At 42.4% G+C, this 144,179-nt stretch overlaps 2 protein-coding genes and 2 pseudogenes across 2 annotated transcripts; 1 reads left to right on the top strand and 3 right to left on the bottom strand.

Moving 5' to 3' along the window:
* Positions 1 to 21,161: 21,161 nt before the first annotated feature.
* Positions 21,162 to 34,741, top strand: Klrg1 (killer cell lectin like receptor G1). The gene is made up of 5 exons (XM_041645002.1): positions 21,162 to 21,293; positions 24,927 to 25,031; positions 26,129 to 26,301; positions 34,068 to 34,165; positions 34,489 to 34,741. The coding sequence occupies exons 1-5, from the start codon at positions 21,212 to 21,214 to the stop codon at positions 34,598 to 34,600; spliced, it is 570 nt and encodes a 189-aa protein (XP_041500936.1). The 5' UTR covers positions 21,162 to 21,211; the 3' UTR covers positions 34,601 to 34,741.
* Positions 34,742 to 58,757: 24,016 nt separating this feature from the next.
* Positions 58,758 to 65,434, bottom strand: LOC121436226 (annotated as a pseudogene).
* Positions 65,435 to 66,347: 913 nt separating this feature from the next.
* Positions 66,348 to 74,600, bottom strand: LOC121436219 (annotated as a pseudogene).
* Positions 74,601 to 77,784: 3,184 nt separating this feature from the next.
* LOC121434591 (alpha-1-inhibitor 3-like) lies at positions 77,785 to 127,079 on the bottom strand. The gene is made up of 37 exons (XM_041633517.1): positions 126,952 to 127,079; positions 123,849 to 124,032; positions 122,989 to 123,148; positions 122,821 to 122,873; positions 118,055 to 118,075; positions 117,619 to 117,787; positions 117,150 to 117,234; positions 116,044 to 116,152; positions 109,402 to 109,519; positions 109,141 to 109,250; positions 108,522 to 108,683; positions 107,278 to 107,508; positions 107,099 to 107,162; positions 106,228 to 106,269; positions 104,766 to 104,914; positions 103,527 to 103,676; positions 98,655 to 98,807; positions 97,240 to 97,327; positions 94,486 to 94,663; positions 93,633 to 93,861; positions 92,810 to 92,936; positions 92,469 to 92,590; positions 91,933 to 91,984; positions 89,473 to 89,556; positions 89,043 to 89,219; positions 88,751 to 88,832; positions 87,784 to 87,940; positions 87,489 to 87,563; positions 86,113 to 86,293; positions 85,140 to 85,363; positions 83,574 to 83,792; positions 83,285 to 83,412; positions 80,924 to 81,014; positions 80,237 to 80,305; positions 79,332 to 79,434; positions 78,242 to 78,283; positions 77,785 to 77,926 (listed from the first exon to the last, which is right to left on the bottom strand). Exons 1-37 carry the CDS (start codon positions 127,035 to 127,037, stop codon positions 77,910 to 77,912), a joined length of 4,491 nt encoding a protein of 1,496 aa, XP_041489451.1. The 5' UTR covers positions 127,038 to 127,079; the 3' UTR covers positions 77,785 to 77,909.
* Between the last annotated feature and the right edge of the window lie 17,100 nt (positions 127,080 to 144,179).

Raw genomic sequence — 144,179 nt, 5'->3', positions numbered from 1 at the left:
TCTTTCTGAGTCTGGGTTACCAAACTCAATATAATCTTTTCTAGGCCCATCCATTTACCTTCAAGCATTCTGCTTTCCCCTTTTCAAATATAATCTTTTCTAGGCCCATCCATTTACCTTCAAGCACTCTGCTTTCCCCTTTTCTTTACAGCTGAACATTATTGCATAGCATGCAGGTACCACATTTTCATCATCCACTTCTCACCTGAAGGACATGTAGCTTGTTTCCATTTCCTAGCTGTTATGAAGAGAGATGCTATGGAGACAGCTGAGCAAGTGTCTATGGAGTAGAATGCTGTGTCATTCTGCTATGTGCCGAGTCATGTTATAGCTGGGTCATATAGTTTGGTTGTTGGTTTGTTCATTTATTTATTGAGATGTATAGATCTGGAGTCACTGGGTAGTCATGGCTGGCATGGACCTCAATGTCTAGACCAGGCTGGCCTTGAAATCATAGAGATCCATCTGCTTCTGCCTACCGATCTCACTTTTTAAAAGTGTTTACAGTATTCTTCACTGAAATCCTCACACCACCATACTTATGAGGAAGTGCCTTACCCAGTTTAACAGGTGAATAAGCTAGACCAGATAGAGGTGAGTGTTGTTGTTGTTAAATTTTTTTTTGCTCATTTTTGTTTCCAGGCAGGATGTTGCTCTGTAGTCCAGGGACAGTGGGAGTTTGAGGTCTTCCTTTCTTCCTCTTCTGAGTGCTGGGATTACAGGCACACATCTTAGAGTTGATTTACATTATTTAACTGATAAATTTATATTAGGCTTGGTGAGTATGTGGGCTGGGTATTGGATATTTTCTGGGAGGAGGGAGAAGAAATGGAAAAAAACCCTGAATTATGTAATAATAGAAGTTGTTTGATACTGGAAAATAGAGCTAACAAGCAATCATACAAAGCTGCTGAGCAACATCCCCAGGTCTACGAATAAGCTATTGAATAGTTGCGTATTATTTAGCTTTATAGATTACAGTCTAACCGATGCTACAAAATGGTGAGTGTTTGACTTATTTCTACTGACTCGCTTTAATCACTTACCCAACAAATGCTTAATAATCAATTACTGTGTGCCACATTTTGATAATAGAGTGTAGAACAATCCTAGTTACAATGAACTTCCACTTGGGAACTGATATTCCCTTTTCTTAAGTCTTTGAAAATTCCATATATGTATACAATGGGTCTTAATATCCACCCCATTCCATCCTTCCAAGTTCCATTAGGAACCCCCTCAACACATCTACTTCCCAACCTCATGTCCCCTCCCCCCACAATAACCCACTGAGTATATTTAGGGATGCCCATGTGGACGTGGGTGTGGAATCATTCACAGAGTAACTGGAAACCTAGCTGCAGCCACCTACTCTGAGGGAGAAATGACTGTCCCTTTCCTACCAGCCATTGACTGCCATAGGTCCTCAGTCAGGAGTGAGTGGGCCCTTGGGTGCTTTCCTCTCATGCTGTAATTCTAACTGGTGTGATTGTGTACAGGCAACCACAGCTGCTGTGAGATTGTGTGCAACAGCTTTTCATGTCCAGAGGACAGCATTTCACATCACTCCTCCTCTTCTTTCCACCTGCCTCTTCCAGAATGTTCCCTGAGCTTTAGGAGACAGGGGTTGACATAGACATCCCATCCATAACTGAGCATCCGGTCACGTATCCTCAGCATTTTGAACAGTTCTGAGCCTCTGCATTAACCTCTACCTATTGCAAGAAGAAGCTTCTTGACTAAGGTTGAGAGTAGCTCAAATCTAGAATGTAAACATAACTATTTAGAAGGCAGTTTGATAGCACTACTATTTAGCAAAACAATGCCATTAGGTTTCCCCCAAGGCCAATGCTTCCCCTAGTCTTGGTTTTTGATGGTGTTTTCAGTATCAGGCCTTAATTTCCTCCTTTGGAGCAGGCCTGGAATCCAATTAAGAGAGCACTTGTTACCACCTTCAGCAGCTTTGCCACTAGTGCACTGTTTTGTGGCAAGCTCAGATTTGCAACATTTTCTCCAAAAGGAAATGTTTCTCCCAGGAGGGAAGGGAAGATCCAAGAACCTTAGTGGATAAGCAAAAGGTCACAAAAGGTTGGTGTACTGGAGAATACAAACTTGAAAGGTGCCTGGGTGCTCATACCAACAGTGTGAAAGGGAATAGATGGTTGCTGGGGATGGAGACTAGACCAGCCAAACGGAGGTAAGAAAGAGCTGCTGGGATTAACTAGGTGGAGAGCTCCAGCACTGTAGCTTTTCAGAGTCATCACCTTTGCTGGGTGGGCTTTCTGAGGATGCAGCCTTTGAATCATCCATGCTTCTTGTAAGTGACCCCTCACACATACTCCTGTTAGTAACCCCAATTTAAAAAAAAAAAAAAACAAACCCACTGGCTCACCATATTGGACTTTGGTACAACAGTTGTTTTGGTCTGTCACAAGCTCCTTTTCTGGGGTGAGCCACCATGTATGGTATGCATGTCTCCTCAGTAAGAGTGTATTCCACGCTGTGAACGAGTGGGCACATCTTGTAGTACAGCATGCAGGGTCCAGTGCTAGATAAAACCAACAGTGTGTCATGTCCCCATCCCCATCCCTGCCCAGAAGCCTGCACAGCACCTTCCAGCACTGTGAATGAATGCTAGCCAGCAGGGGGATCCTAGTCAGTCCAAGATCAATTTCTCTTTCTCTTCCTTTCTTCTTTTTTGATCATCACCCCTCCCCCCAACTCACCAAGACAGGGTTTCTCTATGTAGCCCTGGTCTCTGTAGACCAAGCTGGCCTCAAACTCAGAGATCCATTTGCCTCGGCCTCAAGAAAAATAAAGTGTTTTAAATTAGTTTACAAACTATTGGGGTAAATACGTAAGTAGGTAAATAAGATATTTTCCTTAAAAAAAAAAAAAATGCTTACTGGAGCACACCTTTAACCCCAACCCTCAGGAGTCAGAAGCAGGCAGATCTCTGAGTTTGAGGCCAATCTGGTCTACAGAATAAGGTCCAGGACAGCCAGAGCTACACAGAGAAACCCTGTCTCAAGAAACAAAAACAAAAGGGAAAGAGAGAGGAAGGAAGGAAAGGAAAGAAGCCTGGACGCAAGTACGCACACTTGCAGAGAAGCAAGCTTATTGTTCTTGAAAGAGAACTGGGGTTCAATTCCCAGAACCCATGTGGAGCTCACAACTGTCTGTCTCTAGCTCCAAGAGATCCAGTACCCTCATCTGACCTCTACAGGCATGCCTGTGGTGTATATACACACAGGCAAAACACTCATAGACATAAAAATAGGTACATCGTTTTTAAAACAACAACAACAACCCAACAATCAACAAGCCTGGCGATGTTGGCGCACGCCTTTAATCCCAGCACCAGGGAGGCAGAGACAGGCAGATCTCTGTGAGTTCGAGGTCAGTCTGGTCTAGTTCCAGGACAACTAGGTTTGTTACACAGAGAAACACTATCTCGAAGGAAAAAACAGCAACAACAACAACAAAAAACAAAACAAAACAAAGACCAATAACAAAGGAAACTAAAGCGTGCACACAGTAAAGTACACAGAGAGGTGAACTCTGCAAAGCAGGGTACTCAGGAAGCCACGTCTTTCCTGGAAGGGGCCGGGAGGGAGAGATTTTAAAGGTGGTGGGCTAGAAGGGGGTGGGGTTTTCTTCCCCTCATTCAGAATTGGTTAGTTTAGCCCAGGCAAGCTGAAGGCCCACAACAACCTTGGGTGAAGAATTCCAGGCCAGACCTTGAGCTTGTCCAGACAGGTCTTTGCTTACCAGCTGCGGGGACTCCCAGCAGCTGAGGGAGCGAAAGACCCTCAGAGTGGTTCTTCCCTCAGGAGGAGACCCCTAACCCAAGGAACAGTCGACACCACTGGCTGCAATTAGCAAGAGGTTTATTGGGTGGGCACAGGTACCTGTGGGCGGCAAAGTCCTTTCGGAGGACTTGCGCGCCTGCAGGCTGGGAGAAGGTCTTTTTATAGGAAAAGGGTAGCAAAAGCCGGCATACAGAAGCAATGCATGGTTACAGGGATCTCATTGGTCAGTTCGAATGAGGTGATGGGTTCATTTAGGGGACAAGTTCCCCAGAGACATGAAGGTCTGATAATAATAACAGACTTGGCCCTATCTAGGGTACATGTAGTTTTTCCCAAAACTGTTCGTTCCCCTCCTAGGCCTGGTATCTGACCACAGATATCCTGTTTGACCACCTAGGAGTACTGACTTTACCTTGAACTTACATTTATCTGTGTGAAGGCTTTGCAAAATGGCATTACAGCAGCTAAGCTGGGGTCTTTCAGGAGAAACTAGGTCGGAGGGGTTGGGGTGGGGGGAAAGTGTGTGGGGGAGCCCTGGGGCTGTTACCTCAGGTCAGAAGGCCAAAGAAGAAGCTGCAAGTTTGCCATCTTCATTATCTTTCTGTGGCCCCTTTCCCTGTCTGTGCCTGTCAAGGAGCCATTGAATTTTTCATCCTTCCCCCTCCTCCAGATGTTTTCCACCAGATGTTTCTCTGTTGATTTATTTTGTTTTTAAAATCCTGAAAACACCTTTTTCTTTTTGTCAACCTAACAATTGTATTTTAAATGAATACTCAGGAAATTGCATTGTAGAATTTAATTATTACCTCCAAATATAAATATATTTATAACATAATGAAACATGTCAGAACTTGCTTTAAATTCCAAGGTCCTTAAACAAAATGTCATCTTTTTAAAAATTGATCTTTATTGAGCAATACATTTTCTCTGCTCCCCTTCCTGCCTCTCCCCTCCCCCATTTCAGCTCTCCCCAAGGTCTCCATACTCCCAATCTACTCAGGAGATCTTGTCTTTTTTTTATGGTACGTGACAGCCAGCCCTAACCTAATGGCACTGTGTTTTTCCGACTGTCTGGAAATCAACTGCTCTCTCCCAGGCATTGGGGTGCTCAGACCCGAGTAATAACTTACACAGGACCCTGCGATGGCTAAAGAAGCTTATCATGAAGCCTGACATCCCTTAAGGACCATTGACTTTTGCTCTGGAATGCCTGGGAGATCCTAGTGGCCAGCAGGTGAGATAAGAATAGGTTGTGAGGTACTGACAGCCGTCCTGGCCACTGTAAAACCTGCTATGTCTATGGGGGAAGGAATGACATGGTCTTTTTATTACTATATACTGGGGAAGTCAGAAATAACTGAGGGAAGCAAATAAACCCTCCCGCCCAGCTGTGGATTCTATGGATAGCTGTAATGAAGGATTTGGTGGGCACCATGGCGGGTGAGAAATGTGGGCGGGAAACAATATGCCATGCAGAGAGAGCTTGGGTAGAGAGAGCTTATTTAGAGGGTATTGGGAGGGTGTGTGGGGGGGAAGAGAGAGAAAGAGAAAGGAAGGGAGAGAGACAGAGAGAGGGAAGAGGAGAGAGAGAAGAGAAAAGGAAGAGGGAGAAGGTGCAAGAGAGAGCTGCTTCTTCAGAGGGGTCAAGACTAGCTTGCCTCAGTGGGCAGAAAGAGACTGGGAGTGGGCAGAGCTTGTCTCTTAAAGAAACAGGGTACTGCCTGGTTTCACACTGCCAGGTGACAGGGCAGCCCAGCATAATCCTAACCGTAAGAGCACCTTAAAGCCTCACGTTAACCCCCTTTTGGCACAGCATGCTGTTTGACAATCACCCTTCTGCTAACAGTAAGAATACATTCACTTAATCTAACTTTGAATTGAGTCTTAGTGAAAGGACCCCAGAGTGTGACGAACATGGCTCTGGCCGCCTTGCCCTTCCCTGATTCTGCTTGCTAAATTACTATTTAACATTTCTAAAGCCAGCCATCAAGGTCTAGTCCCTTATTTGGCCACTCCCTCCTCCCTAGGCTGACTACCAAGGTCCAGCTATCAAAGTATTGAAGTCCAGTAATCAAAAGTCCCCTTTGGTTACCCTAATTATCCTGTCCAATCAAAATTAAACACCTTATCCTAACATGGAGTTTCCCCTTTTACCTTCATAAACTGCCCTTTGCCTGTGGGCTACACTTGTTTCCTCTCTATCCAGAGGCAGTTCTCTCTGGGACAAATACCTCTGCCCCCTTTCCCTTGTTCCTTTCCCCTCTGCCCTTGTCCTCTATCTTTCTGTCTCCTATGCCCTGCCGTTTGTGTTATGGTTTTGGTCCCTTTAAGAGACAAGCCACACCCATTCCCCTCCCCATCCGCTGAGGCAGGCTGATCTTCAGCTTCCGGCCTGAGCTCCTCTTTTCCATCTTGCTCTCGGAGAGGCAGCTTCGCTTCTGCCTCTCTCCCCACTTCTCTGCTTCCCCCCTTCTCTGTCTCTTTCTCCTATTCTCTCTCTCTCTCTCTCTCTCTCTCTCTCTCCCTCTCTGTCGCCCCCTTCACCCTTCCTCCTCCATAACTCCCTGAATAAACATTCAACCTCACCCTGCATGTCGTGTCTATCCATGTTTCTGTCTTCTGCCCGCCCGCCATGTGTCTCCATGCATGGAACCAGCCATTGCTCGGGGACCAGCAGCCATCTCTTCCCCGGGGCCCACTGCCTGCTGCCACATGGCCCGCCACCACCGCTTAGGCCACTGCTCTGGGACCAGCAGCCATTTCTGCCTGGGACTGGCTGCTCCCAGAGCCCGCTGCCTGCCACCACATGGCCCGCTACCACCATTTGGGACCTACAGCATTTCTGCTGCCTACTGCCGCGGGGATCTTGTAGTAACGGCACCCAAATGTTATTCTTTTTAAAAAATGCTACAAGATCCCCATCCAGGTCTAGTAAGGTGAGCATCCAAACTGCCTAGGCTCCCACAAAGCCAGTACGTGCAGTAGGATCAAAAACCCATTGCCATTGATCTTGAGTTCTCAGTAGTCCTCATTGTCGGCTATGTTCAGCGAGTCCGGTTTTATCCCAGGCTTTTTCAGACCCAGGCCAGCTGGCCTTGGTGAGTTCCCGATAGAACATCCCCATGTTTGCAGGCTAAATAAAGTAGCTTGGGACTTGGTAAATTGGACACATTTTAAACTGAACATTTTCCAAACGCAATCCAGGCTTGAGTGCAAGGAAGTGAGGGTCATAATCTGATTCTCGGCGGGGGCGGGGAGGGGGGGGCGAGGTGGTAGAGCAGGGTCCCACTTCAGAGCTGTGGCTGGTCAGATCAACGTGCATTGACCTGGAGAGGGGGATTTCATAGGCTGAGATTGGACTCAAACCAGCTGCGAGGGGGATGGGGAGGAACTCATAAGTCTAGAGAAGGCAAGAAGGTAGCTATTGACTTTTCTTCCTTCTGGACAGGAGGAAAACTTAAAGGGAAGGCGAGGTGAATTTTCCGGTTGAGAGAAGCAGTGCTGGAGTAAGATTTTGGAGGCAGGACCAGAGAGAGGAGGATGGCCGGCGAGCTAGGATGGTTTGGGGCGGGAGTCGGGAGAGCGGGGCTGACAAGGAAGAGGAGGGCGGGGCTTAGCCGTGCTGGGCAAGGAAAAAGGAGAAGGATACAGAAATGGGGATGCTTTTTATAGAGAACCTCCCAGAAAGAAAGGAAGTGGCAGCAATGAGCCAGCCTGTGCCTTACACTTTCCGTATCTGTTTCGAGCCTGGCTCCCGAGGAAGACTTGTCCTCAGCCGCAGCCCTGGGAACTCCCACAGAGAAAAACTGCAGTTGGGTGTCCTCCAGCTGCCCGGTTTCTCCTGCTGAGGGACAAGGACTGAGCACTGGCAAGAAAGAGGGGGCGAGAGGAGAGAGGGGTGGAGAATTAGGTCCCCCAGTGTGTCTGTGAAAGGAAGAGACTGTCGGTGGACCGAGCCAGCTGGAGGAGCAGATGAAGTGGCTGGGAAGGCGATCTACAGGACTCTTGGTTTGCTTTTGCTTTGGATGAAGCTGTCTGGGTCTGCTGTTGTTTTGAGATAGCATTATGAAGTCCGCTGATCAAGTGGGCAGACAGGTGCCGGGTCCAAAAAAGAAACGGGAAACAAACTACTACCCAAGTTGTCTATTAACACACCAAAGGGCATTCTGGCTTCCAGGATGCACCCCTGGCTCCTCTCAGCCCTCTTACCCCGCCCCCTACTGTGGAGGCTCCCTGCAGGCTGGGAAAGAATCCCTGAAGAGACAGGAACGAAACTGGTTCTGCCCAACTCTGGTACCGGGCTGAACCAATACTTTGACAGTCTGACCACCAGATCCTTTATTTTAGCCCAGTACAATTTTGGAAATACATTTTTTGATAACAATTAATTTAGTCCCACGAATGCAACAAAGCTTAAGACACGTTTACTTTGCCGCTCTTTAGAAAACGCATATGGCTTTGTTCCTAAGATAGATTCTTGTTGACTTAGAAACGCCGCTAAAGATTAGGGTCTAGGGAGAGTGACTGAGGCAAGCATAGTCCTTGTGGGAGTCAGGATTGGCCTGGCCCAAAGATAACAAACAGAGAAGTTACTTAGGCTGTTGAAAAGTACAAATGACATCACTCACAGGAATGAGTTTTATAGTTTAGAAACGACGCTCAAGATTTAGAGGGCGAGGGACTGGGACAAGTAAAATGTAAATTCTGGGAGACGTGGGCGGAGCCTGGCTCATCAGACAGCAAAAGATCACCAGCCTGTGACACCCGTGGCCCGCATTCCAGGAGGAGGACAGCTTAAACACCTTTTTCCCTTGAAGGATGCCTGCACGCTTAGCTTTCCTGGCTTCTCTGGTGCCCATCTGTGCACACGTGGCACTTTTTACCCTCTACACCCTACCCTAAACTCCAGCTCATAGGTTTCTCTCCCTGTAGCTAATCATTCCTATATAACCCTGCCATTTTGGCCCTTGACCTTCTTGGCCCTCTCTTGGTCCTCTTGCCTCCCTCTCTCTTGCCATTCTTTCTTGGCAATCTTTGGCCCCCTCTCTCTTGATTCTCTCTCCTCTTTGTTCTCTTTCTCTTTTTTTCTCTTCCTCTCTTGCTGCTGTCCCCCCCCCCCCCCCATCCTCTCATGGGCCAGCTTAGTCTCCTGGCCATGTTGAAAAGTCTACTACTTTCTCTCCTGCTCTCGACTCTTCTAGATGCCTCCGGTTGTACTCTTTATCTCTCTCTCTCACACACACGTATATATAAAATAAAAACCTTCCCCCTCAGTCATACCTTGGAGCAGTCATGTCCATCCTCACTTCATACAAAGGGGACAGTGGAGCAGGCTCAGGAGCGGTTGGGTCTGTTGGCGTGGGGGGCAGATAGCTGTCAGCATGTGAATGGAGAAGGGAGAGGTAGGGTGGTACGCAGGCAGTGGAGGTGTTTGGGCTGGGAAGTGCTGGTTGAGGAGAAAGGACCTTCCATAAAGGAGTTCAAAAGGGCTTAGGCCTGTAGGAGAATGTGGGGTGGCCCGGATGTGTGTACCGGCAATGGGGAGAAGGGAGGGCCGAGATAACCTGAGTTCAAAGAAGAGTTGGTGCTGTTGTTTGATGAGCCTGTTGGCCTTCTCATCCTTTCCCCAGGATGGTAGACAGTAGGAAATGTGGTACTTCCAGGAAATGTTGAGAGCTTCTGACACAAGCTCCATGACCCTAGCAGCGAAGGCTGGCCTGTTGTCTGTTTGGATGGTCTGCGGCACCTAAATCGAGGGATAATGTGTTCAAGGGGTACCTGAGCCATCACATCAGACCTTCAGCTGGCTGCGAAGTCTCAGCGAAGGCTGCCTCTGAGCAGACATGTCTGCCAGGAGGAGTGGGCCTGTAAAATACAGGCTTAAAGATGGGTGGGGCCAAAGAGGGGATCTAAGAAGTGGAACAAAGCTTTGAGGCCTATGTGTAAGGTCTGGCGGGTGTCTGAAATGATGGAGAGAACCCGGTCCTGGGGAAGGATGATGAGGTTCTTTAAGTAGATCCATCCATCCTTCACATGGCCCCCCCTTTTTTTAGGAGTTTGTCTCTCTCCTCTGGTTGATAGCAGCTGATAGGAAGGTGCCCAAAACAAAATATATTCTTTTAATTCAGTGGAGTTGGAGGCCAGTGTCCAGGATACTGAGTCAGCTCTGACATTGCCTAAGGCCACTGCGTCCTCGAGGACTGGTGTCCCCTGCAGTGGACTATGGCTGCTTCTGCAGGTTGCTGGAGGGCCTCCTATGGGAGTGCCCTTGGTAGTGAGGAAGACCCTTCCTTCCACAGGACAGAATGGGTATGGGCTATTAGAAAGAGTTAGAGTCGGCATAGATGTTACCCTGCTGATCCTTGGCTATTTGGAGTGCTCTAGTCAAGGTGATTAATTTGGCCTTTTGTGAAGAGGTTTCCATTGTCAGGCGGGCCACTTCAACTGTTTTAGTGGAAGTGACCACTGCATATGCTGCCTGGTGGTTTCCTGGCCTGTCTATAAGAACTTCTGTTAACAGAGATGGTGAGTTGGGGGTTTGTGAGGGGTTGGTCTAGGTGAGTGTAAGGCCTCCACAACATGAGGGGGTACCAGAGGAGGAAGGGATAGGAAGGAGGGTTTCAGGGTTCAGGGCAGGCCTGGAGACCACGGTAATTTGTGTGTTTTCTAGAAACAATAAATGAAAGACTTGGACTCATGAGGGCCCAAGGGGGGCGAGAGAGAAAGAGAGAGAGAGAGAGAGAGAGAGAGAGAGAAGCTCAGGAGGTCTGAGAGGTGGTGGGTGGAGTTTACCGTGATTGGCTGGAACAGGGTGATCTTGAGAGGATCCTGGGTTCTGGGTGAGTTCAGCCCCTGCTGCTAGAGCTCTCTCAAGCAAGGCTGCCATCCACAGATGGTGGAGCCTAGTTGTTTACACAGAAAAGCAACCGCCTAATTTGAAGACCCTGGACTAGAATTCCAATGGCCACTCCCAACCTTTCATCTGTATAGAGGTGCTAAGGTCTAGTGGGGCCTGGAAGAGTGGAGGGGGCAGTTAGGAGGACATCCCGCAGTAAAAGGAAGTGGCAGCCTATGGTTGCCAGGTGTGTGAGAGGCACCGTGAGGGTCTCCCTGTCCTCTGGGTACAGAGGTGTGGCTGTGATGGCAAAGTTAGGGACCCAGTGGTAGAAGAATCCTATCAGGCTCTCTATCAGAGAGAATCTGATTTGCTGTGCTCAGGGACTGTAGATCCCGCAGGGCTTGGACTCTGTCAGAGGTCTTAGACCCTGGGCTGAGTCAAATGCCCACATACACCACAGTGGGAGAGTATCGCTGAGCCTTGGATGGGAAAGCACATTATCCCAGGGAGCTGAGGAAGTTTAGAAGTGAAGAGGTGGCCTGTTTGGGACAGAGGCAGGAAGGGACTGCAGAGAAGGAGGTCATCTACATATTAGATGAGTGTGCTAGGACCGGGGTCAAAGGTGGAAAGATCCCGAGCCAGGCCAAAGAAATGAAGGCTGTCCTGGAAGCCCTGAGGAAGTAAGTCCACATAAGCTGCCTGGAGGGCCCGGTGTCAGGGTCCTTCCAGGTGAAGGCAAAGAGGAAGCATGAGTCAGAGTGTAAGGGGACAGTAAGGGCATCTTTCAGGTCCAGGAGGGTAAAGTGGGAGGCTGGAGGAGGATGATACAAAGCCAGTTTTACAGGCTGTTGACCAGTGGATGTGTTGAAGTAACCACCTCATTAACGAGGCATAGGTCTTGGACTAACGGTAAGCACCAGAGGGCTTACACACAGGAAGAATGGGGCTGTCGCAGGGCGAGTCCACAGGGATTAGAGGTCCCTGAGATAAAGTGCAGGTAATAATGGACTTGATTGAGGTCTCTGCGGTGGGTTTCAGAGATAGGAAACTGGGATCTGGAAGGGAAGGAGCAGGGGTCCTTAAGGTGATCTAGGACTGGCTGGTGGTGAGTATCAACCGCTGGGGTGGAGATATTCCACACTTGGGGAAAATCTCACTCACAATAAAGAATAAAATAGAAAACAAAGAAAGAAACAAAAACCCTAGATTTAACCAAGATGTTGAAGACTTTTATAATGGAAGCTACACAGCACCAAAGAAAGAAATTCTAGAAGACTCTCAGTGACGGAAGGCTTTCCTGTATCTATATTCTAGAAGACTGTCAGTGACAGGAGGCTCTCCTATATCTATATTCTAGAAGATTCTCAGTGACAGGAGGCTCTCCTATATCTATATTCTAGAAGACTGTCAGTGACGGAAGGCTCTCCTATATCTATATTCTAGAAGATTCTCAGTGACAGGAGGCTCTCCTATATCTATATTCTAGAAGACTCTCAGTGACAGGAGGCTCTCCTATATCTATATTCTAGAAGACTCTCAGTGACAGGAGGCTCTCCTATATCTATATTCTAGAAGACTCTCAGTGACAGGAGGCTCTCCTATATCTATATTCTAGAAGACTCTCAGTGACAGGAGGCTCTCCTATATCTATATTCTAGAAGACTCTCAGTGACAGGAGGCTCTCCTATATCTATATTCTAGAAGACTCTCAGTGACGGAAGGCTCTCCTATATCTATATTCTAGAAGACTGTCAGTGACAGGAGGCTCTCCTATATCTATATTCTAGAAGATTCTCAGTGACAGGAGGCTCTCCTATATCTATATTCTAGAAGACTGTCAGTGACGGAAGGCTCTCCTATATCTATATTCTAGAAGATTCTCAGTGACAGGAGGCTCTCCTATATCTATATTCTAGAAGATTCTCAGTGACAGGAGGCTCTCCTATATCTATATTCTAGAAGACTCTCAGTGACGGAAGGCTCTCCTATATCTATATTCTAGAAGACTCTCAGTGACAGGAGGCTCTCCTATATCTATATTCTAGAAGACTCTCAGTGACAGGAGGCTCTCCTATATCTATATTCTAGAAGACTCTCAGTGACAGGAGGCTCTCCTATATCTATATTCTAGAAGATTCTCAGTGACAGGAGGCTCTCCTATATCTATATTCTAGAAGATTCTCAGTGACAGGAGGCTCTCCTATATCTATATTCTAGAAGACTCTCAGTGACGGAAGGCTCTCCTATATCTATGGATTTGTTAATTTGTTAATTTATGCCAATGGCCACATTGTCAAAAGCTGATTTTAGTGGTTAAGCCTGTCTCTTGTTCTTAAAGCTGTCAAAAGCTGATTTTTTGGTCAAGCCTGTCTCTTGTGCTTAAACCAGCCCAAGGGTTGTTGATTTTACTTAGCCTTTCAAAACTGCTAATTTTCATTTTTTGAAAATTCTATATTTCTGCTCTGATCTTGATCATTTCCTATCTTCTAATATTGGACATAGTTTGTTCTTTTCCTTTTTCCTTAAGGTAGACTTAGTGCTTCCAATCTTCCCTCTTTGGGGAGGTGGTGGTAGAGGCCATCTTGCTTTGTGACCCAGACTGACCTTGAATTTACCACCGTCCCCCTCCTTCTGCCTCTTGAACGCTGAGATTACAGGTATTAAAGCAATGCTCTGTTCTTTCCTTTTAAAAAAAATCATTGTGGCATGGAGAGATGGCTCTGAGGGTAAGAGAACCGCCTGTTCATCCAGAGGACCTGGGTTGATCCCCAGGACCCACACAGCATCTCACAGCCATCTGTAACTCCAGTCCCAGGGGACCCAGGGCACTAGGTGCACACCTGCACATATGCTATTAGATTTCACCCTGACCTGTGACCAGTGTCCTCTTTCTCTCGCTAATGGGAGATTTATCAATCTCAATCTCATATAAGAACCAAATTTGAGTTTTTGCTAAATTCCTATTACTATATTTTGATTTGGGGTTCTTTTGATTCTAAGCACTTTTCTGTTTATTCTGGTTTTAATTTGCTATTATCAAGTTTCAATTTTTTATCTGTCTCCTATTCATTGGAAGTTGCAATAGTTCTAAGCATCATTTAGCTAATGTTCACATTTATGGTGATATTTTATTAATTAATCACGCTACATACATTCCACTGCACACAGTTTGAAGTATTTCTTTTTCTTTTCTTTGATTTATGACTTATTTAGAAGTGGGTTTCAATTTCCAAGTTTTTAATGTGGAGATTCTTTTCCTTGTTGCTGGTTCCTTTGCAGCTGTAGGACGTACGTCTAATACCCTAACATGTGAGGTGTCTCTGGTGGACGTACGTCTAAAATCCTAACATGTGAGGTGGCTCTGGTTGGATATATGTCTAATATCCCAACATGTGAGGTGGCTCTGGTGGACATATTTCTGATATCCTAACATGTGAGGTGGCTCTGGTGGACGTATGTTAATATCCTAACATGTGAGGTGGCTCTGCTGTATGTATGTCTATCCTAACATCAGGATGTGAGATGGCTCTGGTGGTGAAGGGCTTTCTGCACAAGCCTACTGACCTGATTTAATCCCAGAATATATACTGGAAAGTGGAAAAAGAGAGCCATCTTTGCAAAATTGTTCTCTGACCTATGCATGCACAGCGTGACATGTGTGTGATCCCAATTCCCCTCTCTCTCTCTGTGTCTCTGTCTCTCTCTTACACACACACACTAACGAATAAAGATGAAAATGTCCTTGTATCTCAAATTCATTGAAATGTATATTATAGCTCAATATATCATCTGTTTTTATTAACTTTTTTTTCAAACTTGAAAAAAAAGCATGTATTCTCTGCATATTCAATGTAATTTTGGGGCAAATTTTAATTAGATCAATGTGGTTGATGATGTGGTTGAAATGCTTTCTATTACCACTTGTAACATAAGGGGGCCTGCTTGTTGGGGTTTCTGTCCTACCCAGTTCCCCACAGCTGGCAAGCCCCAAAGAAAATCACACATAGGTTTACATAGGTTATAAACTGATTGGCCCATTAGCTCAGGCTTCTTATTAGCTCTTATCACTCATATTAACCCATTGTTCTTATCTACATTAGCCACGTGGCTCGGTACCTTTCTCAGCAGAGCAGATCACATGTTGCTTCTTGGTGGTCTGGGCTGGAATGTGAGGAATGGGCTTCCTCCTTCCCAGCATTCTCCTGTTCTACTTCCTGTCTGGTTTACCTGCCTGTACTTCCTGCCTGGCCACTCAGTGTTTTATTAAAATACATGATTGATAGAATACAGACAATTCTCCTGCACCACTTCCCTCTTTTTTTAAACAAAGGAAAATACCCATAGTCCATTTTTGGGGAATGTGGGTGTAGTTTTCCAGACTACTTCCTGCTGGTTGGGGGCACTGATAATCTTATGGGGACCTAAAGAAAATTTAGAGTTATAATCAAGTCCTGACTGGAGTATCCTGTGAGTCTTGATCATCTCAGGCAGCAGTCTTGAATCTGTTCTGGATGTAGAACTCAGACATCCAGGCCATCTGTTCCTACTGGAGATTTCTCAGGTTGTCTTCCTTGATCAAACTGGATTTTCCTTAACTTAGAATGAATTTACAACCTCTCATTTTCTGTAGAAACAAAAGCAAAATCTCTTCTCCAAAGTAACATACCTTTTGACTTCAATTTTGAAGTCAAGGTATTATTAAAATAACTATCTTGGATTAGTTCAGTAGCATTCATAAGAAATATCTTTTAGGAGCTGTTGCTCCTTCTTCAGCATTCAAACAATTCAAAGAGAGCATAATAACATACAGTATCAAGATTTTCTGTGTGTTTTTCATCTTTAAGTGGCTTTATTTTAACCTGTATTTCTTTTATTTTTTCTTTTACTATTTGAGACAGGTTCTCTGTGTATCTTTGGCTGTCCTAGAATTCCCTCTGTCCTTGAACTCACAAAGATCCTCCTGTCTCTGCCTCCCAAGTGCTGGGATTAAAGGTGTGTTACCACACCTTGAACTCACAGGGATCTGTCTGTTCCTGCCTCCCAGGCATTGGGATTAAAGGCATGTGCTACCACACCTTGAAGTCACAGAGGTCAACTTACCTCTGCCCCTTGAAGTCACAGAAGTCAATCTACCTCTGCCTCCCAAGTGTTGGGATTAAAGGTATGTACCACCACACCCAACCACTCTCTTTCTTTTTTATTTTTAAGGACTTTAACCTTTAGCCTGCATATATTTTTTAAATATTTATTTATTTATTATGTATACAATATTCTGTCTGTGTGTATGCCTGAAGGCCAGAAGAGGGCACCAGACCTCTTTACAGATGGTTGTGAGCCACCATGTGGTTGCTGGGAATTGAACTCAGGACCTTTGGAAGAGCAGGCAATGCTCTTAACCACTGAGCCATCTCTCCAGCCCCGCCTTCATATATTTTTAACACATAAACCATTTAGAGGTTTTTTTTTCACTTTTGAATATATCTTTACTGTATCTCTTTCTCTTTTTCTGACCACATTGAGTCTTTAATTTACCAAGCAATATGGGTAGGATTAAAGCCATGGCTTTGACGGCTGGATCCAGCCCATTTCTTAGCTTCCTGAGATTCCAGCCTCATGGGGAAGGTACCTGCCAGAGCCAGGTTTATTGCCATAACTCTATGGCATTTCAAGGTCCTTGCCAGCAAGCAAGCTGCAGCATTCTGCTCACAGACCACACTCAGTTGGACCGCCTGCCTGGAAGGGTCAGAGTTTGCCCTGGCAGGATGGCCCAGAAAACTGGCAGCTTTTTTCCTGCTACGGCTGAAAACTGAAAAGCACGCAGTCAGCTTTTCATCAACACCATTTAAGTGTTTATTCTCTGCGTGTTCAATGTAATTTTGGGGCAAATTATAATTAGGTCAATGTGACTGATGATGTGGTTGAAATGCTTTCTATTACTACTGATTGTTTTGAAGCTCAAGGACAATTTTATTAGTGTCTAAAGGAAAACTCTCCAGGGCAGGCAGACTGTAAATCTTGGCAGCTGCTGGTTGAAAGAGAATGGAAAAGAGAAAGGAAAAAAGCTACACTGTTTAAACTGGCCATGGAGTTTAGACAGTAAGTCACCACAGGTGAGGAGCAGAGTGCTGGAGAGTGAGGAAGCCCAGAAAGCTAAGTGTTAGGGAAAGCATGCACACAGAAAAGAGAAAAAAGTTATACTCATTCTAAGTAATTTAGAGAAGTGCTTGAGCCTGGAAAGAGACATGAGAGAAAGGAGAAAGCAGGAGTTTTTCATTACAAACCCTAGGCAGAGACTCAGCAAAACCCAAAACTGGTATTTTGAAAATGTCCAAACCAAAGTTCATTAGCCCAGTAGACTAATGAGAGCACCCATCGACTGGCTTTTCTTTTGACATCCAAGGCTGGACTCAAGAGTGGTGACCCTAGATACTTTCAGGGTCTTGGATAGTTTTTGGAGGGCCTAAAATCACAGTGTGAGGTCCCTCTTAGGTGACTTTGAGAGAGAGCGAGCGAGAGAGAAAAAAAATAAAGCCATCATTAATTTCTTAGGTTAAGCCATGGTGAGCATGTCTCTCCAGAGTGGTGCTGTAGAATTGAGCCAACATCTGATGTCTTTTATCTGGGTAGCATTTTCCTCATCATGAAGAAAATCATTAAATGAAGTTAATGTTGGCACGAAGAAGAAGAAGGAGGAGAAGGAGGAGGAGAAGGAGGAGGAGGAGGAGGAGGAGGAGGAGGAGGAGAAGAAGAAGAAGAAGAAGAAGAAGAAGAAGAAGAAGAAGAAGAAGAAGAAGAAAATCACTGGTCCAGGCGTGGTGGCGCATGCCTTTAGTCGACTCAGGGGTCTACAAAGCAGGGGTCTGGACAGCCAAGGCTGTTAGTTGGAGAAACCCTGTTTCAGAAAACCACAAAAAGAAAAGAAAAGAAAGATCATTAGTAAGAAATAGTTTTCTAAAATTACTACTGATTTTTTTTTGCCTAGTATTTTTACCAGTTACTGAAGAACATTAGCTAAATGATGCTTAGAACTATTGCAACTTCCAATAAATAGGACAGATAATCAGGGTTTGAAAGTTGATAACAGCAAATTAAAACCAGAGTAAACAGAAAAGTGCTTAGAATAAAAAGAATCCCAAATCAAAATGTAGTAATAGTAAGGAATTTAGCAAAAACTCATGGTTATGTATTTGTTGGTTTTGCTTTAATTCAGTAAGTTTCATTTTTAGTGTTCTGAAATTTTGAATTGGATACACGTATTCACTTGTAGTTGTTAGATAGGCTCAGAGTTGTGACTAATATCATGAAAGATATCTTTGATTGGGTCTATTTTATGTTAATCTGACCGTTTGTGACAGGCTTAGTAATGGCTCCCAGTACCTTATAAGGCAAAAGATGCTCTGTAGTTGTGATTGACTTATGTATATAGAAAACATACACACATATACATCACACACACACACACACACACACACACGTCATCACTATACCCTCAGGCTGATTGGGACTTTGTGATTCTCTGACCTCAGTTTCACAAGTGCTGGGTTTATAGCCATGATTTATGTGTGATTATGCTGCATCGCCCTTGTGCTCCCAATGTACTCACGGGGGAGCGAGTGAGTCAGAAAAAGGAGATGCTACAGAGGGAGTAGAAGTAGAAATGATACTTGGAAGGTGGTAGACTAACCGAAAGTCCAGGAAAGCAGGCAGCCTTGAGGCACTAGAGCAGTGAAGGAAGCTGCTTGTTCCCACAGGAGAACAGTCTGCAAGCTCAGTGACTGTAGACGTCTGACCCCTGGAACATCAAGAAAATACATTTATGTCACTGTGGCTCTTAAGTGTGTCATAGGTGGCTTGTTACAGCGACGATAGGAAACTAATACTTTGTTTCAGGCTTCTTTTGTTTACCATTCATTGACTTGTATATTTCCTTTTCTTTTTTTCCTTTTTCTTTTGCTTGTATGTGTGAGTCTGTGTAGTGTGTGTGTGTGTGTGTGTGTGTGTGTGTGTGCAAGGGAGCATGCACATGGAGGCCAGAGGAGGATGCTGAGTGTCCCACCGTGTCACTCTCTCCTTTATCCTTTGGAAAGGCTCTCTCTGAATCTGGAGCTTGGCTGGCAACCAGCAAGCTCCAGCAATTCTCTTGTCTTGACAACCCAGTACTGGGGCTGCAGGGGCATGCCACTTTTGCACAAAATTTTACACGAATGCTTAGGATTTGAACTCATGTCCTCATGCATGTGTAGTGACGAGTGCTCTTACCATTGAGCAACCTCCCCAGTCCTGTATAGTAAATTTGTTATAATCTATTTTTTCACCTGGTGACATTCATCATACATTACCTACCCCCATGCATATGTGTATGTGTGTGTGTGAGTGTGTGTGTGTGTGTGTGTGTGTGTGTGTGTGAATGTAGAGGCCAGAGATTGATGTTGGGTGTCTTCTGAAATTGGTCAACTAATAATAATACTGTAGCTCAACAATTTGGCTAGGCTGGTTGGCTAGCGAGCTCTGGGGATCTTCCTGTCTCTGTTGTCCCAGCGCAGGATTGCAGATGCATGCCACCATGACTGGTTTTTATGTGGGTGCCGGGGATCTGAACTCAGGTCCTTATGCTTGCATGCAAGCACTTTACGACCTAAGCTAACTCCCAAACTTTGGTATTATCCTACAAGTTCTTTATGTTCATTGATCTTCCTTCTGAATGTTCCAATTTGCTATTGACCATATTCAATTAAAGATTATGAATAATATTCCAGAACTTTTGTTTGATTCTTTTTTGTAGTTTCCAATTCTTTGATGAGATTCTAAGCTTTTTATTCACTTTGACCCCCCCTTCTAAAGTGTTTCAACATATTTTTGTAATTATTACAGCTCTTGTTCATGGATTCCCATCAATTTTATTATCTCTACTTAATGCGTTTTCCTCAGACTGTGGTTTAAAAGCGTTATGTCTGAGTGTCAACTTGACAAGGGGTGGACTTGTGATGGTTAATATTGGTTGACAACTTGATAGGATCTAGAACAGCGGTTCTTAACTTGTGGGTCGTGACACCACAGGGTTCACACATCAGCTATCCTGCAATCAGACATTGACATTACATCTCATAATAGTAGCAAAACTGCAGTTATGAAATAGCAATGGGGTCACCTCAGCACGAGGGACCAGATGAAAGGGTCACAGTGTTTGGAAGGTTGGGGACCACTGCTGTACAGTTACCTAGGAGACTAACCTCCTGGAATGTCTGTGAGGGAGTTACTAAGGTGGGAGGATCCACCCAAAATGTGGGCAGCACCAGCGACAAAACGTGGTCCTAGACTCAAAAAGAAAGACTTGAGCAGTGAATCAGCGTCCACCGCTCTGTGCCCCACCTTGCAGATTCAGTGAGCCCAGCCGTTTCCACCATGAGGGACTGCATTCCCTCATCTGTGAGCCAAAATGGGCTCTCCTCCATCAGCACCCTTCAGCTGTTAGGTATTTGGTCATAGCAATAAGAAAACCAGCTAATACACCCAAGTCACATCACAACTCACTGTGTGGCAGGACTGGCCTTGAACTCCTAACAGTCCCTCAATGAAAGAAGCTGGCGGGAACTCAAACAGGACAGAGCCCTGGAGGCAGCAGCTGATGCAGAGAAGTGCTGCTTCCTCTGCCTTGCTCAGCCTGTGTTCTTGCACACCCCAGGACCCCCATTCTGGGGAAGGCACCACTCACAATGGGCTGGACCCTCCCTTCTCATCACTAATTAAGAAAATGCCTATGGAGTCATCTACAGGCCAATCTTATGGAGGCATTTTCTCAGCTGAGAATCCCCTTTCCCATATGACTCTGACCTACGTCAAGTTGACAATAAACTAGCCAGAACAATGATCTTATCTGTTTTTCAATTTTCATGTTTTCTTGTGTGAGTTTTTATTAGTTTTTAATACTTTTATTTTCTCCTACTAGAAAGCCGTTGCTGATAGTTCATTGGCTTTTGTTTCTCTTTGTAATTGTCTTTGCACGGAAGGCTAAAGCAAGGTGTATTTGCCACTGTGAGGAATAAAGGTGCGCACACACCTGGAAGAATGTTCTGTGCTTAGATAGTGTGCCGCACTCCGAAAATACATGGAAGTCTGTTTCTTCCACCCAGCCAGCAGCCCATCATCACACAAACGTTCATCATGACTCAGCAGGCCCACGGGATGATGAAATCAGTTCTAGTTGGTGTCAGTCTCTTCAGAAGGGAAGGGGACTCTGATGAGGGCTGGGAACTCCTCACTTTCAGTGCCGAATCCGTACAGAAGCGCGAGCCCCGCTGTCCCAGCAGAGCAAGACGAGACTGGGAGTCGGGGTGTGTCCACTGGGCATCTAAGGAGTATGCCGCAGCCACCTTTAAAGGACTATTTGAATATTAAGCTCTGTAGCAGCCCTGGAACTTGAATCATTTCCTGAATAAATTGCTTCTGTTTCTGTCAAGTTTCCTGCCGCTGTTTTACAGGATGGGCCATTTCCTCACCGGCGCTTTCTCTCACCCTGCTCTCATTCAGCACCCTCAACTGAGTGTGAAAGGCAGTCGGTGAGATGACTGACAGCGATATTTACTGCACGTTAGAGCTGCCTGCTGCACCTCAAGTCCCAGATGGCTCCAGATCGAAGCTCAAGGGTGAGTGAGCCACTTTGGCCCCGAAGATTGGGCCGCGGGTGAGTGGAGAGGAGGACAACCGGGAGGACAGAGCGCAACAAATCGAGGATTTGAAGAAACACGTTCGGGTTCAGTTTATAGTGTTGGTGTGGAATATGGACCTTTGGCGTGGAGTGTAGCTGTGACCTTGGTCTCAGAAAATTCTTTTCTAAACTGGGCAGTGGAGGTGCAAGCCTTTAATCTCAGCACTCGGGAGGCAGAGGCAGGCGGATCTCTGTGAGTTTGAGGCCAGCCTGGCCTGTAAGAGCTAGTTCCAGGACAGGCACCAAAGTTATGGAGAAACCTTGTTTCGAGAAGAAAAAAAAAAAAGGAAAAAAGAAAAGAAAATTCTTTTCTAGATACTCCTGCCATTCCAGCTAATGCCAACCAATGGCAATGCCATCTTTTTTTTTTGTTGTTGTTAATTTTTTTTCTTTATTCCTAAGAATTTTATACATGTAGACAAGCATGCTATTTTTTATTGATCCTATTTGAAAGTAAGAAAGTCTGCAGTCAGGCGTGGAGCAGTTTACTGTAACTATTGAAATCCTGCCATCTCTTCTTCTCTATCCACGGCGTGATGAAAACAACAGCTTTATTGAGGGTACCAGTAAGGTTTCTTGAGACAAGAAATGGATCCACGAATATAGATTTGTTTCCTGTCGCCCACCCCCCCTTCTCATATTGCATCTGAATGGTGATAGCATAAAAGGTGCTGAAGCCTACTGACCACTGGCCCTGGGACCTGGAGGGCCAGGGAACACCAACAGCAACGCCCACAAAAGCCATTTTCTATGCATATTCACATCTGAGACAGGGAACAACGGAAATGCCAAAATGAATGCTTGATTTTACATCTCAAGCAGGTGACTCCAGAAGATATGTTCTCTTTTGTAGTTTTGCAGACTTTCTCTGTTTGTTATATAAGTTTCTCATCATGGTCTCCTTTTTTTTGTTACAGTTTTTAATGCTGCCATTTGAAAGCATTGCCATATTTTCTAAATCATGGGCATTTCTATTTCTATACACTGTATAGAACTACACATTTTCATATGTGTGATTTTTTTCCTTTATTATATCTGTTCTAATTTGTAAGGATTAGAAATATTAAGTCAAAAGAAATGTATATTTAAAGTGTAGATCTTAATATATTGAATGTTATTATGTTAACATATATTATATGTTAAGTAAAGAACCTAATAATAATTAAAACTAATACATACATAAATAAATTAAAATTTCTGTTTTACTTGTTTTCTTAAATTGGATGGTGACTACTCAAATAATTATAATTGGATACCTTTTTTCATTTAGCAAACAACTACAAATGAGAGGTTTTTATTTCATTAATAAGTTGTCTATGCAGATGGACTTGGTAGTGCACACCTTTAATCCCAGCATCAGAAGGCAGAGGCAAACAGATCTCTGGGAGTTCAAGGCCAGCCAGTTCCGAGTTCCGGTTCAGCCAGGACTAAACAGCTAATTCCTTTCTCAGGGGGTGAGGAAACCATAATTTTTTTAAAAAAGGCATCTATGCCACAAATCTGGTGTATTTGTTATTTACTTTATCTTTATTTATTATTTGAGACAGGGTCTCTCTAGGTAACCCTGGCTGTCCTAGAACCCACTATGTAAATCTACTTTACATAGATCAGGCTGGCCTTGAACTCACAGAGATCCACCTGCTCTTGCCTCCTGAGTGCTGGGATTAAAGGTGAAATCTGTTTGTTTGTTGTAGTTTGTTTCATATAATGATAGTTATTTGGGATTCATGAGTCAAAATATTTATCATGCTGATCTCTTTTTTTAATTGATTCTATTGAGCTATACATTTTCTCTGCTCCCCTTCCTTCCTCTCCCCTCCCCTTCAGCCCTCTTCCATGGTCCCCATGCTCACAATTTACTCAGGAGACCTTGTCTTTTTTTACTTCCCATGTAGATTAGATCTATGTATGTCTCTCTTAAGGTCCTCTTTATGGTCTAGGTTCTCTGCATTGTGATTTGTAGGCTGGCTTTCTTTGCTTTGTGTTTAAAAACCACTTAAGTGAGTGCATGTGATATTTGTCTTTCTGAGTCTGGGTTACCTCACTCAATATGATGTTTTCTAGATCCATTCATGTGCTTGCACATTTCAAGATGTCATTATTTTTTTCTGCTGTGTAGTACTTCATTGTGTAAATGTATAACATTTTCCTTATCTATTATTAGGTCAAGGAGCATTTAAGTTGTTTCGAGGTTCTGGCTATGACAAACAAAGCTGCTATGAACATAGTTGAGCACATGTCCTTGTGGTACGATTGAGCATCCTTTGGATATGTACCCAAAAGTGGTATTATTGGGTCTTGAGGAAGGTTTTTTCCTAATTTTCTGAGAAATTGCCACACTGATATCCAAAGGGGTTGTACCAGCTTGCACTCCCACTAGCAATGCAGGAGTGTTCCCTTTTCATTTTGAACTCTTATGATGCTTCTCTCATTATGAAATTTAAGAAATTGAGACTTTTCATGGATAGCAATGTATAAGAATAGTGTATCTAAAATTTGAATAGATATATGAGACTAAATTAGGAAATTAAATTATCTTTCTTTTTCTTTCATTCTAAGAAAGAGTCTCATGTAGCCCCAGCTGGCCCCAAATTTGCTGTGTAGCAAGGAAGACCTTGAACTACTGATTCTTCTGCCTCTAGATGCAGGATTCCCAGAGGATCTATGCCACATGGTTATTATGACACAGTGGTCCATCTTCAAACAGAAGGCCAACCTATACTTATTATACTTTCAATATTTACATGTAAAACAAGGTGGATTTTATCATCTACTTCTGAGATGAAGGCTATTTTGTTTCAGTTTAAATTTTATTTATTTAAAATTTGAAGGATACAAAAGAAAACAAGCGAAAGCATCTCGCTTCTGTTTCTTCTCTTAACTACCCTCTTTAAAAGGGAAACACTATGGAATGCCTTCAGGGATTTCCAGGTTTGACCTTAGCCAAAAGGCAGAGAAGTGATCTTGAATAGACTTCAGCTATAGCAATTGTCCCCTGTTCTGAGGAATATGTCTTTCTTTTAGCTATATATCGAAAAATCACTTTGTATTTGTTTTTTTTTTTTTTAAAGAAATTCCTCTTCAGAAGCTATGTGTTTCGTGGATATAATTATATTTGACTGGTCTTTTCTGATAAAAATCTATATTTTTAGTTGATAGATTTAGACATTTGGCCTTTTCTTCCTATAGATGTTACTGTCTTCTGAGTATGATATTTTACACATGTGTGCGTATTTGTAGAAAAATGTTTCTTGAGGAGAAATTGCTGGGCCAAAAGGCAAATACTTTGCAATTCTTGTAAATAATGGCAAATTGTCCTTCAGTTCCCCAAAGGCAGAGTCTGTTTACACACTAGCTCACAGGTGTCACACACTTGGGTGTGCGAGCATATAAGCCACAATGGCAAAGGCAAGAGTTTCCTTTAACCTGAGAGCGCTAGACCCAGTCAGGAAAGGAACCTGTGTGGCCTGGGTCTCTGTCTGTCCGGGCAGAACTGCTTTAATATACCAGAGGTTCTTGCCTGAGCCTCTGTGTCTGACTCAGGATCTTGCTTTGGATTGTGTCTCTGCAGCTGTCTTACAGAGGCCCCGTCTTTCCTGCCTCGTGATGGTGGCTTTGGGGCTTTTGACTGTGATCCTCCTGAGTTTAGTGATGTACCAACGGATCCTGTACTGTGGTAAGTACCAACGTCACCTCAGATTAGCCTTTCATTTTGTATGATAAATCAAGATGACAGTTGATGACAGGGTTTTACAGACTTTACTAGAGAATTCTAAAGCTTCAGCACTGCTCTCCACATTGTATTTGAGCCCTAACTTTCCATAGAGAAAATACCAGGAACTTGGGACTTTTTGATCCGGGCTGATTGTGCCACAGTTGTCTGGAAAAGGTGCAAGTCCCCAAAATGCAGACCCCAACCCTGGTGTCATGTGCAGCCTTCCTTCCCCATTTTCTGGTTCCTGACCTATAGTATGTAGTCTACATAGTTCTTTGTATTCATGTGCTCCTGTGGTCCTACGGTAGAATGGCTTATGGCAATTTTATGCACATGTGTCTCATGGAAGGAGAAAACCAGTAGACTGAAGTCTCCTGAGATATTTTCACAGCGCCCTCTCGTTCCAAGTGTTTTAAAGGAATGAGGAGTGCATCTTCTAGAAAAACTCAGCAAGGAGAATCCTAGCACTTTTCACTTTAGCATCTGATGTGCTTTTCTGCCAGAAAAAAAAGTATACTCAAGTAAGTCAGTTTTATTGAGTATAACAATTTTTTTCTAATTTCTGTTGGCTCCAGATGACCATATCGGTTGGTTTTTTTCTAGTTTGTTTCCTTTTCCAGTGCACATTATGGCATGCTGTCTTGGGGCTGGACATCTGGAAGGGTTCTTCTGTCCATGTAGCTATACACTGGGGATGTGAACGCAGTGCATAGACGTGTGCTGTGCAGATGCAGGCATCCTTTACGCAGTGTGCACACATCATAAGGATACGGACGGTTTCCAGTGTCGTGGGCCCTCCACAGACCTCAGGCAGATCAGACCTTCCATCAGAATCCAAGTTTGTTTCATGGTGTGCACATCCGAAGTGGTGAGCTGGGCATTGTGGACTGTTCAGTTTGAGGCCATGTGTGTTGCAGATTTCTCTAAACCGTAGTGTGAAAAGGGGTAGGGCAAGGTTTCCCTTGACACTGGAGTTGCCATGTTTTCTTATAGCTCCCTTTTATTTTCCAGGACCATTTGGTCCAACAATGATGTGAGCTGTGTCCTCTTCCTTCTAGGCCACAAGAACTGCCCCAGCTGCCCCAGCTGCCCCAGCTGCCCTGACCTCTGGGTGAGGAATGGTAGCCACTGTTACTATTTCTCAGTGGAGAAAAAGGATTGGAATTCTAGTCTGGAATTCTGTGTCAACAGAGGCTCACATCTCCTTACGTTTCTGGACGACCAGGAAGTGGTAAATAAAACCATGTAGAAAGTATAGAGCATTTCCCCTCCCTCTTCTTTCCTCTCCCCTCACCCATTCTTCCCCCTTTTTAGATGAGACTGTGCTGTGTAGTCCAGGCTGGCTTTGAACTTGTGGTCTTCCTGCTTCAGCCTCCTAACTCTTGTGTGCATGTTTAAACATTTATTTATGGGCATTTGTGTATGTGTGGTTTTTTATAAACAATTGTTTATTTTCTTGTGTGTATATTTGAACTATTTATTTATTTATTTATTTGTGTTTGTGTGCATGTATGATGTGCTTATATACGTGCATGTGTGTGCGTGTGTGTGTGTGTTAGAGGTAAGGGGGTGGCAAGCATTGCAGCAAAGAACTAGACCAAAAGCCCAGACTTAGTTAAAAGGCATTAGGTCCTGAAACACACAGCCCAACAAAGAAGCAATGATTTCTGTGGAGTCAGTGGAACTTAGGAGGGAAAGGGACTCAAAGACAAAAGGGCCACACATAGGGGCTAAATGTCCTTAGCTGAGTGTTTTCTTCTCACTCTTTGGAATTCAGTAAGTTCTAAATTGGAAACAATGTCCAGAAGGTTGAGTTAAGAGGCAGAGAAAACTGTGGGGGTCCTGTTTCCTAAGTTCTTTCTCCATGCCTCTGCTGGACCTAGGGGATGTTAGCAGTGTCAGGAGTTGGTATCTTGGCACAAATTTGGTCAAACTTGATTACAATTCACATAGAAGAAGAAAGTAAGAAATATTTGGTTTTTAGTGTTAATTTCTTGATTATTTTTTGTTTTGATTTGTTTTAATTTGGAGGGAATAAGATCAAACGTAGGGAATAGCTTATTAGTAATTGAGAGATAGGGGTTTTGTAGCCCAGGCTGGTTTCAAATTCATGATTTTCCAGACTCAGCTTTCTATTCAGATTAATCTGCTGGGATTAAAGAAGTCCACTACATACCTGGCTTGCTAATTGCTATTTTGAGAAAAGATGAGATATTTAGTTTATTTCCTCTCAAAAGAACACTTATATACTTGAAATTCTGGAAGGATCTAAATTCCAAACCATTCCTCAGAGATTTGCTTTTCCTTCATCTCTTCTCTAAGCCAGAATGGAAGAGATACCCCGGAATCTCTTCACTGCACAGGAGAAGAATAGTCTTGTTTGCGGGAACTTTTAGAGCAGCTAGTTTCATTTTGCTATCGCTGTTTTGAGGATCTTACTAAACAAGTGAGCAATTCGCTCGAAACGTTTGTCCCCCAGACTCCAGACACAGCATCAGTGAGTCACAACACATAGCGACAGAGAATTAGCTCCGGCAGCACCGTAAATTACACTGTGTGCTGAGGAGTTAGGGAAAGGGCTAACTTGCGGGTGTCTGGGAGTCCGCTCTAGCTGTCTTTCCATGCAGAGGAGGACCGGGTTCTTGAGGAATTTTGTCTTTCTTTCTTTATGTTCCCTGAATCCTGTACCCACAGTGGAGAACACTCAATAGTTACTCTGCTGCGTTTTCAAAATGAGACAGTTTTCTCTTAACCCCAGAGCCCTGGGTTCCAGTCAGCGGGGGAGGGTGGCAGGAGCCCCTGACGGATTTAATAACAGCTACTACTGATGGTACTTTCCACATTCTTGTGGACTCTTGCTTGATTCTCTTTCTTTCTTTCTTTCTTTCTTCCTTTCTTCCTTTCTTCACTTTTTTTTTGCCAAATTCTATAACAAAATGATCTGCATGGGTTGTCAGAGTGTAATAGGGAGAGTGCGGGCCCTTTTGTTCTGTCCTGCCCAGCTAGCTTATACCCGAAATAATAACACAGAAACTATATTTATTTTAACACTGCCTGGCCCATTAGCTCTAGCCTCTTATTGGCTAACACTCACATCTTGATTATCCCATTTTTATTAAATCTGTGTATCCCCACATGACTGTGGCTTACCAGCAAGATTCTAACCTACGACTGTCTCAGGCCAGAGATTCATGGTGTCTGCCTGTCTGTCCTTCTTCCCAGAATTCTGTTCTGTCTCCCTGCCTACCTAAGCTGCTGTCCTATTAAAAGGCCAAGGCAGTTTTCTTTAATAACCAATGAAAGCAACATAAATACAGAAGTACCTCCTACACCATTTCCCCCCTTTTTTTGTTTAAACAAAAAAGAAAGACTGTCACACTAACATAATAAAATTACATATAACAAAACAGTTATCAAGTAAGAATTACAGCCACACTATTTTATATCTATTTTATCTTTTATCATAACTAAAGAAAACTATAACTATTCATTTTTTAACTCCATCAAAGACTCCAGAAGGATATATTACCTAAGTAAACAAGAAGTAAGCAACTTCCAAATCCTAGAATTGACAGAGACATCTTGCTGCCTGGACAGTCATCCAAAATTCTTTTGTACCATTGGGGCATCCATCCTTAACCTACAGGCCCATAGTATCCAGAAGATATTTTTATGAAGCAGGAAAATTTAAAGACAGTTCAGTCACTTTCTTTTTGTATCCTTCAGAATGTTTCACAGACTCTTTTATAAAGCAGGAACCCCAAAGGGCCATCTCACCTTTAGCTAAGTTTAGCAGTCCTCTCTCTGTGTGTTCTTTATGTTTAGTTTATGTAACAGTTTAGGCAAGAGCAGTTTTTTTGCCCAAATAGCTAACCAACTCCATAAGGAGCCTCTTTGATGCCTATCTTCCTCTTGAAGTAGCTGGTGCTGCCAGGAACAGATCTGTCTCATTGTCATGAAAAGCCCTAAGTTATTAAAACAGTAAATGCCATATTCTGTAGTCTTTGAAAGATATGAAGAATTCTTATCTGAAATATATCTATGCACATCTAGAAAATCTAACTAACATGACTACAAACTTAACTATTATAGATGATTATCCATTAACAACCTATATTCCCTAATTATATATTACATTTTAAGTGCATTACACAATCACAATACCTTAATCGAGATCAGAAATATATATATATATTTAACAAAATTGACCTTAAATTTGTATCAATAAATCAAGATTTATACTATTGCAAATTATTCATATCTATATCATCAGAGTTCGTTGCTCCACTGTTGTTTTACTCCTTTGTTCTCAAGGCATGGCTTACTTACTATATTATAGCATAAGCAATATTCCCAGTTTCATACACGGGTCTGGAGAACACCAAAAGACCATATTTAAAAGCAAAAACCTGGGTCTGGTGGAACATGCCTGTAATTCCACCACTCACTAGGCTGAAGCAAGGAGAAGCATGTGCTTTGGGTCATCCTGGGCTATGGAGTGAGACTCTATATAGCTATACATATCTATGAAATCTATGAAAACCGAAAACTTTCAGGGCATCAAGATGATGCAGTGAGCTGGGCAGTGGTGGCACATGCGGGAGGCAGAGACAGGGGGATCTCTGTGAGTTCAAGGCTAGCCTGGTCTACGAAAGCTAGTTCCAGGACAGGATCCAAAGGTACAGAGAAACCCCGTCTCAAGAAACCAAAAAAAGAAAAAGCAATGTACAGCCAGCAAAAGCGTTTGCCACCAAACCTGGCGACCCGAGTCCGGAGTGCGATCCCTGGAACTCCTACGGTAGAGGGATGGAACTGACCCCCACCAATTGTCCTCTGACCTCCACACATGCGTGCTGTGGCTTGTCCACTTCCTCTAACATAAATAAGTAAGTGAATGCAATAAAAATTTAAACGTTTTAAACTGGCATTCCCATGGTGTAAAGTGCATCCTCAGGCTATATGGTTATTCTTTTTAAAAAATTTGGTTGACTTCTTTTCTTTTCTTTTCTTTTCTTTTCTTTTCTTTTCTTTTCGGCTATGTCCTGAGCCTGGTGACAATTATTTTCAAATCAGGTGACCAATGTGGTTCCTCGCCCCAATGTCCTTTCGGGTTTATTTATGGACCCCCTTAAAGTGGCAAATTCCATTGTTTTTAGACCTCAGGAAAGCTTACTGTTTTTCAAGTTAATACTTAGATGCATTGGTTTAAGTGCTTCTCATGTTTTTCATTTCAAATGAAGAAAAACTTCTTTCCTTAGGGTTTTGAAAACCAGAGGCCTTCTGTTTAAAGATGCACATCCTGTGTGTCTAGGGTGTGTTGACACCTTGCGCTTTACACTGCGCACACAACACGATTTCATTTCTTTTCTTCCATCTAGTGCTAACTTGCTGTAGGTAACTGTTAAACAGTTGTGAACACAATAAAATTGTGAAATTATTTTTAGAGATTATCTAAGATGATGATTTATTCTAATATTGATTAAGTCTTTTCAAATTCTTAAGATAAAATTCTACCTATGTTTAATTATTATGAGTCATGATATATTCACACAAATTATTTTTTGGGGAGGTATCTTGGTTACGTTTTAGTCATTAAAACTGCTGATTCATCAAAACATCGGACTATTTAATAGTTCTGTTGTGTGACTGGCTTTCCTCAATATGTATTAAAATAGCTCAGGTGCATTCCATGAACCATATTAATTTGGAAACTTAAGGGGTGTACTTTTGTGCCTTAATGGTAGTTTCATTTTAATTAAAAATATTATCTATAAATTGTATATATATATACATATATATATACATATATGTTTACCTATAGTATAGAATAGATTGTATATGCAATATATATGGGTGTTTTGGTTTTTTTTTTTTTTTGTTTGGTTTTGAGATAGAGTTTTTCTATGTAGCCCTGGCTGTCCTGGAGCTCGGGCTGTAGACCAGGCTGGCCTCAAACTCTCAGAGATCCACCTACCTCTGCCTCCTGAGTGCTGGGATTAAAGGTGTGTGCCACCATGCCTGGTTTAGAGTTTAAACAGTAACCTTAGAAAAAGATAAAAAGGAAAGAAAAGTATGTATTTGGTTTAATTTTTTAATTAAAATTTAAAAGTAGCAAATATCTTTGTTACTTTTAGTTTTTGCATTTTCCCCTTTCTGGAGTACAAGCAAACATTGATCTTTCCAGAAGTGACACAAGAGCCAAGTGTTCCGTTTCACACTCTCTTTGTGGGATAAGAGTCCTGAGTTACACCCTTGGGTATATTTTCATGCTGTTTCTTCAGTTAGACATGTGTACGTGTGCCCACATATCCCAATCAATCAATCAGAGGACAGAAAGATAATTTCATCTGTGTTTGAAGGCGTTTTCCACATGGGATGTCCTTCAACTATAAGTGATACAGTGAAAATTTGGAATATCTGGGTTCATGCTGAGTAGAAAGGGCTGGTCAAGTAGCTTAGCATTGTTTGCATCTTGAGCACAACAAGCCAGCGCAAGCAGGGAGTTCATGAAAGTGCTCCTTACCACTCTGACCTAGGTCTTCCCCCTTCTCTGCCTTATTAGCTCTGGTTCCTCCTTTGGAGATGCTGAGAAAATGCAATGAATATTTTTCTTCTCTCTTGTGGTGAGAGGGGCTGATCCAGAGCCTTGCATACACTAGATAATCGCTTTACCATGGAACCCCAGCCCCAGCTTTCTTAGTAAGCCAGGGGAGAAAGCAGACAACACACCTTTCTCTTTTTCATTTAAGCGGGCTTTTTAGCAAGTGGGCTTAGAAAGGCATGAAGTCCCAAGCCACCCTGAGCACTGGAATGCCAGTCTCTCTCTCTCTCTCTCTCTCTCTCTCTCTCTCTCTCTCTCTCTCTCTCCTTTGTTCTTCCTTGCTACTCCAGCATGCACACTTAGGACTCAGACAAAGCAGAAGGGGTGGAGATTTCTGTTTAGGAGACTTTTGCCTCTGTAGCATGAGGGCTGACTCCACAGTCTGCCTCCCCAAAAATACTGCACAGAGTTTCCTGTATTTCCTCGAGGTGTTGGGAAGATTGTAAGTAAGCACTTTTGCCATTCCAGTGATTATATTTTAGTCAGAAGAGATGAAGTCATGAACAAAAGTGCTAATTCAAGCCGGGCAGTGGTGGTGCACGCCTTTAATCCCAGCACTCGGGAGGCAGAGGCAGACGGATCTCTGTGAGTTTGAGACCAGCCTGGTCTAGAGAGCTAGTTCCAGGACAGGCATCAAAGCTACAGAGAAACCCTGTCTCGAAAAACAAAACAAAACAACAACAACAAAAAAGTGCTAATTCATGCTTTGGAGACAACGTGCACCTTGAGGTGCACTGTGGGTGGCTGTGGGTGCTGTTTTACGTGGACCCCTCAGAGCTGGACTGGGGCTGGCACAATGACAGCCGGATGACAATCTAGGGCAAGGGTGTTGTTACAGGGAGAAGGAAAAGCTGTGCAGACCTAATGCAAGATGTTCTTGGTCTGTTACAAAAAACAAAAAGCAAAAACAAAAGGAAGGTTGATGGGCTTGAAGCTGGTGACTGAGTGGTTGGCAGGGCCCAGATGGTGCCAGCTTTTGTATGTATAGTAAAGGTCTTAGGGTTTTATAGCCTGAACCTCAGTGAAGAGAAAACAGAGGTGATTCTGCCTTAAAAGTCCAGAAGGGTTCCAGCTGAGTGCCGACCCTGGGCATGCAGAGAGTTTGTTTTTCACTTTACTTTGAGTAGAACCCTTTCTTCTTGCTGGTGAGACTGCCGTCCGGCAACAGAACACCATCCACAGCAGAGCCCATACACTCCTTCTCTTCGGCCCCCGTCTTCCAGGAATGAAACACAATTGACGGCCAAGTGGGACATCAGTAGTATCACGGCAACAGTAGAGCTGGAATTTCACTGGGTTTTCTTGATTCCTAATAAAAGACTTTCCTCCAAAAGAAGCTGTTCAACAAACGCTAATCTAAAACGCCATAGAGGTCGTGCAAGTCATTCAGCCCAAATTCAATTAATTAAGCTGTCCCTGGAAAATACTGGAAATTCATTATGTGAATGCTCAACCTTACGACAAGATTAATCTTCTCGGATTCAGTCCTTGTTCTGTTGAATGTACTGGGCAGTTCCCTCAGGGCACAAACATCTTCTTTTGACTGTACCACTGTCTGGAGCGGAGCACCGTTTATCTTGGCCCGGGGGTAGCACACACGCGGGTGTACTTAGTTTAACTCTGCCATCAGGCCCATTGCCTTACCGCACTCCCACCCCCTTGTTAAAGACAAGATTAAGGATTTGTAAAACGAGAGTGTAACCAAAGGCGGTGCACTGGGTGAGTAAGATGAGCGCCTCTGTAGCTGGCTTGCGCTTTCTGTTGAATACCTATCAGACTCCATCTAATCAGAAAGGAAGTAGCCATGGAAGGTGGAGCAGCGACCATAGCTTATCGGTTATCTCTAAGAATGTGCTTATAAACCAAAAGTCAGTGTGTGTGTGGGGGGGGGAGGGAGTGGCTCCTTGCAATAGGCAGATTTCTATTAGCTCTCCGAACCCCATTCGAATGAGAAGCTAACAGAGGGATTAGTAATCTGGGTCATTGTGATAAGACCCCGTAGATAGGGTGGTTGGTAGAGAGGGTGGGTGAAACAACAGACACAGTGTTGCGACCAGGATGGCCCTCAAAGTTAAGGTCCCTGCAGAGAGCCACTTTCAGCTCATCCAAGGGTGTCTTTCCTTGGCTTTCAAGAGAGCTTCAGCTCCGATCTTTTCTTATTTTAAGGCTGTAGAAGCCTGTCATGGGAGCTGCATCCTATGAGCTCACATAAGCCTAATTGACTCAGATGCCATCACACTGGAAGCCAGGGTTTCAATGCATGAATTCTGGGGTACAGGCGTTCGGTCCTCACCCAGTTCTGAGAGAGTACAGGATGATTCTGTGACCGCTCCAGGGGTCCCTGGTGTCCCTGCACCTTTGCTGTCTTGATTCACCATCTTCAATCTCTTGCTCAGATCCCCATCCGCAAGCATTTGGACAAAACCTTTTACTGGATCGGCTTGAGGAACAAGGACGGCTGGAGGTGGGAAGATGGCCCAGTTCTAAGCTTAAGGTATAGTCTTACAGGACCGAGGGCAGTGAGGAAAGAGGAAGAAGGGAGGAAAACCCTCGGGCTTGGGAAACAAGGAAAACAGGGCAGGCAATAAAGAGTGAAAATAGAGAGGAGAAGAGCCAAAGACAGACAGGAACAGTGGTGGTCAGAGCAAGGTCAAAATTGTGGTGACACTTTCAAGGGGAGTATAAAGCCTTTTGTTCTGCCATTTGGGGACCTGAGGAGTCTGAGAAGGAGACAGAGTCAACTTTTTCTCTCTCACCCTTTCAAGTCTTCTACTGTGCATGTTACTCGAAGTGACTGACGCCTTTGATTTTTTACAGGATTTTTTCTAACAGTTTGATACAGAGGTGCGGTACCATCCACAGAACTGGCCTTCAAGCCTCTAGTTGTGAAGTTCCTTTGCAGTGGATCTGTAAGAAGGCCGTACACTGATAGATGCCATGTCCTGAGCCTTGGGTCTGCCATACGTCTTTAAAAAGAGGGAACTGGTCCAGAAAATCCTTGTTCACAAATGGATGTTTAACAAATGCCAAACCTGCTATGATATGCCTTCAGACAGTGGATTAGTTTAGCCTCCTGGGGACTGGCATTTTCCTGCTGGGCTTTCTTGGAGACTGTTTAAGTAAGTGTTATGTTAGCCATTTAAAGCCTGGATCTGGGCAAATGAAATAGGTAAAGTCTGTTTTAATGCCTCTCGCTGTAGAAGCTCACACTGGCGCCTTCCTCCCCACCTCTGCCATCTCTGTCAAGGACATGCGGAAAGCTATTCCTCTGCAAAGAAGAACGCAGCCCTGCCATGTTCAGCGATGGTTACGTGCCGATCAACTAGACAGAAACACACAGCTCATGTCCTCGCTCCCGCTTGGAGGCTAAACAAGCTTGCCCATACTGTAGGGAAAAGTGCAGTAGTCACAGCATCCAGGAGGGTAATGGAATGGGAGAGGCTGGCTCGGGATTTGGCTGGGGTGCTCTGTAGCTCAGTGGGGTGATAATAATGACCAATAATTATTGCAAGGCTACCAATTTATTGTGGATTTAAAAATAGCTCGATGAAAGGACTATGGGTGCTTCCTGAGAGGATGGATGTACTTGACCACTCTGATGGGATCATTTACATTTGATGAAGGTATCAAAACATCATGCTGTACCCCATACACGGGCACAATTGTTATGTATCATTTAATTGAAATCAAGTAAGTCACAATTAAAATTAAAAACCACCATTCTGCTACATTTCTATTTTATATTCTGACCTAGTCTATAGAGACATGTGCATGTAGTATTTTGGTGAGGTCCTTTTCTGTGTACTGGCGTGAAACATACGGAATATGTGAGCTGATGCAGGTTCTGTCATTGTGCGTGGGTCTTGGTGCATGAAGTTTCATTCTCCAACACTGCTGGCTGCGAGAAGCCATGCCTGCAAGGCGTGGAAAGTGGATGAGGACAGTGTGCCGCTTTCTGCCTCCCAGCTCTCCACACTTGCTCAAAGACCAGCACTTAACCTGCCTTTTCACAGAAGCTGGCATGGGTGTGGTCAAAGGTGCCAATGTGTGGCAGTTTCTGTTCTGTGTGGTGAATGTGTGCTTTGCATGTTAACTCAGCGATAGTCATTCATCTCCTGGGTTTTTATAGAGGAAACTTGACAGAAGTAATTTATACGGTTGAGTCCTGTCCTGATGCCTCGTAAGCGAGATGACTTCGTTATTTCTTCTTGGGAGAGTTTGGACACAGGTGAGGAGATGCCTTTTGAGTCCACAGCAAAATGGAAGCAAGTCTTCGTCTTTTGACAATGCCAGGTTGCCGTGTTTGTTTTTCATAGTCCACTCTACCGCCACTCCATTTTGGCATCTAAGATAGTACTGACATTTAGCAAATATTTAATAAACAAACTGGTAAACGAAATAAGAGAAATTAGAAATATTTATTCTAGTTGTTTCTGTTAGGTCATGTGTTGGAGGGAGTGTATTCTGGCCTTTCTAGCCCACCCAAGTAAGTGGTAAGTAGCTGACACCCTGAAGGCACCAGGAAATTTAATTTGGGTTTTATGTTCATAGAAGGGAGTGGTGGAGACTCATGTGCCCACCCCCCTACCATCTCAGCTCTGCTCCTGGGGGAGGACGCTCATCATTTATGGGCGTGGTGGTATTTTCTCCCACTTTGTCGGGGCCCTGATGATGCGTGCACTTGAGTCATGGCTTGAGTACTAGAGGCTGCGCAGTCTCAGTTTTCTGTTCAAAGATACATGAAGGGGACACCAGGCAGGATGTGCATAGCTTTCTTTACCAAGAGTTCAATTGATGCATAAGGGTTTCTCACACTTATCAGTACTGAGTGTCATCTCTCACTTTCTTGTCCCCCGGAAGTGTGAGTATAGAAATTGCTCATTCCCAGCAGGTCGTTTCTCCGGTATCAAATTTCAGTGAACTTAATTTGTGTGTGCACACATGGCACAGTGTGTGTGTGAGTCAGGACAATTTGTTGAGCTGTTTGCTCCTTCCACCATGTGGCATCTGGGGATGGGACCAGGCTGGGTGGCTGGCATCTCTACTTGCTGGGCATTCTCTCCAGCTCGGAGTAAGACATTTACTTAAGGCACGACCAGAATATTAAGAAGACTAAGATAAACAAGAGAGGGAGAGACCTCTGGAACAGGCATCTGAGACAGTAGTTAAAATGGAAATACAACCATATATTCTTTAGACAGTAGCAAGAATTGAGCTTCTGTCTCCTTGCATTTTTATTATTTTCTTCTACTTTAATAAACCACTTTTGGAGCCTGAGTACAGAGATTAGCAGAAGGAAACACCTTAGTGTGTGTGTCAGCATCTTTGTGGGCCATGCACGCTTCTCGTGTCTGCTTCTGCTTCTCACTGATGCCCACTACCATTCACCTTTCCTCCGGGATGTTCTTTCTGTCCACTTCCATCTTTAGGAAGTGGACAGGTTTGACCTTTGTTTCACATGTTTTCAAAACACACCTCATGGTCTCACTGCTTCCTGTAGTGTCACGCCAATGAGACCTCCCACTCAAGCTGTGTGTAATTCATTCATCCTTTTGGCTGCTTCACAGCCTCCGTGTGCTGTAATGACATCTCTCTATTCCTCTGATTCCCCAGGATGAATCGTTCTACATAGCCTTATTCTTGAGTTTTCTCTACTTAGGGAATGGCCACGCCCTCTGTGCTGATGTTTAGACTTCAGACTGAAGTGCTGGAACTGGCAAAGAGTTAGAGAACTGGGAGAATAGGCAGACTCTCAAGGGGACAGCATAACACTTCCAAACACAGGGCAGTGGTGGGATGGCGTTTGTCTAGCACGCACCAGGCCCTGGTTTTTGTCCTCAGTATCATAGACAGAGAAGAACAAACACTGGCATTTCAACAAGCGATCCTCAACCTGCTTGTTGTTAATGAACTAAACACGGACCCTGGAGAAAGCACAGCTGGCCTAGACACTGGCCACAATCAAAACAATAAGCGGAAGAGAGAAAATATGATTAGCTATTCTTTCCTGAGCCAAAGCTAAGAGATGCTGAAAGACGGACACCCAGTACTAAATGCAGCTAGTTCACTCCCGTCTCCAACACCAATCCCAAGTTTTGAGCCACCCAGGGCAGACTGCAGAGTGACAATAACAGAGAGAGACTAGTCTTTCTTCTCCGCTGGCTGAGAAAACAGAGTGTGTGCGTTTCATGTCCAAGGTACAAGTCATACTGGGGGGAACACAATTTGGGCGGAACACAGTTTTCATTCATAAAATGTCTCAGTGGGGAGGCTTGAGGAATCCAGTTTCTCTTCCTAGCTTTGATAACAGTCAAAGTCTCCTTTTGCAGCTCTGGTTTTATTAAATCACCCTGAACCTTTCTTCTGGTTTTTGGTTTGTGGTGTGGGAAGGTGCTGCAGGAGAGGCATCTCTGACCTCAGGCCACCTCATCTGTGGGCTGAAGTGCCTCCAACTCAGTGATTCTCAACCTCTGGGTTGTGACCTGATTGGGGTCGCATATCAAATATCCTGCATATCAGATATTTGCATCACAGTTCATAACAGTAACAAATTGCAGTGATGAAGTAGCAACAAACTCTTTTATAACGGTTAGTTGTCACCACAGCATGAGGGACCGTATTAAAGGGTTGCAGTGTTAGGAAGGTTGAGAACCATTGCTCTCGTTCTTTGATAACAGAATTTTATTAGCAGATTTACCAGTTTGTTCTATTCTGTTTTCTTGTTCACTCCATTGGCCGATTTTCTCGTCTGTGCTAACAAAGGAGGTCGTCGTTACTGCTCCTGCCTGCAGGTTTAACTGTGGTTCCTCAACTGTAGTTTCCTTGTATTAATTACTGTGATGCTTTCCACGCACCCCACCCTTGAAAACCGTCTGAACACCAGGCCTGGTGCTGCAGGCCTGTAATCCCAGCTACTTGAGAGGCTGAGGCAGGAGGATTGAATCAAAATGAGCTCCAGGCCAGCTCACCTTAGACTTTGTCTCAACATAAAAAGTAAAAAGAATGTCGGGATTGTAGTTCAGGGGTCCAGCACTGCCAGGCGTGTGAGAAGACCCAGGTTCAATTCCTTGGACCGCTAAAAACGACATAAGCGAAAAAAACTAAAACCAAACCAGAGAAGAAACTCAAACCTGAAAACCACCCTGAGCCAAGGATGCTAAAAAGTGTGTTTCCTATTTTTCCTTCTAAAATTATAGCCTTAACTTGTGCTTGCTCAGGAATTTATTCCTTAACCTTGCAACTGAGCATGCTCAGAAATGAGTGTGTGTGTGTGTGTGTGTGTGTGTGTGTGTGTGTGTGTGTGTGTGTTTCCCTGAGTAAAATCCCTATCTTACCTTTATTTGAGGAGTCATTGTTTCGGGAAAAACACCCATGCTCTCCTTGCCTGCCGCGTGGGACACGACTGCCACGTGACACAATTGTCTCACTCTGCAAGTTTCTGCCCTGCCTGTCTGTCTTCCCATTCACCGAGAGGGAACCCCATTGCGGTCAGTAACGTTCCTCATGGCTTTTTATAGTTCCTTCCCCATCGCTTCTGCCTTCCACGTGACACGCCCCTCCCCTACTACATCTGAACATGCTTTGTTTGTCACTAGACTTTAGACTGCATCTCTTTTGGGGCTAGGGTCTCATTATGTGGATCGGACTTGCCTTGAATTCATGATCTTCCTCTCTCAGACTCCCGAATTCTTGGGCTACAAGCAGCGTCACCAGGCCTGGCTGGATGGCTTCATTTAAAGCTAGAGTGTATAGAATTTTAAAGAATTATACAATGCGCATTTTCTTCCTGATGAAGGAAGGTCATTGGCTAATAAAGGAACTGCCCTGGCCCATTTTATTGGTTAGAAGATAGGTGGGAGGAGTAGGCAGAGCAGAACGCTGGGAGGAAGAGGAAGTGAGCTCAGTCTCGACAGCTCTCCTCTAGGGAGCAGAGGCCTCAGAGAGACGCCATGCTCCTGGCTCCTGGGCAGACGCACGCTATGAAGCTCCGACCCAGGATGGACATAGGCTAGAATCTTCCCGGTAAGCGCACCTAGGGGCGCAACACAGATGATTAGAAATGGGCTAAATTAATATGTGAGAATTAGCCTAGAAGAGGCTAGATAGAAATGGGCCAAGCAGTAATTAAAAGAATACAGTTTCCGTGTAATTATTTTGGGTAAAGCTAGCCGTGGGGGCGGCCGGGTGCTGGGGAACGCAGCCCCGCCGCCCTTATTACTACATCTTCCATCTTCCTTCATTTAAAATAATTGACACTCATCTACAGTGTACATGTTAATACTTCATTTTTGTGTGCTTGCATTTCCCTATATGGATTTACCATGATTGCTTTAGTCTTCCATGTGTTTACGGTCATTTATGGTTTTTTCCAGCTTGAAAACAAACCTGTTATGGAAACAAGTGTGGTAACATGAAGAGTTCAGGAATAGAATATAGAAATAAATGGTCCAGTCCAGGAATATAGAAATATAAAGGTAGAAGCCCAAGCACATGTTGGGAGACAAACGCTTTCTGCCTTTAGAGCGGTCATCCTGGCAGCCACTGTGCGCAAAGGCGAACTTTCAACAGTTGTCTCCTGCCCCAGCTCCCCAGCTAGGCAGGTCCTGCAGACAAAGGCTGGCTTCGAACTGTTGCTTCTCTGGGACCCTCTGCTTGTATTCCCTTCATTTTTAACTGTCCGTTAGGTGACTCTGCTCTGTGCCTTGCATTCTTTCAGGGACAGTGAAAGGCCACAAGCTTTCACAAACACTCAGTTAACATTCTCATGTCCTATAACCAAAAGTTGTAAAACTGGAAATGTACTGTGAATTTAAGCCTGACCTCAAGGCTGTAAAAGCTCTTTGACCCACACCTGGTGCTTGATTTTACTCTAACAGAGACCCAAATCAACCCCCATAACCACCATTCCAGACCCATCTCTGGCTGTGCTCACAGCTAGAGCTGAAAAACTTTTGTGTGCCCCACAGTAAATTTTTTTTTTCTGGGATAAAGTTTGCTTCTGGTTTAATAGACTTCGGTGGTCTGTCCCCCATCATTAATAGACTTCGGTGGTCTGTCCCCCATCATTGCACGATGCCCGGACCCAACAGTGCACACCTGGAATCCCAGAACTGGGTAAGGTTAGAGTGCAAAGGTCATCCTCAGGTTTGTTTGAGACCAGCCTGGGCTAAAAGAGACCACAAACCACCTTAAATAAATAGATAAGTCATGAACATTTGAGCCCAACTCTACATGTGGACATAAGCTTCCTTTTCTTTTGGGCAAATAGCCAGAAGATGGGATGATTGCATCAAATACAGGTTTATGTTTAAATTAAAAATACTAAGCTTTTTTCCAGGGTGTTTGTAACATTTCATCATCCGATCAGTGAAGTGTGAGGGTTGATTTCCTCTGTGTCCTGCTGGAAGTCCTTTAGGTTTTAGCTCTGCTAATAGGCGTGTGGTGTATCTCACCAGCTCAATCACTGTTCCTTTAAAGATTAAGGATGCTGAACATCTTATTTTTATTCCACAGCAGGTCATAACCGATTTATTTCTTTAAACGAATTAACTAGAATAAAATGTAATAGAAAAACAGTGCATCCCGTTCTAAGGATGGATATGGTTTAAGAAACCTTGTGGGCTGGTGGCTCAGTGGTTAAGAGCACTGGCTGCTCTTCCAGAGGTCCTGAGTTCAATTCCCAGCAACCACATGGCGTTTCACAACCATCTGTAATGAGATCTGGTGTGCTCTTCTGGCATACATACAGGAGACAGAACACTATACATAATAAATAAATCTTGCTGCAATTAAGTAATGTTGTATGTGTGTTTTGATTAAGATTTTTTCCTAGCTTGGGTCATAGTCAGTCATAGAAGTTTGAAAGACACTGATTTAGTAAGCATTACTTGTAGTTCTGTAGTACTTGAGGTTCATTTTTGGGCAATTATTTAAAGTGATCTCATATTGTCTAGCGATGAACTACACATTGCTACCGTACAAGAGATCTACAGCACAATGTCTTGGGGAAATGAAACGTTTCAGGGATATTAAATTATAATTCTATAAAACATGTGGAATTCAAAACTGTTGAACAAGTAAAAGAGCAGTTAATGCCAATAATAAGCAATGTGAACATTTTATACAAGGTCATCTGCTATATTGTTATCTGAGGACGCTGAATATCTTTTAACGTTCTTACTCGCCCCCTGCATATTTCCCTTGAGCAGATTTCTCTTCAATTATTTTGTCCATCTGAATTTAATTATTTTTTGTTCTTCATTGCTTTTGTTGAGTCTCCTGTGGTTAAGGCTGGCCTTAAACTCACGATACAGCAGAGTATGATCTTGAACTCCTAATGCACCTAGCTTTGCTGCCTAAATGCTTCAACCATGGCTGGCTAAAGTTTTTTTTTTCTTTCCAATTTTAAATTGTGTATTTCAAATAACTAAAGGCATATTTTAAATATTTTATTAGAAAAATGATTTTGTGAATACAGATTAGTTACATAGCTTGGTTTATCTTCTGTAATATGAGCACATATAGAAATAATTGTTTCCCTGCTCCCATATCCACCCTTCCTTTATCCCAACCATCCCATTCAAGCATGGGATAAAACTGGACTCTCTGAACATGGTGGACAATGGAGGCTGATGAGAAACCAAGGACAATGGCACTAGGTTTCGGTCCAACTGCATGAACTGGCTTTGTGGGAGCCTACCCTGTTTGGATGCTCACCTTCCTAGACCTGGATGGACGGGGGAGGACCTTGGACTTCCCACAGGGCAGGGAATCCGGACTGCTCTTCAGACTTGAGAGGGAGGGGGAATGGAGTAGGGTGAGGGGGAGAGGAGTGGGGGGAGGGGGAAAGAGGAGGGGGAGGGAAATGGGAGGCGGGGAGGAGGCAGAAATTTTTTTTCAACAAAAAAAAAATTTAAAAAACTGCTTTAAAAATAATTGTTTCCCATAATATATAATAAATTATTATGTTATTATATACCACATATATTTATTGTGGATTAAAATTTAAAACTTACAATTGAAAACATGTACTTGAAAATTCAGACAGAAAAATGTTAATTGCTGCATTATTCATGAGAAGCAAAGATTGAAATAAAAATATCAGTAACTGAATGATTAAACAAAATATGATATGGATATTTGAATATTATTTAGACACCAAAAGGAATGAGCTACTGATAGATGGAATATTGTAAGTTATCTCTTTTGAACATTATGCTAAGCAATGTTCTTCCATTTGTATTGAGTGTACAGAATAGGTAAATCCATGCTGGAAGAAAGAATAGCGGATTCCAGGATCCGAAGAGAAGGAAGGAATTCAGAGTGATGGCTTAACAGGTAAGGGGGTTCCTTCTGGTGTGCTAAAAGTAGATTTAAAAGTGATGGTTACACAACACTTTGGACATACTTAGTGCTATTTAATTATGCATTTGAAAATGGCTAATTTTGTTACTGAATTTCACATATATATATATATATATATATGTTAAAGAGGAATTTAAATTATGTGCATTTCCTTTGGTTACTTCAGAATTAATCTCTAGTTTTGTTATTTGTCTAGATTATTTAGCTACTAATTTTTTAATTTTATTAAGCTTATACATTTTTCTCTGCTCCCCTCCCTTCCTCTCCCCTCCCCTTCAACCCTCTCCCATGCTCCCCATTTACTCAGGAGATCTTGTCTTTTTCTACTTCCCATGTAGATTAGATCCATGTATGTCTCTCTCTTAGGGTCCTCATTGTTGTCTCGGTTCTCTGGGATTGTGATTTGTAGGCTGGTTTTCTTTGTTTTATGTCAAAAGGCTGCTTATGAATGAATACTTGTGATAATTGTCTTTCTGGGTCTGGGTTACCTCACTCAATATGATGTTTTCTAGCTCCATTCATTTGCCTGCAAATTTCAAGATGCTATTTTTTTCCTGCTGTGTAGTACTACATTGTGCAATTGTACTACATTTTCCTTATCCATTCTTCAGTCAAGAGGCATTTAGGTTGTTTCCAGGTTCTGGCTATGACAAACAATGCTGCTATGAACATAGTTGAGCACATGTCCTTGAATATATTGATTGAGCATCCTTTGAATATATACCCAAAAGTGATATTGCTGGGTTTTGAAGAAGCTTGTTTTCTAATTTTCTGAGAAATCACCATATTGGTATCCAATTTGCACTCCCACCAGCAATGCAGGAGTGTTCCTTTTACCCCACATCCTCTCCAACATAAGTTGTCATCAGTGTTTTTGATCTTGGCCATTCTTATAAGTGTAAGATGGAATCTCAGAGTTGTTTTGATTTGCATTTCTCTGATGACTAAGGATGTTGAGCATTTCCTTAAGTGTCTTGTTGACTGTGTCCTTTGCTTTACAGAAGCTTTTCAGTTTCAGGAGGTCCCATTTATTAATTATTTCTCTCAGTGTCTGTGCTACTTGGGTTATATTTAGGAAGTGGTCTCCTGTGCCAATACATTCAAGTATACTTCCCACTTTCTCTTCTATGAGGTTCAGTGTGGTTAACTTTATTTTGAGGACTTTGATCCATTTGGACTTGAGTTTTGTTCATGGAGATAGATATGGATCTATTTTCATTCTTCTACATGTTGATATCCAGTTCTGGCTGGCTGAAGTTCTTTATGCATTCTCTGTACAGTTCTTCTCAGACAGATTTTGCAAATGCACTCTCGGTCTGTGCCTTGCCTTTCCATTCTCTTAACTGTGTTATAAAAACAGAAATAGTGTTGCACACCTTTAATCCCAGCACTTGGGAGACAGAGGCAGGCAGATCTCTGTGAGTTCGAGGCCGAACTGATCTACACAGTGAGATTCAAGAAAGCCAGGACTGTTATGCAGGAAACCCTCTCTCAAAAAACCAAACCAAAGCCAAAACATAGAAACAAAACGTTTACTTTTATGTGTATAAATGTTTTTCCTCCATGTATGTCTGTCTTCCACATGTGTACAGGACCCATGGAGGCTGGAAGAGGACATTGGATCTCCTGGAACAGAAGCTACAAACTACTGAGAGCTGCCATGTGGTTGCTGGGACTCAAACCCGGGTCCTCCGGAAAAGCAGCAAGTGCTCTCAACTGCCGAGCCATCACTCCAGCTTATCTCTAGTTTATCACTATATATTAGAAAATGTGTTGGATCACATTTGTTTTGTTCTGACAAGTCCTGGGAGAATAGCTCCTACAATTTTATCATCTCCGGAGTGATGTCGTTTGTGTACCAGTTTGATTACTGGTGGCTGCTGGGCAGCTTTAGGCTCCCTAGTTTCAGGGTTTCTGCTTTAGGTTGTTTACCAAAACAGTCGGGTTGGGTCTTTGAACTCTACTGTTCCTCCTTTGGCGGGGCTGAAAGTTGATTTGATCATCATAAGCCTATTATTTAATAAATTGCAGCTACAAGAGGGAGCATAAAATCTTAGAAGGCCAGAGTTCTGCTGGGTATACACACAATGGGGGTGTGAGCATTCACCACTCCTTCTTACATGGACTTGTTTTGTGTATGTTTTCCACCTGTCTGTTCGTCTGTATCCTTTATAGCATCCTTTATAACCAATGGACATGTGTAAGAAGTGTTTTCCTGAGTTCTGTAGGCCATTAACAAATGGACTTAACTGAGGAGGAGATCCTGGAGTCTTGGATTTAAAGTCAGCTAATCAGAAGTGTGGGGCACAAACTGCTTGTAGCTGTCAACTGCTACATCATCGGACACTGGTACTGTCATGTGACTGGGACAGCAACTAATGATGCTATTTTTGGGTAGATAATATCAGAACTGAGTTAGCCAATATGTAGCAAGTCTCCACTGAAGAATCTTCTGCAAGATCAATTCCCTACATGGTTTATGGGCTTCTGAATTAAAGTCAGAGAAGCATTATACATAAGAGTTTGTTTCTGGGAGAGACACGTTTTGTTCTGTTTTTGCAGTTGGCCTTTTGTATTGTGGCCTGTGGTTTCTTATAGCACCTAAGTCTTTACCTAGTCCAGTGTCACAAAGATCACTTTTATGTTTTCTTCCAACTTCTAAAAATAGTTTCAGGTTTTTAATTTACATTTTGATCGCTTTTAGCTTCAGTATTTAATAGGACATAAAATAATTCCTTAAGTATGTCTTGAAATTAATTTTTTCTTATGAATGGGCAATTATTTCAGTACCATTTTATTTTGCACAAGTTGTGCTGTGTGTATGATGTATCTATATTTGTTTGTGGAGGTGTGCTGGTTTGAGTAAGAATAGTTTCCATATATCTGAACAGTTGGTAGAACTGTTTGGGAAGGATTAGGGGGTGTGGCCTTGTTGGAGGAGGTGTGTCACTGGGGGTGGGCTTTGAGATTTCAGAAGCTTCTGCGGTTCCCAGGTAGCTCTTTCAGCCCCATGGTGTGTCTTTGGATGTGATAGCTCATCTACTGCTCCAGTGCCACGTCTGCCTGTCTGCACCATGCTCCCCGTCGTTATGGTCATGGACTTTAACCCTTTGAAACTACAAATCCCAAATTAAATGCTTTCCTTTTTATGATTAATAAATAAATTTTTCCAGGCAGGGTCTCTCTATGTAATCCTGGATGTTCTGGACCTCACTATGTAGACTAGGCTAGTCTCAAACTCACAGAAATCTAATGTTTTTGTCTCCCAAGTGCTGATATTAAAGGCATGCTCCACCTCACCTGGCAAATGCTTTCTTGTATAAGCAATATAAAAGTAACTAAGACAGTAATCATGCATTTGTGGTTGCATATGCACACGTATGTGCATGTGGGGGGGGCCTAGATGTAGGATTAGGCTTTTGTTCTCAACTGTTCTCCATCTTTCTTTTGAAGATAGAGTCTCTCACTGAATGTGTGGTTCTTCAGTTCGCTAGGCTCCCTGGCCAATGAGATTCAGAGATCTTTCTGTCTCTGCTCATCTCCCTCTGTGGCTGGAGTTGCAGGCATGCATTACTGTGCTGTTTTCTTCCGTGGGTCCTAGGGATGAACTCAGTTCCTCATGCTCCTACAGCAGACATTTCACTAACTAAGGTGCCTCCTTAGCCATCAGTACCATTTGGTGATGTAATTACTCTTTTTTTGGTGACTTAGTGCTTTTGTTCAAAATCAGCGAACACACACACACACACACACACACACACATACGCACACATGCACGCATGTGCCCACACACGCCAATCCCCGTCTTCCTTTATTGTCTCAGTTATTTATAATGCTCCCTTTACAAAGTACTCACAATAGCTTTAGCCATCTTGAAATCAGGTCCTCTATCGTTTCTTAAAAAAAAAAAATGTTTTAGCCGTTCTAGGCCCTGTACTCTTCCCTGTAGATTTTAGGCAAACATGCTCTAAATTTTTATTATTTTTCATACGAATATATCAGAGAATATGTACTTGAAGTTTGGCTGGAGTCTTCCAAGTGTCCTACCAGCTTAAACTTCCCAGCACTGTGAACCACAGTGCCTGTTTATACTCTCACAAGGCAAAGGGAAGGTAAACCTTGGACTCCTCAAGTTTTCCTGACTTCCTGGCTCTGTACACGAAGGGCAGTGGTGAATTTGCACTAGGCAGAGATGCTCCAGGTCTTTTGCATCAGAATGTGCCCAACATCTTCTAAACTGGCAGTTGTCTCTCGGGAAGCAGAACTTTGATGATGACGAAGTCTGTTTCCATGTTAGTACTGAAATAGAGAAAGAAATGAAGAGGAGGGGAGAGCACTTGAGTTCTGGCACACAGGGCAGGATATTGAAGTCAAGTCCAGGAAGCCAAGGACCGGGTGAGTTTCAAAGCACAGAGAGGAACCATTAGGATGAAGTGTTAATGAGCTGTAAAGTGGACTAGCGAAAGGGAACTCTGCGAATTTGACAATAGGGAGGCCATTGTTGGTTTTTCTGTATTGGTGTGATGGTGACAGATGTGCAGAGAGCTGGCAGATGAAAGGGAGATAAGTGAGTGGAAGCAGCTCATAAAATGGCTGGTGACAGGAAGGAAGGAGATAATATCTAAGTAGTCACAAGTGAGGTCAAATGTGGATGAGAAAGAACAACACATTCACCACTGGAGGTCAAAAATTCAGCTAAAGGAGGACACACAAAGGGCAAGAGGAAGAAGGCTTCATGTCCAGGCCCTCGAGGCCCTGAGACAATGTGAGTCCCAGCAGACAATCGAGAAAATGAACTGTGCAGGAAAGGGGCCCATTTCGCCATTGAAGGACGAGACAGAATGACTGGAAAGACCATGCAGTCTCTTCTTGTCAAGCGAATCTATCTTCTCAGTGAAACGGATGATAAAATCATGTACCAAGAACGAGGGAGGAAATGATAGTCTTGGAATAATTAAACCAGGAAAAGATAGACATCTGCCCAGAGACAGCGTCGCCGAGTGGTGGTGACAGTCAGCAGAGGCAAGGGCCTTCTAGTGAGACCAGTCTGCATCATGGCGAACTTTGTACGGTGACTGCCATCATCTTGGTCGTAGTAACTGACAAGTCTGATGGTGGCAGCCGTGGTGGATCGTGGAGAGCTTCCAGGGTGGTTTAGAGGGAGGAGAAGCCATCTAAGAAATCTAAAGGGGAGGAGGTGGACAAGAAACCTAACAGTAGGCGGCTATGCTTGGTAGGAAGAGATTTGAGTATAGGACACGAAGTAAAACCACTTCCTACACTATTTTTTCGTAATATATTCCTTTTATTTTTTTATCCTTTTAAAATTATATTTTAAGGTTAGCAACAAAGTAATGAATTTCATCATGGTATTTTGTTTTGGTTTGGTTTTTTGAGACAGGATTTCTTTATGTAGCCGTGGCTAGCCTGGAACTCGCTCTGTAGACCAGGCTGGCCTCAAACATAGACATCTGCCTGCTTCTGCCTCCCAGGCACTGGGATTAAAAACCTGTATTACTTATATGTGTCATTAATCTTTATCCTCATTCATCCTCCTCCTCCAACTCCCTCCTCTGTGCCCCTCCCCCTTCCAGTTGTTTCTCTCTTTCCCAACTAGTCTTCTTTAGTCCCCTCCCTTGCTTTATCGTCACGTGGACTTCATCTGTAATACGTTTCTTTGAACTTTTTCATTCCATTTATTTATATATGCACACACATGTGTATGCACACCCCAAGTCAGAGGACAACTTGCACTGGGCATTTCTCTCCTTCCACCATGTAGATCCTGTAAGTCAAACTCAAGTCACCAGGCTTGGTATTGGCAATGGCCTTAAGCCACCAAATCATCTTGTTGACATGTAATATTTTTCTAAAAGTGGCACTAATGAATTAAAACATACACTGAATTAAAAAAATGCTAATAGTTACAGAGAAACTGTCTCAAAAAACCAAAAAAGAAAGAAAAAATAAATAAAGAAAGAAAGAAAGGAAGGAAGGAAGAAAGAAAAGAAGGAAGAAAGAGAATAGATGCTACTAGCCTTCTCTAGAAAAAGGCTGAAAAGCTTGTTCTTTCGCTAGGGTCCTCCCTAACTCTCCGCACCATAAAGTCTTCACATTGTAAACATTAGCTTATTTGTTTTCCTTTTTTTCTTGTAGGCCTGGAGATTGAACCAAGGGCCTTGTATAGCTTGGCAAGAGCTCTAACACTGAGATAGGTCACTCCCCGATTTTGGTTTCTTATTGCTCTAATTTCTGTATTGGGGGACTGATACATAGTGCATTTGTGTTAGGGCTTGTGTTTTTCTGACAGCTGTCTTGAGTTATTTCTATTTTCTCTGAGTTATGTTTTCATATGCTTTATTTGGTATTATTCTTCTTATTGCTCTGAGCAAACACCTTCAGGAGATAACTTATGGAAGAAAAGTTTTATTGTAGCTTATGGTTTTAGAAGGTAAGGTCCATTATGACGCATTCCTAACCCTCCCCAACAGAGCCTCCGACGGGGGACGTACGGGGGACGTACGGGGGACATTTCATTCAAATCACCATAGTCAGGAAAAAGATGCTCTCACAGTTTCACGTCTGCCACTGTGGTAAAATGCCCTGATGAACAGCAGCAGGGAGACGAGGTTTGCTTCATCACAGTTCCTGGCTACAGTCCATTGCTTGGGGAAGCCAGAGCAGCAGGAGGCTGATACGTCACATGGCACCTGCACTCAAGAGCAGAGAGAAACAAATGCTCACGTGCTTGGTGATCAGATGACTTTCTCTACTCTGTCCAGTCTAGGACCCCGAGCTGTGGAATGGTGTTGACCACATTCAGGCTAGGGCTTTCCATAGCACTTAATCAAGACAGTCCCTCCTATACATTCCCATAGCCCAACCTTACCTAGAGAGTTCCTCATGGAGACTCCCTTACCAGCCAATTCTAGGTTGTGCCAAGCTAACAATTAGAACTAATCATCAGAGATGCCAACAGGCATGAGAGGTATTTAGGAACCAAACCAGAAAGGAACCTCCACATGTTATATTATAATTAAAACATTAAACCTTCAGAAGAAAGAAAGTACATGGAAAGTGGCAAGAGAGAAATACTAAGTCATGTATAAAGGCAAACCCAGGAGAATAATAATAGATCAAAACTTTAAATCCATGAGGGCATAGAAAGATGCATTTCAAGTTCTGAAAGATTCTGACAACAGACTACTGTAATCAGCAAAACTGTCATATTGGAGGAAAAATAAACATTCTCCATCATAAAAATATTCTCAGAGTATTTATGACCATAAAACTAGTGCTATAGAAGGCATTTGAAGTAATCTTTTGGACTAGAGAGAGAGAGAGAGAGAGAGAGAGAGAGAGAGAGAATGAGACCACAGGAAAGAATAAAGCACTTTAGAATAATTGTTTAGCAGGAGAGGAAGAGAAAGATAAACAAACACTATCCAATCAGCAAAGTGACAGGAAGCAATGTGTGCCTTTCAGTAATTAATCAGGATATTAGTTGTCACTACTTGCCTATGAAAAGACACAGACTGAATTAAAACAAAACAAAACAGGAACCATCTATTTGTTGACTCCAAGAAATAGACACTACTATAGGATGAAAGGGTGGGAAAAAGGTATTAAAGGCCTAGGGACCAACTAGGTATCGCTGTTAAAATGTCTCACAGAATAGAATTCAAATGAAAACTAGTGAGAGAAGAAAGCCAGTACTGATTAGAAGAACAACCCACAAAGAAGGCATTATAGTTCTAAACATATGCCCCAAACACAGGTGCATACGACTTCATAAAACAAATGTAAAGTTATTGATAAGCAGTAGGTGACTTCAGTCCCCTATGTTCAGCAATTGGGATATTTCTGCAGCACAAAAGAAACAGGGCTGGAAAGACTGTCCACCAGATAAAAGTCCTTGTGGTGCAACCCGAGCAAGCTGAGCAACCTGACTTTGATCCCTGGAAGCCAGGGATGTTTCTAGCTGCAGGTGGAAGGAGAGAAGTGACTCCACAAAATTGTCCTCTAGCCTCCACTCTTGCTATGGCATGCATACATTCACACACATCATATATGTATATGCCCACACACACATACACACTACTAATCAGTAAAAATACAGTTAAACAAATAACTCTTCAAATAAACAGAGAAATGTGTAAATTAAATTATATCATAGAGCAAATGGACTCAACAGGTGTCTGTAAAACATTCCATGCAAACCCGGAAGGATGCACGACTTTTGCATTTCCTGTGACTTTCTCTAAAATGGATCATGTACTAGGATATAAAACAAGTCAACAAATTCTGGCAACTTGAAACAAGTCTTAAGTTCTATTGATCACAATGCAATTATTCTACAAATTAACAGCCAGAGATACACTAGAGCATATACAGATTCATGGAGATTAAAGAACACAGCACTGGATGAGGAGTAAGTCCTTTAAGAAATCAAGAAGGAATTAAAACATCTTTATCCAAGTGAAAACGAAAAACAACATGTCAAAACCCATGGAGTACAATGAAAGCTATCTTGAGAGAAAGGTCTGTGTATCCAAATGAATCAGGGAGGTATCAAATCAATGACTTAATGATAAACCTTAGAGTCCTTTAAAGAGACGAGCACACCAAACCTCAACTCAGCAGATGGAAAAAAATTCAGACCAGGGCAGAAACTGATGAAATAGAAACAAAACAAGAATAAAAAGCAATACAAAGATAATGAAAGAAAGAGTTGGCTCTTTGAAAAGATAAATGAGATTGACAAATCCCCAGCCATTGTAACCAAAAGAAAGAAAGAGAGAGAAAGAGAGAGGGAGGATCCAAATTACATAAATAATAAAGATGGAAAAAGAACAGCAACAGATGCCAACACAATTTAGAAAAAAAATTAGGAGATAGCTTTAAGATTCATATTCCCCAAATTGGAAAATCTAAAAGAAATGACAAAAATGGGATAAATACATATATCTATAACAAGAAGTACGATTAAAGCAATAATTTAAAATCTCCCAATTAAAACAAGCCAGGTTTACACTGGTGAATTCTATCAGCCCTTTAAGAAAGAACTGACGACACTTCTCACACTATTCCGTATAACAGAAAAGGAGGGACATTGCTAAACTCTTTGAATGAAGCTGTTGTTATTCTGATATCAAAGCCAATGATGTTAAAAGAAAAAAGAAAAAGAAAATTACAGACCAATCTCCTTGATGAACACAGATGCAAAAATTATCAAAAGACTTGCAAACCAAATTCAACAACACATCAAAAAGATCATTCACCATGATCAAAATGTCTTTAATTCAAAGATATGAGGATGGTTCAATGCATGTTAATCAATAAATTACTACGTAAAAGAACTCAAGGGAAGAAGAAAAGAATCAAACATCCTTCATGTTAAAAATCCTGAAAAACAGACCAGAAGGAACACATCTCAATAAAGGCTGCAAGAGGCAAACCCGTAGCTAACATTGTGTTAGATGGAGGAAATCTCAGAGCATTCCCACTAAGTCAGGAAGAGCACCAGGGTGTCAGCTTCCCCCGTTCTTATTCAGCATACTGCTGGCACTTTTACCTATACCAAGACAAGAGAAGTAAATGGACATGAACAGGAATAGGAGATCTTTTCATTTTCTGATGTCTTCATTTTCTTTCTTCAAAGATTTAAAGTTCTTATCATGCAGAATTTCCCACTTGTTTGGATAAAGTTACTCCAAAATATTTTATGGTATTTATAGCTATTGTAAAGGATGATGTTGCTCATTTATCATATATGTAGAAGAGGTGCATTTGGGTTGTTTTCAGATTCTGTCTATGACAAAATAATTCTGCAGTCAACATAGTTGAGCACATGTCCTTATAGTACAGTTGAGCATCTTTTTTTGTATAGGTCCCAAACTGGCATTGCTGAGTTTTTTTTTATTTTATTTTATTTATTTATTAAAGATTTCTGTCTCTTCCCCGCCACCGCCTCCCATTTCCCTCCCCCTCCCCCAATCAAGCCCCCCTCCCTCATCAGCCCAAAGAGCAATCAGGCTTTTCTGTCCTGTGGGAAGTCCAAGGACCACCCACCTCCATCCAGGTCTAGTAAGGTCAGCATCCAAACTGCCTAGGCTCCCACAAAGCCAGTATGTGCAGTAGGATCAAAAACCCATTGCCACTGTTCTTGAGTTCTCAGTAGTCCTCATTGTCCGCTATGTTCAGCGAGTCCGGTTTTATCCCAGGCTTTTTCAGACCCAGGCCAGCTGGCCTTGGTGAGTTCCCGATAGAACATCCCCATTGTCTCAGTGTGTGGGTGCACCCCTCGAGGTCCTGAGTTCCTTGCTCGTGTTCTCTCTCCTTCTGCTCTTGATTTGGACCTTGAGATTTCTGTCCGGTGCTCCAATGTGGGTCTCTGTCCCTGTTTCCTTTCATCGCCTGATGAAGGTTAATATTCAGGAGGATACCTATATGTTTTTCTTTGGGTTCTCCTTATTTAGCTTCTCTAGGATCACTAATTATAGGTTCAATGTCCTTTATTTATGGCTAGAAACCAAATATGAGTGAGTACATCCCATGTTCCTCTTTTTGGGTCTGGCTTACCTCACTCAGGATAGTGTTTTCTATTTCCATCCATTTGCATGCAAAATTCAAGAAGTCCTTGTTTTTTACTGCTGAGTAGTACTCTAATATGTATATATTCCTTACTTTCTTCATCCATTCTTCCAATGAAGGGCATCTAGGTTGTTTTCAGGTTCTGGCTATTACAAACAATGCTGCTATGAACATAGTAGAGCATATACTTTTGTTGTATGATAAGGCCTCTCTTGGGTATATTCCCAAGAGTGGTATTGCTGGGTCCTGGGGTAGGTTGATCCCGAATTTCCTGAGAAACAGCCACACTGCTTTCCATAGTAGTTGCACAAGTTTGCATTCCCACCAGCAATAGATGAGTGTACCCCTTTTTCCACAACCTCTCCAGCAAAGGCTATCATTGGTGTTTTTGATTTTAGCCATTCTGACAGGTGTAAGATGGTATCTTAAAGTTGTCTTGATTTGCATTTCCCTGATCACTAAGGAAGTTGAGCATGACCTTAAGTGTCTTCTGGCCATTTGAACTTCTGTTGAGAATTCTCTGTTCAGCTCAGTGCCCCATTTTATAATTGGGTTGATTAGCCTTTTACGGTCTAGTTTCTTGAGTTCTTTATATATTTTGAAGATCAGACCTTCGTCAGTTGCGGGGTTGGTGAAGATCTTCTCCCAGTCAGTGGGTTGCCTTTGTGTCTTAGTGACAGTGTCCTTTGCTCTACAGAAGCTTCTCAGTCTCAGGAGGTCCCATTTATTCAATGAGGCCTTTAATGTCTGTGCTGCTGTGGTTATATGTAGGAAGTGGTCTCCTGTGCCCATGTGTTGTAGAGTACTTCCCAATTTCTCTTCTATCAGGTTCAGTGTGTTCAGACTGATATTGAGGTCTTTAATCCATTTGGACTTGAGTTTTGTGCATGGTGATAGATATGGATCTATTTTCATTCTTCTACAGGTTGACATCCAGTTTTGCCAGCACAATTTGTTGAAGATGCTCTCTTTTTTCCATTGTATACTTTTAGCTCCTTTATCGAAAATCAGGTGTTCATAGGTTTGTGGGTTAATGTCAGGGTCTTCTATTCGATTCCATTGGTCGACTTCTCTGTCTTTATGCCAATACCAAGCTGTTTTCAATACTGTAGCTCTGTAGTAGAGTTTGAAGTCAGGGATGGTAATGCCTCCAGACGATCCTTTATTGTATAAGATTGTTTTGGCTATCCTGGATTTTTTGTTTTTCCATATAAAGTTGATTATTGTCTTCTCCAGATCTGTGAAGAATTTTGATGGGATTTTTATGGGGATTGCATTGAATCTATAGATTGCTTTTGGTAGAATTGCCATTTTTACTATGTTGATCCTCCCAATCCAAGAGCAGGGGAGATCCTTCCATTTTCTGGTATCCTCTTCAATTTCTTTCTTCAAAGACTTAAAGTTCTTGTCATATAGATCTTTCACTTCCTTTGTCAGAGTTACCCCAAGATATTTTATGCTATTTGTGGCTATCGTGAAAGGTGATGCTTCTCTGATTTCCCTCTCTGTTTCCTTATCCTTAGTGTATAGGAAGGCCACTGATTTTTTGGAGTTGATCTTGTATCCTGCCACATTACTAAAGGTGTTTATCAGCTGTAGGAGTTCTTTGGTAGAGTTTTTGGGGTCGCTTATGAATACTATCATATCATCTGCAAATAACAAAAGTTTAACTTCTTCCTTTCCAATACGAACCCCCCTGATCCCCTTATGTTGTCTTATTGCTATTGCTAGAACTTCAAGCACTATATTGAAAAGGTATGGAGAGAGTGGACATCCTTGTCGTGTTCCTGATTTTAGTGGGATGGCTTTGAGTTTTTCTCTGTTTAATTTAATGTTAGCTGTCGGCTTGCTGTAAATAGCTTTTATTATATTTAGGTATGACCCTTGTATCCCTAATGTCTCCAAGACCTTTATCATAAAGGGGTGTTGAATTTTGTCAAATGCTTTTTCAGCATCTAATGAAATGATATGTTTTTTTTTCTTTCAGTTTATTTATATGGTGGATTACATTGATAGATTTGCGTATGTTGAACCAGTCCTGCATCTCTGGGATGAAGCCTTCTTGATCATAATGGATAATTTTTCTAATGTGTTCTTGGATTCGGTTTGCCAGTATTTTATTGAGAATTTTTGCGTCGATATTCATGAGTGAGATAGGCCTGTAATTCTCTTTCTTGGTTGGGTCTTTGTGTGGTTTTGGTATCAGGGTAACTGTAGCTTCATAAAAGTTATTTGGCAATGACTCTTCTGTTTCTATATTGTGAAATACATTAAGGAGTATAGGTATTAGCTCTTCTTGGAAGTTCTGGTAGAATTCTGCATTGAAACCATCTGGTCCTGGGCTTTTTTTGGAAGGGAGATTTTTGATAACAGTTTCTAGTTCTTCGCGACTAACAGGTCTATTTAGATCGTTCACCTGGTCTTGGTTTTGCTTTGGTATATGGTATTTATCTAAAAAAAATGTCCATTTCTTTTGCATTTTCCAGTTTTGTGGCATACAGGCTTTTGTAGTAAGACCTAATGATTCTCTGAATTTCCTCTGGGTCTGTGGTTATGTCCCCCTTTTCATTTCTGATCTTATTCATTTGTGTGTTCTCTCTTTGTTGTTTAATTAGTTTGGATAGGGGTTTGTAGATCTTGTTGTTTTTCTCCAAGAACCAACTTTTTGTTTCATTGATTCTTTGGACTGTTTTCTGTGTTTCTATTTTGTTGATTTCTGCCCTCAGTTTGATTATTTCCAGTCTTCTACTCCTCCTGGGCGCGTCTGCTTCTTTTTTTTCTAAAGCTTTCAGTTGTGCTGTTAAGTCCCCGACATATGCTTTCTCCATTTTCTTTAAGTGGGCACTTAGTGCTATGAACTTTCCTCTTAGCACTGCTTTCATCGTGTCCCATAGGTTTGAGTATGTTGTCTCTTTATTTTCATTAAATTCAAGGAAGACTTTAATTTCTTTCTTAATTTCTTCCTTGACCCAGGTGTGGTTCAGTAGTTGACTGTTCAGTTTCCATGAGTTTGTAGGCTTTCTGGGGGTAGCATTGTTATTGCCTTCTAACTTTAATCCGTGGTGATCTGATAAGACACAGATGGACACTGATATTTTTTTGTATCTGTGGAGGTTTCCTTTGTTTCCGAGTATGTGGTCAATTTTCAAGAAGGTTCCATGAGCTGCAGAGAAGAAGGTATATTCTTTCCTATTTGGGTGGAGTGTTCTATAGATGTCTGTTAAGTCCATTTGCTTCATTACCTCCAATAATTCTCTTAATTTTCTATTAGGCTTCTGTCTGATTGACCTGTCCATTGGAGAGAGAGGTGTATTGAAGCCTTCTACTATTAGTGTGTGTGGTTTGATGTCTGCCTTGAGTTCTAGTAATATTTCTTTTACATAAGTGGGTGCTTTTATATTAGGAGCGTAGATATTTAGGAATGAGATGTCATCCTGATGAATTGTTCCTGTTATGAGTATAAAGTGTCCATCTCGATCTCTTCTGATTGAGTTTAGTTTGAAGTCAGTTTTGTTAGAAATTAGTATGGCCACACCTGCTTTTTTCTTAGGACCACTTGCTTGAAAGACCTTTTCCCAACCCTTTACTTTGAGTAGGTGCCTGTCTTTGTGGTTTGATGTGTTTCTTGCAAACAGCAGAATGTCGGATCCTGTTTTTGTATCCAATCTCTTAGCCTGTGCCTTTTTATAGGTGAATTGAGACCATTAATATTAAGTGATATTAATGACCAGTGGTTGTTTACTCCAGTTATTCTTATTGTTTCTGGTAGCAGAGTTTGTGTGTCTCCCTTCTTTGAGTTGTGCTGGTGAAGGGTTGCTAGATGCCTGAGTTATTGTAGGCAGTGTTGGCAATGTTGGATTCCTTGGGTTGCAATTTTCCTTCCATTACTTTCTGTAGGGCTGGATTTGTGGCTACATATTGTTTAAATTTGTTCTTATCCTGGAATGTCTTGTTTTCTCCATTGATAGTGAACAACAGCTTGGCTGGGTATAGTAGTTTGGGTTTGCATCCATGGTCTCTTAGCTTCTGCAGTACTTCTATCCAGGACCTTCTGGCTTTCATGGTTTACATAGAGAAGTCAGGTGTAAGTCTGATCGGTTTACTTTTATAAGTTACTTGGCCTCTTTCCTTTGCAGCTCTTAATATTCTTTCTTTAACCTGTATATTTTGTGTTTTGATTATTATATGGTGAGGGGATATTTTTCTTTGATCCAGTTTGTCTGGTGTTCTGTATGCTTCTTGAATATTCAAAGGAATATCTTTCTTTATGTTGGGAAAGTTTTCTTCCATAATTTTGTTAAAAATATTTTCTGGGCCTTTGAGCTGTGACTCTTCTCTTTCTTCTATTCCTATTATTCTTAGGTTTGGTCTTTTTATTGTGTACCATATTTCCTGAACATTTTGTGATGAGAATTTGTTGGCTTTGCTGTTTTCTTTGATCAGTGCATTTATTTTCTCTATGGTGTCCTCAGAATCTGAGATTCTTCTATTTCTTGTATTCTATTGATTATGCTTGTTTCTGTAGGCTCTGCTCGTTGACCTAGATTTTCCATGTCCAACTGGTCCTCAGTTTGTGTTTTCTTCCTTCCATTTCAGTTTTCAATTCTTGAACTGTTTCCATTACCTGTTTGATCGTTTTTTTTTCTTGGTTTCCCAGGGTATCATGTACGTATTTACTCATTTCTTCAAACTTTTGGTTATCCTTCTCATCCATTTCTATAAGGGCATTTTTCATATGTTGTTTAAGGGACTCTATTGCTTTCATAAGGTCAATTTTTTCTACTTCTTCTGTGTTAGGGTGTTTAAGTCCTTCTGTTGTAAGATCATTGGGTTCTGGTGTTTTCATGTTGTTTTTCAGATTATTGGGTGAATTCTTGCCTTGGCGCCTGCCCATCTCCTCCTATCGATGCTACCTAATGGGTCTTTTAAAACTGGATCAGGTTTCCCTGCTGGCCAGGGGCTCCTCTTACAAAATGCCCTCGCTCTGTTTCCTGGCTCCTGCCAGGGGCCAAGATCCCTCTCACCCCTCAGAAGGGTCTTCAGGAACAGGACCTCGCTCCTTCTTTGCCAGGGACCTCGCCAACCAAAGGCCTACCTCTTTGATTTAATTGTAGTGGGGCAATCTGCTCTCAGTGTTGCGCGCCGGTCCCTGCCGCCTGCGTCTGCCGCAACACCGGTCCCCGCCAGTTCCTGCAGCCTGCGGCATGCATCGTCTGCTGCTGCACCTGTCCCCCGCTGGTCCCCACCGGCTGTGGCCTGCTGTCTGCGCCGTCTGCCCGGCATTGCTGAGTTTTAAGGTAGAATATTGCCTAATTTTCCAAAAAGTTACCATACTAGGATCCAAAGTGGCTGTACCAGTTCGCACTTCCACCAGCAGTGGAGGAGTTTTTTCTTTACCCCACATTCTCTTAAAGCATAAATTGTCGGCAGTGTTTTTAATCTTGGTCATTTTTACAAGGATAAGATGGAATCTCAGAGTTGTTTTAGATTTACATTTCTCTAATGGCTAAGGATGATGAACATTTTTTAAATGTCTTTTAGTCATTTTAAGTTCATCTGTTGAGTCTTCAGTTTAGGTCTGCACCGTATACTTTTATTAGATTATGACTAATTTCCTGAGTTCTTGGTATGTTTTGGAGTGGATTAGTAAAGGTATTTTACCATTCTGTAGGCTGATATTATATCTTGTTGACTATGTCATTTGCTATACTGAAGCTTCTCAGTTCAGGAGATCTCATTTATTGTTTCTCTCAATGTCTGTGTCACTGGGGCTGTATTTGAGATGTACCAATGAATTCAAATGTACTTCTAACTTGTTCTTCTGCGAGGTTCAATGTGGTTGGTTTTATGTTGAGGTCATTGATTCATTGAAACTTGAGTTTTGTGCATAGAGATAAATATGGATCTGTTTTCATTCTTCTACATGTTGATGTCCAACTAGGCCAGCATCATTAGTTGAATATGCTTTCTTTTTCCATTTTTCTATCAGCTAGGCAGACTTGCAAAGTAAGAGAAGGCTAGCTTACAAGCTTTTAATTAGATATACAATGGTTAAAGCCTTAGTTATAATAACCTTATTGGGCGATCTTGGGCCACTAAGTAAAATTCTTAAAGTGCTTATCATCTGCCCACAGGATGGCATGGAGGCCATCTCCAAACCATTCGTGCAGCAGCAGAATGCTTAGCAGGTGGAGGGCACCCTGACCCTGGGGACCTCCCTTCCTGTGTGAACTTCCTTTTGGTGTTTTGGTTTCTGTTTTTTATTTTGTTTTGTTTTGCTGATAAAATTTCCCACTTGCTAAAAAAAAAAAAAAAAAAAAAAAAAAAAAAAAAAAACAAAACGAAGCAAACGAAAAAGATATTAAACTCTTAGTTTAAAACAGTAGCTTGTCTAATACAAAAGAGCAGATAAAACCTAGGCAATAGTTTAACAGAAAATTGACTGTGATCAATGTTTCTTATACTAAGCAATAGATTAATTGATAATTTTAAGATAGTGATTCCTAGACAATTGTGTTTGCTCAATTCAAAGACCAGAGTAATGGTCTTTGCCCAGATGATCAGTGCTGCAATTTGCACAACTATATTTTGTTAATGTTTTAGCTAAAGATCCCTTAAAGATGTTATGCAAAAATTTTACACATGGTTCTTCCAATGAAAGAACTGCGTATATAGTTACCGATGAAAAGGAATTGCGGAGCAAGTCATGGCTCCTTAAAAACAACTTAAAAGTGTAAAAGTTGCAGACAGATCTGCCATGGTGGCACCAAGGGGACCTTTGCTAAGGCAAGGTAAAAACACCCTTATTTATAAAAAGATTATAAAATTATAAAAAGATCTGACCCTATATTAAGTTGGGGTCGAGGATGTGTTTGTGTTTTTTTTTTTCAGAAAGAAAATAAAGCTGGATGAGATGACTGCATATACAGTAAGGGAGCAGCAGACCCGATGACATCCTAGCTGCAAACGCCCCCACAGAGGAGTTGGAGGGGAGTCCTTGGTCAAGTCCCCCCCCCCCATCCACCCACAGAGAGGAGTGCCTGATTGTACTGCAGGGTGCCACGCTGCTCTGAGGGACAGATGCTGAGCTGCTCAGAACACACAGACCCAGAGGCCCTGCTGGGTGCCACGCTGTTCTAGGGGGACAGATGCTGAGCTGCTTCCAGACACTCAGGACACACATACCCAGAGGCCCTGCTGGATGCCACACTGCTCTGGTGTGTGTGGGAGAACAGATGCTGAGCTGCTTTCTGACACTCAGGACACACACACCCAGAGGCCCTGCTGAATGACAACTACAATTTTCTGCAGTCAGAATCCTGTTTGCTTTGGTGCTGAGATGAAGATTGAACATTTGACTGTTTTAATCTTTGAGACACAGAACTCATTTTGATTAAAATATTGGACCTGAAACTAAGACCTAAGCTCTCCCCTTAGGGAAAGAAAGATTTAAAATAAGAAATGACTGAAACCCCTCTTCACTAAGAGGGGGGCAGCCTAGGGGTTTAACTGCTGCTCAGAGACTGGAACTGGTATTTGATAACAGCAATGTCACTGGACTCTCACCCATCAGAAAAGCTTTTCTTGTCATTTGATTAATGCAGATTTAAGAAAATCGTGACATGTTTGATTGTGGATTTATTGTTAATTCTCAACAGAAGAATTTCAAATGGCCAAAAGATACATAAGGACATGTTCAACTTTCTTAACTATCAGGGAAATGCAAATCAAAACAACTTTGAGATACCATTTTACACCTGTCAGAATGGCTAAAATCAAAAACACCAATGATAGCTTATGCTGGAGAGGATGTGGAGTAAGGGGAACACTCATCCATTGCTGGTGGGAATGCAAACTTGTACAACCACTTTGGAAATCAGTATGGTGATTTCTCAGAAAATTGGGAATCAACCTCCCTCAGGATCCAACAATACCACTCTTGGGCATATACCCAAAAGATGCTCAATCATACTACAAAAGTATTTGTTCAACCATGTTTATAGCAGAATTATTTGTAATAGCCAGAACCAGGAAGCAACCTAGATGTCCCCCAACCGAAGAATGGATAAAAAAAATGTGGCACATTTACACATTAGAGTACTACTCAGCAGTAAAAAACAATGACACCTTGAATTTTGCATGCAAATGGGTGGAATTAAAAAACATTATCCTGGGTGAGGTACCAGACCCAAAAAGATGAATGTGGTATGAACTCACTCATAAGTGGATAATAGCTACAAACAAAGCATATATACACACACATATACATATATAGATATAGTTTGTTTTCTTTTTGAAAAATAAAAAATGTGTTTAAATTAAAAAAAGAGCAAAAAATTTCCCTTAAATTTTATTTGAAAAGCTCTTGTGATGAAGCCCAGGCTAGTGTGGAGCTCATGATTGCACTGCCTCCCTCCTACATGATGGTTCTACAGGCATGCGCCATGACACCATTTCTACCCTATCTGATAGACTTCATCCGGCTGTGTCAGAGTTAGGACTGTGTGTGCCCCTGGATAGCTTTGTATATTTTTAGTGCTTGTAAGCATTGCTAAGTTGTTCTCTGTAAATCAAGCTCATACCAGCAACGAATGAGAATTCATTTTTTCGTCTACCTTCTTATACATCGTTCAAAAAATTGTATTCTTTTATTTTATTTTTTTAACACACACAGTTTATGTTGCAAAAAATTTCCCTCTGGAAGGGACTAAGGACTATTTCCCTCTCCCTTTGCTTTGAGAATGACAAAGTTTCCTTCCACCAAGTTTCCCCTGAAGCAATGAGGTTTTGGGGCTTACTTGTGGAGCCTGAGTGAAGGGTTACTGAGAGGAACACGTGAGCCTAGCAAGTGGCACAGGAAGGCTGCTCCCAGCATGACGATGGCTTCCACATGGCTGTGCAGATGAAGTTCCTTTGCTGGAGGAACCCACAGGTTTGAATTGGTTTCATCTTGACTAAAGGTCAGAGAGTTCAAACCTCTTCTTGCTCCTCAAGGACAACTAACAGAGTGTTTTACCAAAGGTGTGGCTGCTGGACATCTTGCTCCTCAAAGGCCAGACAAGGAGACGTTTGACCTAGGGCTTGGTTACCAGGTATAATCATGCTTGCTTGTTCCCTGTTTCCTTGGTAAGGAAGTCTTGTGCCCTCCCCTTTTGATCAGGGGATATAAGGACTGTGAGTAATGAACTCGGGGCTTTTTGCAGTGCTCACTGGAAGCCCCCCTGACTCAATCTTCTGTCTCCTGTCCATTTCTTTCCTTAGTCCTCACTCCCCTTTTCAGGAATGTGTGGACAATTTGGTCAGCTCTGACACATGGTTCCCATACATGGGGCCTGAAAATAGGGAGTGAACTCCTGAAGATGGTGGTTATTTGGCTGAGAGGATAGTTCTGTACAGTGTGTATGTGTGTGTGGTGTGTGATGTGTGTGTGTGGTTTGTGTGGGTGTGGTGTGTGATGTGTGTGTGTGTGTGGTTTGTGTGTGTGTGGTGTGTGATATGTGTGTGTTGTGTGCATGTGTGTACTGTGTATGTGTGTGTGGTATGTATTCTGTGGTGTGTAATGTGTGTGGTATGGTATTTGGTGTGTATGTGTGTGGTATATGTACAGGAATGCCGTGCCTGCAGAAGGCAGAAGATGGCAGCAGATCCTCTGAGCTGGGGTTACAGGGCATTGTGAGCTGCCTAAGGTGGATGCTTGGAACAGAACTTATGTTCTCTGCCAGAGCTGTCCCAGCTCTTAATGACTGAGTCATTTCTCCAGCCCTCCAGCAGTTTTTCTTAAAAAGAGATTTTTGTTAATTAAACTCGTTTGCAGGTTGTTCACACATGTTCACAGTGTGTACTGACCTGATCTTGCTTTTTCCTATGACCTCCTAATATATTTGTTTTGTTAGTTTTGCTCTGTGACCTGCAGAGGATAACCAGGGCTAGTGTGTGGCACTGGGAACTATCTGCTGGAGCCTGGTGGGCCCAGCAGTGGATACCCATGGAAATACAGTGACAACAGCCTTCCAGGTGCTACAGAGGCTTTAGCTCAGAGGTAAGGAGAAAGTCCTCATGTCCCCTCCCCTTCCTTGACTGATTTTTGATAGGGCTTGTCTTGTTTGGCAAATCAATACACTACCCATTAATAAAATAAAATACTATTTTTGCTGGAGTCATATATTACCTTAGTGCTAATTTTCACTCCAAAAATATCATTTAAATACCAAATCCAAACACTGGTTTCTAACAGGGTAAGTTATTTTATACAAATTAATGTCATTTGAAATTATACAATGTCTCTTTTTAAAGTGAGTTCCTCATGTAGGAGATTCTAGTTCACCGCGTTGGGCAACTGTGTACACCCGAGGGCAGCTGGCCTTTGTTCTGGTTGGTCCACAGTCACGTAGGGTCTCAATACCTGAAAGGCTAAGATTATATACTTAAGGAGACTCAAGACCAACATCAATTTCTTCTAAGCACATAAACAACAACAAACAAGCCTGTTAACTGCCCACGTGAACACAAGACTCCAGCCAGCCCCTCATCCCTTCCACCTCAGATGAATACTTGACTCAGACCCTCTCCATCTTTTGTTTGGATCAAAAGTCACAGCCTTCCCCCAGTTCATTAAAAAAAAAAATAATAAAATCTACCTAAAGTAGCTATATTCTTTTAAATAACAAATAAATATGATGTCAGCTTGAAGAATCCTAGGTCCCTGCAGCTGCACACCAATTTCCATTTTTCCACCAACGCTGCTGCGGCCGCCATTGGGGTCCTTATGCTTCCTCTGGTTGACGCTGTCAATTCTTCCATCTCGGCGTTCCGTCTATGGATCTCCCATTCCATGGCTTCTCGGTTTTTGTTAGCGTTGGAAGATATGGTGCTTGCCATGAGTCCTTCAAGGTAGCTGCTGAGGCTGACCCCTTTCATGGTGAGGATGGCTTCCTGGGTCAGGACAGTTTTCTCTGGGTGCTGGGGGTGCGACTTGTACATGAGCCTCTCGACGACTGAGACCGTATTTGTCAATGAGATGTCAGTGCTCCGTTGTCTTTTTTATTGGGTCAACTATAGAAGGCTCCTGCACGTAGGCTTCTGTTCTTGCTGCATCGATAGGAGACTTCACAAAGGAAGGCAGGCCCCACTCTGTGCTGAGGAACCTGTGTGCTGCACCAATAGGAGACTTCACAAAGGAAGGCAGGCCCCAATCTGTGCTGAGGAACCTGTGTGCTGCACCAATAGGAGACCTCACAAAGGAAGGCAGGCCCCACTCTGTGCTGAGGAACCTGTGTGCTGCACCGATAGGAGACTTCACAAAGGAAGGCAGGCCCCACTCTGTGCTGAGGAACCTGTGTGCTGCACAAATGAGAGACTTCACAAAGGAAGGCAGGCCCCACTCTGTGCTGAGGAACCTGTGTGCTGCACCAATAGGAGACCTCACAAAGGAAGGCAGGCCCCACTCTGTGCTGAGGAACCTGTGTGCTGCACCGATAGGAGACTTCACAAAGGAAGGCAGGCCCCACTCTGTGCTGAGGAACCTGTGTGCTGCACCGATAGGAGACCTCACAAAGGAAGGCAGGCCCCACTCTGTGCTGAGGAACCTGTGTGCTGCACCAATAGGAGACCTCACAAAGGAAGGCAGGCCCCACTCTGTGCTGAGGAACCTGTGGCTGTGCACTTTTCCAGAGGGTTCTACTTGTCTGTCCAACACGTCAATGCCAACTACACTTGGATTCGTGGGGTTTGGGTATTTCTGCATTGCAGCCATGCTAACCATTTCCTATGGGTGGTCAAAGACGTGCTTAAATGTCCAGATCTTCATGGTGCCAGCCGCCTGCTTGGTGTCTCGTGACGTTCAGGGACGAGGAGGCACAACAGCACAGTTTTAAATCAAATGTTCAATCTTTGCTAAAGAAGTTAAAAAAATGATTCACACATGGTTTTAATTTACATCACTGCTGTTAAGAATGGTAGCATCTTGCCGGGCGATGGTGGCGCACGTCTTTAATCCCAGCACTCGGGAGGCAGAGACAGGTGGATCTCTGTGAGTTCGAGGCCAGCCTGGTCTACAAGAGCTAGTTCCAGGACAGGAACCAAAAGCTATGAAGAAACCCTGTCTCGAAAATCCAAAAAAAAAAAAAAAAAAAGAATGGTAGCATCTTTTCACATAGTGAAGAACTATTTGTATTCCTTTTTCTGTGAACTAATAGTTCAGAGCCTGTATCTTTCTTTTAAAATACCTTGATTTATTTTGTATAAAAAGGATAAATTTACAACTAAGCTTTTATAAAAAGCTTAGCATAAGTATATCATTATATTTTTACGCATAAATAAGTATACCACTATACCAGAAAATTTAAAATTTAAATGGAGTCCACACAGCATCCATATCTCTATCTATCTATCTATCTATCTATCTATCTATCTATCTAATTCAGTAGACTCATATCAATTTATTTAAATAACCGAATACTGGCTTCTGGTATTCATACCTCACCTTTGAAAAAAGGCAAAGTTGGCTTAGGTTGGGCAATTCCTTGTGATTTTTGATGTTTTTCACGCCCCCATGGTAGGAATAGTATATAGAGAAAACCTTCCAACTCTAGAAAGGGCAATGAAGTCTCTCACATAAACAATGGTCGGTGCAGGAGTCTCCTGGGGAAGATGATTATTCTTAGTTTTTCTTCTGCTTGTTTTCTCTTATAAAAGGTCCCTTCAGCTTGTTCTCCATTTATTCAGCCACAGAATATTTTGCTCTCGTTTGACATCAGCTCAGAAGGGAGCAGATGTCTGCAGGACCGGATGCCAGTGACCCTGTTCGGGGTGATCAGGGGCATTCTAGATGCCTGGTTCTGCCCATGTCTCTGGTGTTCCAAGCTGATGTTCGTGGGGTGAAGAGTTCAGGGCGATTTGCAGGCCCAAGATGTAAACAATGATATGATGCAGGATTTCCACCTTGGTCACCTTGTTCTATGGGATGCTGGGCGCCAGTTCCTTGAGCTTTGAGTAGCAAACACTCATGTTTTAGAGCAAGCTCGCTGGATGGTCCACCAGGGTTTTGCCCCAGGAGATGCCCAAGATGTGGTCTGATAGGCTGTTTTCTTAATGGATCTCACCTGACTGAAGGCTTTCTACCTGCTCTTACAAGGAGAGTCCAGGAGGGAGTGGCTGCAGGTGGGCTCAGTGGGCTGCAGGGTACCAGGCTTTGTTCAGAATCCTGAGCCTTTATCTTAAAACAAACAAACAGACGAACGAGTGTATGAACGACACTTTCCTAATGGACTGAACCAGTTGGGGTGGTGTGAGCCTGTTCGCCCTGTTGAGGCTTCAGGGTTATTAAGCTCCTGCACCAATGATCACTCTGGGACACAGTAGGACCTGATTTCAAGAAATTGGCATGATCAAGGTGCACTTTTTAAATAGAATCTCATCACATAGCACAGGCTGGCCTTGACCTTATGGTGACCTTTCTGCCACTACACAGTGCTTCACACATGCACGGAAGTCGCTTGGGTGTGAAGTTAGCAGAAAACATCCTGTCTTGGTTTGTTCATCTCCTAAGTAACAATGAGATAGAATTTCCCTCCAGTGTAAGAAATTTCAATTTTTCACATACCAACCATCATCATGTATTTTATGAGTTTCTGGGTTTTTATAATCCAAACCATTTCTTTTTACATTTTAAGAGTTCATAAAACAAGTTTTCCACATTTTCACATGGTGTATTTTTATTTATTTCCTGCTTAAATATTTAAAGGCTTTGGAATTTATGTTGGTGCAAGGTATGACTTTTCCACCAAGCCTGTATACCTGCTGCTATAACACTGATGGACGGATCCACTGCTTCAGAACTAATTCAGAACCTTACCTACGTCGTATATCACCTTCCCTGCAAGCAGATAAGCTTATCACTTTCTATTTTTCACTGAGTAGTGTTTTTCCTCAGTTATCTGTTCAAATTATTGCATCATGATACAGTTTAGATGCAACAAACCTGTCCATTATGTTTCCTCATTAGAATTCCTCTTTGCTCATCTTTTTCTACTTGTGTATTGGAATCATATTGGTAGACTTGAGTTTTCATACTGACTTGCTATTCCCTTTGTTTAAATGATCAGCACCCATCGTGGTTTTCAGTAGTGTTTTGTCTAGATATTTCCTTAATGCACATAACTTTTGATCATATTTCCCTTCTGTTATCTTTTCTCATACCCACTTCCTTCTTTCTATGCCCCAAACAGTCCCCGTTTTCTTTCCTACCCCCTTTCCCCTAAATTCCATGTGTGCAAGAAAACATGTGATGATGTCCTTGCAAGGCTGGCTTGTTTTGCTTGTAGGAAGATAGAATTCAATGAACTTGCAGGCAAATTACATCATTTTGTTTTTATAATGGATGAATAAAGGTCCTTTGCGTGTATAACCACACTTGTAAAGATCCCTCCATCTGTTCGAGCCTTTGGGAGGGTGACTCGGTGCTTGGCTGCTAGGAATAGCACCGTGATAAACATGGCTGCAGTTATTCCTACACAGTAAGCTGACTTTGATTCTTTGGGTTAAAGAAGTGATGTGCTAACTAGCCTTATGCCACTGCGACACAAGCTAGAGTTATCCGAGAGGAGGAAACCTCAATTCGGAAGATGCCTTCATAAGATCTGCCTGTAAGCAGGCCTGTAGGACATTTTCTTAATTAGTGATTGATGGGGGGGGGGCAGACCATTGTGGGTGGTGCCACCCCTAGGCTGGTGGTGGTTCTGGGTTCTATAAGAAAGCAGGCTGAGCAAGTCAGGGGAAACAAACCAGTAAGCTGCTCTCCTCCATGGCCTTTGCTTCAGCTCCTACCTCCAGGATCCTGCCCTGCTTGAGTTCCTGCCCTGACTTCCTTCAGTGATGAACTATGCTGTGAAACTATAAGTCAAATAAACCCTTTCCTCCTCGACTTGCTTTTGCTCATGGTGTTTCATCACAGCAACAGAAACTCTCAGACAGGGGATGTGTCTGGATGGTACCACACTCTGTTTCCAGCACAGGTTTCCATACTGACCAGGTGAATAATCCTCACCCACGTTTCCCCCACATCCTCACCAACATCCATTGCTTAATTTTTTCACAGTAGCCATTCAGCCTGGGAGAGTTAACACCCTGGTTTACTTTTTGATTTCCATTTCTTTGATGGGTCAAGAGAGTGAATGTTTTTTTCATGTCTAAAAAGCGTTATGTGAATTTTCGTATTAATGGGACTAGTTGGTGAAGGTGGAGTTATCTTGTGTCCCGGCAGTCACTTCCCAAATTAACCACTCAGAAACTTATTAATTACAAATGCCCAGCCAATAGCTTAGGTTTCTTTAACTCTTACAACTCAAGTTAACCCATTTTTTTTTAAATTTTAAATTTGTTATTCATTTTACATACCAACCACAGTTCCCCTTCCCTCCCTCCTCCTTCTCTCCCCACCTCCCCCTCACCCAGTTAACCCGTTTTATTAATCACTGCTTTTAATTCCCCTTTATTTCCAGTTTGCTTTCTGTCTGGTTCGTGACTCCTCTGGCTCCACCCTTCTTCTTCTTCCCAGTGTCCTGAGTCTGGTTCTCCCACCCAACCTTTTCCTGTCCAGCTTCTTTGTTAAACCAATCACAGGGACATATATTCACACACTGTGAAGGAATATTCCACATTTCTCCTACCCGGTGTAAAATATGCTGTGATTGGTTTGTGGGTCAAAGTTAGATGCCCCAACATTATAAAAGAACCTAGGGTGACTGTCTAGGCCATCAAGATGTCCCTGTCAATAGGTAACAACTTTCTGGGGTCTCTGACGGTTAAAGACTAAAAAATTAAACTTAAAGTTTTTCTTTAGTTATGATAAAAAGGTAGATTAGATATGTAACTTTGGACTCACAAAGATAAAATAGAAAATAGAATATTTTTTCCGATTTTGCCAAATACAAATGACTGAATATTGTAACTGTAATTCTTTTTTTTTTTTTTTTTTTTGATTTTTTGAGACAGGGTTTCTCCGTAGCTTTTGGTTCCTGTCCTGGAACTAGCTCTTGTAGACCAGGCTGGCCTCGAACTCACAGAGATCCGCCTGCCTCTGCCTCCCGAGTGCTGGGATTAAAGGCGTGCGCCACCACCGCCCGGCGTAACTGTAATTCTTAATTGATAACTTGTTTGTTGTATATAATTTTACTGTGTTCACGTTAAAACCTTCCTTCATAATTTAGACACAAGCGGGAAATGCTCTGGAATATTTCTGTACACTGCTTAAATTAAGCTGTGATTGGTTTTAAAAAGCTGGCTGGCCAATAGCTGAGCAGGATAAGGAAAACCAGACTAAGGACACTGGGAAGAAAAAGGGTGGAGTCAGAGGAGTCGCCAGAGTGACATGGAGAGGAAACAGGAGGTGCAAGATGGAAGAGAGGTAGCGTCAAGTGGCAGATGGCACTGTGGTGTTTATTTTTGAGGCAATTGTGAACGCAATATTTGTACCTTGAGTTTTCATCCTACTACTTTTCTGACAATATTTATCAGATATGAGTCATCTGTTTGAACCTTAGTGTCTTTTAAGACCATTATCATCTGCAAAAAGGGTAATTTGACCCCTTTGCTCTCTATCTGCATTCCTTTTATTCTTCTGGGTAGAATTCAAGTACCTTTTCTTTCCTTTCCTTTCCTTTCCTTTTCTTTTCTTTTCTTTTCTTTTCTTTTCTTTTCAAGATAGGGTCTCACTATGTAGTCCAGGCTGGCTCAAAAATATAGAGGTCTACCTGCCTCTGTGCCCTGAGTGCTGGGATTAAAGACGTGCACCACCACACCCAGTGGAGTTCAAGTATTTTATTCAATAATAACGGCCAGAATGGACGTCTTTGTCTCATTCTTGATGTTAGAGAAAACGTTTTCAGTTTTTCTCAGTTTGTTGTGCACAATCTTTGCTCTGCTGAGGTGTGTTCTTTCCACTCTTCGTTTCTTCAGGTCTTTTTATGGTGTAGAAACAAATGATATTGTCAAACGCTTTCGACGTGTACTGACATGATCACGTGCTTCAGGACACTTACTAACCTGCTTTCAAGAGCAGGAGACAACCTACTCTTAGTGCACGATCTTTTAAAAGGGAAATCACATTTGTGACTATTTGAGGACTTCTGTATCCAGGCGCCTCAAATAAATCGGTTTTTAGTGCCACCTTTTGTGTGTGTCCTTATCTGGTTCTGATGCCAGGGTAAGACAGTTTGTAGAAGCATTTTATTTGAGCTTTCTCTCCCATTCTCAGGACTTAGGAAGCATTCCTCTTTTCTATTTTATGAAATAGTGTGAGAAATAATTGTTCGTCCTTTTTAGAATTCAGAAGTGGATCCAATTAGTCATTAGCTATTCTTGTTAGGAAATTATTGCTACTTCAGTTTCATAGCTCATTATATAGTGAAATGGCTAAGGCAATGCCATCTTGTCCGACTATTTCCTATTTTGTTTCTGCCTCCACACTCCTCAACCTTCTACACCCCGCCCCCATGGCCACACCCTCCTGGGCAATGCTTTCGAGACTGTCTGTGACCCTGACCACAGTCCAGACCTATTAACCAAAATAATTGATGTTTGAGCAGGCAGAAACATAAAACTAAAATAACCAAGAGGAAGTGTAAGTCAAAAATAATTGTCGTGTGGTGTCTGGAAAATACCACCAAGCGCTGCAAAAAGACAGAAGTTGCTCTGAGCCCCCTCAAACATTGATGTCATTGTGGTTTTTGTCTTTAAAAATGCTGTTCCCTAACTTTTGGCACCAAGAGACTTTGAGGCATAAGTCTGTTCTTGGTCACCCACTAATGAAATAATTCATATATTTTGATCAGTATAATTAGCATGGTTGCCAATAACTGTCTCCTGCGGACCATTTCATTAGAACTGTTTACATTGTTGGTGTCTTGATAAATCACACATATGACTGGAAATGTGCACACTTCATCAGTCATGCACACGCTCAGAAATTTATTATTTCCTCTAGCTTTTCTGATTTACTGGAGTTTAATCTTTTAACATAATCCCTAGCTATTATCCCCCACCCTCACAAACCTCTCCTCTGACTGGAGGGCTACAGTGATAGTTTATGTTTCCTGGAGTTAATGTCATGTTAAAGTCTCTGTCCAGTTGTTCTCTGGGGATCTAACTGTTGCTTTCTCTTCAGTGTGAATTTACCCTGATAAAGGCCCAAGAACCTTGTAGGGAAAAAACCATCGACTGTGTCCATGTTTGATGTTACCAGGGTGTTTCCTTAAGAAGGCCAACTTCCCTTCTCTGTAAGCTGGCTTTGATGGTTTCTATAATTCATCCAGAATTTTATACACTTGACCTGAAATTCTTCTGTTTATAGAAATCAAGTGAGGCGTCAGGAGGCTGGTTTATATTATTTGTAGACATGGCCATAATTAGCCCACTCAGTGGGCCTGTGGGAGTCACATCGTTCTGTCGCTTTGATTCTACTCTTGACTGTGATAACCACACTCTCATGACTCAGTGGTTCTGAGCCTTTAAGATTTGGAAGTCAACATGGTGCAATTGAGATATAGGGGCCTTTGGGAAATTATTAGACCGTGAACATGGACGTTTCACCCACACAGTGTCCTTTTAGGAAAAGCCCAGAGACATAGTTTGAAGACTGTGACTACATTTCAGCAGACCAGCTAGTCAATAAAAGTTGTGGAGTAGGGAGGAACATTTTCAGAAGCTCCAGGGCCTGACTCCTGTCCAGCAGTGCCATGGGCTGGACCACGTATGGAACTTAGCCCCTCTGTCCATGTGGGTCTGCCCTGAAAGGCGGGACTACAGCTTTAGCAGGTTAAAGAGAATCAAATATTAGGTTAGATACTGCATTGCTGTATTTTATCATTTTGTCTTTCCAAAGTTATTTCCCTTTCCTTGTCTCTCTTCCTTTTGGCCATTTTATTTTATCTATTCTTTAAGAATTTTATATATCTATACAATGTATAAAATAGTTACACAATATAAAGATATTTCTACAATGATATTTTGGTCATGTCACTCACATGTTCCTCTCCCAACTTCATCTTCCCCTTTCTCTCTTCTTCTTCCTCTCGATTTTCCGCTCTTATAATCCGCTGAGTCCAGTTAGAGCTGTCTGTCTGCCTGTGGGTCCTTGGATGTTCAAGGGTCATCCCTTGGAGTGTGTTGTCCAATTTCTTACTTTTTGCATGGTGTTAATAGAAGAGCAGTGCTTATATTTTTAACCATTGCTGCCACCATGTGGTCATCTTTCATTACTGTGCTGGGGGGTAAAAGGCTCCAACTTCTGACCTTAAAGCGAACAGGGAACACACACACACACACACACACACACACACACACACACACACGCGCGCAACTCCAAACAGTGATGCGAAGAATCTGAGACCTGCATCCAGCAGAGCTCATATGTGTTTCATAACAGCATTCGTTCTTTAAAAACCATTCATCTGCATGTAACCTAATTTGAATGGTTTCCTAGTCCTAATCTCATCTCAAAGTAAGATGCATAACGACTCTGGAAACGCATTGCTGGTCCCGTCTCTTTACCCAAGTGGATTCCAGAGAAAAAAAAATGCACAGGAAGCTGGGCCTAATCTCCAGAAAAGTCTCCATTGCTAAAATCTCTCAGGAGACTTCCATTTTGTTCTAGAACTTATTGTATTGGCCCAAATAATTTTGGCTGTCCCTGAAAATGAAATAACAAACGTTTAAGAAGTAGAAGTTCACGTGAGACAGATCTGTGCAACTGCCCCACCGCAGCTCTGTCCTCCATTTCTTGTCGTCCCATACCGTATCTGAGTGCACAACCACTGCTCTTTGCTGTTGGTTTTCATTTTGTTTTTTTCAGACAAGGTTTCTCTGTGTATCCCTGGCTGTCCTGGAACTCACTCTGCAGACCAGGCTGGCCTCAAACACAGAGATTTCCCCCTGCATCTGCCTCCCGAGAGCTAGAACTAAAAGCCTGGGCCACTAGGCCCACATCACAACCACTGTTTTTAAATGATCCCCCCAAAATCATTATTAATAATTATTAAATTAAATAATTACTAAATTAATCTCACCTCATATCTCCAGTCTCCTAGTGGCATAAAATAAGCACAGGCATCATGTTTTGTTAAGACAGCCTTTTGTTTACTGCAGCAAGTATTTGCCACAATCAACCTAGACAGGCTTGATTCATTTAGACTGATCAGTCGTCCCTGCTCTTTTAGGTTTCGTGGTGAGGTGGCACAGAGCTCACAGTGCAAAGCTCAGTAGAGAACTTATCTCATAGGCTTAGAAAAAAAGTAAGCCAGTGAGTACACTCCAGGTCCCACTAGCCCTGAGAGGACACCATCCAGCTCTTAACATTTCCCTCTCCTCCCTAAAGGAACTAAGGCCTTGACAGCTGGGCCCACATGTTAGAGGCTTGGCCCTCAGCCTGCGCTACAATTGGGGGTGGGGGTGGGACCTTAAAAGGGGCTGACCAATGGGAGCAAGACAGGTCACTGAGGGGATTATGGGACTCTGTCCATTTCTTTCTCTCTTTGGAAGGCTGATCCTGAAGTGAGTGACTTTCCCCTGTGACATGCTGCCTTGCCACAGGCTCAGAAAAACAGACTAACTAACCATTAGGGTTTGAATCTCAAATGTCCCCACAGGCTCATGTGTTTAAACACCTGATTATCAGTTGGTGGTTCCCAGGTTGAGAGGATACAGTTCATTGTGGTCACCTGTTCGTCAGTGGGTGGTTTCCAGGTCGAGGGGATACAGCCCATCGTGGTCACCTGGCCATCAGCTGGTGGTTCCCAGGTTGAGAGGATACAGTTCATTGTGATCACCTGGCCATCAACTGGTGGTTCCCAGGGTGAGGGGATACAGCCCATTGTGGTCACCTGGCTGTCAAATGGTGGTTCCCAGGGTGAGGGGATACAGCCCATCATGGTCACCTGGCCATCAACTGGTGGTTCCCAGGTCGAGGGGATACAGCCCATTGTGGTCACCTGAATGTCAACTGGTGGTTCCCAGGGTGAGGGGATACAGCCCTTTGTGGTGGGGAAAGAATAATGGCTAGGAATGTTTAGGTCCAAGGATATAAGAACTTATGAAACAAATTCCTCATACTCCATAGATCGAGAAGCAGACAGAACTTGGCTGGGCTAGAATTCTCAAACTTCACCCTACTGCCATCCAGGACCCATATCCAAAAGATCTCACAACCTCTCAAAACAGCACCAGCTTGGGACCAAACATTTCTCAGACACCCAAGCCTGTGGGGACATTCTGCATTGAAACCACAACACCTTCTATGACATAACAGGTATATCATTACCTTTTCAACAGGATTTTCAATCTGTCAGTCAGGTTAGCTATTTTAATGGCACTAAAGGACACTCTTTTTACCTTTGCAAAAAGCGTTTCTACCCAGATGTATTATGTATTTTTGCCCCTTTTGCTGGAAACTGAATAAACTGTTCTGGAATAATCCTTCTGTACACTGTGTGAATATAAGTTGCTGTGATTGGTTTAATAAACAAGCTGACTGGCCAATAGCTGAATAGGACGAAGTTAGGTGGGAAAGCCAAACAGAGAATGATGGGAGGAGGAAGGGCGGAGTGAGTGAGGGAGACAGAGAATGAACTAGACACACCAAATGGAACAGAGGCAAAAGCCATATGCCTCAGGGTAGCACACGGATGAATAGAAATGGGTTAAGTTGTAAGAGCTAGTTAGTGGCAACCCTGAGCTTTTGGTTAACTTTTATGATTAATATTGACTCTCTGAGTTGGTTATTTGGTAAACAGCTGCTGGTTATTTGGGAGCAGGCAGTCAGTACAGAAAAACTCTGCCTAGAGTTGACACACTTAAGAATGCAGGTCAAAATGCACATATGACCTCAGAGTCTGTGTCAACATGCACAGGGCCTGCGCGGGTCTGAACCAGACACAGTGGGGTTCCTAGAGATGAAAGAAGAAGTAGGACATGCCTCCATCCCTAACCCAGGAGCAATCTCTGATTGATAAGTACTTGATGTAGTGGTATATTATTTGCATTTTGATAGATAAATCTTGCCTGAAGAGCAGAGGCAAAACTAAAGCAATTAGAGCTCAGGCAATGGTGACACACACTTTTAATCCCAGGATTCGGGACACAGTCAGATGGACCTCCGTGAGTTCAAGGCCACCCTGGGCTATACAAGATCAATGCCGAAACAAATCCAGGTGGTGGTGGCTCATACTTGTAATCCCAGTCCTAGAGAGTCACACCCCTTTAATCCCAGCACAGGAGGGAATCTAAAATTGAAGGAGAGAGAGGCTGAGTCATCTTAGTTTTGTGGTCACCCAGCTTTGGTAGAGAGAGGTAAGACTTCTCTATTGGCTTTGCTTTTCGGGTTTAAGGTTGAGATTTATTTATCAAAATATAAATAATATACCACTACAACTTGGAAATGAAAATTTAGTTTCCTCCCAGAGATATTCATTGGGAGAGTTGGCTGCATGTCCAGCAGTAGACAGTCAAAAAAAAAGTAAACTGAACAGCATCTTTAAAAGTTCCTTATCTCACAGTGTCATGTCAGGGCTCTTCCCTTTTTCTTTTAAATTTTATCTTATTTTTAGTTTTTGGTTTTTCAAGACAGGATCTCTCTGTGTGTAGCTCTGGTTGTTTAGAACTCACTCTGTAGACCAGGCTGGCCTCGAACTCACAGAGATCCACCTTTTTCTGCCTCCCAAGTGCTGGAATTAAAGGTATGCACCACCACTGCCAACTCCTTATTTTATTGTATTTATATACTCTTTTTCTCTTTTTACCTTACATGTCCTTTGAGTATATATTATGGTTTCCTCTTTACTGTTTTAATGGGATTCCCATGTGTGTGAGCAAGGGGGTCTCTGTGTTTATATCTGTTTCTTGTGCTTCTCCTTGGCTCACTTCCTTCTGTATGTTTTGTCTTATTCTGATGTGTTGGTTTTTGTTCTATCATCATATAATATCATATTATATATTAAAATTATCCCTTAGAAACCTATTTCTTTTCCTTTCTTTCTCCCCCCCCCTTTTTTGGGGGGGCTTGAGACAGGGTTTCTCTGTGTAGTCCTGGTAGTGCTGGAATTAGCTCTGTAGACCAGGCTGGTCTCAAACTCAAGACATCTGCCTGTCTCTGCCTCCCCAGTGCTGGGATTAAAGGGGTATGCCATCACTGCCTGGCTGCTGTTTGTTTCCTAATCAGAGGCAAACATGAGATGGGTTGGGATGGGAGAGGAGGGGGTGACTGGGAGGAATAGAGAGAAGGCAAAGTCTAATCAATACATATTATATGAGTCAAAAAATTCTATTTTAATAAAAGGGAAAAAATTTAAAAACTGCTGATCAAGTATTCTGTCATTGAGTTGTAATCCCTGCCTTTTGATTTTTTGAGATAGAGCTGGGTTATGAAGGCCAGGCACACCGGAACTTTCTCAGTAGCCTAGAAGGCTCTTGGATTGGCTTTCCTCCTGCCTCATCCTCCAACAGTGCTCTGAATGCAGCTTGAACCACCACTTCTTGCTTGCTGCACAGCCCTATTTCACTAATACACCCAGCGGGACTTTTCTTACAGAGGAAAGGTTGTCATGAACCTCTCTTCATGCTCTGGGGGTCTGTATTATTGAGCAGTGTGGTAAAGCCTTCCCAATTTTCGCAATATGTAGGTGGAGTTTTTCTGTGTCACGGCAGTCAACCCCAAATAACCACAAGAGACTTAATATCAATTATAAATGCTCAGCCAATAGCTCAGGCTTATTGCTAGCTACTCTTACATTTTAAATTAATCCATATTTCTAATCTACCCTTTGCCACATGGTTTGTATTTTCTTTCAACGTGAAACAATTGTCTTGCTTTTCTCTGCATCTTTCATGGCTCCTGAGACTCCACTCTTCTTCTTGTCTGTGTCCTCCGTGTCTTGCTGTCCCACCTCCTGCCTAGCTGTTGGCCAGTCAGCTCTTTTATTAAACCAGTCAGAAGGTGCCTTGGCAAAGACACATCTTCACAGTGTCCAAAAAGATTATTCCATATCAACAATACATGTTCTTCTGTTTGAATGTTACTTTTGTACTTTGCAAATGTGGGGTCTGATGCAAGGTACTAAATGAGCATGGAGTAAATTTGGATTGAGTGAGGAAAGAATCAAAGATAGAGACTCTCTGTAAGTGTGCATTTATTTATCACGCTTGTTCAGTTTTTATATTACAAAGACAAACAAAAATCACCATCTTAAAGATTCCTGGGTTTGGGGACTTCAACGTCTTGCCCACAGATATGAATTTCAATAATTTTGTTTCTCTGTGTATGTGGAGAGAAGAAACAACACATTGATGAATATAATTCTAACTGGGTACTGACAGTAGGGTTTTCTGCAGGAAAACAAACTGGTCATGGTGGAGAACGGGGTCCATGGAATTTTCTTCCATAAGCTACGGTACACTTTAGCAAGGAAGCTAGAGTAGTCTTCCCAGGGCAGTGTGCCCATCCCAAGGTTCACGTTTCTGTGTTTTCATACCGTGGGAGAGGCCTGAGCTAATCTAACAAAAATTCTGGGTAGTTTTGGAGGGGAAGAGGTCAGAGGAAGGCTTGCCGCAAGGAGTGCTAGGTGCTTACCTGAGCTGCAGGGGGCGCTGTATTCAGCGAAAGCCATTTCATCTGAAAGACAGGGAGAAAAATTGAGAAGGGGAGTTTTGATGCGAGAGGGTTTTGTGGAGCGCAGTTGACGTTTTAGGACTGGCCAATTTTCTCATTCAGGGCCTGGATGACTACTGAAAAGTCTTCTCTCTGGGGACATCAGACAAACTAAGCAGAGGAATTTCTCCCCTTGAAGCCACTGGTTGACACCTTTTTCCTGGGTCTGGAAAAGGCACTTGTTGCCATGCCTGATGATCACAGTGAGTTCCGTCCTTAGGATCCACATGGCAGAAGGCGAGAGCCCCTTCCCCCAAATTGCCCTCTGACCTCCAGAGGCACCGTGACACGCCTCCCTCTCATGAAATAAATAAAGAAATGTGCAAACACCCCCAGAGTAAATTACCCTGCGGAGGAAATCGAAGTGTGCTTATCCTACAGTGTTTGACCAGAGGACTGGGAGTGACGTGTAGACCTGTAGCCTCTCACATGACTTCCTATATTTCTGATATTTTTTCCTTCATTGTTTCTTGATCTCTTCTAATCTGAAACATCTGTCATAGAAAACCCCCATTTAATTCCCCAGCTCTGGCTTTGCGCTCTCTCTCTTTGGTCATCAGTGACCACTCAGGCTATAATTCTCTCTCATCCTTTTATTCCTACTATAATTATTTGTATGATTCTTCATTGCTGCATTGCTATATTCAGAAGAAGATTTGTCTATCTTTTAACCTATAGACACTTCTTGGCAAAACGTTTGGTCCCTTGGGTTACATGGACCTGTTTGGTCCTGCATGATTGTTTGGTGGTCAAATAAGTTGAAATCTTATAAATATTTGTCATACTCATATTCTTTTATTAAGAGCTGACTTGGCCAGTCTGGCCTATATAATGTGTCACTGTCTCAAAAGTAATTATTTTAAAAACTGGGTGTGATGGTGTATGTCTGTAATCAGCATTTGGGAGGCGGAGTCAGGAGGTTTGAGAGTTTGAGGCCAGCGTGGGTTAGATAGTGAGAAGCTGTCATAAAGAACTCAAGTTGCCTTAGGGTCCTTCCTGATCTCTTGCTCACCTGTCTCATAGTAGTCGTAGACTTTGACAATGGCAGGCTGCAGGTTCATTACTGGGATGTCTTGTTGAATGACGAAGGAGAAGGTCAGTGTCTGATTGGTCACCTGGCCAAGAGAGAGAAATAAGTCCAGAATCTCTGAGGTGGCCGCTGTTCTCCTTCAGGTTTTGGATTCTGAGAAGCAGCTTATGCGTTGGGTAGCATTTAACTCACAGTCACTGCTCACATGTGTGGATGCTGATGTGGGTTTTAGAGTAGGGTCCTGAGGAACTGAAGCAGAGGCTCCTGGGAGTATGTCAGGCTTTCCTAGTCTATTAAACTATTTCAAAAATCCATATTCCTCCTTAATGTGCGATATAGGACACTCGGGACCCTATGATAAGTCCCAGGATGTCCAGCAATGAGAAAAGAGAATTTAAAAATTACTCTTAAATTATTATTAGTGGTCTTTTTATTGTTATTATTATCATTATTAGTGTGTCTCTGTGTGCATGTATATATCAGTGGTGGCCAAAACAGGGCATCAGATCCACTGGAACTGGGGTTACAGGCAGTTGTGAGTTGGTGTGGACTCTGGGAACTGAACTCTGGTCCTCTGCAAGAACAGTAAGTGCTCTTAACTGCTGAGCCACATCTCCAGGCCAGGGAAAGAGAATTTAAAATATCACCTAGTATGAACAGAGGGAAGGTGTCTCTCCAAAAGGCTTCCCCTAGAATTGTTTTTCTCCTGCCTTATGTCTCCCACAAAGACATGTCTGGGGAGGCAGGAAGGACCCTCACCTGATCCACATAGATCAAGGGCTGTGCACTTATACATGTCTGGGGAGGCAGGAGGAACCCTCACCTGATCCACATAGATCAAGGGCTGGGCACCTATACATGTCTGGGGAGGCAGGAGGGACCCTCACCTGATCCACATAGATCAAGGCATTGCTGGTGCTCACTTCTGTTCTGCTCACGTGCTCTGATCTTTCAAGCTGAAAATGAGATAAAATATCTGTGTCACGGAAAAAGCAAAAGCCTTAGGGGGAGAAAAGGCAAATGCACTGTGGGATTGAAGGTGATAGAAAGGTAATGTTACCAACTCATTTAAATGAATTAGAGGATGAAGATATATTCAGGAAATTGTGAAGGCTGCTCTACCAGAGACCTGACTTAGTGATGGGTATTTTTGACTTTTGTTTGAAGGTGAGGTAGTCCTGCATTTGATAGTACTAACTAATCTCATCTCTGTGCAAATATCTTTCTCTGTACTCTGCTGTTCATCTTAGTTTGTTGTTAATTTTTATAGTTCTTAAAGCACCACATCTATAATTTTGGTATTTAATAATATTTCCCCTGAATCATTATTGACCAGGTTGATTACACTTTAAAAAATTATTATTAGCTAGACTGTGGACTCAGTGAACTCAGGCACTTTCTTATATTTCTCCTGCTGGCCTCTACCACAGTCGTCACCTATACTTACAATCCTAAAAATCCAATTTTGTTAGGTTAGTACTAATGCTGCTTTGATGCAAATTGGCATTATTGCAATCATGTTGGCATGCTCCTGGTCTGAGGAGACAGAAAATCCAAACATCTGGTTTACCTACCTTTTTCACTGTTGCTTTCAATGGAATGAAACCAGATACCATCTTCACATCAACAATCACCATGTTGGAGGCTGGGCGGCTCCCTGTGTAACTGCAGACCAGGGAAGTGGATGAAGAAGTGACTTTATTTTTTTTTAAATATTTATTTATTATGTATACAATAGTCTATCTGTATGTATGTCTGCAGGCCAGAAGAGGGCACCAGACCTCATTACAGATGGTTGTGAGCCACCATGTGGTTGCTGGGAATTGAACTCAGAGCCTTTGGAAGAGCAGGCAATGCTCTTAACCACTGAGCCATCTCTCCAGCCCAAGAAGTGACTTTAATACTTTGAATCTTTTCTCCATTGAGGTCCAGCACTAATTCCTGATAGGCCCTGTGTGATTTTTTTTCTATACCTCAAAGTACGTGAGCTTCACTGTCAATATAAATAGTTCTGAAAATAGAATGTATAACAATGACATCTGGAGAGTTCATTAAAAATAGATGAATCCATGGGGCTTGCTGGCCAGTCAGCATAGTCTGCTTAACAAGTCTCAGGTCAGTAAAAGACCTTATCTCAAAAAGCTGGTATGTATGGAATCTGAGGACTGATGATTGATGTTGTCCTCTCTGTCTCTATCTCTCTCTTGTAGGATTCCCCTTCATATGCTGTAAATACTATTGGTTAATAAAGTAACTGACTAAACTGAATGCTGGGAGAAAGGAGGCAGAGTCAGAGAGAAGCCTTGTAGCCCCCTCTGGAGACAGACGCTGGATGGAACTTTACCCAGTAAGCCACAGCCATGTGGTGATACACAGATTAATATAAATGGGTTAAATTAATATGTAAGAGTTAGCCAATAAGAATCTGGAGCTAACAGGCCAAGCAGTGATTTAAATAATATAGTTTCTGTGTGATTATTTTGGGGCTGAGCAGCTGGAAATGACCAAGCGTCCAACATATTCATTTTCTCTCTCTCTCTCTCTCTCTCTCTCTCTCTCTCTCTCTCTCTCTCTCTCTCTGTTTCACACACACACACAGACACACACCACTGTTGTGGAATATTTGTTTAATGATTTTTTTTTTTTTGGTTTTTCGAGACAGGGTTTCTCTGTGGATTTGGAGCCTGTCCTGGAACTAGCTCTGTAGACCAGGCTGGTCTCGAACTCACAGAGATCCGCCTGCCTCTGCCTCCCGAGTGCTGGGATTAAAGGCGTGAGCCACCACCGCCCGGCTGTGTTGCATTCTTTTATGTTGCATTTGTTTAACAACTCTGTAAAGATGTGTTATTTTGCCTGCCTAAAACACTTGATTGATCTAATAAAGAGCTGAATGGCCAAGAGTTAGGCAGGAGAGAGGGATAGGCAGGGCTCCCAGGCAGAGAGAATAAATAGGAGAAGAAATCTAGGCTTCACAAGAAGAGCAAGGATGGAGAAAAGGTGAAGAGGAGGATGCCAGGGGCCAGCTATCTGCTACACACCCAGCCATGGAGTAAGAAGATATAAAGAATAAAGAAAAGTAAAAAGTAAAAAGAAAAGTAAAAAGTAAAAAGTCCAGGGGCAAAAGGTAGTTGAAGAGAAACAGGATAATGTAAGTTAGAAAAGCTGGCTAGAAACAAGGCTAAGGCTGGGCATTCATAAAATAAGTCTCAACGTATTTATTTGGGAGCTGAGTGGCAGGCTCCAAAGAGTGATAAGACCAACGACACTTGCCACACTGTGGAGAACAAGATGATGGGACACACGGTGGATGTCTTCTTTCCATTCAAGAGACCTTCAGTTTTTGCAGTTAGCCCCCACTGCTGGTTGTATTTTATATGAAGCTTTTGACAAGTGTCCAGAAGAATAGAATATCTTTTTCCCCTCTAGAAAAATGGAATCTTAAAAGACCAGGAAGGCTTGGCTTTGCTGGTGAAGAATAGTCCACTTTACCTATCTATTTTACTATGATAGCAGGTGAGAAAGGAACCCCTAAAGTAGACTGATTAGAGATTATGATTCTATAATCTTCCATTGTTCACTTTGCTGAAGTCAAGAATTTTTTTTATAGACAAAGCAAAATCTTTTTCTTTTCTTTTTGTTTTTAGATTTATTTCTTATGTATACAGTGTTCTGCCTGCGGGCCAGAAGAGGTCACCAGATTGAATTATAGTTGGTTGTGAGCTACCATGTGGTTGCTGGGAATTGAACTCAGAACCTCTGGAAGAGCAGTCAGTGTTCTTAACCTCTGAACGATTTCTCCAGCCCCAACAAAACAAAATCTTAATAAAGAAACTTGCTTTAGATATTTCTTGAACCCATTCTAGGAAGACAACACAGTAATAGGAGAGAGAGAGAGAGAGAGAGAGAGAGAGAGAGAGAGAGAGAGAGACTCATACCTGATTTCTAGTGAGATCTGGAAGCTGTTGTGGCCTTTGGGGTTATCACAGGTCAGAGGTACTGTCTGTACCCGCAGAGCGAATGCAGACTCCTGTTTCTCCAAGTGCACGTTGTATTTCAGCGTTGTCTGATAAGTAGTGGATAGAAATACTTTACCTCCATTGCACTGGGTCCTTGGACTGATTTCTCCCAGTTTGAGCATAATGTGTGCAGGTAAACAAAGGGAGACTTTCCGTTTGGGGGAAGCAGGCTCACAGCTACATACCCACAACTTCCCCAGAATTTTACCTGAGTGTGCACACATCCTTCCCCTGATACGTTGATGTCATAGTTCCCAGGGATGTCTGGTAGTGAGACTTGCTGCAGTAACAGGCGGTTACTGTTCTTTACTTGGAACTTTCTGGAAAATGTCCCTGAAGACTGGATGGTCACCAAAGGAGTTTTCTGACTTCTGGTAAAAGTCGCTGCTCCGTACATGGACAAAGCATGGAGAGCCACCACGGTGTCCTGTGAGGGATGAGTGAAAAAGTTCAGGGTAGCATCAGTGTGGAAGGGTTAGGGTTCTTCCTGAATCTGTGACAAAAGGTTTTGTCTCCAGTTATTCGATCTCTAGACTTTAGGAAATATTTGAGAATCAAAGACATTCACATAATTTCCCTCCTTAAACAGAGTGCCCTGGCAAATGCAGATTCCTGTCTAGCCAGTACAAAATATAAATACAAATTAGATTTTTCTCCCAGCATTTGCTGGTTTCCTCCTCTGTCCCCATGCCCATGATGATACCCAACATTGCATTCCTGCTCTCATTACTAAACTTTCTTCTGCACTTGATGAACAATCCCGAGACACCAACATCATGACCAAGGGCTAGCCGCGATTCAATCTTATCAAATAAAAGAAACAACTACAACTTAGTGTTGTCCTTTGTCGCCTTGCTCCTCGGTGGCATACCCAATGGGGATGCACTTCATGCTCTAGAGAGGATCTCTCCCACAGGCTCCCTCCTTATCCCAAGTCAGCTCCGGATGCGCTCCTGATTGTACAGCCCAACAGGAGAACAGAAACGCGTGGCGAGGGTTTTAATATTACAATGCAGACTGCCTATTGAATGAAAGCGGAATAATTGGATTGCCAAGCAGGGTTGCTAGTGTTGTGGAATTTTATTTCTACTTTAGAGGAGCCAGTCCTCTTACTGTACTTCTATGGAGATAAATTCTGCCACCTATGCCCCAGATACCCAGAGAATAATCTATAGATATTTTGGTAGATGTGTATTTTTTTGGAAAATACTACCTCATGAGAATCATACTAACTAGTTGATAAAGCACATGGCTTACAGTCTTGATTATTTCCAACTGTCAAGAAGTTAAAGTGGGCATCAGGAGCTCCTACTAGGTTGGGGAAAACCGAGGCCAATCTCTCCATACATAAGATTAGGAGAGTCTGTCAGGAAAAAGGAAACGGCCACTCCTCAGGGCAGCAAGATGATAAAGATGTCTGTTTGGTCCAAATAGCATCTCTTAGGTACTCCACGTGCTGTTCTAGGGTGAGGGATTATGTCTAGGAATCTGGACATTCCAGGGTTTTCCCCACTATTTGCTATCAAGGTTTGGGTCTGGGTTAGAGGTTGTCAGTGTAGGTCTGTTTCACTACATGTGGTATGAAGAGAAATCTTGTGTTGAAACACAGGAACTAGGAAAGTTTATTATGGGATATATCATCCCCAACTTCCCACAGACCCAAAATATGAAAGAGTAACGTCATTATTTTTTGTTCTCCTTTTCCTTTTGATTGTTCCTGCATTTCTTGTTCCAATCCCCTCACTGCATGGGGACTCTGAAGAAAGTCACCAACCTGTGTGGAAGAGAAGCCGCCATGGGAATTCTGCTGCTTTGTGAGCCACCTCACAATGAGCGTTGCCAAAGTCAGGTCCTCAGGGCTTGGGGCTGGCTGGGCAGTGAGGAGAGTGAGGAGGACGTAGGCGTTCATCTCCACTTCAGCAGAGGGAGCCTGCGGCTCGTACAGATAGCTCTTTGACTTTCTGGGTTTCTGAGGTCTTTCCCAATGGATGGAGTTGTCTTAGGGTAAAAATAGAGAAATAACAAAGTGTGAGTAGTCAAGGAATGACTGTATGTCTATCTATAGAAAGAAGGAAATATAAAAGGGTGTAGCAGGTTTTAAAATCTTCACTCACCATATCCCCAGATTTATTAATCCCCAGTAAAAACCTGCAGTTGGTGTGATAGGGTGCGATTGAGAAAATTATCTAGACAGAGATTCCTAAGGTATTGATTAAACTACATCGTCAATGCTGCTCTAGCAGAGTTGGCGAGAAGACAATAGCAGACATGAGTCTTTCCCTCATTAACTCCCTCACACCCAACAGAACATCACTTGGTCAGTGTTCAGTCCAAATGACTTAGGGAAGTTTCCTGTTGGTTTCAGAATTGCAGCTGAAACAGCAAAACCTTGAAGCATAATTTCCTTTTTTGTCTTCTTCCTATCTTTGCTCCTCCTAATTGGGTATATGTGTATCAGAGAGAACAGTTGAGTATTAGCTACATTTACCTTTGTAATGGTAGTTGGAACTATATACATTCTAAAGTGATACTACATGTGTTGATTTGGATCACTCTATGGGAAAGTACTGAAGAGAAGCCGTTTGTGTACAGAAGAAAGACTAATTTCCTTATGGGTCAGTCTGAGGAGAAACCTCGGTGTGCTATAGAGATGGAACTAAACTGTAATACTATTTCCACACTCCGTATACTCCTGTTTCCCTCCAATGGAACTGGATGGAAACGAACATGATAACACACACCCTTACCTTCTTTTATAGCTTCATTATCAAGTGATTTCAGGATTTCATTTCTCTTATCCTGGCTCCCTGCCAGAGCAAAAGCATAGGCCAGGAGTGCCTTGATGTACACGAAGCTGCCATTTCCCCCTTGCTCTATTGTCTTCCAGGCTGTCTCCAGGCAGGTCATGGCTTTGGAGACAACAGGACGCTGTTGGCAGAACAACAACACATGAGCAATGTGATAAACGGTCCTAGTAGGCCCTGGAGCAGACAGGGAGGATATAGACATTTACGCTTTTCAAATCCATCCTTCCATTCCCTCTCCTCTCCTTTCTCCCTCACTTCCTCTCTCCCTCTTTTCCTTCTTTCCTATCTCCTGTCACGGATCTTCTTTCTTTCTATTCTTTATCTTTTAGGAGTCATTCATTGTTGTAGGAGTGTGGGGTCCCTTGTTCCATCCCGCCCGGCTACCTTACACCCAAAATAATCACACAGAAATTGTATTAATTAAATTATTACCTGGTCCATTAGCTCTAGCCTCTTATTGGCTAACTCTCACATTTTGATTAGCCCATTTCTATTAAATCTGTGTATCACCGTGTAACTGTGGCTTACCAGCAAGATTCTAACCTACGTTCGTCTCGGGTCAGAGATTCATGGCGTCTGGCCGTCTCTGCTTTCTTCCTCTCAGAATTCTGTTCTGTCTTTCCCGCCTACCTGAGTTCCACCCTATCAACTAGGCCAAGGCAGTTTCTTTAATAACCAATGAAAGCAACACAAATACAGAAGGGCCTCCCACACCAATTCATTTTTATAAACTATATTCCACTTAAATAGAGACTAAAGGGGACAGTATTAGAGGCTGTGGTTTTGGCTTGATTTTTGGAACATATCCAGGATTTCATGAAGCAGGTAGATGATCATTAATGGAAACTTAAAAATACAAAACGATTGTAGAAAAGAAAGCTGCCACTTGGCTTCAGATGGGGTAGGAATGATATAGGATTATCCTTTGTATGCTGTGGATATATTTTATTACCATTGGTTAATAAAGAAGTTAATGGAAGCACAGAATAGAGCAAGGTGGGAATTTCAAGCAGAGCTAGAGGAGAAAATAAGGCAGAGTCAGAGAGATGCTGTGTAGCCCCTGAATGGGACAGACACCAGTTGGAACCTTACCAGTAGGCTACAGCCATGTGGTGATACGCAGATAAATAGAAATGGGTTAATTTAAGATGTAGGAGCTAGCTAGAAATACGCTTCAGCTATTATGCAATTAGTATAGTTTCTGTGTGATTATTTCAGGTCTTGGTGGCCTAGAAAACAAACAAAACCTCTGTCTACATAGGAAGCCATAGGCTTTACAGCCTTTTGGAAAGCTGGAGAAGCCATATGACACCTACCGTGTCTTTGAGTGAACTCTCCAGAAGAGCAATGGTTATATAGGCAGAGAGGGTCACTTCATCTTCTACTCCGCCCTGCAAACAAAAAGGAGTGAAATAAGTAAAATACACAGCAAGCAATTCTTCAAAGATGTCTTCCCCTCTGTATTCAACAGAAAATTTCATTTATAGCCTCATTAAGAGAAAGTATATTCCAAACCTAGAGGCTTCTTCGTCCCAGCGCTAAGTAGTATGGCCTGACTTTCAAACGTTATTATTAGGTCACCATGATTATAAGTAGTTCAGAATAGGTCACCTTCATGGCATTGTTGAACAGCGACCCGGAGCTCCTGAAACAGCCATTGTCCTGCTGTTGCTTGGAGAGCCAGGTGAAGGCATGGGTGATGTGTGTTTCATCGATGAAGATGAAGGCTCGAGCCTGGGTGAAAGACTTGAGCACGAAGGCTGTGAGCCTGATTGGAGAGGGCGAGTGGGGAGATGAAGGCTTTTGTTCTGATGCAGCACCTTCACACAAGGGTTTCCCGGGGTCTGGACCACACTGGTGTTTAATCAGTCTAAGGCTCTCTGAGTTCATGAAGCTGGGCAGTGCCTCTTGCTATTCTGAAGTAGTCTTCCATCCCTGGCCCTCTTGGATGTGGACACTACAGTATGGTTCAGCTGTTTCCCGCTTTGCTTTTTTCATGGCTGCTCCCTCGCTCCCTCTGATGCTTCCTTAACACCTGCACCCTCATCTTAGCCTTTCCCCAGCCTCCCGGTGATTTTCTTCTGTAGGTAAGAAAATTTTCTCTCTTGAAACCCCTGCCACATGTTTCCTGCCTCAGAAATGACATCCCTCTCCTTGACTTACTTCCTGTTTCTACCAGTCTCTATGTCATTTGTCACCTGTTGGTTGTCTGCATGTTTTATCTCAATAATACATTCTGATGTAAAGCAAGGCTACATAAAGAAGGGTGAAAACTTTTCAAGTCTTGGTTATGAGTGTCTTTGGATGCTCAGCAATATGTAGTCGGGTATTGACGGGTGAAAGATCTTGGGGAGAAGTGAAAAAAGCCAGCTTACTGAATTGAGTAGAGCAGGTGGTACAGGGTCAAGGCAGATGAGCCCTGAGACAGCTTCGGTTCTATACTTACGATTCAGGCTACCTCAGACATGTCCCTCACAGGCCCAGGCATCGGTTATAGCTCCATGAAAGAAGATGCATGTGTAGTTGCCATGAGGAACAAGAGTTGAACAAGGCCTGACACAGAGTGTACTTTTCTTACCAAGTGTTTCCTTGGCCACCTTGATCCCAAAAGGCACTGTAGGAGCCGTCTTTGTTTTTGTAGTTCAGCTGCCTCTGATAGCCTGGAACAGAAGACTTTGAGTGGGTTTTGAAGGAACTGAGGCCTCAGAGAATGACAGGATGTAGGTCTGAAGCCGGAGAGGCCCTCATATATGCTGGCTTATAGGACTGACCAATGAGAACACAGCTCAGTTTCCCCTGTCCGATCCTTAGCCCATTTCTAGAGAGACTGTGCCCAAGATCAAAGTGAAGTTTTTGACTGATGTACTGACCAGCACTGAGGTACTCAATGGCCTCTGATTTGATCTTCTCAGTCAGCTGTTGGGTCTCATTCAGATATTTCAGTACGTAGATGTTAGGAGCAAAAAGGGCCATGTTCTGCTCCCCACAGCCAAAGGGCATGCGGAGGAGATTCTGTGTGTTTCTTATGGCTGAACTTAAGATATCACCTGGGAGAGAGAGATGTAATATTAGAACAGTCATTATCTTCAAGAACAAAATAACGTTTTTAATGGACTTATTTCTCAATGATATGAAGGAATTTTAAGGGTGAGGTGTGCTAGGAACCCAGTGGGTATTGAGGAGATAGAGACAGAAGATGTCAAAGAGTTTACGTGTCGTATTCCTGAAATTACATTTGGAATCTCTGTGGGGACAGGTAGTGACTCTTGTCCCCAGTCCTCCGGGGATGGGATGACTCACCCAGCACGGAGAAGTGTGCTCTGGCTGAGTCGTTCACTACCGCTGGTGGGAGCACCAGAGACACTTTTTCAGATATCCCAGCATCTTAGAATAAGCAAAACAAACGGGTAGATGGTTTACCTCTGTTTTCCTCATTTCTAAAGTCCCCTAAGACAGTCACTTTAGAACTGTGTCTTAAGCTTTGACTTCTTGCCTCCCTAGAGAAATGATCTTGTAAATACTACAAATCCACATTTCCTGGTACTCCTGGCTTGCCAAGCTCTATTGCTTCTGCCTTCATCACCAGTCATATTGAAGAAAAGCATCTCCAAAAGGAATTTCTGAGTCTCCTACTAATTACTAATTACCCAATTTTTAAATAGACACATGAAAACGTGTTTCTTGATTGAATTTTGATGTAGGTATTGTCTTCCTAGAGTTTTTTGTTTTGTTTTGTGTGTGAACTTTGACATTAGTGTTTTCTGGCAACAGGGAACCTCATTTGAGAAAATGTCTCCATAAAATTGGTCTATAGGCAAGACTTGGGGAGTTTTCATTTGTAGTGATTGATGTGGCAGGGCCTAGCCCAGGGTGAGTGGTGCCTCCACACCTCAGAGCGGGTGGTTCTGTCGGGTATGTGAGAAAGCAAACTGAGTAAGTCAGGGAAAACAGCGCTTCCCCACAGCCTCTGGCTCAGTCCCCGCCTTCCCTTTAGGAAGGACTGTGAACGTATACAGTGGAATAAACCACTCCTCTCCGAGTCGCTTTTGGTCATGGTGTTTTATGGCAGCTATGAAAACCTGAAATAAGGCAGTGTATGGATAAAAACCCAGTGTGCCAGCATAAGAGAGTGGATGAACTAACTCTGAGCTGTCTTTTGCTTTTCCTGGGTCCCCCTGAGCTGCCTTGGGCAGTTTCACTGGTCACTCCCATGCTGTTGCCCTGGAGGGCTTCTCTATGGCAGGGGTGATGGCCAGGTTACCTTGTAATAAATAAATATCAGGAGAACCAGAATAGATCAATGGGAAGAATAGAGTTTTTCTTATCATGTCCTTGGCTTAAAAACAAAATCAGTCTCCAGTGAGCCCCTTCACATATGTCCTTTCATGGAAACCATTTAAAGGGGTTAGCACTGTGTGATGAGTCCCCTCTACACACTCTATTAGTAGCCCTCACATGAGGGCATCCCCTTTACAAAGGCGTTTGCTCTATTTCATCTCTTTTGCTAACTTTCATACAATAATGGATTTTACATTAAATTAAAACTATTATTCCAATTTCTTTATTCTTTTGACAGACATATTTTGAGGAAGCACTACACCACTCAATAGTGCAGGGGCTGGCAGAGTAGTCGTTATTGTGAGTGGGCAGCCTCTGCCTTCATGCTGGTCCCTCATAGGAAACAGAGAGCTTCCCTTGTGAGATACATTACTATATTTCTTTGCAATAATATGCCCAGTGAGGAGCACAGATGCAAGAACAAGCCATAAACACAACCACTAGAGAAAAATATTATGTTTAGTGTTTACTACATATCATGATTTAGCTAGGCTAATGTATGGAATTTATTCAGATATAAAAATAATTATTTTTACTTATGATCTAATACAATACAAATATGGTCCTTCCCAAGATATTTTCTGCATTTTTCTTTTTATTAGGAAATTTTTGGTTATGACCTCTTCTTAGCTATTCCCTAGCTATAGCTTTCTAAGTATTGAGACAGACTGGACGAGAAGGTTTCTGTGTTCCAAAGAAAGGGGCTACAGTGAACTCTGAAGTCCCCGGCAGAACTATGACTGCACTCCTGACAGCTGCATCAGGTAAGTAAAGATCTTGATAATTTATGTAACTGAGGGTTTTTTTTTGATTTATTTATTTATTATGTATACAGCCTTCCTTCCATGTATGCCAGAAGAGGGTACCAGATCTCATTATAGATGGCTGTGAGCCACCATGTGGTTGCTGGGAATTGAACTCAGGACCTCTGGAAGAGCAGTCAGTGCTCTTAACCACTGAGCCATCTCTCCAGCACCCCTGAATTTGGTTATTTTTTTTTTAGTGGTTATAAGATATACAGCATCCTAGTTTTCTTTTTTATTATTAATTTTTTTGTTTATTTTACATACCAGCCACAGTTTCCCCTCCCTCCTCTCTTTCCATTCCTTCCCCCCACCTCCCAATCACCCTCCATCTGTTCAGAAAGGGGCAGGCCTTCCATGAGAGTCAAGAAAGCATGGCATGTCAAGTTGAAGCAGGGCCAGGTTCCTCCCCTGGCATCAAGACTGGGCGAGGCATCCCAGCCTGGGGAACTTCCAAAAAGGCAGCTCATGTGCCATGGATAGGTCCCGATCCCTCTGCTAGGGGCCCCACAAATATACCAAGCTACTCAACTATCCTGGTTTTCTTATAGGAATATTTCAAGAGATGTAAGTAGATGATATAAGCTATTATCTTATTGCTGTTTTGAAGGATTCTCACCTGATGCACAGAGCAGTGAACTGAAGGTATGTTCTTTCTTAATTCCTTCGGGCTTGGACAAAAAGATAGAAAGTTCAGACGTGAGAATTACTGAGTGTGTAAACACAAAGATGCTGGAGACATTGTTGTGTGTGTGTGCACACGCGTGTGTGAGAGTATGTGAACAACTTCTTTACTTTCGGGGCTAGTGCTGAATTAGATGGTCTAATTTTCCACCATATCAGGACTGGCATAAACGTTTGAGGATGTGGACCTACCAGATTAAAAAGAAGGCAATAAGGAACGATAATAAAGACAAAAGGGACGGCATAATAGGAGCAGAGAAAGAGGTGGAGCTTAAGAAGATAACCCATCCCTCTGAGCTCCAGTCAAGGGAGTAGGAGGGGAGGAAGGCAGAACCCAGTGATCTGAAAGCGTGAGCTTGCCGCTCGCTATGAGCTATCTCAAGGTCACGTGCTATCATCTTTTGTTTTTCATCTAAACACAATCAACACTGCTCCAGTCTCAGCACACTCCAGTCAAGGGACATTACTCACCTCAACTATTAAGACTTTGACAACCGTGTCCTTTCTCCCAGTTTCAGGAACTGTGGCCACCTCGGAACCACAAGGCTCTGGGGACTGTCGCGCTTCCGCAGTCACGGAGAAGTTCACATTCCCTGAAACACACACAGAGCTGAGCTCAGTTGTGCCCGGAACTTGGCACCTTCCAAACCCCAAGAGCTGCAAAGCATCCTCACGGCTATGAGCAGGTCGAGGGCTTGTCCTGTATTTAAGAAGGTGGTGAGCTTGGGGGCCCCGTGAGAAGAAAGAAACTTAAGAACCTTTCCTGCGTTCACCTTTTCTGCATGGAGTCCCCTTACGGGGTTCTTACTCACCTAATGATTTGGGAGTTACCAACCAGGAAGTGGTGTGCCTCCCATTGGCACAGAGGCAGTGAGAATCTTGGTCTTTTGCCACTGGGACAGCTGTAAAATCGGGGGAGTCTTCCAGCAGCACACCCACCTGTGGGCCCACATGGGCAAAGAAAGAGCAAAGATGTCACCATAGAGGGACAACGTATTATGTGTGGGTAGAGGTAGGTGAAAGACTGTGGAGCGTGGTAGTGGAACACATGTGCCTTAAATGTCACATATGCTGACACAGAACGCTTGCATAGATTTCAGATGCACATACGTGATGAGCTATCATCTACACAAATAATTAGAGAGATGATTATATATTTCTCTATTCATATTTGTTTTATTTTGATGGCAAATATGTATTTACTGTACTAGATTTTTAACTACGATATTAAAGTACATGTCTAGCTCTAGTGAAAAAATCCGCTATAGAACAATACGCCATTTTATCCTGACAACAGCCTACTATAACTATGTGGACCATATCTTTTGATTGTATCCAGAAGCCACATGGAATATCCAGTGTCAGTCTGTTGTCAGACTGTGTCTGTCAGTCTGTATGTACGTAGTGTCCAAATCACCTAATACACTTTATGTGGTGTCCATATTGTTAAACAGCTCTTTGCTGTATATACGTAACTAGAGTCTGAGAATTTTTTAAGTATTAGGAATCGGTACTGATGGGTCTAATACAATCCCTTCCTCTCTTTATTTCTTTCCATTTAATTCTTAGTTAAAACTTACACACACTCATTTCCCTCTTTCTTTCTGGTCATACTTAATTTGGAAAGGTCTTCACCCGGATGCACTTTTGGAGGTAGTTCAGCACGGTGGCCTTGAGCGTGAAGGCTTCTCCACGGACCACAGAGTAGGGCATCGTGAGCTCCACGAAGAAGGGCTGGAAGGCTTGGAAAGACACCACAGGAGAGAGGCCAAGTCCAGTGTCACTGGACAGGCAGAGGGCTCCGGCCTTCCACTCAGTGATGGTGTCAGGGACAGTCACTTCCAGGTCAGCTACTCCTGATGAGCTGGGAGGGTGAGAGTGTGAAGCTCAGAAAGTGCGCGTGTGAATTAGTTATTTCTGAGATGGCGCCCAACGAGTGTGACCTAACGCCATCACCAGTGAGTGTGAACCAAAGCCACCTCTTTGAGTCCTTCAAAGGAATGATGGGAAGAGCACAGCGTGAACAGGACTCCACATGGAGAAATGAAATCTTTCTGTAGTCTTGTTTTCCCAGCTCAATTATTGGCTTCCTGACACCTCAAAGTCTGGATGTTAGTGGAAATTTGAACACAGATTCAAAGTTGTCTCTGAACACCCATCTCCAAAATACCATATAACAAGTTTATGACCTATGTGGTCGTCTCCACATAGCCGTCTAGAAGTCTACTCCATGTAGGACTGCCCTACTTACTACTCAGTATGTTCCTGAATGGTTTTAAGGATCAGAAAGGTACATGATAATTTTTATGTGATTTTTTTGGGAGTGATGGAAATACATATATTTTATAATTGATGGGTTGATATGCTATGATCTTCTAAATTAGTGATTTCCTTTGTTTATGAATGAGATTACTTAGAGAAATACTAGAAAATAAAGACATATTTTTTTTTATGCCCAGTCCAAATCCTACAAATGGAAATCACTTACTTTACTGTGACTAAATCCCAGATCCAGGTTTCAGGAAAGTATTTTCGAATGGTCTCGGTAAGTGGATCTTCACGAGGTGGATCTTTGCGAGGTGGATCCTCACGAGGTGGATTTTTAAGTTTTGCCTTATGCTTGGGTTCTCTTGGGACAGCCACACTCTTATACATGGCAAGAGGCACTATGAAGTTACAGTGAAGGAGATGAACACAGTGCTGAGTATAGTGGGGTACAATGGGACACAGTGTGCAAGGTAAACATAGCTTAGTTTTCAGTTTCATCTTGACTGTTACATGCTACTGTAACAACTCTGGATATGATACATGGAACCACTCACTTTGGTGGAGGCTGGGCAACATCTTTGTCAAAAGTAGAAACTCTGAAATCTTGGAGAAAACATCCTAGTGCAGTTGGAGTTGGAAGGAAGCACAGTGCATATTTTCTTGGGTTGGATAGTCAGGGAATGCTTACAGATATAATGTTCCCCCTAGCAGCAACGAAGAGCAATAAATACAAACTCCCAGGCAACAGATCCCACGGCTAGAATGAGAATCACTTCAGACCAGTGCTGAATGATAGCTACATTATCAACAGAGACTTTCTTGGGATGCTTTTTTCCCCTCTAGATCCTAGATCTGTAGGATTAACCCATTATTTTAATAGGTTTTGATTTATATACAAACTGAGGGAGGTATAGGTACAAACTCTTGTATCAGAAATATACACAATGGAGCCGGGCGGTGGTGGCGCACGCCTTTAACCCCAGCACTTGGGAGGCAGAGGCAGGCTGATCTCTGGGAGTTCAAGGTCAGCCTGGTCTACAAGAGCTAGCTCCAGGACAGGCTCCAAAGCTGCAGTGAAACCCTGTCTAGAAAAAAACAAAACAAAACAACAAAAAAAGAAATATACACAATGGAAAAGTCCATATCAAGGTTGTGTGTGTGTGTGTGTGTGTGGGGGGAATTGGCAATGCAAAGAAAGTTAATTATTCAAGAAACATAGCATTGGCTTGGGTTTACACTGGCAAGAAATGAAAGGTTTGAAGGTAGGGGCAGAGAGTATGTGCTCTGCTTTTTCTAAGAACAAGTATACATGCAGACTCAGTTAAGACTTTACCTAAATATTTCCCAATGGAATCTCAGCATTGAAAATCTCTCTCATTTTTAAATAAATATACATACAGATAGCTTCATTTCTACAGGTCCTTCTCTGTGACGGCTACAACCTCTAACCTGTCTTTCTATTTGCCTTTGATTACTTAGGGATTTCTAGTATCTAAGTTCCTCACTCATTACCTTAAACATCTCCAGGGAGTTGCCCAAATTATCCAGTGTCTAGAGTAGTCCCAGTGCCTTAGGTCCTGTTACTTTTAGAAACTTTTAGAAAGAAAATTCAATTTCTTTTTGAATCAGCATAGGGAAATTGATACCTTCCAGTGAGAATTATTTTTAATTTATGTTAACACACATGTAAAAATAAATTTTAGTATTTAGAATATAAATAATAATGAAGATGGAGATTCAAGATTTCAAGTTATATTGCAGAGGTATAGTAATAAAACCAGCATGGTACTGGTTTTGGATACTATACATGCTCTACAATTTTATTTTATCACAAAAATAGACATGCAGATTAATGGAACAGAATACAAGATCCAAACATAAGTTGGTGTAATTACAGCTATCTGATAGTTGACATAGATGCCAAAACACACACAGAGGGAAGGCAGCATTTTTAACCACGATGCTGTGAAAACTGGACGCTCACATATAGAAGAAAGAAAATAGACCTATGTGAATGACCCGGCACAAAAATTAACTCCAAATGGATCAAGGACCTCAACATGAAATCCGAAGCTGCTCGAGAAGAAATGTGAGCAGTAACCCTGTGAAACGGATGTGCAGGAAGGGGACTTTCACAGAGCATCCATCAATTAGAAGGTAAGGTCAATAACTGACGAACGGGACCTTACAAAGCTAAAACGTTTCTGCACAGCGAAGGAAACCATCAGCTGAGTGAAGCAGAAGCCCACGGAGTGGGAGCTTTACATCTGACACAAACAGCCCGATTTTAAAATGGACTGTGGATCTAAACACAGTTTTCAAAAGAAATAAAAATGGCCAAGAAATAGCTTTGATAGCACTCATCATGCTAGCCATTAAGGAAATTGAATTAAAACAACGTGGAGATTTCATCTCACCCCAGTCAGACTAGCCAACAGAACAACGGACACCGGAGAGGACATAGGGAAACGGGGAAACTGTCATTGGCTGATGCTGGGAATGCAAAGCAGGTGCCACCACTCTGGAGGTGATGCACCGGAGGGGAAGGGTTTATAATGACTAGCCTTGGTTGAAAACAGGGGAGTGCGCACCTTGCGGCTTATGTGCTTTGGTTTTGCTGTCTTCACCCCTGTCTGCAGTGCCTGGTCTTTTCCTTCTCCTCTTCATCCGCAATACTTAGGAAATTCTCTTCACCTCTCATGAAATGTCTACAAAAGTTCTTCACACTTCACATAACGATTCTCTATTACAGTAACTATTGCATCTTGTCTTATCTGTCTCTTTAACAAGGAAGGAAGAACCCAGATTTTTAACTTCCCCCTAGCATCAGCATACATTTGGGCACATTTTGCACAGGTAAGTTTGGCTTCTTTCTCTCTTATTTGGATACTATAATGCTCTACAATTTTATCATCCTTGATAAATAATTCACATTTATTTTATTCTGAAAATACATGTTGACTTGTTATTTTACCTGCTGCCAACAGATGAGAATGTTTATGCTCAAAACATAATGTACGAGGTTTGATCTTCAAGTTGGTGAACGCCTTTAAGCCTATGTCCTGGAAAGAACATTATTAATCATATAAAATATCTCAAAATTCTGAAGACACTCTATGTGTATAAAAATTATAGTAACTAATTCAGATACAGGTTAATTCCTATTCAAATTGTGTTTTTTCATACTCTTTAGAGTGTGTGGTGAGGAACACAGAATTCATAGTGAGGCATATGTTCTGACCTCTGTCTGATACCATGCCCTGTTATTTTAAAAAGTCATTCACAGCCATGTACAGTGGTGCATGCTTTTAATCCTAGCACTTGGTGTAAACAGAGACTGCACATTCTTTTCTCAGCCACTCAGACCCAAATAATCACATAAAAACTATATTAATTGCTGCACTGTTTGGCCAATGGCTTAGGCATATTCCTAGCTAGCTCTTATATCTTAAAGTAACCCATTTTTATTAATCTGTGTATTGTCACTAGGCTGAGGCTTACAGGTGCTGGCATGTTATTCCTTTGGTGCTTACATGGTATCTGCCTAACTCTACCTTCTGCTCAGATTTTCTGCTTTGCTATATTCTTCCCTGCTATAGGCCAAAGTGGCTTCTTTATTAACCAATGGCAACAAAACATATCCACATAAGCATACGGAGGGGAATCCCACATCAACTTGGGATACAGAGGCAGGTAGCTCTCTGCTGTGAGATATTTGATTAGATTGTGTAAAGATATGTAACTGTGATTGGTTTAATAAAAAGCTAACTAGTCAATAGCCAGGCAGGGAGAGAAAGTAGGAAGAGGAACTTAGTGGTGGGGAGGGAGAAGAAAGAGAAAGAGATGCCAGGGGCCAGCCAGTTAGACACAGAGGAAGCAGAAAAGCAGAACATACAGAAAGAAAGAAATGTAAAAAAAAAAAAAAAGTCTACGGCAAATGTAGACAAATAGAAGCAGGTTAAATTAAGTTATTAGAGCTAGTGGGACAAGCCAAAGCAAAGACTGAGCATTCACAATAGTAAGTCTCTGTGTCTTTATTTGGGGACTGGCTTGTAGGACAGAGAAAGACTTGTTACAGAACTCTGTGAGTCTGAGGCCAGCCTGGTCTACAGAGTGAGTGCCAGGACAGACAGAGCTACCTAGTGACAGCTTATTTCAAAAATCCAGAATTTATTTTTTTAAAAAAATGCCAGTTATTCACTCTGTGCTTAGACTGGACACTTTCCAAGATGCATTTTTTGCAATGCTTGTATTGAATCCAAGAACCATAACACATAACATCTGCTAGTGATTTATATCCTTGATCTGACTTTGCAATTCTTTACTAGTTTAGCTCTTCATTAAAGCTAAAAATCATAGCTCAGCACGTTAATGGGTAATACTGCTTACCTCCACGAATTTGTAGACACCCTTCTCCTGTCTGTTTAAGTATTCGATGCTCTGATTAACCTTATCACCTCCAGCCCACACACACGGTTCATCGAGTAGCTGATCCAAAGTTTGAGGGCGGTTGATTAACTTCATCTCTGGCAGACTGTATATCTGTAAGAAACAAGGGAGCCTCTTTCTTGGACTTTCTTGGAAGATACTTAAAAAGAGAAAAGAATCAGTATGATCACTGCAAATCACGTCTAGATTGTTCGATGATCCCTAAGTGAGGTTTTCTAAGTATTTTCTATTGAAGAGTGATTTAATTCTGAAGGTGCTCACAGTATTTAGGAAAAGACTAAAAATACTCCACATATTAAAAAAAGGAGTTATGAACATATATCTTGTGTATTATATTTGAGAATGATATAATTTTAACATATTAATCTGAGACATTAAACATTGAGAAATATGTTTATGCTACTTCAACCATTCAATACATATAAAATACCAAGGTTGTACATTTCAGTCTACTGGAATACTATAAAAACAAACAAATAAGACAGAAGTTAAGTTAGTCAATATGTAAACAGCCTGAAGAAATCTGAATGAAGAATTTGCTACATATTTTTTTTCCTAAAATTCAGGGGAAAAAATTCAAAATAAAACAAACCCAAGCCACCTCCATCTTTGACAGAAGGATGCATTCAAGCCTTCAAATGGCACTTCACAGGATTAGAAAGAGATCGAGGGGGCTGAAGAGATGGCTCAGAGGTTAGGAGTACTGGCTGCTCTTCCAGAGGTCCTGAGTTCAGTTCCTAGCAATCACATGGTGGCTCACAACCATCTATAACGAGAGCTGGTGCCCTCTTCTGACATGGAGGCAGAACACTGTAGACATAATAAATAAATAAATCTTTCTTAAAAAAGAGGCAGAGGGACTGCAGGTGATGTGTCCAAATGGAAGTGCATTACATGTTAGCAGTCATAGGAGATGCTGGGGACATATGGAAGCATATTATTCATTTGCAGCCATAGGAGATGCTGGGGACATACAAACAAGTTTGCCAGACTTTGCCGGACCCAGCCTGGGCAGTGGAGGATGGGAGAAGTCAAGGCTAGGTGAATGTGTGTGAAGAAGACAGGAGATAAAGGCTTGCCAACCCAGTGTGCTCCGAACCTGTGTCTCTAAGACATGAACTTTTCTTGGGATGGGGTGGTGTCTGGGCAAACAAAGCTCACAAACTGACTTTTGCCTTTGGTGGCTCCCTTGGAAAGAACAGACTGGCTTGCTTATAAAGTAGCAGCACAGCCAATCATGTGACAGACAGGGTCCCCCAAGCCCAGACCACAGGACCAGCTTCAGTTCCCGATGAACACACTTTCAATTCTTCTGCAGATTTCCAGCGTTGATGACAGTATGAGCAGAGATAAGAGAGTTGAGGAAAGAATAGTAATTAGAAACCAAATAATAAAACAAAGCCTCCCAAGTAAAAAGAAAGGAAGAAATAAACAAAAACTATCAAATTCTCACCAAGATATGATGCATTGCATCCAGGCAGCAAACTCAAGACTATTTAAAATCTAGAGCAGGGAAAAATAGGTTTGGATAGAAAGCTAATTTGCAACAAAATATTTAAAAATATGAAAGGTACATCTGAAGGAAATTGCTCAGAAAATAGAAAAACCCAAGGATAACCAGAGTAAAAGACAACGTTAGATGATTTACTTAAGACACCCACCATCTGTCTAAAAAGAACAATAGAATGACAGAGAAATTGATAAGAATTGAAACAAAATCTTAGAGGAGAAGCAAATTAGTCTCTCCTTCCAGGTTTTAAACTTGGGATCACTATGATCTTAAGGGACTGAGAATTTAGAGGTCTGGATATATGTGCATGGATAATAAAATATGTTCATATCTTATTTTCTTAGGCATTTAACAGAAATTGCCTGACTTGTGAATCAATTAAACAGCCACACACGTGCACACACCTACTAGCCAGATTATGACTTTTGACCAGATGCAAGATGAGAGATGTTTTCACATTATATTCAGTTCAGCCAGGTAGTCTGAAGAGCTGTCTGCATCACCATTATCAGGACTCGAGTGGATATTTAAAAAAGATGGCCAGCTTGATCCAAGTGACAGATCCCGGCAATAATTGTGCAACCGGTACTCAGGAGCCTTCAGCCTCCGAGTAGGGAACTCATATTTTCTAAGTTCAGAGGCCCCGGCTGAATGTGGGCTCGGGAGTTCTCTATCTACCCATGGCTGACAGTGTGTGGGAGGATGTGAGTTAAGGCAGTCCACAGTAAAGCAGGAGTGTTCACGGCATCTCCGCTTCCACGCTTCCACGCTTTAACTTGTTCAATGATGATTTATATTGATATTGTGGCTTATGTGGACTGTTATTTCATAGAGGGCATATTTTTTGCAACTGTCATTTCTTGTCTTCTTACATGTTTTATCTCATGCATTTAAAACAGTACTGTCAGAAAAGACCCGCAGGCTCACCAGGACACAGTGAGAACCCGTGGCTTTCCATGGCCTCACATTCTAGTGAATATTCTGGAGATCAGATACACATAAAAGATCTTAAAAGATTACAGAGAGAAAATAAATAAAATAAAAGATGCAGAATTAATAATGGCTTTGTGCATTTTAGCACTAGCTTAGGAAGAAATAAATCCAGAGACCCTACGTCTCCCGAGTTTTCAGGGAACGTGATTTCTTAGCCAACGTTTTGTCCCATTTCGAAGTATTAATTATTACTGTAAGTATAGATACTCAGAGGTGCAAAAGAAGTTTGTCTCTGATTCACTCTTCTCAGAACAGTACCACCACATGCTTAAAGCCCACTGGAGTCAGTAGCCTGAAAAGAAGTCATAGCAAGGTAGAAAACAGTGAACCAAATACAGGGAATTTTGAAGGAACTTCCCCGAATAGGGGTGAACATTTGTGTTACAGAAGTCAGCCAAAAAGAGAGCAGCAGGGTGACAGAGAGCTCCAGTGGGGACAACAGAAGAACTGAAATCAAGTGAGGGGGAGGATGACCCTAAAGCAAACATGAAAAGGAATGATTATATGTCGGGATGTACAAATGAGAGAAAATATGGCCACAGCACACCATCTGACTTAATAACAAGCCATAATTTTTGTTTATAGAAATAAAGACTTTCTAAGGATTTGATACAGTAATCATATAGTTCTGTAGGCAAGATGAAGATAAGAGGGGTCTGCCTAATCAGTTTTATCATGCTGCTTTATAGTAAGAAGAATAAACAGATACTGCTAAAGATGAAGGAAGGCCCAGACTTTCAAAGACTAATAGAGAATGTGAAATAAAATATTTAAGAACTAGCTGTAATCATTGAAAGAATGAACAGCTAAAGCTTGGATAGCTCAGGGTGGAGACCAGCCCAAGGGAGGGAGGAGTAATAATAAAGGTCAAGACCATGAAGGGGATAACCACAGAAACACCTAACCTGGGCTAGTGGGAGCTCACTGACTCCAAACTGATAGCAGGCAAACCCGCATGGGACCAAACTAGGCCATTGAATGTGGGTGACAACTTTGTGGCTTGGAGAGTCTGTGAGACCACTGGCAGTGGAACCAGGATTTATCCCTACTTCTTGGACTGGCTTTTTGGAGTCCTTTCCCTGTGGAGGGATACCTTGCTCAGTCCAGATACAGGGTGGAGGGCCTTGGTCCTGCCTCAAAGTGATGTGTCAGACTTGGTTGACTCCCCTTGGGAAGCCATGCATGCTTTTGTTTGTTTGCTTGCTTTTTTTTTTTTTTAAAAAAAAAAAAACTAATTGCCAGTATTTGTCAGCTAAAGCAATTCCTCAAGAAATCTTTTATTTAATAGATTTGGGGGAAAGTCAGACTCTAACAGTAAAGCATTTTAGTCATATTCCTTCCTCAGCTGTTTTCTGCATGTGCGCCATAAAATTCCGCCATTAAAATGAAAGTAAATGCTGGTTTACCTTGTGCGTTAGTCGAAGACTGGTTACTTCCCAGCGTTGTCTGGACTAAAGGTTACGTATGCACCTTACATACATTTTAAAATAGGCTATTAGCCAGTGTCAATAATTTCTTTTAAACTATTACATGATATGTAATTTTCCTTACTAAAGCCCATTCTTACTTCAATATGAAGAAGAATTTTGCTATGGTTATGGTTTCATTTGCACATCTGAGAACTTTCAGAGCAAATTGAGAACCTCCTTGTAGTGTTTTTAATTCAAAGCATTACGTATTTTTCTTATTTGGGGAACTCTTGAGATGCCCAAGATTCCATCTGTGTAAATGATTTTGTTTGGCTCCCACAGACAGCATCTTTCTGAAAAGCTCCATTGGGAACGTGCTAGGGGGCAGCCACTCCTGGGGTGGGAGACGAGCAGTAAGGACACAGAGGACCAGGGCCACACACAGGCTTTACAACCCACTGAGTGCTTTGCTTCAGGCTTTGTCTAGAGTTTATTGACTGAAGTTTTCAGAGCTGTTCTTTGGGGTTTTATAATGAAGAGCTCCTTTAGCAATGCCTTTAGCATTAAATGCGGTATTTTTACATTAAAGAGTCCTAGAGGGGCTGGAGAGATGGCTCAGAGGTTAAGAGCATTGCTTGCTCTTCCAAAGGTCCTGAGTTCAATTCCCAGCAACCACATGGTGGCTCACAACCATCTGTAATGGGGTCTGGTGCCCTCTTCTGGCCTGCAAACATACACACGGACAGAATATTGTATACATACATAAATAAATAAATAAATATTTAAAAAAAAAAAAAAAAAAAAAAGAGTCCTAGAGTCTGAATGACTACTGTTTTATCAGAACCAGTACCTGGAGCCTCACCTCTGGCCTCTCTTGGACAGAGGATGATAAGGACTCACCAAGGAAGGGGAGAGCTCAGCTTCAGGCCTCAGGAGCAGCACGCTTTGGTCCACGGCTCTCAGGCCACAGAGGGACTGAGGAGAAGCTGTGACCTGCAGATGGGCGTGTGAGGCGGGAAGACTTTGGGCTGGAGTGAAGCTCAGGTCCACCTGTGGGAAGGGGAATCAGGCTTAGCCAGCTTCCTGCTCTTGCCACCTGGAAGCCTGCCACTTGAGTCACCCTCTACCTCTGCGTGCACATCCGCTTGCCAGATCATGACTGTCGGGAGGTCAGCCGAGGCTCTTCGCTTCCTTTTTCATCATTGGGATTGATTTAGGAAGATGGGAGTTGTGTCAGTCAAACTCTAAAGCAATAAACGACTATTTTGGCTCCTTGAAATTCTTGCAACTAGCTCGTTTTTGGTCTGTGTGCACATGTATTTGAGTACGGTGTCATGCACCCGTGTGTGCAGGTGCATGTACCGATGCACCAGGCAGAGGCCGGAGGAAGATGCAGGTGCCCTTCTCTCACTCTCTACCTTATAGACAGAAACCTGGGCTAAACTGACAGCTGTCAAGTTCCAGCAATTCTCCTGCCTCTGGCCTCCACAGCACTGGGGCTATAGGAGTCACCAGTCACGCCTGGTTTGTCACATGAGTGTTGGGATCTATGATTTAATAGTGTCGTATCATAAAATTTAGTAATAGCAAGGCCCTATGTCTTTATAATACACAAAAAAAGTCATAATGAAAAACTGGAGGAAAAGGAAGTACACTAACAATTGATAGGCCTGGATTCTATTACTGGTCTTGCATAACACTATGTGACATTAAGGGCCTATGAGATGGCTCACTGGGCAAAGGCACCTGCCATGAGTCTGATGTCCTGAATTTGATCTCCCAGACTCCTGTGGGAGGAGACAGGCATTGAAAAATTGTTCTCTTTCATCCACATGTGTGCATTCATGTGCACATTGCACATGCAGATAAATACAGTAAAAATTTTAAGTTATCTGACTTTGAGGTAGTTAGCAAGCTATTAAAAGTGTTCAGTTCCCCTCTCTTGTTCCCACTTCCTTTCTTTCTTTCTCACCAACCTCCAGCCATTTGGGGGTTTGTGAATTAAAATCTGGCACTCCAGTGCCATCTGTATCTTTGCACTGAGGCGCACACCTGCTCCTGAGTTTAGTTTATGAAATCTGTATCCTTAAGAGGTGGTTTTCTTTTTTAAATAGAGATTTTTAGAAATAAGTCACTCACTTTGTTGAGAAGACACTTTTCAATGTCAAAGTTTGCAGAATCTGCAATCATTTCTCCATCAGGCAAGATGGCATAGATGAGTATCTTAGCCACGGGCGCCATGCTCAACTCCACAGGGATCTCCAGGGCAAAGTTCCCTTTCACTGGAGCTGTGGGGAATGGGAAGAGGCAGGCATGGGTCAGAATACTGTCAGGAAAGCCCAAATAGCTAAACACAGGGATCTGGGGGACTATCTGTATGTGGAAGACATTCTCACATCTGGTCTGTTCTGTGGTTAACTGTTCGCATGCTAATGATCTCAGGAGGGTGTGGGATGCTCACAGCGTCCCACCAAGATGTTTACCATGGAAGGCTATAGTGCTTATTTATAGCTAATCATATACTAAGCTCTTAACTCTTTTACCCCTAACATCCCAAACAGCATCTGTTAGATACTCCTGTTATGAAAAGGGATGAAACAACCCTTGCCTGATGTTTCATTTATTATTAAGATCAGAAGAAGAAGAATATAGATGACAACTTGATCTCAGAGGAGCAAGCTACATTTGGAAATAATAAGCATATCTTTGGAGTTAATGAAATGCTCACTGTATTTCCATTTCTTGAGAGAATATTATGCAATTTTAGAAGTCTCTGTTATTGCTTCTGGTGCATCTGAGGAGATTCATAAACCTTCTCAAGATGGGTATTATGACTCCTATTTAGTGTTCGTAGAAAAAGTAACTGGATATTTTATTAAATAGATAAATAGATTTTAGAGTTGGTCAGAGAGGGCTCAAAAGGGGATGGGACACATTGATTTCCCTGGAAAGGGGAAATAGAAGCGATCTCATGGTGGACTGGGGGCAGGTGGTGATGGGAACTTGAGGGATTGTGTTGGAGAGTGGGTGGAGGGGAGAGTACTGAATGAGACGACTGGAAAGGGGGCGCATTTTGGGGTCAGGTAGAAACCTGGTGCACGGGAAACTCCCAGGAATCCATAAGGATGACCCCAGCTAAGACTCCTAGTAATAGTGGATATGTAGCCTAAACTGGCCATTTCCTGTTATCAGATTGGTGACTATCCCAACCGTCACCAGAGAATCTTCATCCAGTAACTGATGGAAACAGATGCAGAGACACACAACCAAGAATTAGGCTGAGCTCGGGGAATTTCTCTGAAGAGAGGGAGGAAGAACTGTAGGAGTCAGAGGGTTCAAGGACACTACAAGAACACAACTCACAAAATCGATTAACTTGGCTTATAGGAACTCAGAGTCTGGGCCAATAACCAGAGAGCCTGTGTGTTACTGACCTGGGCCCTCTACATATATGTGACAATTGTGTAGCTTGGTCTAGTTGTGGGACTCCTAACAATGGGAACAAGGGCTGCCCCTGATGCTTTGGATGACTTTTGGGAGCCCATTCCTCATGCTGGGCCGCCTTGCCCAGACTTAGTACAAGGGAGGTGCTTGGTCTTACCACAATTTGATGTGCCATGTCTTCCTGACGTCCACGTGAGGCCTGTTGGACAGAAACAGAGGAGGAGTGGATTTAGGGGGTGGGGGAGGGAATGGGAGGAGATGAGGAAGGGAAAACTTCAGTGAGAATATGAAATAAATAAATCGAAAATACATTGTATAAATATATGTAACCTTCAAAGAAGAAATAAAATATCTTTAAAAATAAAAGCAAAGGACTGGAGAGATATCTCAGAAGTTTAAGATCGCTTGATGCTCTTCTAGAGAACCCAAGTTTGATTCCCAGCACCCACATCAGGCTGCTCAGAACTCTCTGTAACTCCAACTTCAGGGGATCTGATGCCTCTGACTCTGAGGTCACCCACACTGATCTGCACATACTAACTCATAAGAGCGTGCGTACACACACACACACACACACACACACACACAATTTAAAACAATAAAAATAAATCAAATGGATAAAAACTGGTGCATCTTGACTGGCCTAAAGACAAAGGCTGGAACCCTCCAGATTTTGGTGGGGGGTTGACGCTAAGATAACACCTTTTGCCTTGGTGGTGATAATCTGTTTGTAAATGCATAGATTCCTCACTTGGGGTGTATCTTGGAGTACTTTGTATTTTCGGGGGTTACCTCTTCAGAATAGAAATTTCACCATGTTGTATGAGACCCACGTTAGGGGTCTGAGACTCGTCCATCCTGAAGAGATAACCTACTTGAGATGGCAGAACCTGGACTTCCGGCTGTGGAGGGTGTTTACCGTGACACACAAGCGTCATGGAGTATCCTTAGCTGTTCAGTGCTGAGATCTCTCTGGTGATATTGTGGGGAACTCAGTGGAGACGTGCTACTGGGTGGGACTCACTCACATTCTCCTGGCTCCGTGTGGTGTGTGTGCTTTCCAGTCTGGATAATTCTGCCCTTGGCCATGACCTGAGATTAAAAAGTGTTTTCCAAGTTTACATCGAAATTTTACATGGCAGGAGGAGAGGCACGGTCAGGAGGTGAAAAGACTCTTTGTATTTCTCAGCGTGGAGCTAGAACTCACCAGGTAATAAAAAGTGAGTTCTCTCAGCACTCTCAAGACTGGCCCCTTCAGAATGAAATGTGCCCGGATTGTCTTAGTCTGACTGCAGGGCAAGACGCCGCCCGCCTCTGTCTCCAGGTGGACGTAGCTCCAGCTGTAGGAGTAGACACTGTGCGCTATGTGGTGCGCCTCTGCGTATTCGACTGCTGCGCACGGGAAAAAACGACAAGGACTTTCCTCCCTGTGGTAGACCTGGAGAAACAACACATTTTGTCATTAATCGTTTTAAAAATTAGACTTATAAAACTACATAACATCTTATATGCTTCCTTGGCTTTGAGGCCAGGTACTGGAAAACCAGGAGATTTGGGGCCCAGTATTGATAGTGTAGCAGAAGCCAGAGGCCTTGAACCAGACCAACGACTCATTGCAATGAACACTTAGAAGATGTAGGGACTAAGGGTTTACTGTGTGACTCACTGGGGGCACACTACAGCTTCCACACCAAGATTTTTTTTTTTGGTGTTTTTTTCTGTTTTTGTTTGTTTGTTATTTGTTTTACTTTTAAATTTTTTTTGAGGGGAGCATTGCAAGAGCAGAGGGCAGAAGCAAGGGGATGGGGAGATGAGTGGGGTTGGGATGCATGATGTGAAATCCACAAGGAATCAATGAAAAGTTGTTAAAAACATGCAAAAAAATTAGAGATAAATTTCATTACTAAAGCAGTAGAAAGGGAGTCTGGGGAAAAAGAAAAAAGAAGTAAGATGAGAAAGAAAGGAGATGAGGCCCAAGCCTGAGAAAGAAGATCAAAGAGCAGCACAGTAGAAATCTGAAGTATGTGGTGTGGGTATGGAGAGCAGACAACTGGGGGCAGAAGCGTGTGAGTGGGGGGTGGGGAGACGGAGAGATAACTGGGGAGGAGGATCAAGCAACCAAATGTTTGAAAATGCCAGAGTGAAACCTGTTCTTTTCTATGCTAATTAAAAATAACACATTAATTAATCAATTTAGCTAATTAAAATGTTATCTTAATAGACATGTTTATTAATTAAATGTGTAATTAAAAAATAGCACATATTCATAATGTGTGCACTTATTTCTGTCGTCCTTTGCTTATGCTCTTATTACTTATCAGAAACCATTTGCGTTTTGTCCTAAAATGAGACAGCTTGGCATGGGAATACTTCTTCCTTAAGCTGCACACTATTGAGTCCCAGCTGTTCCAAAGCTTCACTATGTGTCTCGTGCCCCTGTTTCTGACTCACTTTGATAGCGAGGGAATGTATGTCAACGTTGGTGATGTTGATGGAGAACTCTGCCAGGCCATGCTGATCCGTGGTAGTAACATTGGTGTAGCCAAGTTCCCGCGGTTTGATGAAGACTTGCTCATTTGGGATGGGGGCTCCATTGGGATCCACTAGACGGACCTGAGTTGAACAAGGAAGAAAAGTATAGTCTAGGGATGATGATACTACACAAAGTATAAGAGAAAAACGTGTTTCAATATTATATAAAGATCTCAAAAGATGCACCAACTAACAGCATCCAAAAAATATTTTACAAACATCTAACACTTTAGTAGAACTGGATGTGCAATGAAAGCCAGGGGCTTTGGGGTTTAAGGTTTTCAAGGACAATAGTTATAAATATAAATTTTGCTACATAAGCTTTAGATTTGGGATATCCTGATAACTTTTTTAAGTTTTCAGTTTAGTTCTGAGAATTGAACTCATGCACTTGACCATGTGAAGTACAAGCTCTACCAGCAAGCTAAATTCCTGTTTGGCAAGCAGTGAGGTCAGACAAGTCGAACACCGAGCAGAATGGCCTGGGTTGAGGAACCACAATACAGCCCAAGCATCTATGAATCCAAAAGTACTTTACTTTCACAAGGAATGGAATCCCGTATTTAAAGTGTGAGTCTGCTTTCACGAATAAGAGTTTGGTTGTTGTTCTTTCAATTTCAGTTCTCCTAGATCCAGTGAACTCAAATCCTGAAAAAGAAATTAGTAGCATCATTGAAAGCCCAAGCCAGTTAGAAAAGAATTATTTGTATTTTACATCCTTTTTCAACACCATTTAAACCACTGTTGACGTGAACAGGTGTGAGTTTTCATAGCCTCCTTCTCCATATTACTCACGTACCTGTCCCTTCTTCTATAACCTTCGCGTCCACTTGAAGATGCTGGACTCTATAATACCTTTGCTTTAATTCAAACACGCTGATGTTTCCTTCTTGTGTGGTGCAGCCATTGCTGTCTAGCTGATATGCAAGATAAAAACAAGGAAAGAAGGCACAGTGTTCAGATGGATGGGCAGCTCAAACCTACGCGTGCGGGCTTCATTGAGACACGTGGGTGCTCGGTGCTTTATGGCATGGCATTACGGTCATAAGCACCGGGACTCAGCTCACACACTGAGCTGATGGGTGCCACGGTCATGAGCCAGGCACAAAGCTGTCTCGGCTTTGTCATCTATAAAAATAGTGATTGTCTTCATAGACAATGAAGAGTACTAAGTAAATTCACAATGAGAATGTAAACAGACTGCTTTCTTGTATGTCATTAGGACTTAATAATCACTTTGTATTATTTAAAACAGCAACTACAGGCTTGGGTGTAGTTCAGTGGTACATTTTACTAGTAGGCGTGAAACTGTTGGCTTGATACCAAGTACCAGTAAATAGATTTTTCTGGTTAAAAAAAAAAGTGAAATCTATTTCCAGTTGTGTAATGGGGGCTTAGGGGTTGCCTCGGTGTGGCTCTGTGATGGAGAAAAGTCTTCAGAGGAGAAAGGACAGATATTATTCTGAAATGTGAAAGAGAAGGGTAGCCAGAATTATATTACTTTGCTTTTTGTTTGTTTCTCTGCAGCTTTGGAACCTGTTCTGGAACTCACTCTGTAGCCCAGGCTGGCCTTGAGCTCACAGAGCTCCACTTGTCTTTGCCTCCTGAGTGCTCAGATTAAAGGTGTGAGACCACCATCCAGCTATTTTTTTGTTTTTGTTTAGAGACAGGGTTTCTCTATGACTTTTGGTGCCTGTTCTGGACCTCGCTCTGTAGACCAGGCTGGCCTTGAACTCACAGAGATCCATCTGCCTCTGCCTCCCAAGTGCTCGGATTAAAAGCATGTGCCACCACCGCCCGGCTCTTAATTCAATTTTAACTTCACAGTTTATGTTGCCTTCCGTTTTCATTTCTACAGTGATTGCTGGCATAGCACTGCACTTTATTTTATTTAAATTGTATCACTCTATTGTCTTTGGTTTCCTGGTGGTATAGCAGTTTGTTTTCTTGTCTCTGAACGGCAGTGGGTACCGGGCTGTTGAGTGAAAACTGCTTATTTAGAAGACCCCCAAATAAAACTGGAGGAGATATGTATTATAGGAGATATGTAGATCACGATGAAGAGACAGGAAACATGAAACAAGGGAATATGACAACTACGAAAGAACACAACTCCTCACTAACTAAATCCCAGAACACTGAAATTATCAGCTCAGGACAAGAATAGGAAAGTCGGCAGCAGATATGCTGGATAATAAAAGAGAAATAGCGTGTGAACCAACCAGAACATCCAATAAAATCATAGCAAATAAACACATAAATAAACAAATACATAATTGTCAACAAACAAACTCAAATACAAATGATTTTAACTCTCTAGGGGACACAGGACAACTAGTTAGAAGAAAACATGAAAGGATAGTATGATAGTTTGGATATAATTGACCCCTTTAAGGTCACAGGGAATGGCACTATTGGGAGGTGTGGCTTTGTTGGAGTAGGTATGGCCTTGTTAGAGGGTGTGTGCCACTGTGGAGGCAGACTTTGAGGTCTTTATATGCTCAAGCCATGTCCAGTACTGTAGAACACTTCCTGTTGCCTGCTCAAGTTGTAAAACTCTCAGCTACCTCTCTAGCACCATGTTTATCTGCCTGCTGCCAGGCATGATGGCATGAGAATAATGGACTGAACCTATGAACTGTAAGCTACTTAATTAAATATTTTCCTTTATAAGACTTGCTGTGGTCATGGTGTCTCTTCATAGCAAGAGAAATCTTAACTAAGACAGAGAAAAAAGAATAGATAAGAAAATCCAAAGCTGCCGGGCGGTGGTGGTGCACGCCTTTAATCCCAGAACTTGGGAGGCAGAGGCAGGCGGATCTCTGTGAGTTCGAGACCAGCCTGGTCTACAAGAGCTAGTTCCAGGACAGGCTCCAAAACCACAGAGAAACCCTGTCTCGAAAAACCAAAAACAACAACAACAAAAAAAAAAAAACCAAAAAAACAAAAAAACAAAAAAAAAAACAAAAAACAAAAAAAACAAGAAAATCCAAAGCTGGTAAGAATCAGGAGTATCAATACTCATAAAATAGACTTCAGTGCAAAATTAGTTACAAGAAATAAAAACTCACTACCTATTAGTGAAATGAATACACCAAAAAGAGGATACTAAATAATCATGTCAATGCATCAATTTCATAAAAGAAATACTACTAAGGAAAGGATAGATAGAACCTGACGCAATCATAATGGGCGACTTTAGTACCACACACTCATTAATTGGCCATCTGGATAAAAAATAATAATTTCCAGAGTGTTGTATAGGAATTTCATCTGAGTTTAAACATTCTGTCTGGAAGGAGGCTCACTAAGACCCAGGACATAAACAAGAATTACAAGGCTCAGGAAGGAAACAACTCACAAGTCTCAAGAAGATCTTAAAATTGATAAGACTTTGAAGTGACAAACAGGCTAAAAGAATTAATGTCCATCAAACCAGCCATACAGAGAATAGTAGAAACAATATTTTGGACTGAGGAGGGTAATAAGCAGAGGTAATAGTCTACTGAAAAGAAAAAATGAAGCTATGATTATTATAATATGAAATAGGATTAAACACAAATATCAACAAAATAATAAAATGGTAGCAATCAACAGATACCTTCCAGAGACAACTTTAAATATTAATGGCTTTAACTCTACAATCAAAAGACACAGGATAGTTGAATGGGTTAAGAAACAATATTGGTCTTTTTGTGGTTTACAAGAAGCTCATTTTATCTTCAAGGATAGAGAAGAGAAAAAGAGGAATACTTTATTCCTATCAAGGGAATAATTAACTGAACTGACACTACAATTGTAAACATATATGAGGTAAACTCTAGCACGCACACCTTCATAAAAACCATACTACTGGACTTCAAGACACAAATGAAGCCCAATTCAGTAGTTACAGTTGATTTCTAAGCCTCAGTTCCCCTATTAGGGCATCTGGACCAAAGATAAACATAGAAGCACCAAAATTAAATGACATCATACATTAAATAAAGCTAATCTATACCTATAGAATATTCCACCTAAACACCAAAGAATACTTATTATTCTTTGAAGTAACAAATGGAAGTTTCTGTAAAATAGACTACAAACTGGGACACAAAACAAATCTGAACAAACATATTTGTTGAAAATTTAAATAACCTAGTCCTTCCTATTTGACCACAATGCAATTCAGCTTAGAACCAACAGCAAAAGAATTTCTGGAAATTACACCAACTCATGGAAATGAAACAGCCCACTACTGAATAATGAGTGAATCAAAGAAGAAATAAAAAAAGAAAAATTAAAAAATCCTGAAATTAAGTGAAAATGAAAACACAGCACAATAAAATCTCTGGAACACATTCATAGCAGTCCTAAGAGGGACATTTGCAGATCTGAATACTGGCATAAAAAAGGAGAGAAATCACATAAATAAATGACTTGATGATAGAAGTCAAGGATTTGAAAAAGAAACTCAATATTAATAAATGGGAAAAATAATAAAGACTAGGACAGAAATTAGTAGAATAGAAATAGAGAATACAAAGAATTAATGAGTCTAAGATATGGTTATTTATGAAGATAAGATCAACAGACCTTTGGAACAATCAACCAAAAGACAGAAAGAAATTACTCAAATTAACAGAATCAGAAATTTACAAGGAAACATTACACAGTTATTAAAGAGATTTAGACGATTGTAAAGGAATACTTTAAAAACCTGTACTACATTAATTATTTAGAAAACCTAAAATAAATGGACAAATTTCTACATTCATTGAAAATACAAATGTTAAACCAATAAGAAATAGACAACTTCAACAGTCACATAGACTCGGGGGGGGGGCACCACTGCCATTTTCCTAAACTAATATAGCTCCTTATTATATTCCAAAGACTTAAGACTTTTCCTTATACTTCAGATACGTGTAGATCTTACCCCTCATCAAATACTCTTGTTTTTCAATCTCTAAAGACATGATAGAGAACCACAACTCATCACAATGAAGAGAGCAAGTGCCTGCGATGTGCTCAGCCCACCTGCTATATCTCCAACATAACCACGGCATTAAAGGACCAGGGAAAGTCATGGAACAAGCATCAGACAGAATGTAAAAAACCAGAATGCAGAGGCAGCATAGAGGGACAGGGGAGCATGGTAGGGGAGTGGGGAGTGAGAAGGGGAGCAGGGAGAAGAACATGAGGGATCAGGAAGACCGAGCTGGGTGAAGGGCAGAGAGGGAGAGCAAAGAAAGAGATACCTTTAAAGAGGGAACCATTAATGGGGTTAGTGAGAAACCAGGCACTAGGGTAGTTCCAGGAACCAACAAGGATGACTCCAGATAAGCAATAGTGGAGAGGGTACATAAAATGTCTTTCCCCTCTAATCAGATCGATGACTACCTTAATTGTCATGACTACCTTAATTTATCCAGTAACTGATGGAAGCAGATGCAGAGATCCACAGCTAAGCACTGGACTGAACTCCTGGAGTCCAGCCATAGAGAGGGAGGAGTGATATATGAGCAAAGGGGCCAAGAACATGACAGGGGAAACCCACAGAAACAGCTGACCTGAGCTAGTGGAACTGACAGCAGGGGAACCCCCATAAGACTGAACTAGGCCCTGTGAATGTGAGTGACAGCTGTGTGGCTTGGACAGTTTGTGGGGTCACTAGCAGGGGAACAAGTATTTACCCCTAGTGCCTGAGCTGACTCTTTGGAGCCCATTCCCTATGGAGGGATACCTTGCTCAGCCTAGCTACAGGGGGATGGGCCTTGGTCCTGCCTCAAGTGAGGTGATAGACTTTGTTGACTCCCCATGGGAGGCCTCACCCTCTCTGAGGAGTGGGTATGGGGTGGGGTGGGGAGAAGATGGAGGAAGTTGGAGGACAGGAGGGAGAGGGAATAAGGATTGTTTTAAATAAGATTGTTTTAGAAAGAAAAGTAAAAAGACACACGTGAAACATTAAGCTGAGTTAAATAAACTTTCATGAACTTAAAAAAATTAACCCAACCCCATGTGTATGCAACAAAGCTTAAAAGATGTTTACATTGAGACTCTTTACAAAGTACATGTGACCACTTCCATAAAGATGGGGTCTATTGACTGAAAAACAAGGCTCAGCTAAGGGTCTATGGAGAATGACTAAATGAATAAACTAACGAATAAACATAAGAGTTTGTGGGAGTCCGGAGTGGCCTGGCCTTACCGGGAGCACAGATGTCACCAAGTCTGTTGTAAAGTACACATGACAACTTCCATAAGGATGGGTTCTATAGACTGAGAAACAAAGCTCAAGATAAGGGTCTGGAAAGGAAGAGTCTGGGATAAACGTATAGTCTGGGGGTTCAGGTGTGTCCTGCTCCTACAGATACCAGGATATTAACTACACCCATTCCATTGGGTGGAGGAGACGATCCTGCATGTTTAACCTACCTGGTTTCCCTAATGCTTATCTGTGAGCCCAAGGACCTTGGGCTCTCTACACTTCATACACTGTGGTCACGTGAGACTACAACCTAGTACAGCCACTTAACAAGCACGTATAGACGCTTCTCAGAAAACGCAAGGTCAACATACCACATGATCATCCATCAGGAATGTATAAAAGGAACCTATATCAGGATATCAAGAGCTGTGTTCACGTGCATGCTTGGCATTTATTGATTCACAAACAAGTGAGTCCATCAGTTGATGAGTGGATACTCAAAACTGGACCAGAGAATGGTACAGGCTTGGGGACTGTCACCTTTCACAAAATATACCAGACTTAGACACACAGCAGTGTGTGCTTTCCTCCACATGAAAGGGGAAAACAAAAAGGACTGCGAAGTAGATGCTGTTCCATTGGGGAAGAAGAGTCCGCCAGCAAGACGGATGAGGGAAGAGCGAAGGTAACGAAAGAGATAATCAAGTATGTGATACACGAGTAAGAATGTATTGGAAAGAAGCCTATTGTTTGGTACAATTTACTCACATTCTATATGTGCCAATTAAAGCATACTTTCAAAGAATAGTCTAAAAGGCATGAAAGTAGCAAGGACAACACAGGAAGAGGAGAAGACCACAGGAGCAGAGGTGGCAATGGGACTAGGGAATACCGTGAAGATACAGAATCCTTATGTATGAAAATGTCATAAACCTATTACTTTTGTACAATGAATACAGACTAAAAATTATTGGTGGCCAAGGTTAGCCGCAAAGGTGCTGACCTATCCCTATAGTAATAGTGGGTCCCAGGACTATCAATATTGTCAATGAGGTGGTGGGGGTGCTGGGAATTGCACACCTGCCTGGCTAGTGTTCCACCACAGAGCCACACTCCAAGGTCCTGAGGTCCCAAGGTCCCAGAACATCCTCTTTTAATATCTGGGTGTGTGTTTCTTCTCAGTCTTGCTGTCTGTGTTTCTGTTAGTTAACCCTGGATCTTGAAAACAGGCCTTTGAACAGATTTACTCACCCGGCTCCTGACTTCTTTGCATCCAGTCTCTTTATTCTTGATATGCTCCTTATATTTATAACATATCTGTATCTTTGCATGTCCTGGCACAGGCTTCCCATAGGTATACCTGTCAGAGAGACAAGGGTCTTCCTAAAGTAGAGCCCTAAGTCCTTCCATCCATGGTCACTTGGTCCATCTGTAGCAGTAGATTGACTATGTAGTTTCACAATGACAGCAAATACGGTCCGTTAGTACCACATGACACTTCCTAACTAGACATATTAACAATTTTGCCTCATTAAGAACCTCTGGGGGGGGGAACGACAGGATTTTCTCCCCTTTGTAGTTCTGGAAAGATTAAATGACCAAATCAGGAACTTCAGCTAGCAAATGGGGGCGGGGGCTGAGAGGACTGGGAAGCATGGTGAAAGGACTCAGAACTATTCTAACAGACTTCCTCCATCTTTTGCCTTCTTTCTGTCAGTTTCCTTTTGAGCGTGTTTATTTTAATGGCAAGCAGTTGTGAGCTCGGGTGTGCCTCTTCTGTTTGATTCAGGCCCCTTTGCAAATTCCTTCTACCATGGTTTGGCTTACTGCAATTCTAGACTTAAAGAGCAATTTCGGTTGCTGTGGCCCAGGGTCCTTATTTATCAGGTACAGAAACGCAAACAAAAAAGTGAGCTGTTTAAAAGTTCAACTTGGGCGGCAGTGACCGGAAGTAGAGCCAGACTGGGAACTCTTGTTTCTCTGCTCTTTGCGTCCACCCGAAATAGGTCAGAAGAATGCCGAATTTAGTGCCTGTGTTCTCTTCACATGGGTCAGAGAATCTTTTTAGGTACCTTCCTGTCTCCAAAGGCAGGAACTCTCTACTGCCTCATACAGTTAATTTTATCATTGGTGTCATCAGAATTATCATCAGCAACATACACAATGAATGGTCAAGCAGTGATAGATGCAGAGCAGTCAGGGACATGAAGAGGAAATGAACACTGTGGGGGAACATTCTAGGAGGGAAGGCCACACAGCCTTAGCATTTGTAAAGACTCTACTGTGAGGCCTTATCTCAGATATTTTTATGTTCAAGCATATTCTTAAGGCTAGAAGGTTAAACACAGCTGACTCACATCCCGCACACGGTCACATTGAGCTTTTCATCTTGTATCGAGATGGCCTTTGGGACCTTTACTTGAACTTCAAATCTGGGAAGCACTATTGGGAGAGAGAGAGGGAGGAGAAACTCAGGTGGGAAATGACTTTTCTAGTTGCTTAACTGATCAGCCTCCACCAAGAAATGGTGATTTCATATTATTGAGGTAACCACCCCCTCTAAAGTTATTAAGTTGAGCCGTCATAGGTTATATCCAGTTTGAAAAGCTCAGAGGTATCTACTTAAAGAGGAAAAAAACCAAAGAATTTGCTTCTGAAAATCCCAGAACTCTCTGGAAGCTCCACGTTGCTAGATGGGTAGATTAGCGAGAGTCAGATGAAGCCCAGTCTTATGCACTGGAACTTAATGTCTCCGGAAGAACTCATCCCATTTCAACCAGAAACTTAGGCCAGCCACTTTCCCTTGTCAGTCTTCCCAAGGCGTACCGAATTCCTCCACGGTGAAGGAGTGTTCTTTCTTATCTCCTGATTGCTTTAGTATCACTATCTTGTAGGACCCCAGAATGGGCTCTGAGGATAGGCTGAAGGACAGCTGCTTAAGCCCGGTCTCCGTGGTAACATCCCTCCACTGCATAATGCGGTTCCCTTTTGGATCCTGTGAAACAGGTTGCAGACTTTCTGAGTAGACAAAGTGTTAGCTGCAGCCACACATCTGAGAGCACTGTGTGTGTGGTGGAGCATCTGGGAACTTGCTAATATTCCTTTTGGACAGGGAGGAATAAAGGTGAAGTAGGGGATATGAACCAGTTATCTGGGGCGGTGGTGGAAGCCTGCCGACCCATAGTACTGCTACGGTGTGCCAACGTCTAGTTACTGCCAGCGGACTGACTCTCTCAGAATAGGAGATAGTTGAGTTTCTTACCTCAATGTAAACCAGAGGAAACTGGAACAAAGAGAAAACAGGGTTAGTTTAGAACAGTGTTCTCAGTCTAGGGGTCACAACCCCCTTGGCAAACCTCTATCTTCAAAACTATTTACATTATGATTCATAGCAGTAACAAAATCATGGTTATGATGTAGCAATAAAAACAACTGTATGGTTGGGGATCATCACATAAGAAACTGTATTAAAGGGTCACAGCATTAGGAATGTTGAGAACCACTGGTTTAGAAATTTCACACAGACAGCAAATCCAATAGAGTCACACCATGGCCCATACGGTGTTTCATATGGGAGTTTCAGCCAGAATTCAGCGAGTTTAATATCCGGTAACAAAGTCAATTGCAAACCAATTAACCACCACAGAGAAACTGTAAGTGTATGTTCTAGCACTCTCAGAGTCATGCGGACCTCTTAACGGACAGGAACTGAGAAATGGAGCTTCGTGGGCCCTTATCAGCAAGGTGTCTCCAATGTGCTGTGAGACCCACCCTGAGCCTTTACAGTATGGAGATTACAGAACCTATTGTTCAAATCAGGAACATTTCCAGTGTGAAGTGGGGTGACTAGTTTTTAAATATATCCAGTTATAATGCTTAACTTGGGGTGTGTCCTGGGCACACATATAGCTAGGCCCGCTTCACGCAGGGCACTGGCTTCCCACTCCTCGTCTAATGAGCACACACACTCAATATTCGCCTCCTGGACGCAGTTCAGCAGAGCAAACCAGTGTCTAACCATTGCTCTAGGTCAGAGGAAGGATAATAAATGCACAGAAGGAATAAATAACCATAAATAAACAACACTAACTACAAAGGAAGAAAGGGCTCATAGCTGCTCTGTGTCTAAGGAGAGTTGCTGCTGAGTAAGGCACGGCTGCATGTTCAGAGGTTTTGTGGGCGAAGTGTTTCTGATCGATGAGGTGAAGATCACACAGTAAGTAGGCGGTGGCAAGGTCATTTAAGGTTCTGTTGTAGCTGAGCTGTCTGAAACGGTAAACTCATTCTAGGTGAGTATCAACTTGAAGAAAACACGATCACTTCCAGCAGTTGAAAAGGGAGCAAGCAGGGGCAGTTGTAAGGGAATTTTAGTGATATAGAGCTTATTTCTGAAAGTCTGGAAGAAGAAACCATGACAATAGCTGATGAAACTGTGGTGCAGGTGTACACAATGAAAGTTCATTCTGCTGCAAAAAAACGAAACCACAAAATTTGCAGGCAAATGGGTGAAACTCCAGAAATGATAATGGTAAGTTTGTGGGAGCCAGCCAAGATAAGCTAAGTATGAACAGGTCACCCAAAGGAAGTTCTTTATTAAGGAAGTTCTTTATTTCCAACCATTATCACCTGCCAGAGTAGAACTCGGCCCTCGATAAATTTAATAAGAGGTCTGAGATTCAGTAGTTTACCCTGAGGCAATGCCTGGCTGTAAGAGGAACCACAAGCTGTTACTGGACTCCAACCCAATAACAGACCATCCAAAGGAAACGCCTAGCATTCCAACCACTGTAGATAGGACCACCTGCCAGCACACTCTCACCAGGACACCCCTAGACAAATGTCAGCCAATCAGGGGTTCTAAACCTAGGAAACCCCTCGCCCCCACCTTTACTACTATAAAAACCCAATTCTAACTGAGCTCGAGGCTCTCGGGTTATTCCAATACATTGGACATGCAGAGAGACCTAGTTTGCAAACTTGATTAAAATAAAGGATCTTTGTTTTTACATATGGGACTCGGTCTCCTTGTTGGCTTTTGTGGGACTTCACGGATTTGGGCAGAACAAGTTCAGAAAGATGATTGCTGTGTGTTCTTACATGTGGCGCCTCCCTCCAAATAGAGCTACGTGTTTAATCTTGAGTCTTATGCAAGCAAGTAGAAGAGGACCACTGGGGAGGGAAATCCCTCAAAGTAGGCGACAAAGCATGACATAGGTGATGCCAAAGCACAGGTGCACTTTTGGGGACAAAATATTTAAACAGGAATGAGTGTGTAGGATGGGAGAGACGATAGGGGAGGGTGGGAGGGTTAACCCAAGAAGAACCCATGAAAAACCACATGGAAACTCTTTTCTAAGTCAATTAAGAAGCATAAGTTGAAAGGAGTCAGAAGAACAATGCAAGTCTAGATAATGCTCCTGACGGCCCTGGGTCACCGCACATATGTCCCAGTGGTAGGCATGAGATATCTCCTTAGGAGTTGCTGGCCAGGGAGGCCCAAGAAACCCCCAAAGCAGGAGAGGGTCTTACACTCTTCTTGATTGCCCACAATAACTAGTTGCTGATATTCTGTTGTGGAAGACACCACTCACCGTGGCTGAAGGGTGCAGAGAAACCAATTAGAGAAGAAAGACCCCTTAAAGTTCCTCAAAGACCCCAGCCCTGGGGAGACAGGATTTTCCAATCCCCCTCTGCAGAGGGTCTTCCCTCCCATGCTCCTGTTGTGTGTGTGTTTCCTCATCTCTAATAAAAGCCTTTCTTTGCTGGCAGATTCGACGTGCTGTGCTCAAGATTTTTCCTGCCTTTTAATTCTTTAACTGGCAGAGAAAATGAACCCTACTGTGTACAGTAGTAGCAAGATCATTTTATAACTGGCACACAAAACCTATTGGAATTCAAGATAAGTCATTTTGACTAGGGAATTCAGCAAGATCAACATGATAAAAAAGTAATGGGGTACACAGAAAAAAGATCTTAATTGCATGAAAATGAAGGAAACGAATTATAAATTCTATCAACACCATTTATTAATGAAAACTGTGATTTGGGGAATAAGTCAATTAGGAAATTCAGTAGGCTTAAGAAGAACATTGCAAACCATTAGGAAATACATAGAAACATTTGTTATTAAATGATTAAAGGTGTTATTAAACACTCTTTTCAAATCAATATATACATTATTAATATTTCAATGACATTTCCAAGTCTAATTGTAGAACTGCAACCTGATAGTAAAATTTACACAAAACATCGAGGAGCAGTTGATGAAATTCTGAAGAAAGAATTAATCTGAGGACATAAATTTAATTAAATAAAAATGAAGGTGCAGTAATGTTCATGAAGCCAGGAAGTGAAAGACGGGAGGGAGAGGCAGCTGGTAAATGCTAGCTGCTCAAGCAGAAGAACCTGGGTTCCATCTACGGAATCCACATAAAAAGCAGGAACGGGTGCCTGCTGTCATCATAGCTGGGGAGCAGAGACAGCCAGCTCTCACAGGGTCCCTGGCCAGCCCACCTAGCCTGATCATCAAGCCCCAGGTGAGTCAGAGACCAAGTCAAAAGCCACGGTGTTCAGCACTCAAGAAACGAAAGCTAAGATTGCCTTCTGGCTAGCACATACATGTGTACACACATGCGCACACACAGAATGAAAATGTATTATGCACAGACACACAAAATACTAGGAAGTGAGTCAACAGTCTATGCTGGGAATTTTATAGTGTCACAAGCCTACAGAGCTAGGTAGAGCGATTAAGAGAGTGTCCATACATATGCGTATATAATGAAGGATGGAGTTAGACTTACTTTGGTCTGTACTCTTAAAGAAAACTGACCTCTCCCAGTAGCTATCAGTTAGCACCAGTGCCTCGGCTAGAGGTGGGATTTCACGAACATCTCTCCTCTCCATGCCAAGGTTTGATCTGGCTTGATCTTGCACGTGCTTGTGCATGCTAACACAATTGTAAGTTCATATTTGTGGCAGCCATGCTGAGTCCAGTGGACTGTTCCCTTTTATTCATTCACTACCTCTGACTCTTATGCTCTTTCCTTCCTCTCTGACACAGTAATCTATGGTCCTTGAGAAGAGAGGATGTTATTCATATGTTTAATTTGGGCCTTCACATTCCACAGTCAAGCTGCTGCTGATTGGAGCCATCATCCCTACCGTCTAACTTTCATGGAGCTGGAAGGTGCTATGCACACCACAGGGGGTGGGGTAGGGGTGCAAGGGGGTGAGGAATCATCAATCTTACCCAGCTGTGAACCCTATAAACTATGAGAACCCCTGGCCTGGCAAGACATGCCCACTGGGTGCAATAGTAACACAAATGTCATGGAAGTAACCAACCACTCTCTGACTAGATTTAAGTCCCATTATGCAAGATGAAACCCACGTTTGACAACACTGTCGAGCCAAGAACCTATGGCTAGATGTGTCATAGGCCCTAAAGGAGAATACATTATTATTATGTTGCTAAAGGGCATGGTAGCTAACCAACTGTTACCCACTGATCTTTATACTTAGAAAGCATCTCTCGTCAGAGAAGCTTCTATTTGTAGCAGAGAGTTGTTAGCACAGACACCCACAACTTGCTGAAGTACGGAGGATGAGAGACTGGTAAATGCTGTTTTTTACTTAAGAGAGTCCATTTAGGGAAGGACCTAAGTGTTAAATACAAAGTTGCATATAGAAATACCCATTAGACTAGAAATGAGTTCTTCAAGGATGGCATGACGTGACAGAAACCACAAAAACATCAAGAAAAACATGATTAAGCCGAAAGGTTCTGTACAGTAAAAGTCTCCATGAAGTATAAAGAAAGCCCAGAGGCTCTTAACCAGTAACAGACTGCAACATATAAGGAAAACATAGCAGGGCCAACAGTAACTGAGGAAGAGATGTAAATAGGCAAATGAGCAGAATAGGAAGCAAGATCAACTCATACCTTAGCAAGGGGCTAGAAATGAGAATATTTCAGTAACATTGTGTCTTCATGAACCCACCAACAGCCACATGTAAAAGACTCACCAACTCACTCAGAGGGTGCAGATTTATATCCATAGAGACAACCCGGAATTTGACTGGACAAAGAGAGAGAGAGAGAGAGGATTTCCTAGTGAGTTCCAGACCCAGACCTTCTCTGTGCCATGTTGAGAAGGGCTTCTTACTTTTGTTGCCCATAATGGAGCTTCGCACCTGTTTGTCCTGGTTTGTACACGGGTTTGTCTGTTTGGACAAAGACGGCATTCACTTTGTTCCACACCAACATCATATTCTTCTTGCTGAATTCGTGTTTTGGTCCTTTGATGTGGACAGACAGGTACCCCCTCTCATAGGAAGATGAGACTCTGGGGAGCTGAGAACGAGAGGAACGCAAGACCCTTCACTATCTGACCCTTTGGAGGGCTGAGAGTCCCTCCGCTCCTTCCACACCACGGGAAGGAAGGGAGGCCCGTCAGTTCTTGTTTAAGCATTTTGAGGAGGAGGGTACACCAGGAAAAAAGTAAGAAAAGAAAGCACAATGTTTCATATGAGTTGATGGAAGCAACAAAGACACAGTCATTTATATGGAGTATGTGCTAGCTTGACTGAGAATTAGATCTAACTCTGAAACCAAGGTAGAGTGAAAACTAATGTATTAATGGCAGTAGGAATTGTGTCTTGATGATAGGTCCAGAGAAGAAACCCAGAACTTTCCCAGGATATCAGTTACACAAAGGAGATGTAGTCCTGACTAGTTGGACTGCCATCTGAAGCTTATAATGTACTAGCAGGAAGTACTACGAAGTGGCAAAATCCTTTGTCCTCTGGGTGGTGGGATTTCTGAGAGACTTCAGTGGGAAAGGAGCATATGCACAAGTATTGGCTCTTCCCATTTTGGGGTGGGATAATCTGTGCTATTTGTTTATTGGGTAAATATTTTGAGTTTCTATTGTTTTGAAGAAGTAGATGTGTTTCTAAATTAATCTTTCTCAGAATGATGTGAGTACATTAGATATCTGCACACATATGTACATAAATACAGAAAACAAGTTGGGACCGGTCCCCGTACTCACAGTGAAGGAGACACAGTGGAACAAGTCCTTGTCAACCACAAGCTCATTGAACAGACTTCTGCTTCCTGAGCGAAACTGCAAAGAGGCTCTGACAGTCACTGTCTCATTCAGGTCGTATAGATGGAAGCAGATTTTTTCAGGGGTCTCAGTGTAGAGCCGGGTAGGAACCAATGCCATATACTTACTGTAAAGGAAAGAGTTTGGGTCAGCTGAGGACAGGTCTATGACTGGAGTTTCATTACACTAATTATCACCATCTATATTTCTACAGCTGAGATGGCAGGTGAAACCTGACACAGTAGAGAGGTCGGACAAGTATCAGTTTTTGTAATAACTCGGCTTCAACAGTGATATCCATCAAGACAGGTTCAAATGGCATGTACACCCTTCACTTAAACAGCTAGCATTCAAGTTTTAGGAGTTTTTAAAAATCTTTTAAAATGAAAACGCGGAAAGAATAATTATTATTTTCATAAAAATTTATGAAGATTGTTCTTAATTACCACGTTTAATTATTGAAAAATAGTTCAGTGCCCTGTTTTTATTTCCAGGTACTCTTAAACCTAAGATTTATAATGTGACTGTGCAGTCCAGAGTTGCACGATTCATACATGTTACACTTGAGCAGGTGCCAAAGGCTATCTGTAGAAATCATCTTCTACCTTCTTCTTGCATCCGGGTTTTTTGTACCCAAACTTGACCCAAATCTAGCCTGTCATTACTACATCATATAATGAAAAAAAAAATTAACAGGTTTCTTTGATTTTTAGCACTTTAAATATACTTTTTTGATGAAAGATAATAAGAAAAGCCACTCAACAATATTTTCCTGATAATGTGGCTATTTGGGCACCAAGTAACAAGTTCTACTGGTAGTTTAAAAATTAGTTTAAAAAATTACATATAACAAAACAGGTATCAAGCAAGAATTACAGTTATAACATTTATATCTACTTTATCTTTTATCATAGCTAAGGAAAAATATCTATCTATTCTTCAACTCCACCAAAGACTCCTGAAGGATATACTATTACCTAAGTTAACAGGAAGTGCATTGTAAGCAACTTCCAAAACTCTAGATTTGACAGAGACATCTTGCTGCCTGGACAGTCACTCAAAGTTTTTCTGTAACATTGGGGCATCCATCTTCAGCCTTCAGGCCCATAGTATCTAGTAGACTTTCCTATGAAGATCTTGGAAACCCAAAGATCTGTTCTGCATTGTAGTGGCAAAGTCCATCAGTTGCTTTCTTCTGTGTCCTGCAGAATGTCTGGTAGACTGTTTTATGAAGCAGGAACCTCAAAAGATAGTCTCACCTTTAGCCAAGTCCAGCAGTCATTTTTCTTCCCTATCCAGTTCATACAGTATAATATCAAGCAGTCTAGGCAAGAGTAGTTTTTTTTTTTTTTCCCAAATGGCCAACAAACTCCATCAGGAGCCTCTTTGATGACCATCATCCTCTTTAAATAGATTTATGCTGCCAGGAGCAGATGTGTCTCATTGTCATGAAAAGTCTTAAGTTAATAATTTAAACATTTTAAATGCCATATTCTGTAGGTCTTTAAAAGGTTTGAAGATTATCTATCTAACTGAAATATATCTCTATATGTCTAGAAAGCCTAACTAACAAGTTTTACTATTACAGATGACTATCTATTAACCTGTATTTCTTAATTATACATTATATTTTTAAATGAGCTGCACAAACATAGTACCTTAACCAAGAGTAATATATATAATTGATCTTAAATTTGTACCAATAAACCGAGATCCATACCAATGTAAAGTATTGATCTCTATAGTATATCCCCCTTTAAATATAAAGAAACATTTATAAACAATATTTGGAAATTTGGGAGTAGCTTTCTCCAAACTGCTTCCTGTTTTTTATTGGGCAAAGTAATTTTGGGGGGATGTTCATGGCAACCTTTTGGGGAATCTTGATCCATCAAACCACATTAGTCTGGAAGGAATCCATAGGTTCTCATCTTCTGTGAAAACAAAAGAAGAACCTCTTTTCCAAAGCAACAAATCCTTAGACCCAAACTTTGAAGTCAAGATACCTTTAAAATATATGTTATTTTAGCTTAGCATCCCATACAATGAAATGTCTCTCTGAACTTAGCTCATTTACAGTAAAAAAAATTCAAAGAAAACATAATAATATACATAATCCAGACTCTCTGTGTATATTCCATCTTTACTGACTTATTTTTCTTTACTCCTTTAATCAATGACTGTCTGTACTCTGTCTCTTTAAAAACTTTATTAAAATAACCATTTACTTTTATAACTGTCTATATTCTTTTTCTTCTCTCTATCAAGCCTATGTACATTTATCCAACACTGTGACCCATTTAGAGGTCTTTTTTTCCCTTCTGATCTGTCTTTATTGTGTATCTGTAATCATTTTCTGACCAGGACCATTTCTTAAAATACAAAGTAGATTGGCTAGGACTAAGGCTGCTTTGCCTTTTGGCTCCACCCATTCCAACATGGTGGCAGTCCATTCACTGCTTCTGAGACTGCTGGGTGGGAGCCATGCTAACAACCTCAACTCTGGTAACCAGTTGGTCCATGTTGCCACCAAGTAATTTGCAGCATGCTGCCCACAAGTCCCATTCAAGTGCTTGGCCTCCTGAAAGAGCCAGAGTTGATGCTGGCAAGAAGCCACCATTTTAAAACCATGCAGCTTTCTTTCTTTCTTTCTCTCTCTCTCTCTCTCTCTCTCTTTCTTTCTTTCTTTCTTTTTGCTGTTGCTGCTGAATCATGCTTTTTAAAGAAATTATGCCTCTGCTTTCTTCTAGCAAGCAGAGCCCACCCGAGAAAATGATGCTACCAAAAAAGCCACGCTTAACTCTGTTCTTTTGTGTCTAGGACTCCTTTCCAAACTTTCTCAGGTTTTATGTGGATTAAGTCAGCCCCACATTGGTGTGCCAATTGTTGGGGAAGGCTGCTTGCTTGCTCCTGGCTACCCAGACTTCCAAAATAATCATCCAGAAACTATATTACTTGTAATACTCTTTGGCCAATAGCTTAAGCATATTGCTAGCTAGCTCTTCTATCTTAAATTAACCATTAAGAGGACCTTGGTGGTACTCACGGTTGTCCATAGAGTGAGGAAGCAGAAGTCAGGCAGGCAAGAAGAACTGAAATAAGACATTTCAGAGCCTGCCTGCCCTTCCACATGGTGTAGGAAGAAAGGACAAGAGGATGGTACCTATGGTGTTCTCTTCCCTAATACCATTGCGGAGATCCCTTGAAACACAGTGGTCTATTTATGAGTGCCCTGTGCAAATAGGAAGCTCCACCCTAGGTGGCCAAACAGAGAAGTGGAATTTTGCAAGAGTTTTCTGTTAGTGTCACTGTATTCAGTGGTGGCCTCGAAACAACTCAAATAAATTACAACAGCCTCAGGAAAAGTGCCAGAGCAGCTGTGGATGGTGTTGGAAAAAGAGTCAAGGTCATAGAATCTACCAGGTTTGAATTAGAGCAGATGTTCTCAGTGTTAATACTACTGAGCAATAAATCTTTGCAGTATGTGGCTGTTCCATGATTGTGTAACATTTGCTACCTCACTGCTTCTAGTTACCTGGAATCTGAGCAGTATACTCCCTGGGACGGGACATCTCAGTTCCCCCTTTTCCTTGTTTGAGAGTCACTCGAGTAGTTCAGGTTGGAGATTTTCAGTTCTCCTTTCTCTGGTCATTCAAGTATCTACTTTTATGGGTCTTATGTGTAAAAGGGGGACTATGGATACTGGGAAAGCCCCGAAACTCACCTACTACAAGTTACTGTGCCTAACTCTTTTTAGTTAGAAGTTCACAGACCTCATCTAGAGGTACTCTTGAGAAGTATTATCTCTATGGTCTAGCAGGAAGCCCAATATAATCTGTGCAACTGAAGGCAATTGCTTTAAATGTTAAGTGATTGATATTTGGGGTGCACCTCATTTCCTTGGGACGGATACTAAGGTATAAGCTGGAAAACACATTAGCATTTCTATTCTAGATAATGGAACTCTTTATTTTTTACAAAGAACTTATGATATTGGCTTGAGGGAAAATTATAGCATAAACTAAATCAACTATAATCTTAAGACATTAAGTAAAAAGAAAGAACATGCTAAAAGGGGATGTAGGGCAAATATGTAAAGGTTGAAAGAGAAATTAAACTGATTGAAAGAAAAATTAAATTCATTGATTCACTTCTGAACCCCAATTCATCATCAATAGGAAGCTTCATCAACTCCTGAGCTGGTCCTTTTTCTCCAAATTCCACAGAAACAATAATTGCACTTTTTCATCTCCTCTCCCTGATCTTTATTTTGAGCATGACAATGAATGGCTTTAAATTCCCATAAGATGATGCTCGAAGTGATGGATATACAAACACAAACAGGTGCTAACAGTGTGGGATAATATTTGGTGGCAGGGCAGGTCTAAGATGGCATAACTCAGACTCAGAACTCACAGGTGACTTCTTGTTAGAGAACAGACATGCTATAATGATCTACTTGAAGTTTTCCAGACAGAGGAAAAAGCAGGGTACAGATCTGAGTCTTAAAAAAGCATATGAGAAGACTTAGAGACCAGGAAAGCATTGGCATGTCTGAAATGGAAATGTTTCATTGGAATAATGATACTTCAATAAAGCTAAACTTAGATGTATGAGGGCCTATGGGAAGGAGTATAACCAAAAGTGAATTTAAATAATCTAGCATGATAGCTTCTGCAGTGCCTTGAGGGGATGACTAAAAGTCTCTAGACCCCACTGGATGACTAGTGTAGTTATCTAGATAAGCTGTGATGGTGTTCCAAGCTGAGAAGCTAGGAGTCAGGCAGACTCACTGGTAGGTAGACAGGGAGATGGGTTATAACTGGGTAATAAAGGTGGCAAACCTCCAAGATGACTGGCATTTTTCTTGTTGTGGTAGTTGAATAAGAATGACCCCTATAGGCTTATCTTTTTTGGCGCTTAGTCCCCAGGGAATGGACTGTTTAAAAGAATTAGAAAGTATGGCCTTGTTGGAGGATATGTGCCATTGGGGGTGGGTTTGAGGTTTTGAAAGTCCATGCCACCAAAATCAATCTCTCTCTCTCTCTCTCTCTCTCTCTCTCTCTCTCTCTCTCTCCGTGTGTGTGGGGGGGTATGTCTCTTTCTCTCGGTCTCTCTCTCTCTGCCTATAGATCAGGATATAGCTCTCAAATACTCCTCCAACACGATGCCCCATGCATGTGGTCATGTTACCTGCTATGATGATGGATAATAACCTCTGAAACCGTAAGCAAGAAACTGATACCAGGGGTTGGGATTTTTCTTGATGGGTCTGGCCACTTTGTGTTGGCGTAATGTGAACTTTGGCACTTTGAACTAGAGAAGTGGTTGAACACTTTAAGTGGCACTTACCGGGGTATCCTAGGAGGAACATGGACAGTGGTGCTGAGAGCAATGTAAATTATCGCAGCCTAGCTCAAGAAGCTTCAGAGTGGGAAACTATTAGTGAATGGCCTAGCGACCATTCTTGTGATATTTTGGAAAAGAGTAAGTCTGCTTTTTTTTTTGCCCCATCTTAAAAATCTGCCTGAGGCTAAATTGAAGATTTTTTAATTAATGGCATTGGCAGAGGATATTTCAAGGCAGCCTAGTATTCATTCTGTCATGTGGTTATTAGTAATCACTTTCATGCAGACCAATCATGAAAAAGAGACAGCTGGACAAAGAGAAACACAAAATGTCATCTTTGAGGAGAAAAGAAGCACCAGGAAATGTAACAGAGCAAAGTCCAGAGCTCAAGGAGATAAAACAAATTTAAAGAAAACCTGAATGAAGCACGATTAGTAAAAACTCAGAAACAGAAATTGGGGTTCAGCCTGAAGAACTGAAAAGCAAAACAGCCAACCATTGGCTCTTACCTCTCCCTGAGTCTGAAATGTCGATCTTGTCTCCAGGAATCTCAGAGTGAGACTGTCTGAGAGCTGTCTCCTCCTGTTATATAATCCTCTCTAGTGCTGGGATTAAAGGCGTGCATCACTACCACCTGGTTTCTATGGCAAGCTAGTGTGGTTCCTGGGATTAAAGGTGTGTGTCATTGCTGCCTGGACTGTAAAGCTTGCCACTGATGCTAGATGGTATAAGGGGACTAGTGACTTCAGGGCCATACTCTGCCCAGTTAAGCTTCCAACTTGTGAAACGGTATTAAAAGAAAACAAAAAGTAAAAACAAACAAACAAACAAAAACCTTAAGCAGTGGAAGAAGCAATCAGCAACAGAAAGCTGATGCAGACATTACTGAAGGAAGTGGCCCATGTTTTAGCCCCATCAACCAGCAGAATTTGGCAGCATCAGTTACGAAGTCTGATCTTTAGAGTCAAGAATACAAGAAAGGTGTTGTGGGATCTTCCTCCACGGTTAAGGAGAGCCATTAAGGCTAAGCACGTGTCAGGGGTGTCCCTGCATGGAGGCCCAGAGAGACCACGTGTGAAGCTGTGAAGGTGAAGCCTGGGTTGCCTTGGAGATACATGTGAGAGATTTCAAATACACTGGGAAAAGACCACAGACTTGCTTTAAATTTATCACTAAATGAATTTATTGAATACTGCTAGCAGGCCGACAGCCTCAAACCCAAATTGAAGGCGTGTTATGCTGATCTGGCTAGAGGAAGAGATTTTAAAAGTGGACACCACAACTATCTCAATTGTGTGAAGTGGAATGAAAAATGTCTTTCACTCCCCTCAACTTCAAAAAACTATTTCTATTCCCCTGTAAAGGAGCTGTCTCGCTCTATGGTACACATCCAAAAGTGGGGTTTCAAAAACCAGAGTAATCAATTCATTATCTCATAATAGTTTTACAAGGTTGGGGAGGGAGCAAGGAGTCAGAGTTGCTGGAAGCTCATCACTTAGAAATTTAGAATGGGTACCTTGCACAAATCGAAGTTTTTCTTTTTTAGGAATTTAGAATGCGTTCCTAGTGCAAAAGGAGTTTTCCTTACCCATCACAAACAAGGATGTGGGAGATGTCAGAGCCATGGGATACCCAGCATGGAGAGTTGCATACCTGGTGTAGAACCAGCCCAAGAGAGAGAAGTGTGTTATAGTCAAGAAAGTTGACAGGGGTTAGAGACCTGAAGAACACCTTGACATCAGACACAGAGATGCACAATTTGTACATCATCTTATGGGTTTTGGTTTTGCTTTGGTTGAGTATTTCCCCACTATGCTCCCTTTGATCCCTTTTGGAATAGTAATGTATATATTCTGTGCCACTGAATGTTGGAAGTAGGTTATCTGCTTTTTGATTTTGATTTTGTGAAGATAACAGTCAAGATATTGCTTGAATCTCAGAAGAGACTTTGGCCTTTTAAATGGTGTTGAGACTGTGACAGATTATGGGGACTTTTGAAATTGCACTGACTGCATCTTTTGCATTATGACATGGCTACAAGTCTATAGAACTGAATGTGGTGTTTTAACAAGCATGGCCCCTAAAGTCCCATATACTGAATAATTAGTCTCCAGGCACTATTTGAAAGAATAAAAAAGATTAGGAGGTGTGGCCTTGTTGGAGGAAGTGTGCCACTGGAGTGGGATTTGAGGTTTCAAAATCCCATGCCAGGCCCAGATGCCTCCCTCTCTCTGTGCCTGGGTCTCTCTGCCTATCTGTTTCTCTCTCTGCTTACATGTCAGAATGTAGCAATCACCTACTGCTCCAGCACCTGCCTGCATGCTGCCATGCTACCATGATGACAAGGCTGGCAAAAGCGGCATAAGTGGGCTCATTTTGGCTCACATTGAGGGCACGATTTGTAAAGTTAGAATCCAACCCCAAGTGCTGCAATTGACCTTCTCTTCTCACAGATATCCCCAGGCCGTCTATGAATCTCTAGCCAATAGATATCCAAGAACCATGGTTTTTACCGGGGATGTGAGGTTTATATCAAAGATGTTGCTGGCCACACCTCCTTCTCCCCACCCTGGTGTGGGAGAATTGTCTGTATTCTGTCAATCATATTTTAAATAAATGCTGATTGGCCAGGCAGGAAGTATAGGCGGGAAAACCAGACAGGAAATAGAAATGATGTAATGAGGACAGGAGAATTCTGGGAAGGAGGAAGTTGATTCCTCCCACTCTTGCCCAGATCACCGAAGCAGCAGGATGTGATCTGCCTCACTGAAAAAGGTACTGAGCCACATGGCTAACATAGATCAGAAAAAATGGGTTAATCAAGATGTGAGAATTAGCCAGTGAGAGGCTAGAGCTAATGGATCAATCAGCTTATACTTTATGGAGACCTATGTGTGATTTTCTTTGGGGCTAAACAGTTGTGGGGTACCGGGTGGGGGGACAAAAACAACAACAAACAGGACCCCTCGCTCATGTTACACCACCCCTTCCCTGAATCCTGTCTTGGAATCAAAGATAAGAAGGGAGCCAGGCTCTGCTATGGAGGCCCTGATTCGATTCCTCCCTTCAGAACTCTTACCATGCTGTGTGTCTCTGGTGTTGGCTTTAACTCTCCTCCAAGCCTCTGCTGTGCTGTTTGCTGTCTGTCTGTCCATCCATGGCATCAATAGCTCTTTTACTAAACTTCTAACTGCCCCACAATTATTCGAGTGAACTCCTTGAGTCTGCGTCTGAGAGCTTTCAGTTTTTCATGGTAGGAGAGGCCTAGAGGCAGGAGTGAGAGGTGACACCACATTGTGTGTGTAGCCAGAGGAGGCAGACAGCAAAGAATGCTAGTGCTCAGCTGGTTTTTTATTCAGTCCAGGACTCCAGTCCATGCGTTTGTACCACGGCACATAAGCATGAGACTTCCCACCCCAGTGAAGCCAAATTAAAAACTTCTCCATGGTGAGTCCAGATCCTAAAGGCAGACACTATAGAGGTATTGATCTCTGACTTTCTTCTTTTCTGTGATGTCGAAACAACTAATACCCTCTTCCAAGGACATGCTGCAGTTCACGGAATCTAGTTTGTATCATCAAGATTCCTCGTGTTTGGTATTTTGACTAGAGACAAGTTCTTTTTTGGAGCTCTAAGGTCCATAACTGTTTATGTTTCTAGGCTTTGAGAGTCCCCAATATGCAATGAGTGCCATCTTTGTTTCTCTTACAAGATAAAGGATTCTGGAATTTGTCACTGACATGCCAATCACATAATGCAAGTTCTATTGATCAAAAAAAAAAAATCCAGACAAGAGCAACATAAGGGAAAAGTGACTTCTTTTGGCTCTCAGTTCCAGGGTGGGGAAGTCAAGCAAACAGGTTCTAGAAGTGCCTGGGCACAGATACCCACAATCAGGAAGCAGGTTGAATGTGTGCATGCCTGCTCATCATGAAGAAGCAATGTGTGCTGTATATGCATCCATGGACACACATGAGATAAAATGGAAAGGGATGTGTTGCGTTAGCACACTTGTTACAGGTATTAATCTCTAACCCGTGGGATTAAGCAAAGACGTTCAGGAGGGACTGTCACCAACAGGCACTAACTGAATGTGGCCACAGACAAAAATGCAAGGAGGATGCAGGAAGCCAGGGCAGCCTCATATTTTAATTTATAGATGTTCTACCTGGTGGAGTCAGGCCCACCCCACTCAGACCATCTCTTTTTGGGCCGTTCTGTAGGGAGATGATCCGGAAATTTACTTTGCAAATTCCTTTCACAGTGCCACCCAGGTTTGTGTTCAGTGTGGAGCAGCCCACGAAGGGCGCTACTTTCCTCTGTGCCCATTTGGGAACAATCCTTGAAGCATGTCCTAGCGAGAAACAAACTAGGAAGGAAATTCTAGACTACGGTTCAGTGGAGCCATGGCGGCATGCCAAGCACTATCTTACGTGAAGCATGCAGCTTTGATCAAATGTGGTTTTCTTCCCTTTTGGTTTTGCTTTTGACGTTTATTTGTGGGATCGCACCATCGCATAGAGATGGAGATGAGGGGACAACTTGAAGGAGTCAGTTCTCTCCTTTCCTGTGGGTCCCGGATGTGGAATTTGCGTCATCAGGCTTCCTTGCTAGCACCATCTCACTGTTAGGTCCAATGTAGGGCCCCAACTTTCCAAATGACAGTCTGGGTTCAGGGCAGGCCGGACTCTGACCTGGCAAACACATGGATTGTTCGCGGATAAACAAAATCTAATATCGACTTTTCTTAGAAATGTGTGCACAGAGTATCCGTATGCCGAGAGGAGTCATCAGTTCCCTTAGCTCCACATACGAGAGCAGATGCTAAGTCTAGAGCCTGAAGCCGTGTCCACTACACATTAACTGGACACCATGGCTCCTCAGTATAACGGCACCTCAGCTCTTGATTTGCTAAGGCTCTCCTTGGGGTATCCAGGAAAAAAAGCAAACAATATAGCCTCCAAACAATCAAGACAATGAACACACCTTGGGATCCTCTCAAACAAGCCACAGCCTGTACACAGACAAGAGGGTTAAGAGATGGAGAGAATGTCAACTTGCGGCTTCTCAGTTCCCAGGAATGCTCTTCTACAATTTACTCTCAAATATTCATACGAAAACATGGGCTTTATCTAGTTACATATTTGAAAATTATTTAAGCATGATAGACAGCCAATCAACATGGATGCATATAAAACAGGGCGGCAAGATGTTCATGCAAGATGAAGTAAATTAAGGAGGCTAACGGCTAGTCACAAATGGATGACTCAATTAAATAGAGGGATGCAGGGGCATCACACAACCTTTTGATTGCCTCCTTGAGCATAAAATGTATGTCCGGGACAGAGAGTAGCTTTCATGTTAAAATCCTGTAGCACACACGTGATGAGGACCCAAACCATAGAGACATAAAACTAGTTTTCACTACAGAATTCACTGGAGACACAAGAAAGTTTGAACAGCATTTGCACCTCAGAATAGGGCACAGACTGGACCCAGACAGCCTAGCTTTAGGCATAGTGCCTCCACTTGCTAGTTGTGTCCTCTTAGATATTTTTTTAAATGTATTAGTAGACTAGTAACCAGAGTCTCCGGATACACAATGGGTTCCCTGTCTGTATCTCCGTGGCCCCTAGGAAAAGACCAAAGTCGAAAGCTCCTGAATTATCAGTTCTTTGTTTGCTTCGAAGTGTCCCTTTGCCCACGAGAAGGTTTCACCCCGTCAGAGTCAGCCTGTGTCCTGCCTACATTTCTCCATCTGGTATAAAAGATTTCTTTTAAAGGATTGTTTTGTTTGTTGCCATATAGGGACTTCATTTTACCAGCAGGTTTGGACTTCTCCTTGAGAACAGAGGATGGACGTGTCCTGGGTGGAGACATAAACAAGACCATCTGTTGAGCACCATCCATGCTGACTGAGGAGTGCTTATCCCTGGAAGTTGAAAGTCTGCCCCCCCAATGAGGTTAGCAGGGTCACGAGAAGAAGATAAGGCCTATGTACTTTGAATGAGAATGTTCAGTCCTCAGCTCGTGGCCCTGTTTGGAGAGGCTTGGGGGGTGTGGCCTTGTTGCAGGAAGTGGAGCCAGGCTTCGAGAGTTTAAAGACTCAGGCCACATCCATCCCATTCCCATTCTGCTCTGATTATGGTTCAAGTTGTGGACTCTCAGCCGCTGCTCCAACAGTCTCTGCTCTACCTCATGGACTTTTACCCCTCTGGGGCTGAAAACACCAACTCTTTCTTCTAGAAAACATCTTGATACAGTACTTTAGGAGAGCAACGAAAAAGTAACTGATGGCGGTTGTCTCGACACACACAGTTTCTAGCAGCTGAAAGAAGTCAAGAGAGTGACTAATAGCTATTTGACAAACAGAAAATGATGAACAAATACCTCATTGAAAATTCTGATAAGCACAGTAAAATTACCATCAGCAAATAGGCAAGCTTAATTTAATGGGCATATATAAACTTCTGTGGTGGGCAGAGAAACCTTGACACAAGTGGACTGTGTACAAGAACTGACTTCATGTTGGTTTGCAGTGCAAATCTCTCTCTCTCTCTCTCTCTGTTTTTCTGGACAGGGTTTCTCAGTAGCTATGGAGCCAGTCCTAGAACTCATTCTGTAGATCAGGCTGGCCTCAAACTCACAGAGATCCGCCTGCCTCTGCCTTCCAGTGCTGGGATTAAAGTCATGTGCCACCAGCGCCCGGCTTGCAGAGCAAATCATTAGTCTCAGAGATTCAATACCATATAAAACATGTTTAAATTTTTTATTACATTTTATATTTTTAGTGCATGTGTGTGCAGGCACACACACGCACCTGTGTAAAAGGCAGAAGACAACTGTGGGATCATTTCTATGTTTCTATCATTAGGTTCTAAGATCAAACTAAGGTTTTCATCTTCAGCAGTAAGCACCTTTAACCATAGAAAAGTGTATGCCGGAGAAGCTTCATGCAGCTATGAACCACAGGCTGTGGTCAGGGCACTAAGGGACCAACTCAGTCACATCTGGACTCTCAATTCAGACTGTGTCTCTCCAGAGTCCCAACCTTATTCAGGGACCCAGCATGTCCTGCAGCTTTGTAGAACACACTGCCAAGGCTTTATGTGTCCTTTCTTATTGTCAGCTTGATACAGGCAAGACTCACCTGGGAAGATGAAGTCCCAGGTGAAGGAGTGCCCAGATCAGATTGGCCATGTCTTGGGGGATGGTCTTGATTGATGTGCTTCTTGCGTCTCACCACAGGCCCTGAACACAGACTCAGTCACTGATCACTTCCAAGGAAGCAAGCAGCTGCCTGCATTGCAAGAGGGGACTCGGGGAGTGTGCTGATGGACAATCTGATGGAGGGAACGGTTTAGGTGTCATCATATTAAAGCACCCAAGGTATACCTTAGAAATAATCTAATGTTTAAGTTAAAGAAGAAGGTTTAGCGAGTCCAGTTTTATCCCAAGCTTTTTCAGACCCAGGCCAGCTGGCCTTGGTGAGTTCCTGATAGAACATCCCCATTGTCTCAGTATGTGGGTGCACCCCTCGCGGTCCTGAGTTCCTTGCTCGTGCTCTCTCTCCTTCTGCTCCTGATTTGGACCTTGAGATTTCTGTCTGGTACTCCAATGTGGGTTTCTGTCTCTGTCTCCTTTCATCGCCTGATGAAGGTTAATATTCAGGAGGATGCCTATATGTTTTTCTTTGGGTTCTCCTTCTTGTTTAGCTTCTTTAGGATCACGAATTATAGGCTCAATGTCCTCAGAGGGCTACTGAGAACTCAAGAACAATGGCAATGGGTTTTTGATCCTACTGCACGTACTGGCTTTGGGGGAGCCTAGGCAGTTTGGATGCTCACATTACTAGACCTGTATGGAGGTGGGTGGTCCTTGGACTTCCCACAGGGCAGGGAACCCTGATTGCTCTTTGGGTTGATGAGGGAGGGGGACTTGATTGGGGGAGGGAAATGGGAGGCGGTGGTGGGGAAGAGACAGAAATCTTTAATAAATAAAAAAATTTAAAAAAAAGAAGGTTTGTGTGGGTTGTGGGTTGCTTAGAATAACTGAAGGAGGGGAAGAGAGAGTAAAAAATTTGAAGAATTGGTAAAAAGTACAAAGAGAAAGTGACCAGAAAAGGCAACATAGAGCGTGCTATTCACAGGGAGGAATTCCTGAACAAGGAGATAAAAACTCCCTAATAATTTACTCTCTGCTAAAACTACATGAATAAGGATCTTACTTATAAATGAGCTTAATGTTGCGGTAGCATTCATAGCTGAAAATAGAGACAGTGGAGATTAGAAAATTACTTATGAAATAAATATTCTATTGATGAGACCAAACAAAAGGCTACAGAGGAGAAAAGAACAGCTTGAAATGAACACACACACACACACACATATAACAGAGAGAGAGAGAGAGAGAGAGAGAGAGACAGAGAGAGAATGAATAACCATTAACACTAAGGAAACAATTTGATTGGACATGATCGAGAGGACAGGTAGTTTAGCACTAAGATAATATCATATAACACTGAATCCCAGAAAGCCCATCTAGATGTCTCTCTGGAACTTCAGGTCAGCCTGAGCTACATAGTCTGTGTGGAGGGATGGTATGCAGGTATACAAGTTTACCTGCATAGTGCAGCTACATCAGGCATGGGCATCTCCACTTCACCTGACACCACCACTAAGAGGAAAGATCCATCCTACCAAGCTTACTTTTCACAAAAAATTGTTAATATTTCAAAATTTATGTATCTGAGTATATGTACACAAAGGCACCAAGTGCGTGCAGGAACCCATGGATATCAGAAGAGGGCACTGGATATTCTGAAGCTAGCTTTACACGTATGATTATGAGTCAGAGTTCAGGTCTGAGACCCAAATGCAGGTCTTCCGCAAGAGCAGTAAGCGGTCTCACCACTAAGCTCTCACCAGAAACTGCATAAAGATTCTTAGGAAAGAACATGCAACTAAAAGGCTCATCACATGATGCTGTGAGGGTGATGGGAGTGCACAAGTTGGTATGGATGAGCCCTACTCATGCACATACAAAAAACATATATGTAGTCTCATTCATACACACATACACATACGCATATACAAATGTAATCTCTCTCTCTCTCTCTCTCTCTCTCTCTCTCTGTTTTGCACACACACACACACACACACACAAATGCTTAAGCAAACAAACAAAGGGGTGTCAGTGTAGGGCAGCGGTCAATCCATGTAGAGATGGGTATCTGGTCTTTTTAACTCTCTGCAATTCAGAAGTTACTCAAGAGTTCAGTGACCATGCGAGACAGAGACAGTCTGAGTGGGAGCGAACAGGATATGCATTAAGATTGATTTCTCATCTTAGTGTTTCAAGCGGTGTGTGAGGATTCTAATATTTGCGTGAAACAAAAACAGCAGTAGGAAAGAAAATACATGAGGTAGTTTATTTTAACTTAGAAATATTAGTTATTTCTAAAATTATAAAATCAAAAAAATTTTCTAAACATACTGAAAACAAACAAAAACTACCAGAACAAATAGAATACTGTGGTGTGATGATGAACATTATGTTTAAAAGTTTAAAATTACAGTGCTCAAGAGAACTATAAAACAAAAATGCCTCTCATCTGTGAGCCCCAGATGCCCAAGGACAGATGACTTCCAGGAATGTTGCAGGCTGTCCTTATAATTACCCAATTTTGTTTACATAAGATAACAGACTACATTTTCACTTCTGCAAACAAGTTTGTTTGCCCCTCAGCATGTGGGAAGGATGTGTGCTCTCCTGAGTGTGGGCGGCATGTGTACCTGACGGCACGGCACGTAGGCAGGAAGTGTGTCACTGTGGGATTTTGCTCCCGGTTGCATGAAGGCAGGAGCAACCAGCCTTATGAGTTTTGCCTTTATAAACCCCTTACAAACGTAATTTGGAGCATCTTGAGAAAGCCCTAGGGTACAGTCCTGGCACCACGAGTATCCAGCATAAGTATCTGAATAAAGTCTCTTATTTGTTAAAATTTGTTCATGATCAGACTGGTGAATCTCTAAATGACCCCAGACCTGTAACAGTGGTGGTCAATTTCTGTGTCTAGTCTTGTGAGGATTTTGGGAACTGAGTATGTCTGTGACCAGAGCGTTAGAAACGCTGGACTCAGAACTGCAGCTCAACTTTCAGTGTAGGGTCACCACAGGACTACCGAGGGTCTCACAGGAGTTCAGGCTGAGGATGAACACTGCCTCTGGGTTGCATGGCCACTGAGGCTGCAATAGGAACCCTAAGACAGAATCCCCCACTGGGACATGAAATTTGTATCAGTTTATGGAATCTTTGGACAGGGAAACAGCACTGTTGAGGTCTGGAGAAAGGGGGTTGTGAAGATCAAAGACAAAAGACAGTCTTTTATCCAGATCAGCCCAAGACTGGATAAAGCAGAAAGAGGAAGAGACTCCTAGGGAGAAGTGATTTCTCTTCTCTACTGTCCCACTCTTCCTGAGCACCCCAAGATTAGAGCAGATTTCCTGGAGAGCATCCAACTGGTACAACTTGGCATGAGCTGGAACACATCAGAAAGACATTTTTCTCTTCCTGGCTACCAATACCCAGAACCCTCAACTCTCCTCTTCAGGGGGAAGAATACTCCTGCTCCTACTTGTTCATGGCCTCTGTCCTTACCCAGGCTGCTCATGGTTTTCTTCTCAGATCCCTCCCTGGAATTTCCTGTGGGCAGTGTCTTAGCTAGGGTTTCTATTGCTGTTGTGAAGAGACAACATTATCACCAGCAAGTCTTATAAAGGAAGATATTTAATTGGGCTGGCTTGCAGTTTCAGAGGTGAGAAACACGGCAGCATGCAGGCAGACATGGTGCTGGAAAAGGTGTTGAGAGTTCTACATCTTGATCTGCAGGCAGCAGTGGGAGTCTGTGTCTATACACTTGTTTCCCTTAAATAAATAACACTTTATTATTCCTAATTCTGAATTGGTGTGGGATTATTTTGTGACTTCCATCTTCAGGTGGTGGTCAATGGGTTCAGTGTTTATGAGAAAGTCTTGTCATCCAAAGTACTATACACAAAGAAGTTTGATTTCTGTGGCCACGGGAGATGGAGCTATGCTGTCCTTGCCCTCCAACAAGTGCCTCAGTGTGTATCATTATTAAACTATTAGAATCAGTTTATTGTTTTATTAGTAATAGTGGAATCAAGACCAAGCTATCAGGATGAAGGGTGGAAGGGGGCTTCTTTCTCTCTCTGTTCTTATCCCCAACTGAACTTGGTTCTTTGTTTCTCCTACATTCTGTTCATTCTGTTATGTAGTATGAGGTCCTGTTTGTCAGGGTTTCTGTCCTGCCCAGTTCCCACAGTTGGTAAGCCCCAAAGAAATTACACAGAGAATCTACATTAATGATAAACTGATTGGCCCATTAGCGCAAGTTCCATATTAGCTCTTATAACTTATATTAACCCATTATTCTTATTTGTGTCAGTCACGTGGCTCAGTACCTTTTTCAGTGAGGCAGGTCATATCCTGCTTCTTTGGTGGTCTTGGAAGGACTGGGGAAAGAGCTTCCTTTTTCCCAGAATACTCCTGTTCTTATTTCCTACTTCTATTTCCTGTCTGATTTTCCCACCTATACTTCCTGCCTGGCTATCAGCCAATCGGCGTTTATTTAAAACATAATTGATAGGTATAGAATTGTTCTCCTGCACCGTTACATGTTTTTTATTTTGTTTTTCCCCGAAGCACTGGGCCTGATCTGCCTCTCTGCCCTGCATAAAGACAAAACCGTCTAAGTTGCAGGAAGATCATGAAGCTGTCCTATAGGAGAGTCCCCGCAAAGCTTTCACCTTGCCGCCTGGTGTGTAATTTGAGAACTGACAGATGACGAATTCCTGACTGTCCATAGGGCTACCGCTTGGTTTAGTTCCGGTCACTGGTGCGGCCTGATCCACTGCCACCTGCCTGTATTCCTCTTTGTTGGACCTGCCATCTGTCTACCTAGTCCTTCATCTGGACCTTGTTTTTTCCTCTTGCCTCTGCAGCTGGGTTCAAGTCATTAGCTCTGACCTCAGAGCCAGACTGCATCCTCGGCTCCTCTGCAGCTTGGCTTCTGTCTCTTCTGTTATCACTACAGAATCTTCTTACATTCCTATTCTCCCACTCCTAAAACCTGGAGTGTTCTGGGGCCTCTTCTGCCTTTTAAGTGATTGTGGAAACTATGGAGAGTTAGCAAGCAATCAAGGAAGCATAAATAAATAAATAAATAAATAAATAAGCAAGCAAATAAATAAATAAGATAGATTTAGTGTGTAATATGTGATTGGGTGCCAATACTACTAATTAAAATTGAATTAACAAAAGCTGTTCACCTCAACAGCGGTTAACACAGAAAGTGGGAATGCCTGACACTTTCCTGCCTTTGAAACCTTGTGAATTTATTATTCAGTAAATCCTGACACCGTGAAAAGACACAAATGTTCCTTTGTGTTTGTGACACAGTGTGCTTAGGCCACACCATCTCTTGGAGTAGAGGGAAGATGAGCTTCAACACGGATTCATAGACAGCAACTTTCTTTGTCAAGTTGTGATACTGCGACAGAACACTTGGCACAGGGTGATTCTGAGGAACAAAAATTTAATTCCTATTTCCAGAGACCTAAAGGTCCAAAATCTAGGTACCAGGGGGTTTAACCTCAGGTACCAAAATAGCACAATTATCACATCATCTGGAGAAAAGAATTAGTGTGTTCTTTGTGTTAGAAGAACAGAGAGAGAGAGAGAGAGAGAGAGAGAGATCGTCTTTCTCACAGTAGCATCGATCTGTTCACAGAGGATCTAAATATCTCCATTAAATTTCCCCTATTATTTACTTTTTATCTTTCTATTAAATTAGACTTTATTCCCTCCAGTCACAGTAATTCTGTATTTGCTGTATGTAATGCCTTACCTATCTTACCAGCTTTATTTAATTTTTGGAATCCAGTAATAAAGTCTACAATATATTCTTATAAAAATTAGTTTCAGATCTTCATAGTTTGTATATATGAGCGGTTATGTTTTTTTAAAGTACTAGCCATATATTCTGCAACCGTATCCAATTATTTAACTGTTCTACAAGCATTTCTGCTAAATTCCTGAGACTGTCAGCATACACGAGTGTGCCATCTGTGAATACTTCTCCTTTCCGTGCTGCATGCCCTTTCTTTACTCCTACCTTCCTACCGATGTCTTCTAATGAGAAATTGGGTATGAGTGGGGAAAAAGATGTTTGTCTGTTCTCAGTCTTTGGGAGAAAGAATAACGGGGACCCAGATCTTAGTAGACCCTGAGACCTTAGCATAACTGACTCCATGATGGATGTACCATTTGGCTGTAAAACTCAGTATGTAGACAACACCACCTGCTGAAAATAAAAACACACACCTAATCCATCAAAGTCCACAGTTACGAGAAAAATCTCTAAATGTACTAACCTTGCTTTTTGACTTCTATAGCTCCAGTTTTGGCTAACTGCTCTTGTCAGCTGAAGCTTGTGAACTCAGGACATGGCTTTTGTGCTCAGAAGCTCACCCTGAGAAAAGTCTGGTTCTCCAATGGGATCCTGAACACCCAGTGTAGTTACTGACCAGCTAATAAAGATTTCTATTGGTTTAAACCCATCCAAGCAATCTTCTCTGGTGAATACTGCACATTTTTGGAGGTCCCACTGAGATCCCGGAGAATAGACCCTAAGACACCAGAGGTCTTAGAGCAGCTTAGAGGAAGAGTGTGGTGGTCAGTGGACCCCAAGGGTGTATACAACCTGAGATGTTTCAGGTCCCCAGAGCTCCCTTTGATCGATTGCTGTCTAATGCTTCAGAGGGGTCTGACATCTCCATCCCAAAAGGAAACAAATTAGAAAGTCACCTGGTCTGTCACCTCCAGAGGTGAGTTCAGTCAAGACCCCTTCTGTTTGGACATGTGGGAGAGGTCAGCTGTGGCTGCTGATCTGGTATCCGAGATCCATGTGAGACATCACTGAAGGACTCTTTAACAGGCCCAAGCCTGCAGGTTCTGTCCTCTCCCTCCCCCTCCTCCTTGCTAAACCATTAGATTACATTCCTAAAACTAGCCACCAAGGTCTATTCCTGTATTTACCCAATTCTTTATGTCTAACTAAAACTCCAAAGTCCACCTATCAAAATGCCAAGGTGTAGCAGTCAAAACTCATTATTTAGCTACTCTGACTCACATGTCCAATCAGGGCTTACCAACTCATCCTAACACAGACTTCCCCTTTTTCTCCTTAACAACCACTCCTACAGAAACACCTGCCGCTGGCTGTCTGCCTTTGCCTGATCCAGAGCTACCCTATGTCTCTGCCTCCCACCTCCACCACAAGCCTTTCCTTATACTTTGTATTCCCATCTCGTGTCCATCCAAACCTCCACTGCCGCTCTTGAGACCCTGCAGCTCCTGGAGCTCTTCAAAGCTCATCACCACTGCCTTGGTCTCTGTTCCCTCCTGCCCTATTAAAACCCAAATCCCCCACCTTTGATAAGCCCTCACCAGAGCCTTCTAAATTGCTGAAAGCTCTTTACTGTTGTCTACAGACCCCAGATATGCTTCCCATATCTTCCTAACACACGTAGTGATCTGGGAAGAATGAAGATTTCTAAAAGACAACTCCATCACTAACTCTTCATATTACTACCCCCAACCCAGGCCTTCCTGAACCAGGCCGCTCATCTGACTCTCCCAAGGTATACAGGGATCACTGGTTTCTGCGGGCTGTTGTCACCCACCAAATTTAACCCCATGCTCTAAAGTCTGCTTTCTCAGCTACTTCTCCCATCCATGTGCTCTACCCATTCTCTATGACATAAATGTCTCTCCAGATTCGAGAGCCTTCTAAACCCTCTCTAGAACCTAGCCTGCACACTCCTAGCATCCCTCAGCTCT

The sequence above is a fragment of the Microtus oregoni genome, unplaced genomic scaffold (assembly GCF_018167655.1).
Source record: "Microtus oregoni isolate MIOR12 unplaced genomic scaffold, Mior012 000002F_ref0000024, whole genome shotgun sequence".
Lineage (NCBI taxonomy): Eukaryota > Metazoa > Chordata > Mammalia > Rodentia > Cricetidae > Microtus > Microtus oregoni.
Note: the sequence above shows the minus strand (reverse complement) of the source record. Positions and strands in the feature narration are given on the sequence as shown.

Excerpts from the sequence above, each read along its gene's own strand:
- Klrg1 (XM_041645002.1), top strand. The coding sequence starts at position 21,212 with ATGACTGACAGCGATATTTACTGCACGTTAGAGCTGCCTGCTGCACCT. Across the intron at positions 21,294-24,926 it reads CTCCAGATCGAAGCTCAAGG|CTGTCTTACAGAGGCCCCGT; the intron begins GTGAGTGAGCCA and ends GTGTCTCTGCAG. Across the intron at positions 26,302-34,067 it reads TTCTGGACGACCAGGAAGTG|ATCCCCATCCGCAAGCATTT; the intron begins GTAAATAAAACC and ends TCTCTTGCTCAG.
- LOC121434591 (XM_041633517.1), bottom strand. The coding sequence starts at position 127,037 with ATGTGGAAGGGCAGGCAGGCTCTGAAATGTCTTATTTCAGTTCTTCTT. Across the intron at positions 118,076-122,820 it reads TGCACCCTCTGAGTGAGTTG|TTTCCTCTGGTTTACATTGA; the intron begins GTGAGTCTTTTA and ends TCTTTGTTCCAG. Across the intron at positions 91,985-92,468 it reads TCAAAGTCTTAATAGTTGAG|CCCGAAGGAATTAAGAAAGA; the intron begins GTGAGTAATGTC and ends TTTTTGTCCAAG.